The 137553-nt window shown below is 43.8% G+C and overlaps 1 protein-coding gene across 1 annotated transcript; it reads right to left on the minus strand.

Annotated features, from left to right (window-relative positions):
* Positions 1 to 1152: 1152 nt before the first annotated feature.
* On the minus strand, positions 1153 to 113579 carry ANKS1B (ankyrin repeat and sterile alpha motif domain containing 1B). Its single transcript, XM_066589531.1, has 9 exons — positions 113491 to 113579; positions 57329 to 57471; positions 48944 to 49093; positions 30063 to 30143; positions 29011 to 29082; positions 10159 to 10245; positions 6361 to 6498; positions 2840 to 3007; positions 1153 to 1740 (listed from the first exon to the last, which is right to left on the minus strand). The coding sequence occupies exons 2-9, from the start codon at positions 57413 to 57415 to the stop codon at positions 1633 to 1635; spliced, it is 891 nt and encodes a 296-aa protein (XP_066445628.1). The 5' UTR covers positions 57416 to 57471; positions 113491 to 113579; the 3' UTR covers positions 1153 to 1632.
* Between the last annotated feature and the right edge of the window lie 23974 nt (positions 113580 to 137553).

Genomic DNA, 137553 nt, shown 5'->3' on the forward strand with positions numbered 1-137553 from the left:
TTAACTTTACATCCAGGGGTCCTGTCCTTGAAAATGGGATTACAACAGGACCCCTGAAATTAAATTATCTTGACAGATGCTGTCGATATTTTTTTGGTACAGCACACTGGAATCGACCAAAAACCTGCCCAAATTGGTGTCCATTTCATCAGCTGTCTAATGGCTGAGAAAGCTTAAGTCCAGTGGTCCCATCCCGATCCAGTTTCGAGATTTCAGTTGCAACCGGGAAGGGACAACTAGGCAAAAAAGTGAAGCATGATGTGAATATAGATTAATCCGGGACCAGTTGGCTCAACCGAAAGCTAGAGGCTTGTACCAGTGCCGCAACTATAGAGGGTGCAGGGGATGCGGTTGCACCTGGGCCCCGGAGCCTTAGTGGGCCCATAAGCCCTCTCTTCTCCATATAGGGAGCCCAGTACTATGAATAAAGCATTATAGTTGGGGGCCCTGTTACAGGTTTTGCATTGGGGCCCAGAAGCTTTAAGTTATGGCTCTGTGCAGCATAGTTTAGGTATGGGTACGGGTACAGATAGAGGGGGGGGGGGCCCAGCTCATTTTTTGCATCAGAGCCCCTGAGCCTTTACTTACGCCCCTGGCTTGTACTATGTATCCACCTCCAACAACATGTCATTCACATCTCCGCCTGCTTTAGTAATCAGATTTATAAAAAAATTAAGAGGTGAACTTCTTTAAAAATGTAACTTTTGGAAAGAGAAACCTATTCAGAGTATTTATGAGAGCACATTGATATTACAGCGGAATTTCTTGACCATTTCTAATTTCATGCCCATCTAAAAAAAAAAAAACATACATTCACTCGGTATTAGTAGTAAACATGTCTACAAACATCCATAGATCATAGTAAAACAATGTTCTAATGCGTTTAGATAGTAGTAGATCATAGCTATAAAAAATCATGAAATCTGGGATCTTTTTGTGTCATTTTACTGACAGTTTTATATTCTTTATGGATACAGTAATAGAATTTTTTATTTTTACAATTTAGTAACAAGGCTTCAACTTTAATAGCCTATAAAATATTATACAAAGAGCTCTTTACATTGAAGCAAACCCAGTTCCTTCAGAAATCTTGAATACTATTTTGTAATGAAATCACATAGAATAATCAGATATAAAGATGCATTTGTGCATATAAAGTACTCAATTTCTTGGCAGCTCTTAAAGTTCTATATTCTTCTTATTTTTCACTTTTAGCTTCTTTTTGCAATACTGTAGGTCGATATTTTTTTTTTCTCGGTTCAATTACGACTTCGAGATGGTGGTTGATTATATCACTGCCACAAATCAACTGCATAATGAAAGAATTAGAACTAAATTTACATGAAGTTTTCTATTTTCTGATAAAATCCAGAGGCAAAACAAAAAAAAAAAAAAAAAAAAAAAAAAAGAAAAAGAAACACCGTGATAGAGATTACAAGAAAAAATCATCAAAAATAGAAGATTCCTTTTCTTGGCAGTATTGTGTTGTTAGTGAAAAGAATCATCCCTTGCTGCTGTACAGTCCGCGTCGACAACTGTTTCTTCTATAGTAAGGAGGCGACCGAGGCTTGAGTGATGGACTCATGTTGGAGAGTGTACAAAGGCACACCAAGTCGATGGGGCGAGTCAGTATTAGAATATTGTGGTTTCGTACTTGGTGCTAATCCCCCTTTTTGTTTCTTGCCCTGGTTCAACAATCCAAGGCAGATTGGCGAGAGTCTTTTGATCAGGCTGATCTATCTGTAGGAAAGAAGAGTAGAATTTAGGCAGGTGAAGACAGTTTTGATGCATGAGGCTCAAGGAATTCAATCCCATCGGATACCATCAAGGCACCCAAAATCTAGAAAAGTTTCTCTTTATGTTTAGCTGGGGACCAGCTAAGGGTTAAGGCTTTAACCCTTTCCAATCCAATTTGTATCCTGGTTTTCCTAGGGGGCTTACTCTTTTTCTGCCGTTATACAACAGCGCTATATCCTGGCTAAAGCCAGTACTGCATGAGGTGACACGTTGGATAGGCTCCGACAACAGAGAGGCTGGCAATATACAGTAAGAGAACCCCGACGGATGTCTTTCAACTTTGGAGCTGTACAGACGTAAATCATAATGTCTTCAGAGGTCAGACAGTGGATTGGAAAGGGTTAATCAATGCTTCCCAACTAAGGTTACCTGGAACTCTGAGGATTCTTGGAACCTGTGACACTTAACAGTTCGGAAAACAAAATAATCTTTAAGATAGGTCATTAATATTTGATTGGGGGGTCCACTAATTAAGACCGCCCCACAAGCTGCTAACTGAAGAGGCAGCGGCGCTCGGGTGAGTACCATTGCTTCCTCACAGTACACCAGGTACATTGATGTCACATGCCTGAGAAGAGGCCATGATGTTCACCCGAGCAATTAGTTGATCAGTGGGGGTCCCAAGTGGTGGACCCTACCAATCTGGTATTGATGACCTATCCAAAGGATACTCAGATGAGCTCTTCTGCCTCTTTGTTTAGCGATCAGTGGGATCTCAGCACCCAGACCTCCACCAGTCATAGTATCATGTCAGACATTTTCTGAACGTTTAGTTACCCCTTAATGGACAAAATAGGATAAAAGAAGAGGGCATTATCATGGTAAGAAGGTTTATGTTTCTATTTAATATATTCTGAAGGGTTGAAGGTAACCCATAAGGACAGAGAAAGGGCAGGGAGCTTCTGCCACTATCAACCATGAAATAAGTACAAACTATATCCTTGGACTTCATCACAATCATACCCAAATCATGGCACTACTTGCCCACCTGGCTGAGAATCAGTTCTAATTTTTATGGTTTTTCATGCACCCGGATACTTACTGTTGCCTTTCGAATGCTGACTCTAGGTTTTGGAATAGGTTTGGTGGGCTTGCTGTCAAAACTCTCTGGAAGTGTTGAGGAATGTCCTCCTTTCCTCGCCTGTAGTGCAAGCTGATATGCAACTTCAAATGCCTGTCCTAATGTCAAGATGATCTCATATGCTAAATTCTAAGGAGGAAAGAATAGAAAAAAATACAGATTATGGGAAAAACCACATAATAATTTCCCCTTCACAAAAAATTGCTACCTAACTCCTAAAAAAAACCAAACATCCAAACTTGGACAGACCAAGACGGCCACACCACTTCTCTGACTACCTGATGCACACTGTACATTGGTAGTACATCAGTAGCCTAAGACACCACATGCTGTTCTGATTGGCCAGTGCTTATGTGAGCAGCACTAGCCAATCAGAGCAGCATGTAGTATCTTAGACTACCAATACACTACAGTGTGCATCAAGTAGCCAGAGAGATTGGGTGGTTTGCTGGGACCAAAGGGTCGCTTCAACTTAAATGGTCAGATGTGGGTTGAAACTCTTGTACGTAAATAGTCTGGCTAACTTTCTCCTCCTTAAACGGATATCCCCCATCCTGGCTTTACATAGCCGAGATGGGAAACTGCTGCCATGGCTACTGGCTATCCAGCTGAAGACTACAGGAAGAGCTGATCCTTTAGCGCAGCATTGTTTCCATAACTCTCATTGAAATGATGGGGGCTACGGAAAAAGTTAATTCATTGTAGCAATCATAAATGCATCCAATCACTATCCAAAGCCAGTGTTTGATTGGTCGGTCTTACCACTGGGATCCCAACCTATTTTTATTGCTATCCTGACACTGGCCTCATGTAGAAAGAGAAGACCAACATTTCTGCCAGGTACATCTCTGCAGGAGTCTATGGAGAGTGAAAGAAAGAACACTACAGTAAATGGGAACCCTCAACCCTTTTCTCCTAACCAATGGACATCTCAATGATCAGACCCAAACTAACAAAGACATTTTGTTAGATCCTGGATATGGAAAAATGCTTTTTGCTGGTATGCTCTTCAAATCTAATGCAGTAGGCTTACCTAAAGTTCTACACAAATCACCTTAAGACCCTCACACATGGACGTGTCAGATTCGGCATGCAGAATCTGGCTCTGGCCGCGGTCGACGACCCTGCGTATCTGTTGTTTCTTTACTACGGAGGACCGTGGACGCTCACTGTTGGTCGTGTGCAGTAGAGATTAAAAAAAAAATATTTGTATTTCCCGCGCTGTCACTGGGCAATGACTTGGGTACCGGCAGCCTATCCACAATGTCAATTACGGATGGGCCGGGATAGGATGGCTTCCATTGACTGTGCGAAGTCTGCACAAAAATAGGACATGTTGCGATTTCATTACCGCTCGTGCAGATCACAATCGCTATCCTCTCATTTGAGTGGATATGTGAATGTTCTATTTTTTTAATGTGTGCAGAATAGCGCGGATCGTCCACGTGGGTGACGATCGCAGATTCCGCAACTCAAATCCGGTCATGTGAGACCGGCCTCATCCATTGCAGTAGAGAGGAGTTCAAATATATGTTGGGTACCTTGCGTATTGGCGCTTTCAATGCCTAGAAAATTATTTTTTTGTTGTTGTTGGAGGAGTTGGCTTTGCGAACCCCTGGGTAGATAGCAGTACAGAACATGTAGTATTGCACTGTACTATAGAAAGGCGCTACTAAACAGCCAATCAGTGCATGCACTGCTGTAATACAAGTATTTATGAGGGAAATGCGCATGCCGATTGGCTGGATTTTCCAGTAAAGTACTGCAGACCGGACTGTCTGTGAAATTGTATGTTGAGTCTGCTTTCAAGTTACAATAGCTCATTTTACGTTGAAAGTATATCCTGCAGCCACCGTAACTTAAGGGAGCTCTCTCTCTCTCTCTCTCTCTCTCTCTCTCTCTCTCTCTCTCTCTCTATATATATATATATATATATATATATATATATATATATATATATATATATCTCTCTCTATATATATATATATATATATATATTATATTTATATATATATATATATATATATATATATATATGTATAATAGAGATGAGCGAGCATACTCACTGAGGCCTCGGTCACACGGGTGTTTTTTCGCGCGATTTGCGGTTTGCATAACGGATGCGCATCCGCAAATCGCGTGACCGGGGCCGACGATTCGCTGAAAAATCTACACCTAGCAGCGTTTTCAGCTAAACGGCCCAGCGCTGCCCGCTATCCTCTGCCACAGCTGTGGCAGAACGATGTTCGCCCATTGAATTCAATGGAGCCGGCAATACAGCCGGCTCCATTGAAAGCAATGGGCTGCCGGCGAGCGCGGGATGAATTTTCGGAAAGGGCTTAAAAATATAAGCCCTTCCCTGAAAACCATCCTAAAATGTGTAAAAAAAAAAAAAAATTATACTCAACTTTTCCCTGCAGACGGAGTTCAGCCATGTCCAGCCGGGAGTTCTCCTGAGCTGCTCTGTGTAGTATTCAGCAGGCGGGGATTTAAAATCCCCGCCTGCTGAATGGGCTGCCTCTGATTGGTCACAGCCCTCACCAATCAGAGGCAGCTCTCACTCACCTATTCATGAATTCATGAATAGGTGAGTGAGTGCTGCCTCTGATTGGCTGAGCGCCTGCAGAATACTACAGAGAGCAGTTCAGGAGAACTGCCGGCCGGACGCGGCTGAACTCTGGCTGCAGGAGAAAGGTGAGTATACTTTTTTTTTATTTTTACACATTTTCAGGATGGTTTTAAGGGAAGGGCTTATATTTTAAGCCCTTCCCCGAAAATTCATCCAGCGCTTGCCGGCAGCCCATTGCTTTCAATGGAGCCGGCTGTATTGCCGGCTCCATTGACTTCAATGGGAGAATATTGTTCTTCTCTGCCACAGTTGTGGCACAGCTGTGGCAGAGGAGAACAATCTTAGTATATGTTCTCAATGGGGTCGGCGCTGCTGCCGCCAGCCCATTGAGCGCATATACAAGCATTGATTTGCGCAGAACGCAGTTACATGGTGTGTCCTAAAATTATCGCCACATCCACATCAAAAACGGACATGTGACCGATCCCATTGCTTTGCATTGGGTTTATAAATCTGCAGATTGCAAGCGCGTCTGCAAATCGGACCTAAAAACTTCCGTGTGACCGAGGCCTAAGGCAAACTACTCGAGCGAGTAGTGCCTTATGCGAGTACCTGCCCGCTCGTCTCTAAAGATTCGGGTGCCGGCGGGGGGCGGGGAGAGCGGGGAGGAACGGGGGGAGGGGGGAGCTCACTCTCCCCCCCCCCCCCGCTTCCCCCTGCTCACTACCGCAACTCACCGCTCTCCCCCGCCGACACCCGAATCTTTAGAGACGAGCGGGCAGGTACTCGCATAAGGCACTACTCGCTCGAGTAGTTTGCCTTATCAAGTATGCTCACTCATCTCTAATATATATATATATACACATCACATATGAAAAGATCAAATGATCATAAATAATAGCTAAATACTAACCACATCGAAAGCTGTGAAAACATGACAGTAGTGGAGGTTAGATTTCAAGTCTTTTGTGATATATGCAAAGGTAGAGAGGTCTTCAGGATCCTGGGCGGCACATGATATATTGCGGATTTCATGTTCAGCGATGATCGCCTAGGGAAAATAAAACAAAATTCATTTCCTTACATAATCCAGAATCCTTACATATATAATGACACAGGAAAACATATGCCTACAAGATAAAGATTACTCATGCCATCAATATTGGACTCTAGTTGTAGCGTGTGGGTTTAACTATACACCTAGTGATTTCAGGTGGATTCTGTGCTACAAGCTCTAAATGCAGTGGTTGACCATGCATAATAAGGTCGACGGGCTATCTACTGCCAAGAGACCATGACAAGCACAGTGATATCACCAATCCCAGTGTCTGCGCACTGGGGGTCTCAGGCTTGTTTCTGATGATGGCTTACTCAACCACAGACCCTTGCACATGTTCTTCTAAGGACTAGAGAGCTTGGACCTGATTTGTCCCCATTCTTTTCACCCCTTGTAGGAGAGAGTGGCATGACTCTCAGGCTTGTTGGTCACTACCTTCTTGTTCTTTATTCTTCACCTATTACTGGTTTTGTTATGGAGCCACTGTTGCATGCTGGTTCGTACAATGGGGGAAATGTGACTGGCAGAGACGCCCTTACCCACCTTTACTCTCAAGCACCTTTAAATAATGGAGTTGTGGCTGGCCATATACACTAGATTGGCTACTGTATCTTGTCCAACCTACGCATAAACATGTTTATTTCAATAATAAGAAGAGTCTGGTAGCAGCTTATCTATATATTAAAATGCAAGGGCTACTCCTTTAACCCCCCTACTGATTACCCCAAGCTCTGTTCATTCAAAAGGAAAATGATTCTATAGTTTTGGATAAACAGAGCTTGTTCTATTTCATAGGGCTGTAGCTCTGGTTCTATCGTGGGTATAGACACACTTTTGGTCTAATTTTAAAGCCAGGCTTTTTTACTTTAAAACCAGTCTAAAAGCCTGTCTTAGGCTCTGCAGCTACAGCTATCTGGCATGAAAAGAGGAATACTGAATTTACAGCTGTCATGACAGTCTGTGTGCAGAGCAGAGGAGGGTGCAGCAGGGCAGAAGCAGGCAGCAGAGAATGATCTGTGATTCTCCTGTATGTTTGCCTGTCCCAGGGGAGGGTGGCATGGACTTAGCTTCGTCTTAAAGCATAAATATGCTCTGGAGTTGGAATGTGGCATGATGTAAAAAGACTTTTTGTAAAAAAAAAAGTGTTTCTGTTGTGAAAAAGTAATAAGACATATAAAGTTATAGGGTTGGTCCTAGTTATATATTTTTTTAGTGTCCTGTACCGCTAACCAGTTCTCTACTACTCTGCTTATTTGCAGGCTGCAGTCCTGCCAGGTTTATGGGACATCACAGGCAATAACAGCTCAAAGATCGCATCTGTGACGGTTGGGGAAGCCTGTAAATGTAAAATCAGAGGGGAGCTAAAGAAAAATACAACTCGGACCGTCCCTTTAACATAATATTTACACTATATGGTGAATGCTGTAAAAATACGTCCCAAAAATCAATGGTGAAATAGTTTTTTTTTCAATTTGAATGTAACTGTTAGGGCGACTTGATACGGGCATACACGTTTTTGTGCAATGAACAGATCTTTTTTGTGCACATATTGGCTCGTTCTACAGTATTTTTGCTCTCACAGGGTCATTAGTGCAACAGACGAACACATTTAGCCAAATGAATTCCAGATGTGTTCTTTTTTTCACTGAATGGCGCAGCGTGTTGTGCATCCCGTTGTGCATTATCTGTGCATTTGTGCATTCCCCACAGGCGTCTATGGGGACCAGTGGTGCGCAAATGCACACAAAAGTAAAGCATACTGTGTTCGCTTCGTGCGCACACAATGCGTGTGCAAAAAAAGTACATGGTCAGGAACCCATTGTAAGCAATGGGTTCTATTCTCTACATATTGAGTGTGCACATGTAAATTTGCCCGTTAGAACCCCTTAGAGGGTTAAACAGATAATGAGTCGATTCCACCAAAATCCATTTCTCTTCGATCTAATGGCATCAGTACTGCTACAGAACCAATGTACATTTCACCATAGTCTTTGGAGAACTTCGTTGAACATTTATTGACTCGGCTTTCAAATGGGAAAAAGTGGTGATGGGTCAATTTTTAAAGGAGTTGTCCGGAACAACCGAACAAAATTCAATATTACACAAATGTACAATATCAGGAAAATACCTGATAACGATACGTTTCACTTTACCCCTTGTACAATGACTAGAAAATGATGGCCTGCCCTGTTCCATGTTCATCATCTTGGTGCTAAGCTTCCATAATCACAATAAATGCCATTTGTAAGTCTGAATATTCTGCTGATTTGATGCAGCGATTCGACGTCCCAGGAGGGAATATTTCTGTGACTCACAAGCTGCATACACGGCAGGTCTGGAGCTCTGTGTTGTCTACAAGCATTTGTATGCCGCCTGCAGCCAACTCCGTGTGACGCTCCCTCACCTTGAGTGGCTCAGCGAAGCATTTACGCAATGACAAATTATTTCATATTCCCTGTATGCACTAGGCTTGTTTTGATGTTTAACGAAGCGCATTGGAGATCTGTGAACATTATGATAATGCATTTACCTTATTATGAATAATAATATGGTGGCAGCACAGGCTTAATAAAATGGGGTAGATTATATGTGATACAGAATACCCAGGTGGGTGCCAAGATAGCGTTAGAGTAATAAATATGTATCCATTCCATCTTCCATCTTGTATGTTTCAGCCTGTCATATTATATTGTTGGCATTTTCCTTCATAAAAACTTTGCAGATTTTACATCTAGTATAATAGTGCTTGGTCAGAACATCATGTACGTTCCGTACTTTGAGACAGGAGGACCAGACGACACAAACAATGGTGCTATCAGCGCCTATTCTCCATAAGAAGGCCATTTTACAGAATTCTCATGAGAAATAGTTCCATTCGGCCTAAGAAAAGTCCTGCCTGACAACTAAGACGTAAATAAATTATATTTATCACAAGTGAGGCGTGTTCTAGCCTCGTTGCAAAGGTCTTTATATATATACTTCTGCTTGTTAATGGAATAAACAGAAGAACTTATTTGATGAGACTAGGAAAACAAGTGTGGTCATTCTGTTTAGTATTGCATTCTACTGTTATTTTATAAGATATGAAACACCCAAATTATACCTAAAACTGAGATTTTGCTATCAATTGGTGACTGAACTCGGATAATCCGACCAGGCTCTCACTCCAGACCCCAGTGAACAAATCCAATGACTTTCTTTCTTCCGGGAGGGACAGACAGAGCACTCTATAAATAAAAGGTAAGAAACTCCATTTCTTACAAAATTATCTGTCTTCCCCTGAGGCTGTGATTGCCCATCTGCGCTGGAAAAGGAGGGCATAACTGTCATGCTTTGAGACCCGAGTCAAACGAGGCCGCCATTCCCCCTCTGGGACCTGAAAATCAATGAGATCTGCACCTGCAGTTACAAGCGCTGGCCACTACATAGGGGGTCACCGCAGTCACCTGATCAGCTAATCAGCAGCAGGCTCCAGCCGATTAATAGTATTTCCTTGGAAAACCCCTTAAAGTAAATTGATGATAGTGGCCCTGTTTTTCCAATCTCACACCACACTTTTAAATTCTATATGCAGTCCAGAAGATTTGATCATTTGTAATATACCAGATGATGTTAATGCACATTTTGACTCTAGGAAAGAAAAAGAAATCTCACCTTATTAGCAGCATCCATAAACTTCACTCCTTTATAAGAAACTGATAGAATAATTGTTGGAACTTTCTTCATTTGTTCTGTTGATTTCTGAGAATGCAGAAAATTAGGGTTAAATCTTGTAGTAACATGTATTGTGAAATAGATTACATTTCAGATATGGAGATTTACACGCATACTGTATAGCAAGTAGGAGTACGGTAGGTGTACACCAGCCATATTACTCTATCACCAATGCATTGATGACCTGCCTGCTGAAAGAGCTTCAGTACAGTTCCGACGAGCCAAGCTGCTAGACGCGCTGATCTCCGACAGCAGCGGAGAGGTGAGTGTGTGTGTATATATATATATTTTATTTTTTTTTGCACAAGCTAGGGATGATTTTCAGGGAAGGGCTAATATTTAAAGCCCTCCCCGAAAATCACTACAAGAGTTGCTGGCATCCCATTGCTTTCAATGGGGCAGCCGGCAGCAGTGGCGGTCCCATTGAAAGCAATGGGCATGCAGCTTCGTTCACGCGCTGTTTTGCACGCACAAACGTGCATGCAAAACAATGCTTGTGTGAACAAGGCCTTAAAGAGGAACTGCCCTTTTATAATGTACAGAATAAGTGATTCTAAGCATTTTTACAGAGGCTTTTATTAACCTATTTAGTACATTTTTCTTACAAAATTCCTCTTCAGCTATACAGATAGGTGAATATAGTGTTGAGAAATCAATCTTCACCTAACTGTATAGCAGAAGGGGAGTTCCAGCTGTGCCTGCACTGTTCTCTCTAGTGCAGGCACAGTGATTCTATATAACAGGGTTTTAATAAATGTCTTCAATATATTTTATTCATTTTCAATTGCCCTGTGCTCCAAATTTGCCTAATCTGCCAGTGTTTTATTAATGTCCTGCCCCACTTCTGCCGCTCTTCCCCGGTGCTGTCTCAGGAGAAGCCGTTCTGTGCTTCACCCACTCACAGCACCTGTTTCCAGCCAGACCTAATGCACTGTCAGGGACTCGGTGCATCGAGTTGTGACATACAGTACTGTAAATCCGATGCACTGAGTCCCTGACAGTGCCTCGAGTTGGGAGGGGAAAGGACGCTATGAAGGGGAGAAGCTGTCTACAGCACAGAATGGCTTCTCCTTACACAGCGCCAGGTAATAGCAGCAGGAGAGTAATAAAACCAGCCTGAGGGAGAGACAGATCATGGAGGCACAGGAGGATTGAAAATAGATAAAATATAAAGGAGAAATTTCTTAATAAGCTGGTATATGGAAAGAGCTGTGCCTGCACTAGAGAGAACAGTGCTGGAACAGCTGGAGCTCCCTCTTCTGCTATGCAGTTAGGTGAAGATGGATTTCTTAGCACCATCTTCACCTAGCTGCATAGCTGAGGAGGGGCTTTGTAAGAAAAATGTACAGATTAGTCTAATAAAACCTATTGCAAAAATGTTTAGAATTACCTATTTTGTACATTTAAAAAAAAAACCAGCTACTTTTTCAGCTAAAAGAAGAATACATTTTGAATGGTTTAACATAACATTCTGCAACTAGTTATAACCGTCATGTTAACCCTTTCCAATCCAATTTGTATCCTGGTTTTCCTAGGGGGCTTACTCTTTTTCTACCGTTATACAACGGCGCTATCTGCTGGCTAAAGCCAGTACTGCATGAGGTGACACTTTGGATAGGCTCTGACAGCAGAGAGGCTGGCAATATGCAGTAAGAGAACCCTGACGGACGTCTTCCAACATCGGAGCTGTACAGCCTTAAATCATAATGTCTTCAGAGGTCAGACAGTGGATTGGAAAGGGTTAAACTTTGCCGCATCTGTACATCTATAACATGGGAAAATGAGAACAACTTCCTGATTTAGTGAATTAGAAAGAAGGAGAGGTTAGAAGTGTAAATAGCTGAACTCTAAAGAAAAAAGCTCTATTAAGGTACTGAGGATATAAGAGCGCTGGAGGATGCACGAAATATAATTGAAGTCCGTTTCCTGTATCATTATAAAACATATGGTCATGAAGCTATACTCCACCCTGAAGTATAGTGTCTAACATTCTGCAGGGGCTGTGGTTAGAATATATTCATTGCTACCTTTCCCCAGTGGGACACAATCTAATTTTCCAGAGTCAAATATACACGCATGTATTCTATTTTAATGAGAAGCCAATTAACTTACGAGTTCAGTATATTTTTGGAATTTGGGAGGAATAAGGAAATATAAATATGAGCCACACTGTAACACTTTGGGTTGTTTCAGCTTCAGGGGTCGCCATGTTTTCAAAGAGCTGTTGTAATTCTGAGTCCCCAAAAATGTCATAAAACCTGTTTGCACTCTTATTGCTGATGTAGTGCCCACACATAGGATACTACTTGGTCTGTCTCTCTCAACTAAGGACTACTCCTAATTAGAGATGAGCGAGTATACTCGCTAAGGCACATTACTCGAGCGAGTAGTGCCTTAGCCGAGATTCTCCCTGCTCGCCTCTAAAGATTCAGGGGCCGACAGGGGGTGGGGACCGGCGGGGGAGAGCGGGGAGGAACAAAGGAGAGGTCTCTCTCTCCGGCTTTCCCCCCCGCTCCCCGCCACAACTCACCTGTCACCCGCGACAGCCCCCGAATCTTTAGAGACGAGCGGGGAGATACTCGGCTAAGGCACTACTCGCTCGAGTAATGTGCCTTAGCGAGTATACTCGCTCATCTCTAATCCTAATACAATACACCTCCTTGGGTCTTGCTTTACCTCCTAGAAGACTCCAAATGATTCTTGTGACTCCATCTGACTGTTTTAAAAGGGTTGTCTAAGATTAGAAAAACATGGCCAATTACTTCCAATAAGAGATTGTGTTTAGTGAGGGGCAATTATTTGAATAAGCGAGTTAGGAGTGATTGGATGAAGTTTCCAAAAATAATAGGGACTACGTGACAATTAAAGTCAATGGGAATAAAAATTATGTGTTGCCCTGTACACAGGCGTCTAGGTTCACATCTGACTATAGACAACATCTGCCTGCAGTTTGTATGTTCTTTATGTGTTTATTCTTCTTTTTCTTCACCTTCTTCTCGTCCTTTGGAGAGAAAGTTGGAAGAACAAGTGTGGTGGCTTTATGCACTATGGGATAGCTGATTTTTCAGTGATTTGCACCAAAGATTGGATCGGGCTGACCAGATCCGATTCTGGGGAAATCGGCCCGATTTTGCCCACCGGCTGATCATGACGAGCAACCCAAGTTGTATAGCAGCTTAGTTCTATGGAGCTGAGCTGCGCTACCAGTTACAGCCTATTGAAAGGTGTTGTGCTGTTTTTGGAAGAAAGTAGCCATGCTTTTTCAAAACCTGTGCAACCTTTTAAAGTTTCTGCTTTGAATAAGAGACACCCTGTGAGTTCTACTAGGAGATGACTGCAGACACAGACTTTATTAACACTGTCTACAACCCCGTAAGGACAGAGGCCCTTTTTTTTTCATTTTCGTTTTTACCATCCCCTTTTAAAAAATCATAACACTTTTATTTATCCATGGCCATAGCTCTATGAGGCCTTGTTTTTTTCAATGGTAGTATGTAATGTACCATATAATGTACTTAGGAAAAAACTTTTAAAAAAATTCCAGGTGGAGTAAAATGGAACCCCTTGATCCCCACCCATACAAGCCCGGAACTTCTATGACGTAACTGTACGTCATGGAGTGTTAAGGAGATAAGGTTGATCCAAGTCAACAACAGATGAACATTGCATGCTCCCTGCACCAACTACATTTCCTCTGTCTTGGAGAGGACATACAAGCACAGACAGGGTTCATTTTCTTTCTCTCCCAAGCTTCAAAAATTAGAATGACACAAAGTGAGTTAAAATACTACCATAGATAGACTGTAAACATATGGCAAACATATAATAGTGCCATAAAGTGCCCAAATAATACTGTAATGGAGTCTATGACAAAGGTTTGAAATGTCCCATACAGAAAGAAGTTTTACATGTGGGCTATGCCTGTTGAAAAGGTATTGAAAGGCTTGTGGCAATTGCCCTTTACAGTCCATGCTATAATCCAACCTGTATCCACATTAGATAGCTGTCGTACAAACCACTATCTCTTCGGACATAAATATGTGGGTTCATTACATTGAGGACAGTAGAATGAGTTACTGTCAAGTATCCCTGATGATGGCTTATCTACTTGGGCACATCCTTCATGCCTGATCCTATATGGGACTGCTGAGCTGCCCCTATACACATTGGATGATCGGATGATCCCACAGAAATTGGAAGGTCTGGACTACTTTAATCTATAGTGTATGGTCTGCTTTCTATGTATAAACCATTGCCCAAAGCCTCAGTAAGTAGAGTAGCCCAATAGTACCTTGAAAGCAGCGCTTTACTGTCAACCAGGCTGCATGCAAAGGATGGAACTAATGGCAATAGCTCATAATTGAGGGGCTCAATGGAATATTGGCTCATCCCCACTTAAAGCGGTTATCTAGTTGTAAACTATTGATGTTTTACCCAAAGGACAGGTCATCAATAGTAGACCGGAGGGGCTGCATTGCCAGGGACCCCTACCGATATGTGTTCTCTGGGCTAGTGTGCTCAGCGCTGATTTCTACAACAAGCAGACAGTTTTGTTCCCACTGCAGTGACCAGGCTTAGTAATTCAGGCAAAGGTCCCACTGAAATGAATGAGAACTTGGCCTGCAATACCATGTCCTGCCACTGCAGTGAGGATGGAGCTGTCTGCTTCCTGCAGAAATAAGCTCAATTCAGAAGTACACTGACCCACTGAAAATCTGATCGGTAGTTGTCCCGGGTGATGGACCCCATCAATCTACTATTGACGACCTATCCTATGGATAAAACATCAGTAGTTTAAAACTGAACAACCCCATTATCATGATAAATGTGAAAATCTTGCTTTAGAATACATTCAAAGACAGCAGATGATTACTTCTCAATTTCGGGGTTGGAATATGCTGTTCTTGCACTGAGACCCTCAAGCATTGGTCGAGAGAGATACAGATAGTGGCCCATATACTGTCTATAGTGTGTGGATTGTCCCAACCTTCCAAGAAGCAAAGTAGAAGTGGCAAAATCTGAAAATTCGTGACCGACTGTTAATTCGCAACATTAAAAACAGCAAATAAATGCGTTTCGAGGTACAGGACCTCTTCATCAGTACAACAGCTGAAGCAGAGTGCCACTCTTGGCTGTTCAGCAGTGTGTAGAATGCTGCAGTGGAGTCGGAGTAGGTAAGGTGCAGACGTTGGCCACAAATTTGAGGAGTTTACCACTTCTACTTTACCTGTTGGAAGTTTGCACCAATCCACCAGTTGTTTTGGTGTAGCCACTTTGTGTCATTTTAGGCCTGCTTCTAACAACTAGAGATGAGCGAGTATACTCGCTAAGGCACATTACTCGAGCGAGTAGTGCCTTAGCTGAGTATCTCCCCGCTCGTCTCTAAAGATTCGGGGGCCAGCGCGGGTGGCAGGTGAGTTGTGGTGGGGAGTGGGGGGGAGAGAGGGAGAGAGAGATCTCCCTTCCGTTCCTCCCCGCTCTCCCCCGCCGCCGCCCCCCGAATCTTTAGAGACAAGCGGGGATATACTCGGCTAAGGCACTACTCGCTCGAGTAATGTGCCTTAGGGAGTATACTCGCTCATCTCTACTAACACCGCATTTGTCTGGTTGGGCAGCACCTCTGCGCCTTCTTGGCCATAGCAACCTACTCTTTCATCTTCACAGCCTTTATCACATAGGCGCATTAACATCCATTTTGCTCAACCAATTGTTTCCTACAATCACTTTTCCATATACTGTCTATGTCCACCCCTGAGTTGGGCGTACCTCCCAAGTGCCCAATTTGAAGGGACAGACCCTACTTTTGACCCAAGCCCTTCTGTTATTTTCTCCTCCTTAAAGGTCCCTCTTTTTGACCCGAAAAATAAATCTACATTACAAATTCACTAAAAAGCACCATAAAGTATCAATATGAGACCCCAATTTACATATTATTCCATCACATGGTACGATTTGAACTTCTAAAGCCTTAAGTTACACATTGAGAAAGTGGATCTGCCACGTAATGAACCGTAAGCGTCCTTCTGTGACCGTCCAAAAGGTTGGCAGATATGGATTCAGCTACTAGCTGTTGATCAAGCCAGAGGTTTCGGTAGCAGATAATCTGACTTCAGTAATCTCACTGTTAATGCAATGCTCCTCCCCACTATAATTATATCAATTAGTCCTAATTATATTGGTACCCTTTACATCATAACTACAGTAAAAAAAATAAAATCTTCCATTCTCTATGCTGTTTTTTTATTTTTAGCTTTTTAATACCTCTAATTATATGAAATATTCTCCATCCACCACGAATATTACTTAGCGCTAACATAAAAAAAAAATGTAAAAAAAAAAAATGCTAACGAAGAACAAAGACTGAAATCAATGTGTATTCTGAGCGGAGCTCCATCTTTTCTGCACAAGGACTAATCAAGATCATCTTGTCTGAATTAATCTTTTGAAAAGAGAAACAGAGCACTCCGGGGGTCTACATTATGGGATGTCACCTGCCAAAACCTCCAGCGAATCTTGTTTCTATTCAATCTCTGGCTTTAATAAACCCACCGGATGCTTTTTTTCTCAAAGGAGGGAAGAATGAAAGTAATAGTGTACAGCACCATAATGAAAATCAATGTGCTTATAGTGCTTTGATAGAAGAGGGCCCGCGCTTGAACCCCATTTGGGAATTGTCATGAGATACATTGATTTTTTTTTTTCACTCCGGCAGCCAATTGTCTCCATTTCTCAAAGTCATCGGAGTACTGAGATTGCTCTTAACTGTGTATTTATTATGTAATAGAAAGACATCTGTATAATGTAACATTATAATGGGACAGGGCTGTATATAATAGCAGATTCTGCCTTTTTCTTATAGCTATGGATCCCTTTATGCACATACCTGTAAGGAAGAAGAACGGTAGGTGGCCTCAGATTCTACATCTTAGATCCATGGCGTGTGCAACGGGGGTCACACTAAGCTGTACCATTAGGGAATTACATAAATAGTAGCATTTTATCATAATACGGTACTACCACCACCGATACTCTCCTAAGTCTACATAGGCCTTACCGAAGGGTCAGTAAACTAAGGCCAGTGGTGTACAAACCATAAAGGCAGCCCATGCAATGTCACCCCTGAGGAGAGGGAGATCATGCCAGTATGGTCAATGATGGAACACTCTACGGGGATGTGGTTTCCGGAGCTGTTGTACTATTATTTACGCCAAGTGGCCATAGATTTGCAGTCATCGGGTCCATGATCAGGAATTCACGTGATGCAGGTGCAAAAATGTGCCATTATTACGTCTATGTCAAACTTTCCTTAGCGAAGAAGGAAATGGAAAATGTACTCCAGCCATGAAAATTAGATGGGGACATCAGGACTTCCCGTATTTCTAGAGATAAGGAGTGTGCAGAGTCGTAAATTTGCTAAGCCCAGTGGAAAATTTGCAACAGCGCCCTGCAATTATCATGTGCTATTTAGAATACTGGTGTCTTCTTATGTGGCAGAGGGACCTTTGGGCCCCTTCAGGCACTGCAGCCCAAATGCAACTCCTAAACTCTGCATCACCTATAGCCAGTACAGCATTAAAAGGGTTATCCAAGCTTTTAACATTTTTGGCCTACCCTCAGAATAAGCCATCAATATTTGATCGGTGGGAATGCACCGCTCAGTATCCTTGATGATCAGCCAGGGCCGTGGCGCTCATCGGAGCACGCCGCACCTCTTCAGTGATTCCATATGAGCATGTCCGTGCATTACAGGCGTGTGCCTGCAAAGATAGGACATGCGTGCACCATAGTGAATGTACGCATTGTTTTCAATGGAGCAGCGGCTGCTGCCAGCGGCTCCATTGAAAACAATGGTCTGCCGGCTCCCTGCATTGTTTTTAGAGAAGAGCTTTACATATAAGCCCTTCCCTGAAAAACAAAAATTTTAGTGTAAAAAATATAAATAAATAAACGTACCTGTCTGCCGCTGCTATATCCCCCGCGGGGATGAAGAACACACCTGCCGCATGCGGCATTCGGGGAGAGCTGCCTGTGATTGGCTGAGCACCTCAGCCAATCACATTCAGCTCTTTTAGCAACCAGGGATTTTAAATCCCTGCTGCTAATAGATCAGCACCACAGAGCAGGGGACAACAGGAGAAGACACAGCTGTTCCCTGGCAGCTGAAGCAAGGTGAGTATTTATTTTTTTCGTTTTTTACAGCACTTTTACTGGATTTTCAGGGAAGGGCTTATATTTAAAGCTCTTCCCTGAAATCAATTGATGGGGTGCCAGCAGCAGAATCCTCTACCGCAGCTGTTATGTGTGACAGCTGCGGTAGAGAATTGAAGAATTCCTCTACTGCATCTGTCACAGATGTGGGAGATGTAGCAGCAGGGAATTCTTTTTACTAGCGGTGATAAAGGAAACATCTGCCGCATGCGGCAGATGTGTTCTTCATCCCTGCTGAAGACACAGCAGCGGCGGACAGGTAAGTTTATTTATTTTTTTACACAAAAATTTTTGTTTTTCAGGGAAGGGCTTATATGTAAAGCCCTTCCCTGAAAAAGAACCCAGGGGTGCTGGCAGACCATTGAAAACAATGCATGGACCTGCATTCACGCGTGTTTTTGCACGTACATGGGTGCGCAGTTATGTACGCACAAAAACACGCTGCTGTGAAGACACCCTAAAAGAGTGTTAAGGTTTATAATTTTCTTGCTGCAAAAAAAGTTAATGGCCTGAGGGGGCAGGGACATTGGGGAAAGGGGAAGGGTAAATGGGGTGTCCCATTTTAATACCTGTGCCACTTGGGTAATAACACAGCCCTGTCTATAGCCATGTTCTGGGAGCTTGGTGGTGTCAAACAGAACTTAAAAAGGGATGTCATTCTTATCTTTGCTTTGGAGACCCTTGACTTTAATGTATTTTACTGTATATATATATATATATATGATCCAGCACACAATCAGACAGGCCAAGTAAAATGAATGTTATTAGGTTTATAAAAAATAAAAAACAAGAATAAATTTGATTGCCACTGATGAGGGCACTCTGGGCATCAAGGTGGTATAGAATTTAGGGTGCATAAAAAAAACAACTCTGTGTGTGTTTTACTAGAATGGTCTGGCTTTTCTATACCATATATTTTCGGTTTTCTTTTTTATACATGACCTCTGATATTTTATACTCCCTATTTTTTTTTCAGGAAAGAGCTGAAAAAGGTGTGAAGCCAACACAGTTGTCAATCCATGAAAATAGAAATCAGGTCATTCGCTTAACATAAAAAATATTTTCAGCACTTTTTCTACCACAAATCATGAGTTATTGCTAAGCAACCAAAGTGGCTGCAATTCTTAAAAATTTATTTAGATTTGGAGGGAAGTACTTTTATCCAAAATTCTGTCAATCTCAGGTCCAGAGACAATGTGTTACCCTGAAGTTACAACTATTTATATAATATGATAATATGTATGCAGAGGTGGACCGTTCTTCATCTGGGGTTATGCAAATGAATGATGGCAATAGTCCTCTACAGCGCCACCTATTGGAAGGTCAATATTCCATTTTTTAACATGGCTATGGATGTAATCCAAAACTGGGCAAGTATTCAGTTTGCTACCATACATCCCTAACTCTGAACACCCTGGCAAAATGTAGATAGCTTGTTTATACCCCCATGCAACCTTCAAATACATCACTGAATGTAGATTTCTCTACAATTCCTAGCCATTTTAGTAAGGCCTTTGTCAGTATGAGCACCCACCTTATTAGGGTAGTTAGGGTCAATACACATTAAACTTTAATATTTGGTTCTGATATAATGATTTTCGTTCTTTTGACTTTTTGATGAAATTTCAAATTGTTTTCACTAAAGCCCCATTCACATATGTTAGAGGTTCTGTTCGGAGCCTCCAGCACAAGCTCAGTAGAAAAACCTGGATGAAATAGAGCAGCATGCAGTGATATTTTGTCGGGTGGACTGCCGGAACCTGGACAGACCCCATTATAGTCAAGGGGTTCGTTCGGCTCCGGTATATGCCTGATCTGGCAGTTTCGGCATTTTCATTGTTCAACAATGGACCGTCAATCAAGTCTGATGTCACCCATTGAAAGGGAGCGGTTGGGAGCACCCACTTGACACACCGACATGAGCCATACCTAACAATAGCCCATCCAGGCGAAGGCAAGTGAACATGGGGTAAAAAAAAACAGGGATAGAGTCAGAAGGGCTGCGGCTGCAGAGCCATACAGCAATCCCGCTGACTCTACCCCATGGGAGGTTCTTCTTAAGGACATAAGTCTATATGCAAAGTACAGCACAACATATACTGTGTAAGGGACTCACCCTAAAGGGTTAGGTTGATAAGATGGCCTATGCCACAAAAAAATATGCCAAAATCACTACATGCACCAAATATTGCACCACATTTTAGCACATTAGAACTAAGCATGCTCCAAGGACCTTTATTGGTTGGTTTATGCTCTCTCAGAGAGCATCATCAAAGAGAGAGTTGAAGTAGCAAGAGCACAGAGACTGTAAGTGAAGGAAGCTGCTTGGAGAGGATAGTGGGCACTGGACTGAAGGAACGGAGACTGCCTGCTACCAAGAGCCACAAGAGAGCAATGGAGACATCCGACTGTGACAAAGACCAAGGAGAGCCAGAAGCAGCTAAAGACAAGTAGTAGACTCTTGCTCCTGACCCTGGACAAGCATAAGCCAGTAGTAGCTATGATTACCACATGAAAAACTGTAAGTGAGGCTGTTCTTTATTCAAATAGTAGGTGTGCACAATGTTAGGGACGTTGTTAACAGTCAACAGGCCTAAGGCATAGGAAGGCACTACACCAAAGAACTTGGACTACTTAGCAAACTTCCATTGCTCAGTGTTACGGACTTGGATAATGATACATGGGTGAGATACTTCTACTGAGGGTATTCCCCCCTGTATGTCTGATCTACTGTATTGATAATAGTGAAGTGGTAACCATAAAAAAGAAACTGCAACACTCAGTGACCTGAACTTCTGTGACACAAAGGGTTATCGATATTGTTTGGAAGGTATTAAGGTTATTTTGTATTGTGCACAAAGTGATATCCTAGGATTAAAGGCTCATTTACAAAGACAATCTTTCAAATGATTGAAAGAGTGACAGTTCGAGCGATCCTTTTGCATAAAGTACTAATGGACACTAATGCCCATTAGCACTTTATCAGCTTCAGGCTTCATTCATACGAGCGTATGTCAGACGCGCTTTCACAGCTGGCCGATATATGCTGCCCATCTGATGCACTGGCTTACAATGCAACAGTTCAGATGGACGTATTCCAGCAGCATAAAAGCACCCGGACAGCCAAGATAGCGCATACGGTACACATTTCGGTCGAGCGCTTTTACACTGGGCAAGAAGTATAGTTCAGGAAGTATCTTCCCAGCCAGAATATGGCGGCGGCTCCCATAGACTCCTATGAGAGCCTATGGAGCTGCCGGAGAAGGGAAGTGGAAGTGAGTTTAGCAGCGTGACTGTTAAACTGCCACCCCCTTCCCTCCTCCTCTCCGACCCTTGCTGGCTGTTTGCAATGGAAAGGGGCAGAACAGGGCGGGAGCTATTTTCTAAGCTCCTGCTCCTTTCCATTGCTGGCATCTGACAAGGGGCGGAGAGGGGGTGGGAGCTTAGCACACTAGCTCCCGCTCCTCCCCTTGCTGAGAGCCTTCGAGGGGGCGGAAAGGGGGAGGCAGTTTAGCAGAGTCTCCCCCAGCCTGACAGCATTCCGGGCTCGGCGTTTATGCACCGAGCCCGGGTGGTCTGAAATCTGCCGTTTGTGTGCCCGTTCACGCGATTTTTGGTCGCGCTGTGGCCGTGAAGACCAAGAATCACTATGCTTGTGTAAAAAGAGCCCTCATTTGCTTGTAAATGAGCCTACAGCAGCTGTTTGCAAATCCAAGCATGTGGTCTGTACTTTGCATTGTTTGTGCATTGGGCTGCTGCGGGCTGTCAGCTGAATACAATGTAATCAGCTGCGCCCGTGGAGAACACAGCGTGCATTGCCTGCTATCTTTCTCCAGCTAAAGGATTGTTGTTTTTTTTACTCACCTTAAAATCATTGTTAAGCTGAAAATTGAAAGATGAAAGCATTTACATGCAATGATTATCGCTCAAAAGCCATCGTTTGAACGAATTTTGTGAGATAATTGTTGCATAAAATGGGGCATTAGTTAGCAAAACGTTATTTACAGTTTAATTGCTTAATTGTGATTATTCCATCGTAACCTTTCATTCTTTTGTTCTTAAATAAATATTGTACATTTTGGTTACTCCATCTGCTGCATCGTATCCTGAATCCTGCGTCACCATACACCACCCAATCGTACAACACAAAACATAGCATAGTGTTAAATACAAACTTTAGTTGACCCGTAAGAGGAACCTCTACTGCTTACACGCTCCCCTCAGAGGTCAAAGAGCTCGAGGCCAGAACTAAACTAACTATTGTATTAACCCTTTCCAATCCACTGTCTGACGTCTGAAGACATTCTAATTGAAGGCTGTACAGCTCTGATGTCGGAAAACGTCCGGCAGGGTATTCTTACTGTATATTACTGGCTGCTCTGTTGTCGGAGGGGCCTCTCCAGCATGTCCCATACCGCAGTACTGGCTCTAGCCAGCAGACGGCGCCATTGTATAATGGCAGAAAGAGAAATCCCCCTAGAAAACCCTGAATCCAAAATTGGATTGCAAAGGGTTAACTGATCCGAAGCTGATCCATGAATACCGGACTGACCAATGTTATGGCGCATTTCTGAAGGAGAAGGAGCAACATAGGAAGTAGCTTGCTATCGGATACACTTATCTTTCTAGTTCCAGTACAGATTTCCTACACATTTCCTCTAACTTCATCCTCAGTGCAAAGAAAAGCAACTATTTCCCCAGCAACGAAATGCTAGAATAATGAGGAAAATATAAACTGATTTCAACAGTCAAGGAAAATAAGTGCCCCCCTGCAGCTTTATTTTATATTTGCTTTGCACTGATAATTGTGTTAGTTCAGTTCCAAAAAAAGGCAGAAGCGAGAACACAAATCATACTTTTCTGACAAAACCAACAATACTGAAAGAGGTGCAACAAACCTGACTGCGGCTCTATTCAGATGTGTTCATATTATACACAGGAGCGAAATAATTCATGTTGCCGTTGCAAAAACAATTACTTAATAACATTCCAGGAACCTGGATCGTAAAGGAGGTGGGATTATGCAAATGTCCTTTTTTTATGAGGGGTGTTTTATGCATTTTGGAGGCATTGTCTGGCACAATGAGGGAGGAGTTTACAAAACAAACTCTATCCAATAGGTTGTATAATATTCTGGTTGTTCCTAAATTCCTACCGTGTTTCCCCCGAAAATAAGACAGTGTCTTATATTAATTTTTGTTCAAAAAGGTTTAACTTTTTTACATGTATAGCTGCCTGGACACTATTTAAATTGACTTTTTTTAATTAACTGTTAGCAGGGTTTAATTTTGGAGTAGGGCTTATATTTCAAGCATCCTCAAAAAGCCTGAAAAATCATTTTGCATCCTCAAAATTTCTGGAAAATCATGCTATGTCTTATTTTCAGGGTATGTCTTATTTTTAGGGCAACAGGGTACTACATAAAATCATGGCTTTCATATCCCGTTTTGATGAAAGCAAACAAACCTTGAGAAGGTTTATGCAAGGTGGACTAAATAGCTCTGTAGGAAGTATATGTGCTATATAAGTAGTTCTCAATGACACAAGTATCCAAAAATAGTGCTTAAAGGGAAATTCTGGCTTTTTTAACTGATGACTTATCCCATGGATAGGCCATCAGTAGTTGATGGATGGGGGTCTGCCACGCAGGACCCCTGTCCATCAGCTGATCGCCTTCTCCTGACCATGGGAGAAGCAGAAAGTGTAGGAGAAGCGTGGCGCTTCCACGTGACATCAATGGGAAAGAAGCCGGCACTTGCACTTAATGCAGTGACCACTCATAACTACGTCCAGTCTGCTACAATGATAGTGGGCCAGACAATCAGTTGATGGATAGGGGTCCCAAGCGACAGAGCCCTTACATCAACTACTGATGGCCAGAGGACAGGTCATCAGTTAAAAAGGCCCAGAATACCCCTTTAAACTCTCTGGAAAGTTCTTGAAATTTCTTCAAAAACCTATGCATAAAATGATACGTAAAACATGTTTTTTATTTGGCTTATTTACACAACTAAATGAATAAGGTCAAGCAGCAGCAAAAACAATCTTCCTTAGGCCTCATGTCCACGGGGACAGATCCGCAGCGGATCACCTGCACACGTCATCCGCGCCCCATAGGGATGCATTGGACACCCGCAGGTATTTAAATTACTGCGGATGTCATTTTCCCTTGAGGCGCGGATTGTGTGTGCGGGAAAACACCCGCAGCATGTTCCATTTTAGTGCGGGTCTCCTGCAGGGACGGCTCCTGCAGGCTTCTATTGAAGCCTATGGAAGCCGTCCGGATCCGCGGCACACCCACAATTGGATTCCTGCTCTCCTGCTCTCCAGTGCGGGAGTGTGGGAGAGCAGGAGCTCAAAAAAAAGAAAGAGTGCACGGCGCATGCGCACGGCACACTGCTGGCGTGCCGAGGACATCCGCCAGGCCGAAGAAAGAAGATCCGGCCGCGACGGAGGGCAAATCCACAGCGTCCGGACAGGTAAGTAATTCTTCTTTTTAGGCCTCATGTCTGCGGGAAAGGAGGGACCCGCTGCGGGATTCTGCATGAAGAATCCGCGGCGGGCCTGATTTTCCCCATGGACAGGAGGCCTTATGGTTTCCAGGCAGCAACAGAAGATTTTTTTTACACCATATCAAGTAAAAAACAAACTTATGCATTTGTCTATGACAGGTCTTATTTTTAGGACACAAGGTAACTCCTGGACTAGTTTAACCCCTTAAAGGGGTTGTCCCGCGAAACAAAGTGGGTCTATACACTTCTGTATGGCCATATTAATGCACTTTGTAATGTACATTGTGCATTAATTATGAGCCATACAGAAGTTATCAGAAATTTTTCACTTACCTGTTCCGTTGCTAGCGTCCTCGTTTCCATGGAGCCGTCTAATTTTCAGCGTCTAATCGCCAAATTAGACGCGCTTGCGCAGTCCGGGTTTTCTTCTTTTCCCAATGGGGCTCCGTGTAGCTCCGCCCCGTCACGTGCCGATTCCAGCCAATCAGGAGGCTGGAATCGGCAATGGACCGCACAGAAGCCCTGCGGTCCACCGAGGGAGAAGATCCCGGCGGCCATCTTCAGCAGGTAAGTAAGAAGTCACCGGAGCGCTGGGATTCAGGTAAGCGCTGTCCGGTGTTCTTGTTTAACCCCTGCATCGGGTTTGTTGAAAAAAAAAAAACCCCGTTTCGGCACGGGACAACCCCTTTAAGGACATGGCTCTTTCCTCCCCCCACTTTAAAAAAAAATCATAAAATTTTAGTTTTTTCCTCCCCACTTTAAAAAAAATCATAACTCCTTTATTTATCCATCCACGTAGCTGACTGAGGACTTGTTTTTTACAGGACAAGTTCTATTTTTCAATGGTACTACTAAATCTTCCATATAATATACTTAAATACATTTAAGATAATTTTCTACCGCCATAGCTTTTTTATTTTTTCATCGACATATGTGTGTGAGGGCTCGTTTTTTTTTTTTTTGCGGGACATCCCTATAGTTTCTATTGGCACCATTTTGGGTTACATAGAACTTTTTGATTGCTTTTTATTACATTTTTCCTTGGATATAGGGTGACCAAAAAGTCAAAACCTGACATTCACCATACGGGGTAAATAATGCAGTACTTTGATACATCGTACTTTTATGAACACATCGATACCAAATATGATACCATTTTTTTTTTTAATTAGATGTTTTATTTATTATAAATATGGCAATAGGTTTTTTTTAACCTTTATTACCTTTTATTTTATTTTAATAATTAATAAAACATTTTTAAATTAATTTTTAATTATTTTTTTTTAGCCCTCATAAGGGACAAGAATTTGCAATGGTGTGATCGCTCCTGCAGTATGATGTAATGCCATTGCATTACATTATACTGCGATCTGAAACTCAATCTATCAAGCCACGCCACAGATATGGCTTGATAGGCAATCTACTATGGCAGCCCTAGGGGCTTTCAGAAGGTAGATTTTGAAGCATTGTGGGGGGGCCGTTCGGGACCTCTGAGCATCAATCAGGGCATTTAAATGCCACTGTTAGAATTGACATTGATCGGTGGCATTTAAAGGGTTAACAGCTCCGATCAGTGGCGCTGCTGATCAGAGCTGTTGCGGGAGGGGTTTTCATCTCTAAGAAACAGCTGGCACCCGCATTGTATTGCGCAGGATTGACCCCCGATCCTCCTCCATATGTACCCCAAACCGCCAGGACATAAATGTATGCCTTGTAGCGTAAAGGTTTAAAAAGCTCCTAACGTCTACAGGAATTTGTAAATCAGAGGATATTGTCCAAAAGATACATTTAAAGGGGTTGTCCCATGCCGAAACGGGTTGTTTTTTTTTCAATAGCCCCCCCGTTCGGCGCGAGACAAACCCGATGCAGGGGTTTAAAAAAAAAAAACGGATAGTACTTACCCGAATCCCCGCGCTCCGGTGACTTCTTACTTACCTTGCGAAGATGGCCGCCGGGATCTTCACCCACGGTAGACCGCAGGTCTTCTCCCATGGTGCACCGTGGGCTCTGTGCGTTCCATTGCCGATTCCAGCCTCCTGATTGGCTGGAATCGGCACACGTGACGGGGCGGAGCTACGAGGAGCAGCTCTTCGGCACGAGCAGCCCCATTCAGAAGAAAGAAGACCGGACTGCGCAAGCGCGTCTAATCGGGCGATTAGACGCTGAAATTAGACGGCTCCATGGAGACGAGGACGCCAGCAACGGAACAGGTAAGTGAATAACTTCTGTATGGCTCATAATTAATGCACGATGTACATTACAAAGTGCATTAATATGGCCATACAGAAGTGCTTAACCCCACTTGATTTTGCGGGACAACCCCTTTAAGTGAGAAATGTATGATCACTGTAGGCTCCAACATTGGAAATCTCATGGTGACTAGAATGGGGGTATCAAGTTCCCTGTTCCTCTCTATGGCACAACCACATTGAACAGTTTGAATAGAGTAGTGGCTGTACATGCACCACGCCGCTCGTCTCTAATTCTATGGATTGAACAAAAACAATGGACAGTGACTATGGGGGTCCCAGCAGTGAGGGTCCCAGTGATAGTACATTTATCACACAAAAATCTATGAATATGAATTATAAATCCTTGTTCTACAGTACCCATACAAATCTATGGGCATGTACAGTACTTATATTGGCCTCTGCTTTCCTACAGAGCTATATGGTGGAATCTGAGAAAAAAGGTTCCTTCACATGCCATATGGAGGGATTCTCAGCATTGCTTCTAGAAGATAATACAATGCTGTATGGAGGCACCATAAGATGGCATGAAGTATACCTACAGCTCAGTAATATAGAACCTTAAAGGGGTATTCCAATCTTGGCCATTTCATAGCTGAGATGAGAAACTGCTGCCATGGCTATTAGCCAACTGGCCGGCGCGGGTAGAAAGAGACAAGTGCTTAGCGCGGTGCTGTTTCCACAGCACTATAGAAACAGTGTTGCACTAAGTGCTGTCCAACAGGTGATCAGAACAAAGCTTCTGAGTTCTACCTTCTTGGCAATGAAAAGCCAAGATGGGAATACCCCTTTACGAACTTTATGGCCCAGTGTATAAGCTCTTACATATGATATTGCATGAGGCCTTAAGGGGTGTTCCCATATTGACAAAAAAAAGGCAAAGATGAGAACACTGCTGATTGTGAGGTGGCTGGGATGATAGAAACAGCCAAGCTTGGCCGAGCTATGTGGCTTCCGTAACTCGTATAGAAGTCAAAGGGAGTTATGCAAACAGGGTAGTACAAAAAGCTGTGCTGTTTTCACAGTTAGACTGTGTAAAGCAATGTGGAATAAGTTGGTGATATACAAATAAGGATTATCATTATTAGAACTTCCATTGACTTCTATGTGCCTATTTTCGCCTTCCAAACTACCTCTGGCCACTGCAACCAGGGTGATCGAGGACAGAGGGGGTCCTAACTCATACTAGGTGCAGGTCCCAGAGGCAAGACTCACACCTATCAAAGGTTTATGGCCAGAGATGAGCGAGTATACTCGCTAAGGCACATTACTCGAGCGAGTAGTGCGTTAGCCGAATATCTGCCCGCTCGTCTCTAAAGATTCGGGGGCCGGAGCGGTTGACAGGTGAGTTGCGGCGGGGAGAGAGGGAGAGAGAGATCTCCCCTCCGTTCCTCCCCGCTCTCCCCCGCCGCTCCCCACCCCCCGCCGGCCCCCGAATCTTTAGAGACGAGCGGGGAGATACTCGGCTAAGGCACTACTCGCTCGAGTAATGTGCCTTAGCGAGTATACTCGCTCATCTCTATTTATGGCATATCCTGGGGATCGACCATGTGTAGTGAGTACAAGCAGTTTGCAGTGCTTAGTTGCTAGACTTATATAATTGCCATTAGCATGCTCAATGGGGCAATAAACTACAAACATGAGTCCACATGTCCAAAGCACATCATTTAAGAACAGAATGGCTTGGTAAAGTCCAACTAAAATAATTGGCAGGTCAAATTTTAAATACAAAATATATAATCAAAAATTAAAAAATTAGTAATAAAAATGTCTATTAAAAATCTGAATTACACGGCAAAATCATATAATTTGTAATTACCTACCCTCATTTTCGAGCAGGCATCTTGTGTTGACTCTGTTCCTCTCAATTCCTTTATCAGCATTGATCCTAAATACTAAAAAAGAAACAAATTTAGATGGATGATGAAAACACCAACAGAACATATAATGGAATTGTCCGTGGAAGACAGAGTGCTAGCACGTCTATAAATTTCGAAAAATAAATATGGTGAATGGAATGACGCAATCACTGGAGAAAATCCAACTAACGACAAGAACACTTAAAAAAATATTTAAATACAACATCTCACATCACGTTGTAGTTACAAAATATCGATCAACCCCGCCAGTCAGCAAGTCAACTGCAGCACAAAACCAAATCTATTGATAGTTTCCTTGCTCCATCCAAATTATTATGCAGGGGAAAGATATATGAGGGGAGATTTATCAAATTAAAAAGACAAAAAAATCCAAAACTACTACAACCAAAAACAGTGGGGTGATCCATGATGACCAATCAGATACCAGCAGTCATTTTTTTTAATGGTAAGTTGCAAATGAAAGCAGTGACCTTATTGGTAACCATGGAAAACTTTCCATTTTTTTGTTTGCACTAGTTTTTATAAATCTCCCCCATTATGTAGTTTACAGAACTGACATACGGATATGTCATAAGTGAAGAGGAAAGACCAGTCACTAAAGTTATGTTATCAGCTAACACTAGCTAGTGATTGTGGCAAAATGCCCTAATATATACTGTATGAGCTAGATACAATTTGTATTACTGTACAATTCATTGCCACAATTCATTTTCCAAATGTTAACCCCATTTGTGTAACATATAATATTAAAGTAGTTGTCAAATTAAATGGATAATTATGAAATCATATGGTACAGCGATGGGGTCTGCATTCATCCCTTCTGGAGATTATGGAGATTATGTTCATATGAGAACAGATAACATAAAATAATGCCCATCAGCTTTGACAAAACTGCTGTACCTGGGGTCAATCTTAACAAGACATCTTCTGATTTTTTTTTTTTCAGTTTTACCTAACACGTAACAAAGTGAAGTAAATATAAGTGCACTATATACCTTTATCATCTCAGACCAGGAACACTGGGGGTGAGCAACGGGTTTTAATATGGGTCCATACTTTCCCCCAAATGGCATGCTCTAAACAAAGAAAAACATACTAGACATTTTCTGAAACTAGACAAACAAAGGAATCCTTCTTTTGATGGATCAAACAAAATTTGTGTAAAAAAATTACAATTACCCTAGAGAAAAAGCCTTAAAGCATCTTGCCCCTAACCAAGATTAACATGCAGTTTCAATCGTGTACTATTACTGTCCCACGCTGATGGATAAGACCATTTCACAGGCTGACAAATTAGAAATTGCAAAATGGCTGCTGTTCGGTTGGAATTTTTTAATTTTACTCATAATTAATTTTTTAGGTTAAGATATGGAGGGGCAGTGCTTTAAAGAATACAATTTTTCTTACTCAAGTAAAAAATAAACAAAGGAGATTTTCCTTTTATTTCTCTGGATCTTAACTGTAGTTTTTTTTTATTAAATTTATATAACAGTGCTAATGGAATCGACATTTTTTATTGGTCCGGCCTGAACAGCCAATTTTAGCAAGTTTTCAATCTTCCAGAGAAATAAGTTGGTGGTTAGGCTGACCCATCACAGCTGAGAATCCAAGCAGTGAAAGGTGTCAAAGCAAGAACTTCACCCCGTTTTGTTTTTTAAAAAATATTCATGCCTTTTCTAAAACCCACATGGGTTTTTGTGTGTCTAGGTGAAAATGGTGATCTTCAGTGCATAATATAAATGTGACGTGGGTAAAATGGTTTTCACATTGAAGTCACATTCCTTTTTTGTCATTGCCAGATGAAATAAAATTGAGAGGAGGGTTAAATACTAAGTATGGGAATAAGATTTAATAAAAGACAAACTCTTAGAGAATTTGAATTGTCTAGGGGTCCTTGGGTTATCTCATTGTACTAACCTTCCCGGTTCACTAGTTATGGGATTACGGCAATGTCGTAAAGCAATGTGGTCATCAATCATCATGATGTAGCCCATTGGGGAGTTTTTATGAAGACTGGTGAAGGATAAATGAGATGTAACCCATAGCAGTCATTGAAATGATTACTGAAATTCAGCTTGAATTGCGAAGGTCTATGGATTACAACTTCTTTTGCCATTGAGCATCAGTATTCATAAAAGCTCAGGCTGTGTTAATGAATACCCAGCAGCTTGTGCTCCATTCCAAGAGTATAAAGAATGCAAAGGTTCTCAGTTCAAGCAGGGATGCATTGGCACTGTTGGTGCCTTCCCAGAATGAACCCAATGAGAATGACCCTTGAGGGTGAAGATCTGAAGGAGGTAATATGCATAACAGGGGATGGGAACAAGGAATCTGTAGGAGTAAAGGAACTGAAGGATCACATAAGGAAGAGGAAAGTGAGGTTGGGTAACCAGAGTCCTGGACAGGAGAAGTCTAAAGATAAAGTGCCTGAAATCTTAAATATTACTTTTGTACAAAATGAGATAAAGAGAAGAAATAAACAGGATTGATACACAAGGATCCATATCAAAATTAATACTAATATGGATCCATCGAATAAACCACGCTTGACCTCTATATTACTCTTTTTTTTTAAGTCTAAAAAGTCCAAAATTTTGTGCTGCTGATTGATTTTTTAACAGATATGTTGTTGAAGTTCTGTTTTTCTGATGCATAGAGAACGGAAGCTCCAACAGCTATACAAATATGTTATAAAATGTAGCAGCGCAAATGTAAACAAATAGGCGGACTTTCACCCATAAAGTGGGGCTACCATGTTGTAAACCAGACAAATAATCATTAGAGTACAGTCTTTCCACTTACTAGTGAATAGTACTTCCTAAGTGTTTAGTTGAAAACCAGTTATCTAATGAGATTCAACCAATATTGGTTCAATATGGCTGCCTTTACTGTCGGTACTCAACAGATGATCTCCTATCCATCTCGAAGACTTATTAAAGATCATTAGTGAATGTGTTCTTGTCAATGGTCAAAGATATAGATACTATGTAGCATACACAACCATAGATGAGCATCTTTCATAGAACATGTCATTGACCTCGCCCAAACCTATGCTCGTTCTCTGCATGACAACTTCCATTTGTCAATTCTCTAGAAATATCCACCTTTGTTATAAGGAAAAAAAATCATCATGTTAGAAATTTGCCATTTTGATCCAAGACCAAGATAATTGGTGAGACCTTAAATCCCTCTTCATGGTGTCAGCATCTTCTCTAGGTTGTCTTCTCGAAAGAGTGTACTACATTACTGCAATAGAATTATTATTACTTAATACATCTATGGCAAGACCATACACTGTGGTGGGGCATGAAAATCAAAGCTGGATATCTTTGTCACCCCCCTTCAATGCAAAATCTGAGCTACATTTGAGTCTTCTTAAGCTCCAAGGCTTGGGTGTAATGCTACCTGAGTTATTCTGTTCCTTACCATTGCCCAACCTGCTGCCTTAGGCATCATCTTCCAAAATTGTCACGGAGTGCTCATGCCACAGTTCTGGTGCAACTGTAAGGAATGTGGTCACTAGCCAGGCTCCTCTGAGCTACATTTGAGTCTTCTTAAGCTCCAAGGCTTGGGTGCAATGCTACCTGAGCTATTCTGTTCCTTACCATAGCCCAACCTGCTGCCTTAGGCATCATCTTCCAAAATTGTCATGGAGTGCTCATGCCACAGTTCTGGTGCAACTGTAAGGAATGTGGTCACTAGCCAGGCTCCTCTGAGCTACATTTGAGTCTTCTTAAGCTCCAAGGCTTGGGTGTAATGCTACCTGAGCTATTCTGTTCCTTACCATAGCCCAACCTGCTGCCTTAGGCATCATCTTCCAAAATTGTCATGGAGTGCTCATGCCACAGTTCCGGTGCAACTGTAAGGAATGTGGTCACTAGCCAGGCTCCTAGAGGTTTACTTTGAGATAATCATGAGGGCATCTACTCAACCCACCACTAATATTTCCCACCCATCACCATCCCAACCATACTATACATGCACTGGGTCAATTACAAATCAGTTTTGAAGGTGAACATAAGTCATGCTTTAAGATATTGGGTGTTTCTGTCCTCATCGTTCTGCTCGAAGGGGCGGTCAGGAGAATTTTGACTGCAGCTTCTGAATGAATCGAGACAGAATCCCTTACAATACAAGTAAACTGATTATTGAAGCTGCACTCGAACTTCAGGAAAACGAAAGGGTTACTTGAGCTGGAGCTAAAAATATGCTTTAATTCCACATATCCATAATCTGATATATTCATACTGGTGCAGCGTAACCATTAAAGATAAGATTACAGGAAACCAAAACTGCATAGAGTGGCATTATTCCAGCCGGCAGGGTCAGACGGAAACATTAAGTGAAGAAGGGACCTGGACGCCCAATTTCCGCGTGCTACAATCCCCTAATTATCCAAATGGACATTCGTGTCTTCTGTTTCTTTCTTAAGAGAGTGCATCATTGACATTTAAGAATGAGCGCATTCATTGGCTCTGAAAGCCTATTTATTTTCGGGAAATGCATCTGCAGCTGCGGAAAAGAGCAGTCTGTAAAATAATTAGGTCACTTCTTTATGAAAACACACAACGTCGTGTGAAGACATCGCTGACTGAGCTCATGGGATCTTCACCAGGACAGACAATACTTGGGAGATGTACAATAGAGTCGGATCTTCATTAAGAAGACTTTCAGCTGCCCCAGACAGTCTTTAAGATGAGAGAGCACATCTGTTCAACATCTCTTCTCTGACTAGCTCCTGTAAAGCCCTAGACGTGCTGAGAGTTATAGTTCAGGTAGTCCTTAGTCAGTGAAGCGATGCTCCTCCTTTGCAGCAACTTTAGTCACATCAAAAAACAGTATAAAGTCATCTGTAGTTATCTAATGATGACGCTGAGATTGCACGAATGCCACCTCGATTCTGCTGACGACACCTACGGATTAATGACAGGGAGGATGAAATTCCCAGCCACCTTGCAGGGATATTTTTAGATAATTTCTGCTTGTATATGGAAAAGTTCTTATAATAATGCGATTAGAGAACTGTTTATTTTATTCATATAGCTTATACAGGATGTAGTCAGATGATCCAGCGCTATATCTCAGTTCTGGTGTCTTATATTGAACTTACAATAGTTTACTTAAGGCCTCGGTCACACGGGCGTTTTTTCGCGCGATTTGCGGATCGCATGACGATGCGCATCCGCAAATCGCGTGACCGGGGCCGACGATTCGCCAAAAAATCTACAGCTAGCAGCGTTTTCGGCGAAACGGGCCAGCGCTGCCCGCTATCCTCTGCCACAGCTGTGGCAGAGGAGAACGATGTTCGCCCATTGAATTCAATGGAGCCGGCAATACAGCCGCCTCCATTGAAAGCAATGGGCTGCCGGCGAGCGCGGCATGAATTTTCGGGAAGGGCTTAAAAATATAAGCCCTTTCCTTAAAACCATCCGAAAATGTGTAAAAAAAAAAAAAAAAGGATACTCACCTTTTCCCTGCAGACGGAGTTCAGCCGTGTCCAGCCGGCAGTTCTCCTGAACTGCTCTGTGTAGTATTCAGCAGGCGGGGATTTAAAATCCCCGCCTGCTGAATGGGCTGCCTCTGATTGGTCACAGCCCTCACCAATCAGAGGCAGCTCTCACTCACCCATTCATGAATTCATGAATGGGTGAGTGAGTGCTGCCTCTGATTGGCTGAGCACAGGGACCAATCAGAGGCAGCTCTCAGCTGTCATTCAATAGCTGAGAGCCCGCCTGCTGAATACTACACAGAGCAGTTCAGGAAAACTGCCGGCCAGACGCGGCTGAACTCCGGCTGCAAGGAAAAGGTGAATATACTTTTTTTTTTTTTACACATTTTAGGATGGTTTTCAGGGAAGGGTTTATATTTTAAGCCCTTCCCCGAAAATTCATGCCGCGCTCGCCGTCAGCTCATTGCTTTCAGTGGAGCCGGCTATATTGCCGGCTCCATTGAATTCAATGGGCGAACATCGTTCTTCTCTGCCACAGCTATTACAGCTGTGCCAGAGGAGAGCGATCTTTATAGTATATGTTCTCAATGGGGTCGGCGCTGCTGCCGCCAGCCCCATTGAGCGCATATATAGAACACAAGGAATTGCAGAATGCAGATAGGCGCGTTCTGCGAATCGTTGTGTCCTATAATTTATCGCACATCCGCATAAAAAGCGGACATGTGACCGATCCCATTGCGAAGCATTGGGTCTATATATGTGCGGATCGCATGCGCATGCGCAAATCGTGCGAAAAAACGCCCGTCTGACCGAGGCCTGAGTTGGAAGGTCAGGATGGTATGGAGCATGGGCTCCTGGGGGCCCCGGAACATGAATTTTAATTCTGTGTTGTGGCCCCTGTAAGGGAGTGTAAAACCCAATTTCAAAGTTGAAGAGTAGCAAGCGAGAAGCAGAAATCCACTTTCCGCTGCTATGAGAAAAGTAAGGAAATATATGTTCTGGTAGTATGACCTATGTGAAGGAGGCCCAACATGGATCAGTACCTTAAACTCCTGCAGATGACAGTGGATGACTGGTTGGATGATCTGCCCCCATTCTTGCAGAAGAAGGCTATTTCAAGTATGCATTTGCATAGGCCATACTACCAGAACTTACGCTTCCTTACTTCAGTCATAGCAGCGGTCCTACAAGACGTCCTAGCACATCCATGCCTTTCTATTCAAGTTTGCTATTTTTATTTCAATATTGGACACCGGCATTGAGATGTAGCACTGGATCACTCTTTTCGACTGCATCATGTATAGTACCAACATATTCTGCAGTGCTGTTTGAAGATCAGCATCTACAGTTGCACGACGAAGTAATGAATCCTTGGGAACTACTGGGTTTCTGCATTGGTTACTAAAACATGTGGTTCTAGATGCCATGATGCCAGAGGTTCAGAACAGAGATGCTGCAGCCTCTGATTTGCTGCAGAGTTCAGATGACTTCACATGGTGCCATGTTCTATAACAATCACCAGGAGGATGGCGGGGCAATAGCACTGGATCCTCCCAGCTACACATGGGTAAGCACTGCTCTTTTTATTTTAAGACAGTTACAGCTATAGCTGCAATGTCATCTGGTAACCAGACAACCCCTTTAATAACTTTTCCAAGAGCTAATTGACAAAAAAGGTGTTTCAACTAAAGAGCAAAGATTGAAAGTGTGAGTTTCACAGGTGCTTTGCACAATAAATAAAGGCACACAAGGCCTGGTTACTCACAAATCTGAAGAAATACTGCTTAGTGTGAACAATCTCTCGTGCTAACTTCTTTCGGAAGACCTCAGAAGACGTGTTACAGAGGCACATTAAGTTGGAAAAGGCAATAAAAGTTAAAGACCTGGGTGTACATCAATCCACGGTAAGACAAATTATCTACAAATGGAGAAAATTCAGGACTGTTGCTACTCTTCCTAGGAGTGGACACCCTGTTAAGACCACTCAAAGAGTACAAGGGAAAAACCTGAAAGAGGTGAGAAAGAAACCTAGAGGAAGAGCAAATGACATAAAGAAGACTCTATAAACTGCATAAACGTCTACTCATGTGTCCCCTGTTAGAAAAACATTGAACAAAAATGGGGTTCATGGAAGGACTCTACGAAGAAAGCTGCTTCTGTCCAAAAATACATTGTGGCCTGTTTCAAATTTGCCAGGGACAACCTGGAAAAAACACAACTAGAGATGAGCGAGTATACTCGCTAAGGCACATTACTTGAGCGAGTAGGGCCTTAGCCGAGTATCTCCCCGCTCATCTCTAAAGATTCGGGGGGCGGCGAGCGGCCGGGGAGGAATGGAGGGGAGATCTCTCTCTCCCTCTCTCCCCCAGTTCCCCGACACAACTCACCTGTCACCCGCGGCGGCCCCCGAATCATTAGAGACGAGCGGGGAGATACTCGGATAAGGCACTACTCGCTCGAGTAATGTGCCTTTGTGAGTATACTCGCTCATCTCTAAACACAACGCTTCTGAGAACAAAGTTTTATGGGGAAATAAGACAAACATGGAACTTTTAAGCACAAATGCACAACACTGCAGAAAAAAAGAACACTGCCCACCAAAAGCTCATCCCAACTGTTAACACACAGGAGCTGTGTTATAGATAAAGGCCTTGGTGAGACAAGCCCTTTAACCTTTGCTTAACCTAATCTTAGCCCTTACTTAACAACCAGCCATATTTTATTAGTAATCAGTGCAGAGATCCAGGTAATTCTACAACGAATTAAAACTAAAAGTATGTTTTTAACATGAGGGAGGTAATTGAAATATTCAGAGGAAACCTACCCAAACATGGTGAGAACATACAGACTCTATAGTATGTAGATGTTGGCCTTAATTTGATTTGAACCCAGAATCACAATGAAGGTTTTCCTCTGACAATGCCATCCACTGTGTATTACTTGGTTGCTTATTCATTTGAATGGGCACTGGGTAATACGAAATTTCTCCTGCAGTGGACACTGTGGAAGAAATGTGTGGCCAGCTGTAAGGTGCTAACAGTTTTTTTGCTGGTGGTTTTGGAAGCCAGACTCATAGAGAACCAAGGGGCATAGCTAGGAACAGAGCAGGCTGGGCATGTGCCCCGGGTGCAGTCACGGCTGAGATGGTGGGAGCCTAACAATTTAAGCTCCCTACTATTTTCCTGGAACGGAGCTGGTTCTGCAAGAAAATTACAATACAGTTTTGGATAAATTGAGCTTGTTCTAATTCAAACGGCTATAGCTCCAGTTCTATCAGAGCTACTGACAATGCTTTTGATATCATTTTAAAGCCAGGATTCTTGGTGTTAAATTTACATTAAAAGAATGTTTGTAGCACCTATAAAATTGAAGGTATTTGAAGTGAAGTCAGGAATATTGAGTCAAGTCTGTGCAGAGCAAAGGGGTGGGGTGGCAGTAGTGAACCATCAGTGATTTTCCTGTCTGTCCCAGGGAAAGGGTGACATGGACCTTTCCTTCATGATACCACCCCACTCCCAGGTGATGGTGGCGCAAAACAAATTTTTTGTCCGGGGAGGAGGGAAAGCCTAGCTATAACTTTAGTGTACCTGTCACCACCATTTCAGACCCCAAAACGAACTTCAATGGCTGGAAGAGACTAAAAAAGATCACTTCTAATGGCATCTTTTTTTGTAATAAGCCCATGTATCTCCACAATTAGGTTTTAAAGTTATCCCATGCCGATTATTGAACTGCTGAGCAAACTACATCCTCTTTATCTTCATAGACAGGGATTCCTGTGTAATCGGAGATGCCTCAAGTTGTCTATCAAGAGAAAAGGGACATGACTAGCTCAGTGGCTCATGAATTAGCATGACTCCTCTTGGCCAGATGACTCTTCTCTGCTCATTTGCATATGGCAGTACATAACATTGAAACCTGATTGTAGGGCTACATTGGCTCATTACGAAAAGAGACAGCGCAAGAAGTGGTTGATATTTTATGCCCTGCGACCACTGAACTTAGTTTTGGGGGTGATATGGTAGTAACAGGTTCCCTTACCAGTACTTTTATGGCATTCACCATGTGATGTAAATATTATGTTAGAGGTTTTATTACGTATTACAACTTTTGCACAATATAAACATTTTTTTATATGCAAAAATACATTTTGTGGCACAGAATTCCAGAACCAGAGCATTATTTTCAGTTGACAGAGTTTTACGAAGGGTTGTTTTCTGTCGGGCGATATGTAGTTTTTATTGGTACTATTTTGAGGTATACACGATTTTTTATTTCTGTTTTGGAGACTTTATTTACCCAGCACAGTAAATTCTGTAAAAAAAAAAAAAAAGTAATGCAATATTTTATAGTACGGGTTGCAACAGATGTGGCCATAATAATTATGTGTAGTTTTTTTTAATATATATTTTCACTATTTAAAGCATTTAACTTTACTTTTTTCTGTAAAAATATTTAGATGTCACAGTCACCAATGGCTGCAGCATCGGCACAGTGATTAGATGAGCAAGTTCTCGCCATTCCCCTCCTTTCTTGGAGAAAACCCTATATATGACAATCAGAGAGCAATATATGTTATCTGGTTGATGAAGGGCAATAACATGAAGATAAATTCACATCATCCCTTCCCTGGAACAGGTGGATAGACAGGAAGACACAGGTCTTCTCTGCTGCCATTGGTCTTCCCTTCCTTTTCTCTGCACATACACTAAATACAACAGTCTTAGTTTCTTTACCATTTGCTCAAGATATTTCAACAAGAATAGAATAAAGGAGCCAATTACAATTGTCACACTCGCTACAAGAGAATCCGTTACGCCGTATGAATCGTTTGCATGGAAATAACTTTCTATTTCTCTCACAGAGGACAATGATCTGTAGGACTGAACACTGTACACCCAGCTCCACGTTGCTCCATGAAATACCTCCCTGCTGCCCCACTTGTCAAGCACATTTCCTAACACTTTCGTGCTCATAGCCCTCTCCTCTCTCTTCCCAACCCCTCTTAGAGACACAATACTCTGAGCAAGCTTTCAAGGTAACAGACACGGTAAACAAAATGGAACCCACCCCCCTTCCTTTTTCATTCACTGCAAAAAAACAGATATTTTAAAAACTATTAAGTGATGAGCAAAGTATATTAAAATGTTGAAGAATGTTATGCAATGACTGGAGCAGATTTAAAAAACAAAAAAAATTAAAAACACCTTAAAGTGGTTGTTTAATTATAAAAATAGAATGTTACCGGCTAGCTCTATGGGTTAAAACAAAAGAAGAGTGCATATTTACCTGTCTTTAGCCTTCCATGGCACAGCTGAGTGTCTCCTATGGCTCCATACCGAACAACCAATGCAGAGGTACTCCGGTGGTCAGCAGGTGACTGTTGTGGCCAATCGAAAGCCGTAGCATCACTGTTCTGAACTCCTGGGATCGTGGCACCCAGGAAGTGAGCGCCATTGCCAGCAGTTCGGATGGCACCGGGAGCTGTTCAACTGTGTCCCAAGGGCCGAATATAGGTGAGCATGCCCTTGTTTCTTGTTTTAACCCATGGCCAGCTGTTAAACGTTTTTTTTTTGCAATCATACAACCCATTTAAATTTGTGTCGCTGTTTTCACAATTCATTGTATTTATATTATTTTTTAACATGTGTTTAATTATTTTTGCCTTATTCATAATACGTATTAACCCCTTACTTTAATGCCTAATAGTAGCATCTATCTCCAAGGTTTCGTCTGGCTGGAAAATGCAACATGCATTAAATATTTTAAATATACAGGGTTATTACAAATGACCTTCCTGATTTGAAACCCTCATAACTCCCCTTTTAATGACACTCAGATACAGAAAGTTGATATAAATGGAAACAGAAATTCATTTTGTACAAATTCATGTTGTACAACATCAAAAAACTTTTTCACATCAGATGATCAATCTGAGCCGTCTTTGTGACTCCACACATGAAGTTGAAGTCAAGTTCCTGCCATACATGTTGTAGATAGTCTACAACATGTATGGCAGGAACTTGACTACAGCTCCATGTGTGGAGTGACGAAGACGGCTCACATTGATCACCTCTGATGTGGAAAGGTTTTTTGATGTTGTACAACATGAATTTGTACAAACTGACTGATGCAATGGCTTCTGGGATGCCGCAGATCATGGTGGACGGTAAGGGGGGCATGTAGACTCTAATACTCCCCCAGAAAAAAACAGCACAAGGTGTAAGGTGCAGGGAACATGGAGTCCAAGGAAAAAGTTCACTATCATCACCCCCTGCACGGACAATCCATCTGTTTGGTAGTCGCCACTCACTTATGACTTTATTGTGATAATAGGGGTGAAGGGGGAACGTAGGACGCAGAACACTCTCCTGTATTCGTTGACAGCCATTGTGTCTCACATCATAGCAACCAATCACAGAGCAGCTTTCATTTTACCTCAGCAGCTTGAGAAATGAAAGCTGCACTGTGACTGGTTGCTATGAGCATAAAGGACGTCTTACTGGTAGACGGTTTTGCTAAATGAAACTATATGAGTTTCCGTTTCCATGTATCTGGGGGTCATTAAACGGGAGTTATGGGGGGGGGGGGGGGGGGAACATACCGTACAATAAAGTCTGACCTGCAAAACATGTAAAACAAAAATAAAGAAAACTAATTTTAATTAAGGAAAATAAAACCATTTGGCTGCAGACGTCCTTCTTCTTTCCAGCACTGCCTGGAGACTATATCAGTGCCGCTTTAAGGAGATTAGAAATACCTGGTATTTTTGGTATTCTATTTTTAAACTTGCAGACGTCATCCTTGTTATGTGTGTCCAGGAACGGTAACAGGTTTAGATGGGGAAGAAATCTCTGCAGAGTAACCTACATAGCAGAAAGTGCAAAAACAGGCAAATCTGCAACTCTAAAAAAATGTAATATTGTTGGGAACACAGAAATTGTCATTTATGATGGGGTAAGGGGCACTGGGGCCAAATAACGGAACACACTCTGGAACCAACAGACTATCCGGCCGAAGCATTTCACTAAACCTACCATTATAAACATCATATGTCCATCATTGTAAGCTAGGGCGTAACTAAAGGCTCAGAGGCCCTGATGCAGAAGGTGCGCTGGGGCCCCCCCTCTATCTGTATCTGTACCCGTACCCATACCTAAACCATGCTGCACAGAGACATAACGTGAAGCTCATGGGCCCCAATGCAAAACCTGTAACAGGGCCCCCAACTATAATGCTTTACTCATTGTACTGGGCTCCCTATATGGAGGAGAGGCCTTATGGGCCCCCTAAGGCTCCTGGGCCCGGGTGCAATTGCATCCCCTGCACCCCCTATAGTTACGCCCCTGATCGGAAGATCACAGCTCAAGGATTCTTGGATATTGGCCCTTGAGTATTACAGTGACTGAAGCACATTCATACCAAACTCTAGGTACTCACAAGTATTAACTATGGTTAAGAGGAAACCTTTAATCAGAACATTAATGCAGGGTAACTACATCAACCAGCCCAGCTTTCGGGGACCATGCCCTTAAGCAAACCTTAGTAACTTTAAGATTCTTATAGTACCAGGTCATCTTCCCTGCATTCACCATACTGCCATGTCAAAACTCCTAACTGACACTGTAATAACACAACCAGAGGGATGGTCTGGCTTTCCGCTTTAGCTAATTGATGGTGGTTACGAATGACAGACCCCCCCCCACCCTAAAGTGGTTGTCAAATGAAGACAATTCCATTCTATATTCCTATTATGGACATCATACGGGGAATTATCTGGCTCCCGTACTCACTCTGGAGAATCAGCTCCCACTATGGTAGACATGAGTCAACCTTGTATTATATGGACGGCCATTTATCTGGATCATTTGCTCTGCAGTGGACAATGGAAGGTAAATGGCTGGCATGCTGTGCTTTTTCCCCAGCAAAATCAGCTATTTTCCAGAATTTCCAAGAGTGGGACTCATGGCGATAAACCGATCGCTATGGTCACATTTTGAAGGTGGATGTCACTGATGAGGTGACGTCTTTAAAGGGCCGCTCCAATGAAAACACATTTTTCGATGCCTGCACCCCTCACCTGATTGCCTGTCAGTCTCTGGAGGTCTCCTCTGTATATTGCAGCCACTTCCTTACAGTACAGCCCCTTTCTGATACTTATCAGGCACCCTCTTGAGAGTGAGATTTTTTACTTTCGTTTTCACATTAATCCCATAAAGCATTAGCTAAGGCTATACCATTTCTGCCCAATGGAGGACGGTTTAACTATCATTATCTTTGGTATTCACCTATATAAGCTGCAGCACATACTTATATAGTCAGGAGGAGGAGCTGTGATCTCCTCTGTTATGACTGCGTGACAGGAGCTGTACGATCATCACCAGTAATTGTAACAGGAGTGCCTGTGTGAGCCTCTAGGCAGTTTCTGGGGTGGAGCCATGTAACAGCATCACACAAACTAGAATTTGACTAGAAAATGAAGAAATAACTCCAAGTAAATCTGAGCTGGTCAGAACTGACATCACATGACTATCTGAGGAAAAAAGGCTGAAAGTTTCAGACACAAAAAAAACAAATAACCAAGGTAACAAGGCTATACCAAGGCTCACATATATATATACTGGGGGGATAGCTATATAATGAATGAATAAAGAAAATCGCCAGAGTGGCCCTTTAACTCTGAATACCCCAATAGGATATTTGTAAATAGGTTCTCTAAACCAGAGAACTCCTAATATAAAAATATGCCACAACTCAAGAAATCAAGGCCGGTCACCTTGGGCTATATTGTGCTTACCTCTTAATTCACTATAGGATTTTTCAAAAACCGGATCACATAAGTGTCATTCCAGTGCTAAGAATTCTAAACTCAGTCTTCAAATATCACATAAAGCACTTGTTACTTTTGCTAATAACAAGTCTCAAAGAACAACCAATGCTCAAAACACTTGGCGGTCGTCTTCACTAAAAATCAAAGGTTCTTAAAAATCTACTCAAGTGCCCTAGATTTACTAAATGCGCTTCTGCACAGATGAACGTTCCTGCTTTACATATGAATGGGACACTGGCTGATTGCCTTAAAAAAGAAGTTAGTTTGTAGCAATAAAGATAAACTTGAGTGTCATACAGTTAAATAAAATTAGAAATTTATGGTTAACTGCAGAATCACGGTAATCAGTATTTGCCCTATCTATCTATCCCATATCTATCTATGTATCTATCTATCTATCTATCTCTCATATCTATCTATCTATCTCATATCTATCTATCTATCTATCCCATATCTATCTATGTATCTATCTATCTATCTATCTATCTCTCATATCTATCTATCTATCTCTCATCTATCTATCTATCTATCTCTCATATCTATCTATCTATCCATCTCATATCTATCTATCTATCTATCTATCTATCTATCTATCTATCCCATATCTATCTATCTATCTATCTATCTATCTATCCCATATCTATCTATCTCCTATCTATCTATCTATCTATCTCATATCTATCTATCTATCTATCTATCTCTCATATCTATCTATCTATCCATCTCATATCTATCTATCTATCTATCTATCTATCTATCTATCTCATATCTATCTATCTATCTCATATATATCTATCTATCTATCTCATTACTATCTATCTATCTATCTCTCTCTCATATCTATCTATCTATCTATCTATCTATCTCTCTCATATCTATCTATCTATCTATCTATCTATCTCTCTCATATCTATCTATCTATCTTACATCTGTCTATCTATTTATCTATCTTACATCTCTCTCTCATATCTATCTATCTTACATCTATCTATGTACTTCATATCTATTTATCTATCCATCTCATATTTATCTATCTTTCTCTCTCTCACATCTTTCTATCTATCTATCTATCTATCACATATCTATCTATCTATCTATCTCATATCTATCTATCTATCTATTTCATATCTATCTATCTATCTATCCCATATCTATCTATCTGTCTCATATCTATCTCATATCTATCTATCTATCTATCTATCTAATAGCTATCTATCTCTCTCTCATATCTATCTATCTATCTATCTCATATCTATCTATTTATCTATCTATCTACCTCATATCTATCTATTAGGGATGAGCGAGTATACTCGCTAAAGCACTACTCGCTCGAGTAATGTGCTTTAGACGAGTATCTCCCTGCTCGTCCCTGAAGATTCGGGAGCCGCCGCAGCTGACAGGTGAGTTGCGGCGGGGAGCAGGGGAGAGTGGGCGGGAGAGAGGGAGAGAGAGATCTCCCCTCCGTTCCTCCCCGCTCTCCCCCGCCGCTCCCCGCTCCGCGGCGGCCCCCGAATCTTCAGGGACGAGCAGGGAGATACTCGTCTAAAGCACATTACTCGAGCGAGTAGTGCCTTAGCGAGTATACTCACTCATCCCTACTATCTATCTATCCTATCTCATATCTATCTATCTATCTATCTAATATCTCCATATCTATCTATCTATCTTCTATCTATCTATCTATCTATCTATCTATCTCATATCTATCTATCTATCTATCTATCTATCTATCTCATATCTATCTATCTATCTCATATCTATCTATCTATCTATCTATCTATCTATCTATCTATCTCATATCTATCTATCTATCTATCTATCTATCTATCTATCTCATATCTATCTATCTATCTCATATCTATCTATCTATCTATCTCCTATCTCTCTATCTATCTATCTATCTATCTATCTCATATCTATCTATCTATCTATCTATCAATCTTCTATCTATCTATCTATCTACCTCATATCTATCTATCTATCCCATATCTATTTCTCATATCTATATATTTACAGTGGATATAAAAAGTCTACACACGCTGTTACAATGCCATGTTTTTGTCATGTTAAAAAATCTGGCAAAGATGAATCATTTCCGATTTATTTCCACCCTTAGTGTGACCCGTTATCTGTACAATTCCATTGAAAAGCAAACTGAAATCTTTTAGGGTGGAAAAAAATAATAATGTGGTTGTATAAATACAGACACCCTAAAACTAATACTTTGTTGGTGTACACTCTGAGTTTATGACAGAATTTAGTCATTTTGGGTAGGTGTCTATCAGCATGGCACATCTTGACTTGGCAATCTTTGCCCACTCTTCCTTACAAAAGTGCTCTAAATCTGTCAGATTACAAGGGCAACTCGTGTGTAGCACCCTCTTCAGGTCAACCCACAGATTGTTAATGGGGTTTAGGTCTGGGCTCTAGCTGGGTCATCCCAAAACTTTGATGTTCTTCTGGCGAAGCCATTCTTTTGTGTATTTGGTCTGCTTTAGGTCATTGTTGTGCCAAAAAGTGAAATTCCTCTTCAGCTTTTTAGCTGAAGCCTGAAGGTTTTGTGCCAAAATGGACTAATATTTGGAACTGTTCATAAAAATTCCCTCCACCCTGCTTATAGTCCCAGTTCCTGCAACAGAAAAATAGACCCAAAACATAATGCTGCCTCCACCATCTTCACTGTGGATCTGGTGTTCTTTTGGTGATGCACAGTGTTGGCTTTGTACCAAACATACCTTTTAGAATTATGGCCAAAAATTTGGTCTCATCAAACCAGAACACGTTTTCCCGCATACTTTTGGCAGACTTCATGTAGGTTTTGGCAAAACATAGCCGCGCTTCAATGTTTTTCTTGAGACTTCAATTTTGCCCCCCTACTCCACAGCCCCGACATATGAAGAATAAGGGAGATGGTTGCCACATGCACAGCACAGCCAGTACTTCCCAGAAATTCCTACAGCTCCTTTAATGTTGCCGTAGGCCTCTTGGCCGCCTCCCAGACCAATTTTTTTCTGATCTTTACATCAATTTCTGAGGGACATCCAGTTTTTGGTCATCTCAATGTCGTACCAAATGTATTCCACGTCTTGATGACTGTCTTCACTGTGTGACACAGTATATGTAATGCCTTGGAAATGTTTTATTACCTTTCTTCAGACTAATACCTTTCAACAATCAATTTGGTCGCAAGCCCCACTTACACAAAAAGTTGTGACTTTTCTTGTCTTTATGCAGTCATCACTACTTTCCCGAAAAAGAGGTTTGGCTTGGTGTGAAGTAGGTTGCTGTCTTAGCTGGGTGGGAGGCCTATAAACATGGGTCAGGGCACTCTGTACACCACTCATAGGCACCTCTTCCAATACGTATGAGCCTGGACTGAGGACATCCCCAATGACTAAAAGAAGACAATAAGGTTCCCAGACCTAAAAACTTCCCAAAAACTCAAGCAGCTCTAATTCCCAGCCCATAAATTGTTTGCACTACAAAAATAAGTGATACAAGAAGTAAACATATGTACATTCACAATAGCTTCAAAAACAGCTTGTGAAAGTGCTACTTGTCTCTTCAAAAACAGAAGCCAAGAACAATTTCGACTATTCATTCTGACAACCGCATAGTAAATAAACCCTGTTTTTGCTCTGCATTTAATGAGTTGCTTCAGGCCTACATATTGATGTCAGCAAACACTGTATATTTTCTTTTTCCATCCTCCACAATCAAGATGGTTCAAGAAATATGCCGTAGTGCATGTGCTTAATCTCACTTAATAGACTACCATTAGCCTACACTACAGCTTCTAAAATCTAGGATCTCACCAGCCGAGAAGTATGTCTGTATATCATCGTCAGTCATATCCCATGCCAACATTTTAAGAAATTACCCCAGTTTACAGTATCTTAAAATATGTTTCCTGATCTGAATAGAACATTCAAAAAGCATAAAAGGACTCAATTATTAGGCCTCATGTCCACGGGGAAAATCAGGCCCGCTACGGATTCTCCATGGAGAATCTGCAGTGGGTCCCTCCTGCCCCGTGGACATGAGCGCTGAAAATAGGAATTTAAAAGAATTAACTCACCCACAGCGGGCCGGGAAGGTCTTCTCTTCCTCACGGCCGGATCTTCTTTTTCGGCCGGCGGATTAACTCGTCACGCCAGCGGCACGTCGTCGGCGTGCCGCGCGCATGCGCCGGGCACATCCGCCGAGCCGAAGCAAGAAAGATCCGGCCCTGAGGAAGAGAAGACCTTCCCGGTCCGCTGTGGGTGAGTTCATTCTTTTAAATTCCTATTTTAGGTCTCCCGCGGATCCGGACGGCTTCCATAGGCTTCAATAGAAGCCTGCGGGAGCCGTCCCCGCGGGAGACCCGCACGAAAATGGAGCATGGTCCAGATTTTTTCATGCTCCATTTTTTTTAAAATCCCTTTTATTGACCATCCACGGGTATTTATCTACCCGCGGGTGGTCAATGCATCCCTATGGGGTGCGGATCCGCGTGCGGGAGAAGAGTTAAAATCCGCTGCGGATTTTAATTCTTCTTTTGCCCGTGGACATGAGGCCTTAACAAGGGTTTGGTGCATCGAGAGAATGGCATTTGTGCCTCCCCAAACAAATGGGGCTCACCAATGAGGTCCACCTCACAGTTTGAGAAGTACTAGTCTTTAAGAGATACGTCAATATCTGAAAATAATTTTACAGTATCAAAATATGGTTAGTATTTTTTTTTTCAAATTCACCCACAATTCCACTTCCAGTTTAGTAGTTCTTGGGGGGTTTTTGACCCGTTTCTAGCTAAAATAAAACAATGTAAATATGAACATAAAACAGGCTCCATCACCATCCATCCTTCATCTACCCTGAAGAAATGTAGTGGGATCCACTAAAGGACTATTAATTCACACGTGAATTAGAGACTAATGGACAATCTTAAGGACAAAAAATTGCATTAGAAGAAGGGCATCAATGAAAACCCAAAGCTTAAAAATCCCATTGAAATGCATTGACCGTTCCACCTAAATATCCAGTTAAATCAAGTAATTTTGTAGATATGATACCTTTTTATGGCTAGCAAAAGAGAAATAATGTTAGAGTAGGCTTTTAAATCTATCCCCAATTCTTCATCAGGCTTTTAACAAGTCAGCCTGATGAAGAATCGTAGATGGACTCGACAGCTTCCTGTAACATCATTCTTTTTTAGCCATTAAGAGGTATCATATCTCCAAAATTACGTGGTTTAACTTTTTACTCTTTGGGTTAAAATGGTACCAAACTCTTTTTTTTTTTTTTACCTAAATATCTAAAACTATACCTTTGCCTTCCTCATCACAAACTACCGGAACAAAAAGACTCACCATAGGAAATGCAGTAGTTTTTGGTTTTGTGTGTCCTCTCAAATAAACGCCTAAAAGAAATGTTTCCAGCATTAAAGCATAAGATGAAAAGAAACCAAAACTTACCTAGTGGACACGGTGCTGCAAAGTCAATCAAGTATAGTCATTATTAATTCAAAAAATTGTGCAAAAACCCACAAAACATCAATTTGATAGTAAAGTTCCTTCTAAGGAGGAAAGAAAAAGAGCAGAAGATAGAGAAATACTTACATAAGCTTTGTAATCACACGCTTGGAAGATGAGCTTTTCGGGATGATGCTGCCAGTATTGAAAGGGTATAGAGCCTGTGGTTTCATTGGGGGCTCGCAGGCTGATAGAAGGTTGATCTCCCCAATCTCCTGTCTGAAAATCATATTTACTCTAAAAGTAACAAGTGTCAGTTTAGTTGATTGTACAGTCATTAACATTTACACACGGAACACCACAGACTACGAGAGAGGACAGCTGCTGTGGGCCAACACGTGACGATTCCAAGGACCACAGCTCCACAACAAGTCGAGGACCACAGCTCCACAACAAGTCGAGGACCACAGGTTGTCGAAGACACGTACAGAATGCTGCATGCAATACGTAGGGGATTGGGAAGGGTTTTATCCAAGGAGTGTGTGAAGGACAAGGAGGTTTTATGATAAAAGAAGTAAATCTGCAGAAAGACTAACATGGCTGATAGGCACGGAAAAATCAATCAATGAATTTAATAAAGGTCTAGATACTTAGTAGTTTTTCAGATTATCTTTATGGGGGTAATTATCTTTTCCTTTCAGGCAAAACTGGAGACAGAGCATAGGAACTTTTGCATTCCTCTAAAACCTAATGTTGTTGGAGAATCATGAGGCCATCATTCACCTTAGATGATCAGCTAGTCCTGCTGAAACTTGCAAGTTTGACCAATCTAGATCTAATGTACATGGCCTCCCTGACTGCAGAAGGGAATCTTCTCATCGGCTGTAACTCAAAAAAGTTGTGTATGGAAGAATGGCAAATTTATCATCAATAAATGAAAGGATTCTTTACAGTTACCTATGGTTAGGTCATCAATAGTGTATAGACGGGGTTCCACTGCTCGAGATCCCCGCCAATCAATTGATCTCCAGACCGCCAGACGTCCACATTGGGGTTAGAGCCAGAATGTAATATTCTATTGCCCTTTTAGCTCTGGATACAATGAAGAGACAGAAGTGTAATGGAAGGCACCCCTCCCATTGAAATCTATTAAATAAATAATATAACTGCGCTCGGACACAAAGTCAAGGAGGAAAGAGATGAACTCACCCGGCAGATGGGAGGGAGATCAGCGGATGCTAAAAACTCTCTCCCCTCTGGATGTCCAGGGAAACCTTGTATATATATCAATCACGCTAGGTCCACGTCCAGAGTGTAGATTCAAGGTTCCCCTTTATTAGGAAATGAACAGTGTAGGTCTCAACCAGATGACCCATTGAATAAAATCCAGGAGGGATTAACAGTGCTGGGGTGCAGGGTGCAACGCGTTTCGGCTATCTGAAGTACCTTTTTCAAGCACATATAGAAAATAATTAATAAGACAGCCTTATATAAAAAACTTACTTGACCAAGAGGGTACATGTGATAGTAATCGTTCCGTCGGCGCTCGCAGATGACGTGTATGTCCTTCCGGGGGGAAGTGTACGTCAGAGAGAGAACTGGAACACACGATGCGTTCCAAATGACGTGGTGGACGTGCTATTACTGCATGTGGCTCTCCACCGAGGTGGATCGTTTGAGGATTTTGGAGACACTCCCTGGGAAATACTGCGTTCTTCCTCTGGTTCCCAGGCGCTATCCTTCCTTTCGTTGTATTGAAATGTATTAGAGCAATGCCTTTCTATTACACTTCTGACTCCAACCCCAATGTAGACATTCGGCTTGGCTGCACTGACAGCGTGCCGGAGGATCAGCAGGGATCACGAGCGGTAGATCACTGCAAATCAAGTATTGATTTTCTTATCCTGAGAATAGCTCATTCATAGTAAATTCCTGAAAGACCCCTTTAAAGTGAATGAAGTGGAGTTGCAATACCAGGCATGGCTCGTAGATAACAGTGGCGCTGTTTCTAGGAAAAAGAAAAAAATGAACTTTTTGCTAAATTAATCCTCTAAAGTCAATTCCTCACATGTCAAACACAAAGCCCACGAGCTGAATCCGTCCTGCAGCCTCATTTTATGTGGCCCGCTGGCAGAATTCTACCCACCCTGCTTGCATCTCCAGTCCAGCGGCAGTAACCAATGCAAAGTCTATGACCGCTGACCTCTCCCCACTGGTGTCTGCGGAGCTCTAGCCTGGGTAAGTGTAAATCCTGTAGGGATGCTGCCCGGCCAGAGGCCAATAGGGGGGTTGCTTTTGGCCTCTGGCCAGGCAGCATTCCTGGGATGACAAAGGGGGTCAGTGTTACTACTGGGGCCACTATGGGGGTCACTATGACTACTCCAGCTACTATGGGGGTCACTATGAATACTGGGGCCACTATGGGGGTCACAACTGCCCTCACTATACAATGCAACTGGTCTTATGAAGGCAACAATAATGCTGATGTGGCCCTTGGTGAAAATGACTTTGCCGTATGCTAATAGAAGGCCCATGCTCAGATCTGTGTGAAGTAGACTTGCACTACTGTATATTGCTACTGCTTCTCTATGCACGGGTACTATAATGGGCACCCTCTTCTTAGGGGTAATTATACCATGCCTCCAGCCCTTTCCTGGCAGATCTTCTAAGTATCAATATTCAATATGCTTCTACCTATGTAAGCACATGGTTATTACTGGGCTTTCTGATACAATTTCGGTGAAACAGCGAATGGGGGCATGCAGCGTAAGCCTTGTCTATGGGTGCACTCCTGCCATCCCGGGCATTAGCAGGAAATGATCAGACAGGGAGATGTACGTAGCATTCCAGCGAGTGGAGAATAATTACACGGCAGCGTGATCAGGGCACGAGCAGTTTAGCTCATTTACACATAAAGGCAAAACAAAATGACAACTGAAGCCATTAATTATACCGTAGATCTGCAAATATTCTAAGTGCGCCAGGTAATTATGAGAAAAATATCTTAGAAAGCAGAATATAGCAGAGATCCAGGTACGTTGGGCTTCATGGCCCGCAGCAAGCTCTGTAATAGCTGTCAGGCTATTCTGGGGAAAAGACTAAAGAATTCTGCTGACTGTTAGATTCATCGCTAATAAGAATTAAAGGAGAACACTACCTACAAATTGCTCCCCCTTGAGCTGCAGGTGTACAAAGTATCAGCATATCGGGGCCGTTCTATAAACTTAGGACGTAAAATACCGTGTATCATCATTGGTCATGACTCCATCAAGGATCAGTCTGTAGTGGACTAATTAATAGGATTGGCTAGGATTACATAAAAAAGGTCTGATATTCTCCAAAAACAGCGCCACCCTGGTCTATAGCTTTGGCCTGGTATTGCAACTTAGTCCCAATGACTTGAATAGAGATGAGCTATATCTCTTCAGTGGTGGGCATTATGCCAGACTATGTGTCGGTCTGTGATGGGAAAATCTATATAAGTTCAGTATTCGGAGATGAGAGGAGCACCATTATGTTCAGGCAGTGAGCACCCATTTGTTGGCGTGTTAACATCACTGTTTACACTCATGTTAGGTCCTAGCGGTAGATGAAAGGCTGAAATCGGCTGGGGATCAAAATCCGCACCAATAGAAAAACATGGCTGCTTTCTTTCGAAAACAGCACCACACCTGTCCACAGGTGGCGTGTGGTATTGCAGCTCAGACTCAATCACTTTAATTATTGAAAGAAGCCATAATATAAGACAAAAGAAACTCACGGATTGAAATAATAGTGTTTCTGCGAAAAAAACAGTCATGGAAGAAACATGGTAACCAAAAATGACTATTGAAATGCCTGTTTTATAGTTACTATTGGCAGCCTTCTCGTATGTCCTTTTTTTCTATTAAAGCGACTCTTCAGTCAGGAGCCCAAAATTGAAATATAAGTCAGTAGTAACAGGGAATGATTATCTGCTGTTTGATTTTCAGTGACAGCACTGAATGGCTGTGATTAGCTGCCAGCGCTCGATAAGCCAATCACAGCACTCGCTTTGCTGGAGGCGGGGTATACAGAGCTCCGTCACCAGCAGAAGATCAGCTGTGAGATGAGGACGCCGCACCGCTGCAGCGCCACCGGAGACCATCGGGGTGCCGCAGACCATGGGAGTATTGATTTTTTTCGGGGGGGGGGGGGGGGGGCACCTGAGATAGGTCCTATTTTCTGGGGAGGCCTTATATTTCAAGCCTCCCCCGAAAACCTGATAGATCTTACTATCGGGGTAGGACCTATTTTTGGGGAAATACAGTAGTGATGCTGGTGTAAGGTAGATATGTCCTGTACGTAATTATATGTACAGCTGGTATAACGTATACCACCTAAACATACAAGATTACATGAAGTACATGGTGCATACCTCGTACTGCATGTACTGCTCCTTCGCTCTCCTCCTCGGGTCCTGATACTGTCACTGCAGCGCCGGCCGGACATCCATCCTGACCCCCACACATCGCACACACACAACTCCACTACATCCATCCTGATCCCCACACACATCACACACACAGCTCCACTACATCCACTTTGATTCCCACCCACATCGCACACACAGCTCCACTACATCCATCTTGACCCTCACACACATCACACACACAGCTCCATTACATCAATCCTGACCCCCACACACAGCTCCAATACATCCATTCTGACCCTGACACACATCTCCACTCACTCACTCAATCCACCCAGAACCTTACAGCTCCAACACACACACACAGCTCCACTACATTCATCCTGACACACTGACTGACACACAGCTGCAGAGTTCTACATTTACTTAGCCCCCGTGGTCATATGATCCCTGACTCCTCCCACACAGGATATCACCTGACATGACATCATCGGAGACCCTGGAAGCTGTCGGCTCTGCAGATCTGTGTTTTCCCTGCCGGAGTTATCTGGCGCTAGGGAGCTCTGAAAATACCGTCCTGTAATAGGGCGGGTAAAAAAAACATACCGGCACTGGCCTGCCAGAAAAAAAACGTCCAGGCCGGTGGTTTACCGGACAGATGGCAACCCTATCAGTGACTGTAGTTAATCTGGGGGTCCAACTGCTGGGACCCCTAGGGATTTCATCATGAGAATGGAGCATCCCATGTCCACTTAGTGAATGGTGCGCACCACTCAATTCACAGTCTATAGCCAAGCACTGAGTTCGGCAATCTCTGCTGGCCCCACAGAAATGAGTAGAGCGGTGGTGGCATATATGCACCACCACTCTATTTGCTAAGGGGACTGGGGGTTTTCATGATCCCTAGAGGGCCCAGCAGTTAGACCCCAAGTGATCAAACATTTACCACCTACTCTGTGGATAGGTCATAAATGTCCTTGTTGGGTTAACCACTTTAAGTCTGCAAAAAGTTCACACAAATATTCTAGCAGGCCCAATACTGTAGTCTACTGTCTAGTTACTATAAAGTGTCCCGGTCCGTGCTGTTGTGTGTATAGTACTATTTTAATGGAGCTGGAGGCTAAGCTCCAGATATATGATGATTTGCATCAACTTCTCATTTGATTGTCATTTCTCAGAGATCATCAAAAAATATCTCCAGGACAAAAATTATTGTGTGACCCAGTTTACAATATGTAATCAGTTCTGCTAATAGCTGAGCATTATATGATATTTCCCAAGTCCATTATTAATGACATCCAGGAAAACATTTACTTAAAATAAGACATCATCGTTTAGTAATATTAGAATATCAGAAAACTTTTTGCCATAGGCAACCGATGCGCCCTTCGTAATATCAGGCTGTTGAGGAGACCAAACATATTAAATGAAAGTTGGCGAAACCCCCCGATCTATTGACTATCCAATATGTATGAAAGTGTCCAATTCTTCCCCAAATGGCAGATGTTGAATTAACCCTTTCCAATCCACTGTCTGACGTCTAAAGACATTCTACTTGAAGGTTGCGCAGCTCCGATGTCGGAAGACGTCCGGCAGGGTATTCTTACTGTAAATTACTGGCTGCTCTGTTGTCAGGGGGCCACTCCAGCATGTCCTATACCTCAGTACTGGCTCTAGCCAGCAGATGGCGCCATTGTATAATGGCAGAAAGAGAAAGCCCCCTAGGAAACCCTGAATCCAAAATTGGATTGCAAAGGGTTAAAGTAGGATGTAATCCCTGCTCCTTTGTTCCTGCTGTAGATAGAGGCACTACGAGAGGCACATAGACTGCATATGGAATGCGAACCCCATTATACAGCCTGGGTACTAGCATAGAGTATCATACTGGGTATTAATATCTAGTAGCATTGAGCCATCGTATGCTATGGAGACACCATATGGTGGCACAATTTCCTATGGTGTGGTAGTACGGAATTATAGGCAATCTATGTGTTGCCATATAGGCTCTTTGTGCATGTCTTTGCTTTGTGCTTGAGGCCAGAGGCGTAACTTGAAGCTTCTGGGCCCCAATGCAAAACCTGTAACAGGGCCCCCAACTATAATGCTCCCTATAGGGAGAGGAGAGGCCTTATGGGCCCCCTGAGGCTCCTGGGCCCGGGTGCAACTGCATCCCCTGCACCCTCTATAGTTACGCCCCTGCTTGAGGCCCTAAATAGTAACTGCAGTAGAGAAAACTCAAACACCTCCGGCAGCAGCTTATCTCCAGGATGCACAAAAGGATCAGACGTTGACATTCAGCTTGCTCCATCCTTCTTGTCCCTGACATCATTTGATGAGGGAGAGTGAGGAGGCCCCAGAACACGTGATAGTTGGCTGGTAGCACCAACATCGGCAGATTCGGATGATTGTGTCTAATGTTTATGGGGGGCCCTTAGTCCGGGTTTACACAAAAAAAAAATTTTTGCCATCCAATTAGTTCCAAATCAATTTTTGGATGACCTTATTGTCACATAATTAATACCTATGGCTTACACTATTGGGGGGTCCTAGATAGCGCCATCAGAATATTCTGGTACCATCTTAAAATCTATTTTGTGCCACTGCCAGCTGACAATTGCATAGGGACAGAAACCAGAATGAAACTTGGACGGCACCCAGAGGCGTAACTTGAAGCTCCCGGGCCCCAATGCAAAACCTGTAATGGGGCCCCCAACTGTAATGCTTTATTTATAGTACTGGGCTCCCTATATGGAGAAGAGATCCCTTATGGGCCCCCTAAGGTTCCTGGGTCCAGTTGCAACCACATCCCCTGCAACCTCTATAGTTACGCCCCTGACGGCACCATAGGAGAGAATATGGGAGAATATGTGAGACCTCTTTGGTCTCCGTATCACAGAGTTTCCATCCTTGACAGTCTTTTACAATGGATAGAAAAGTGCTGAGGACGGCACTTTTCTATCCAATGTAAAAACCCTGACAGGGATGGAAATAATGTGAGATGAAGACTAAAAGCACCTCGAGCTCACATATTCTCCCTCTACAGGTTGCGTCCCGGTTTTCGTCCCCATGCAGTTTTCTGCATGACAGACTGAGAGCAGCGACTGAACCGGCACTAGATTCACAAATCAGAATGTGAAGCCGGCCTTATATATTTTGGCTTTCAGCGTACGCGTCCTTTTAGCGGAACGATTATCATTCAAAAAATTGTTTCGACGAGGGAAAATGTCTAAAGGCGTGCCGATAACCGAACGCCGAATGACAATGGTTCGCTTTCCGTTTGTCGTTCAACTTCAGAAAAATCATTGTTCGCTCATTCACTTATTGTTCAGTTTAAACAGCGCTCATTCAGTCGTTCTCATTCACTGATACAGCGAATGGGAACGACTGAGCGATTTCTCTTTGAATGACCCAACGATGTATCTGACTGTCCAAACAGGGTGCCCAAACGAACGAGCGAAATCTGATGTCATTCGCACGCTCAAACGATAATCTTTTGGCGAAAACGGACCCTGAGTGCTCCTTCACACGGGAGTATGCATTTTTGTATACGAGCAGCGTTTTTTTCGAATAACTGACTACTCGGGCGAAAAGATTCCGGGGGCGCCGGGGGTGAGCGGGGGGTTGCAGGGGGGAGTGGGGGGGGGAGAGAGAGCTCTCCCCTGTTCCCCACTGCTACCCCCCGCTCCACCACGCCGCCCCCCGCCCCCCCCGGCGCCCCCCGAATCTTTTCGCCCTAAACGTGTATGTTCGCTCATCTCTACTATTTAACCTAATGTATTCTACATATGTTCTTCTTCCAGCAGAATTGCGCATGCCATTGTTTGCGCACCCCGACATAGACTTCTATGGGGACCTCAGGTGTGCAAATGTGCACAAAAGTAGAGCACGCTGCATTTTTTTTCCATGCATGCAAAATGCGCACACGGAAAAAGGAAATTCAAACCAACCTATTAAAATCAATGGGTTCTATTCTCTGCGTAACTATGCGTAAGAATACGCTCGTGTGAATGAGCCCTAACTTTAGAGAATGTAATTCAGAATCTGATGAACCGAAGAAGCATTTTTGAAGAATACATCTAAAAATACAGACGCGGCTTCAGATTGATTTTCTTCCGCCGAACTAGATTTGGAAATGTTATTACCTGAGCCATCTGTCTTTCAAGCTTTGATCTTGGTATATCATCAAAGTAATTTTCATTTCTTCTCCGCCGTCCATCCCCTTGCATCATAATGTGGGAAAAATCCAGAGATCCCCCAGTCGGATACAGCTTTGCGGATTTAGTGACTGAAAACAAGAAAAATCTATATTAACAGACTGAAGACGATCTTTCTTGCCACAGTATGGCCGAATATGAAAAGTTGGAAGGCTATACTATAGTCTTTGGCCACATGACGTGGGTCGTGGTCAAAGTCGCAATGGAGCTCTAAGGTAAATCAGATACTCTAGACATTGGAGCTTCAAAGAAGAATGTCAATATGATGCTCAGAAAGGGTTAAAGGGGTTGTCCGAGACTTTGGGTGTCTTTTCTATTAATGACCTATCCTCAAGAAAGGCCATCAACAATGGGCGGTGGGACTGCCGCTTGGGATTTGCACCAGTCAGTTGATTCCCAGTGCCGCTGTCAATGTGATCAGCGCCGGAAGGAGATAGTAGTGACAACATTGCCGGTTTGGTGCTGCAAGCACCCGTGTCACTGAATTCAATGGCAACTGTACCTGTAAAACCAAGCAGACCGCTGCACTATGGGCAGCGCAATTTGCTTCCTCTGCTGTCCCTGCTGACAGCAGCACCAGAAATCAGCTGGTAGGCGGGAATCCTGAGCAGCAGATCCCCGCCAATAAACTATTGATAACTAGAGATGAGCGAGTATACTCGCTAAGGCACATTACTCGGGCGAGTAGTGCCTTAGCCGAGTATCTCCCCGCTCGTCTCTAAAGATTGGGGGCTGGCGCGGGTGACAGGTGAGTTGGGGCGGGGGAGAGTGAGGGAGAGAGAGATCTCCCCTACGTTCCTCCCCGCCGCTCCCCGCCCCCCACCGGCCCCTGAATCTTTAGAGACGAGCGGGGAGATACTCGGCTAAGGCACTACTCGCTCGAGTAATGTGCCTTAGCGAGTATACTCGCTCATCTCTATTGATAACCTATCCTGAGCATAGGTCATCAACGCAAAAAAAAAGTCCAAAGTCCTGGAAACCTCTTTAAACTTTTGGATGCAGCCTGGAATTGGATAGTGCCTCAGAAAGGGGCAGCTTTATAGAAAATGGGTCATTGGGCACCAAAAGCTAGGCCCTTCTCCCAGCCCCTCATTGTTTTTTGCACAGTACAAAAATGCCATAAAATACTGCCATATAGTGAACACATAATACCATATTTTTCTTACACAATACCGCCATTCAGTGTCCAAATCCATCCACCATACAATGCTTAAATGCCCCCATTGAATGCCCTCATAGTATTGCAGGAGCTGTAATAGCGGCCATATACTTCTGACTTGCTTGCTTTAGGGGTAAAATACCTTCATCTGGCAGCATATAGCATAGGCAGCAGTAGGGACTATGCGGCCCTGTACAGGCGCCATGCACACGGCTCTGCTTTTATAAGGCCAGACACATGTAAAGTCATTTATCATTAGAAGGAGTAAATGTTCCAGTTCCACTCAGTAGATCATGTTGACTTATATGTTTTTCTTCCTAATAGTCTTGGGATAATTAAAGGAGCGAGCACTAATTATATAAGCAGTAAGACACGGAGACCTAATTGCGTAGAGTGACGACGATCTTCTATTATTCTTATTAGATTTACAGAAACCACTTCATAAATCATGCTCATGTTTGGAAATGTTGCCGGATCAGGCGGGGTAAATATATTTCACACACATATATATATATATATATATATATATATATATAGTGCATGATATATTTCCATTTAAGTGGCGGAATAATGATGCCTAATTAAATAAAGGGGTATCTTCATCTTATAAAGTAATGGCATATCGCTAGGATTAGACATCACTTTATCATCGGTGGATGCCTCGCCTCTGGGCCCCCCACCCATAGAGAGTTGGTAGTGCTGGTTTAGGATTGCATCCGCTTCTATGTTCTCCGTGAACTGTGCTGTGGTCCATTCTGTCTAAGAACTGGTGGGGGTCCCAAAGGTCAGACCCCCCTCAACTATAACGTGATGGCATATCCTAGTGATATGTCAGTCAATAGGATAGAAAAAAAGCCATTTAAAGGGACACTGTCAGGTCCTATGAGCACCAACTAAGTTCATAAGCTCATAGGACCAGGGCCGCTGAGTCCGGGGTGTCCCTTTTATACTCCCTTGTTGTCTGCCCAGGAAGCCAACGCTTGGCATGTGCAACATGTTCATCTCATAAGGAAGATGGAACAATACCTCTGCAGCACCACCTATTGAATGGCAGCATTCCTGCAAATCAATGTCCGACCCAGGTCTTAACAATGATTGGGAATTGAAAACCAAGCCAGAATCCATACACAGACAGCTGTTTGGGGGGTTTTGACCCTCATCAGTGTGCAGTAGGATCATGGCTTGGCTAGTGAGAGGCTTATGCAGTGCGTCAGGAAGGGTATCATCGCTTCCGAAGGAAAGCACCTACTGTGTTTCCCTGAAAATAAGACCTACCTTTAAAATAAGCCCTATCCTAATTTTTTGGCTATCTTCGGGGAGACTTGAAATATAAGCCCTACTCTAAAAGTAAGCCTTAAAAAAAAAAAGGAATACGGTCCAGGTCCCGTCAAGGTCCTGACAATAACAATACTATCGTAGTTTTCTGTGATCATAATATTGTTGAGCCTGCAATACTATGCTTGGCCACTGTGCAAAGTACGGAGCTCTCTGCTTCCTGCTCTATACACCATGACAGCAGTCTGGCGAACAGCGGATCTGTAGGGTCCCAAGTGGCGGACTGTTGCTGATCAATTATTGATGATCTATCCTGAGGATAAGTCATCAATAGTTTAGTCCCGGAAAACCTCTAAGGGTGTATTCACACATTGCACAAACTCTGTGGATTTATTGCAGAATTTCAACAGCAGGTCCTCAGGGTAAACACAGGTTAGGTCGGTGTCTCACGGGCGCGTGTGCATTTACGTGCAATGAGCGGTACGTATTTATGTGCGCATGCGTGCATTCACTGTACATTTTGCCCGTGCAAGTGGGCATGACTGTAATTAGTTTAATATGCGGCAAATCCGCATGCGGCCACTAATCCTGGGATTAGCCCGCCATGTGGATGAGATTTCTCAGAAATCTCGTCCACACGGGACAGCAAATCCGCTGCGGCTAAGCCGGCAGAAGCCGCTGCTGCGGCGCGGATTTGCCGGGCGCAGCATAGTCATTTTTTTTCCGCTGCGTCCGCGCTCTCCTCTATGGGAGAGCCGGCCGCAGCGGAAGAACGAGCGGCCGGGCCGCTTCAAAGCTGCAGCGGGATTTGCAGCGGCGGTTCTCCCGGCGGAAATCTTGCGGTTTTTCGCTGCGGCCAGAGGAGAGGAATAGACACAAAGTGTACAATAAAAGGGCGGCTTCACACGGGCGTATGCACAAACGCACATGCGTTAGTGAGGAGTTTCTTATTATACAATGGAAGGGGGCGGACCCAATGAATGCAGATAAATGCCGGACTATCAGAGTTTCTGGATCATCATATTCCGCATTAGAGGAGTTTTCTCTCGATCCATCCATCTATATTAGGAATAATGCGCCCTTTGTTTCTGGATGAGTAGGAAGAAGCAGTAAGAAATAGATCCATTAATTCCCCCCTGGGATTGTGTGACAGCAGCAGCTGCAGACATCCATCGTGGCAGGAGCCGTGCCATGTGTCGGAGATGCCTATAGATAACATCGCTCACCCAGCCTGCCAACCGCTTTCAGCTCTGGCTCACCTTAGAGAACGCTGCACCAGTTTGCTTTTTTGGCACGCCTACTCTGCCCATTTGAATTTTGCATCCAGTTTGCGTAAGAGCTTAGTCCCTGTGTGTGGCACAAGTTAATAGATGGCACGCTGACATATGTGATGTTTGGACGGGGTCCCAGGAAGGGCCTGGCTGCATCTGTCACTCTTTGGAGAGATAAACTGTGGTTTATGCCCTTGAAAACAGCTTCCGCTGCCTGGCATCAGATTAAATTGATGGGAGGATGAATTAGCTGATGCAGGCACCAGGTGGGCATCGCCCCAACCAGAATAGTGTTGGCCGCGGGCTGCAACCGTGCCCATTAAAAGCTTATAAATTACAAACTATTTACTAGAAAGGATGGACACTCAATCCTAATGGTGAATGCAACCTTATGTGGCAAGACTGATACTTATAGCAATTAAAGGAACACTCCAGACACAACGGATACAATGTATCAGGCCTATCACAGGTGGAGGGGGCGGATTATGAGAAAGGGAGTCTCTCAAGGGCATTCCCCGAATCCCTGTATCTCTTTTTATTGTGGAGTCTTACACACAATGCTCCTTGAGAAAACGTATGCAAATTAACTCTTCCTCAGAAGGCCGATCTCACATGACCGGATTTGAATTGCAGATCCCACGATCACTGCCCACGCTGACTATCCACGGTAATATGTGGGCATCAAAAGGCATGCAGTTTCGAAGTTTCCCTTAGACCTGCGGGTATGAATAACGTACTCAGCAAGCGGAAGACAAATCGTAGAATGCTCTATTTTAGCGCAGATTCCGCAAGGACAGGCTCCATTAGGGTTGCCACCTTTGTCACAAAAAAATACTAGCCATGGTTAAAAAAAGGGGGTGTGGCTTGGGGGTGTGGCTTATCAATGCATTTTTTTCCTTCTTTATCTCCTGGATCCCGTCCAGCGGCTGTGCGCATCCGTAGGAACCCATCCAGCGTGTTTTCGCGAGTAGATGACGTTTAGTGTGATTCACACATCATCTACTCGCGAGAACACGCTGCAGACGCTCGCATCGCATACAATCTACAGATATATAATTATATACATGTGATACCCAGGTTACCCCAGCATGGTCCATATCACTATATACAGGAGATATACCTCCCCTGTATATAGTGATGCTGATGTAACCTGGATATGTCCTGTACATAAATAACTGTACAGCTGGTATAAAGTATACCACCTAAACATACAAGATTACATGAAGTACATTGTAAATACCTTGTACCGCATGGACTGCTCCTTCGCTCTCCTCCTCGGGTCCTGATAATGTCACTGCAGCGCCAGCTGGACATCCATCCTGACCCCCACACATCGCACACACAACTCCATCCTGATCCCAAGACATCACACACACAGCTCCGATATATCCATCCTGATCCCCAGACATCACACACACACACAACTCCACTATATCTTTCCTGATCCCCAGACATCACACACACAGCTCCGCTACATCAAACCTGATCCCCAGACATTACACACACAGCTCCGCTACATCCATCCTGATCGCCACACACACAGCTCTGCTACATCCATCCTGATCCCCACACATCACACACACACCCCTTTGCTACATCCATCTTGACCCCCACACATCACACACACAGCTCCGCTACATCCATCCTGACCCCCACACATCACACACACAGCTCCACTACATCCATCCTCACCACCACAGACATCACACACACAGCTCCACTACATCCATCCTCACCCCCACACACTTCACACACACAGCTCCACTACATCCATCCTCACCCCCACACACATCACACACAGAACTCCACTACATCCATTCTGACCCCCACACACAAAACTCCACTTACTCCCGCAATCCATACATCCAGAACCCCACAGCTTCAACATACATAGACACAGCTGCAGAGCCCTACCACCGCTGCAGAGTCCTACATTTACTTAGCCCCCATGGTCATGTGATCCCTGATCCCTCCCACACGGGGTATCATATGACATGACATCATCAGAGGCCCTGGAAGCTGCCGGCTCTGCAGGTCTGTGTTTCCTCTGATGTCAGGACTGCCAGGGGAGGGTTAACTGGCGCTAGGGGGCAGAGCAGGCTCTGAAAATACCAGCTTGTAATAGGGCCAGTAAAAAAAAAATACCACCCAGGCCGGTGGTTTACCGGCCGGGTGGCAACCCTAGGCTCCATTAATGTCTATGGATGCATGTGACCCAAGGCCATTTGCAGTTGATATTGTGTAAGGGTGGAGGAACCGCTTGCAACTTGCTAGGAGACCAGGTAGAAAAGCTAGAATTACGGCTGGAGGAAAGAGATTTTCTGATGTCGTTTACTGTTTGCGAGTTTTCTTTCGCACGCACGATACGCCTTCCATGTATGGAGAAAAACCTTCACGCATTCGCAATTCCTTTCCATGATCACTTGCAGGTCTTTCGTTGTGGATATCCGCAAGCAGAAGCCAACCCGTTTGTGTGAGCCCAACCTAAATTCTCTCTAAAGTCACCTATTGGTACCTACCCTGAAAGTTAATGTCGCTCCCATTAAAGAGTCTTAGAGCCCCTTTACCGGCCGATCATGGTTCGGATTCTCACTGGATTGCAAAATTTGTGCAAGCATTTGTGACATTTTAGGCACAAGTACCTTAATAAAGTCACCTTATAGAGTTAAAAATTAGGTAGGAAACAGTATTTTAGGCATTTGTCGCAATTAACACCAATTAAAACCAATGCCTAATTGCATGTGATGAGGTTCTGGTGGCCGAGGACGTGAGGTCACTTCTGTAGTCTTTCCGCGGCGCTCCTCCTGAACTTGCGCAGTGATACAATTTAATCCCTTTGCCTCGGCCGTCTCTGAAGAAAACATCAACCAGGGATGTAACTATGGGGGGTGTGATTGCACCACGGCCCTGAAGTCTTAAGCGGCCCATAAGGTCTCCTTTTGCCATATGTTGGGGCTAGAACTATAGATGAAACATTATTGTTGGGGAGGCCTGTTACAGATTTTGCATTGGGTCCCAACAGCTTCAAGTAACGTCTCTGATGTCACCCGTAGTCCTTCACCGCAAGGAGTGTCTGTACATAAAGCACATGCCTGACTTCCACTAAAAGAGTCAGCCGAGGCCAATGGTGTAAATACAATAAAGGCAGGTCAAGAAATTGCTATGGGGTCCTTGGAGAGAGGGGCCCCAACTGTGATTGCGCTAGCGCATTTGCTACTGGGTAGCGAGATAGTAAGCTGAACTGCAGGAGATGGAGAATTGGCGCAAGGGTCATTTTAAAGGAAACAAACACTGGGTGCTCCTATCCTGGGTGGCAAAATCCAGACATGATAATGGGGGGCCCATTTAGGTTTTTCCATTGGACCCACTGTGTACACCACTGGCCAAGGCGGAGGGATCCAGTTTTACAGGAGTGACAGCACATATTAAGCCACTAGAATGGCATCACATAAATGCACGGACAAAGCGGGCAGCAACAGTAATGCCAGGAGGTGCCATCCTTAGGATGAAAAGTATATATACTTGCAACCAAACAACAGATTTAACCCCTTGAGTGGCGGGTTTCAAACCACCCTGTCGTGCCCACCAGGGCAGGTTTTTTAAAATGGTCTAATCATTGAATTTCAACTAATTTTGCAGTTGCGTCTCAAGAGCCATAACTTTTTCATTTTTCCATTGACATGGCCATATAAGGGCTTGTTTTTTGCGGGACAAGTTGTGATTTTTTTAAACAGGGGGAGGAAAAGAAATGGGGAAAAAAGAAAAAAAGGGGCCATTTCATTAAGGGGTTAAATAATGTATTAACTTCCTTCTCTGGGTCATTACGATGCATGGATACCACATGTGTGATTGTATTTTTGATTTTTTTTTTACAAAGTAAAGGGAGACAAGTGTTTTTATTATTTTTTTTATAATTTTTTAATTTTTTTTTTGTCCCTTTAGGGGACTTCCACAGGGACCCATCAGGACCCCTGATCACATTCCGGGGGTCCGATGGTGACAGCCCTTAACATGCTGCAGTGACAACCCTTTACATGCTGCAGTCACATAGACTGCAGCATGTAAGGGGTTAACACAGCAGAGATCAGTGGTTTTCTCTGATCTCTGCTGTAAGAGCTGGTACCTAGCTGTCCTCTGACAGCTAACAACCAGCTCTCCCTGCCACAGAGACCATTGACTTGCTTCTGACAAGCCAATGGTCTCTATGGCAACCTGTAAACAAAGCAGGAGATTGCTGTCATATCGGCAATATCTTCTGCTGGTTTTTCAAAGCCCTTGCTTTGTTCTCTGTGGGTCTGTGCAGGCAGAGCACAATGTCACAGCTTGTGGCATTGTGCTCTGCAGCTCCCATAGTGATACATAGCCCGGAAATCTTCCAGGCTATGTCGCTATGAGCAGTGGAGCTCGTCCTGGAAAATTTCCGGGCGTGCCACTCAAGGGGTTAATCGGTGCTACCAGCTGAAATTCTTTGAATGCTATTTCCAACCTAATTAAAGACATTCAGTCATTAGGCAACATGTTGCGGAAACGCTGCAGAATTTCCGCAGCAGATCTGCAGGCTAGCGTTGCAGTAGAAAATCCGCAGCACTTTTTTTTACTCTACATGCAAACGGATTTGCTCTAATCTCATTCGCTTCGATAGTGAACTTTGCTGCTACGGATTTTCCGCAGCGTTTCCGCAATTTGTGAACACAGCCTAATGATACAATTCTGGCTTTCTGTTAACCCCAGCAGAGGGAGCCCAGGTGATTACTCAATACTTGGATTCATCATAACACAGTGTGCGGTAAGCGCCCTCTAGTGATGGCCGCCAACAGAAAGAATATTATTTAACAAGACTGTCACCTATGTTTAGCCCTATAAGCTAAGCTTATGGCCTAAAGGTAAGTGACCTGCTGAGTCCAGGGATGTGTTATACTTACCTTTTCCGTTGTTCCCCAGTTGTGCGTGCTGAAAGTTGCCGCAGCTATGCAGTGAATGGCGCTGCTCAGTAGTCCGCCCATTATAAAGTTAGAACAGGCGGACTACTTAGTGCATCACTCAATACATTCATCAGCGGCTTTCAGCGGTGACACCAGGGATGGTAAGTATAATTCAGCGGGTCACCTTTCAGCTCATAGCAGCTTAACTTATGGGGCTAAAAGGAGGTGATAGAGTCTCTTTAAAGGGAACCTTTAACCAATACACTGCCGGTCAAAATTCTTTGGGCACCTTGAACACGTATGGTTTTGAACTCACCCATGAAGAACAATAGCCCTCTGCAAATACCTTTGTGTGAGCCCAACCTTTTGCGCATAATAGCCCTATTTTTCACTATTGGTGCGCTCAGAGCACAGTGCATATGCAATTACATATGGATTTTTGTACGTAGGTTTTTGGAGACATCCCTGGATGAACGGATCCAACTCATAATTGAACCAAACTGTGTTGCACGAACCCCATTAACTATAGTGGGGTCCATTCCGTTCCTGCAGTTCTGCATGCACGACTTTTTCTTTCGACATTTCAAGCCAGATCTACGCCGGAACGTACGCTACAGAGGTGAATAGAGCCGAAATCGTCAATATTCACCCCAAACTTCAGAATACTTGTAGTGTCTAAAGAATTTTGACTGGCGGTGTATAAAGATATATGAAGAACTTAATTAGTGCAGCCCTGATGCTAAAACCCCATAGTGTAATTATCCCATTGTCTGCCGTCAGTGTCCTTATATTCTCTTCTCCGCCTCGTCTGCATTTTGTTTCTGGAATCGTCTCTATTTGGCTTTTTTTATTTTTTCCCCATTTTTACGGATTTGGAACAGATCTAAAATATCAGTCGACAAGAGTATCATTTTATAAGGAATAGATGTATAACGTTCTATCTGAGCAACCTATTCGTAGGTCTGAAAGCTGTCACTCCGTGACTCATCGCTGCAGGCAGACTCTTCTTCCTATTCCATGCTCCCACACACCTCCTCCTCTCTCTGAACTCTCATTGTCCACCTCGGCTTTCTTACGTTACTCTGCAAATATCTCCTTGATATCCCACAAGCTAACCTTTCCCGTAGCACTCATAGAGGGTGGGGGAAGCATTAAACACATTTTCAGAAAGTTCCTTTTCCGTTTTTTTGATACATATGAGTTCCGTAACGACAAGTCTAAAGTTACGTAAAAGGAAAAACATTGGAACGTTAAAGGAACACTCCGAGTAGAACTGATCCACTGTGTTCTGACGAGCGCAGGGCTGCGTGGGCGACACATGACACAGGGATTCCCTCTTCGACTCAGTAAAGATACCTTCGCATGGGCTAATAGTCACCCAAATAACAAGCAATTTTGGGCAATTGTGAGACGGATACACACGGTCCCCATCAGGGCATTGAGCATCTTACTAGGTTAAGGTACCTTAAGTCATGTATCGCCTTCATATACCGCCCTCAAGTTGGCAAAACTGCTGCTAAGTCTGTGAAATTGATCAAATTGGCACATGGGGTACAATAAATCTGGTGCAATTCACTAGGTATGTTACACACCTTGTGCTTAGGGTAGATATATTACCAATATTTTATGCCATAATGAATAGCATGTGTCTTCAGTCCCTTAGCTGCACCCCATTTCCTATGCACTTAGGGCTATTGCCCACGGCTGGATTTCTGCCGCGTTTTACGCAGCAGAAATCCGTGGCATTCTCCTGCAGCTATAAGGTTCTAATAAACCCAACAGCTCTATGTTAACGCTGCAGAATTCCACCACGGAATTCCACAGCATGAAAGAAACCGCGGCATGCTCTATTTTGCTGCCGGAATACGCGCAGCCGGCTTCCATTGTAGTCAATAGAAGCTGGCTGTCACGCTATACTTCCACTGTAGCACAGTGGAAGTATCGCGTGAATACGCGCCCCTGCCCACCGCCTGTGTCACACGCTGTACTGCACATGCAGTGGGCCGGCGCGTATAGCCGATCCATTGTGGTGAGTATGGTGGTGTTGGGGGGCCCCATGGCGGATTCTGCTGCGATATTCCGCTGGCCGTGGGCATGAGGCCTCAAACGTGTATAAAGCACATGGGAAATGTGTTCCCCGCATTGTGCAGTGTGTGCTGACTAAGGCTTCTTCACACTTGTGAGAAAATCGTATGATTTTTGAGCAATGCGAGAGTGGGTGAAAATGCAGAATTATGAAACCAATGATTTTCGATTGTTTCATTCCCATTTACAATGTTTTCTGTCATGCGATGTTGCGAGATTTGAAAATCGCAGCGTGCCCTATCTTTTTGCGTTTTGCGTTTTTTTCTCACCCATGTTTCCCTATGGAGCCCCTGATTTATCATGAACTTGCGATGTTCATGCAATGTGTTTTTAACATTAGAAACTCCTATTGTCTTTTGTGCGAGAAAATCGTGGGCGACAGCCATGTGATATTATTCTCAGGAAAAAGCGTAAATGGCGTTCAAAAATCATGCGAATGCCATTTTGATGCGATTTTCTCTTGGTGATATCGTGATCGCCAATGTGAAGAACCCCTTAGAATGCTTCCTTAGGTACCATATAGAAATTGCTATTTTCTCCTGTAAGCTGCATATGTCATAACATCTATAGAAGCTCCTTGCCTCGATGGTTCTCTAGTTGAGCACAGGGGCTGTTAAAAAGGTCGGCTGGTTTTAACCAATTATTTTATTCTTCTTTCATTTAAAGGATAGCTAAAGTTTAGCAAACTCCAGACAAGTCACAGCAAATATCAAAACTTTTAATTGGTGGTTGTATAGGTACTAAGACCCCAACCAGTCTCTAAAATGAAAGGACAGATGCACTGTACCTCTTCGGCTGTAATTGCCGAGTGGTGTACAGACGTATAGACGTTCTATTGAAACCCTTCAAGGAGAGCCGAAAAAAGTTGAATGTGCACAGAGCTCTGCTCCTTCATTTGTGCAATAGATGGGGGGGGGGGGGGGGGGTCTCCTCAATTGAATCTCCACATATCAAAACTTTTGACATATTACTAACACAATTCGGAAGTTTGCTGAAAGTTTAGGTACATCTTAAAAGGTAAATAAAGGAAGCAGTAATATGTTCCCATCTCTCCATCTCTTCCCATTCTGCGAATACTCCCAATACCCCTCTCAGTTCTCCCCATAGTAATGGTGCCCTTTCTGCATCTCCACAAAATGATAGTGCCCTCTCTGTGCTCATCAAAATCATAGTGCCTCTATAAACACACACAGTATAAAAGTGAAAATTGGTACACATACCCTCCACGATCCAACGTAAAATAATGGCGATTGGTTTCAAGTGTTTGTTGCTCATAGCAGCCAATCACAGCACAGCTTTCGTTTTACTAGGACAGCTAAGGAATGATGATTGGTTGCACAGGTTTTGTACACAGTTTCACTACAAGAGACCTATTGTATAATCTATGGTAAAATAAGATGCTGTGTGATTCAGTGGGGTAAATAATGTAGACATGGGGTTCATCCAAAATGCCTCTGAAAAAAGAAAACCAACTGGACAATTCCAGCCAAAAGCAAAGAAAGTTTAATTACTGTTAGCAAGTGAGAGAAGAGAACATAGTCACCAATGACTTAAAAATGAGCAAGAAAGAGCCAGAAAATCAAGGGCTGCAGAGACCACAGCCCAGCATGTGGCCCCAATTCAAAAAGAGAGGGGAAGAGCCAAGACATCAAGAGCTATAAAGACTCTGGAACAGCATGAGCTGCAACCAGAGGCATAATTAAAGGCTCAGGGGCCTGGGTGCAAAAGTTCAGCCCGCCTCCCCCCCTCCCCAACCTGTACCCATACCTAAACTGCGCTGCATACAGCTGCAAAACAAATTTACATACATGATCTAGCCCCTTGGCAAAAGCTTTCCAAACATAACTCAGATACCCAGGTTACACCAGCATACTTCAAATCCCTATATACAGGGAGATAAATATAGTGATATGGACCATGCTGGTGTAACCTGGGTATCTCCTGTATATAATTATATATGTATAGCTGGTATAAGTTATGTAGTTATACAGTATCACGCAGCTGGCAGTGCATTGATAGACTGCAGTTATGACAAAGTCACTCAGTGTTAGGGAGAGACCGAATTGCTGCCGGCTGGCCCAGGTAACAGTCCTTTTATCCCTGAATGTCACTCAGAGCCGTCCCACGGCAGTGATACAGTATATGCCAGGGGCCCGTTGGCCCCCATTTACTAAGGGGTTGGTTCGCTATTGCAACCTCTGCACCCCCTAGTGGTATGCCAGTGGGCACAACTACAAAAAGAGAGGGGAAGAGCCAGTGTATCTAGGGCATCAGCAACCTCGGAACAGCATGAGGCCTGAATTCAAAAAGAGAGGGAAAGAGCCAGGACATCAAGGGCTGCAGAGACCCCAGAACAGCATCAGGCCCGAATTCAAAAAGAGAAAGACAGAGCCAGTGCATCAAGGGTGGTAAGGCTACCCAGGCAATGCCAGGTATATAGGCATTGCCTGGGTAGCACATGATTTATCACCTGGTATAGCATGAATTTTCTCTTTGAATGTTTCTTAAGAATCCTTCTTTGTTCCATCCACCGATGCAATTTCCTTTAATTAAGTTCAATTTATCCTCTTGTTTGGAAGCGTGTGAAGTGAAAGGCCTTCTTGTGTTCTATTACCCATTCAATCTGTGTATTAATATATCTTGTACCGAGTACAATCATCAGAGGAGCTCTCGTTGATAGCTCTGCACGGAATCGTCTACAGCTATCTATTTTTAGGCGCCACCATGACCCGTTTCAGCCTCAAGTGATGTCGTTTTTTTCTCTTCTTTCGAACTGGTGACATTTCCTCAACAAAACAGTACATTGATCCAAATTACTCATTGAGGTTCCTATGGACTAATGATCATAGCAAGTAAAAAGAGCAGATCCAGGATAGAACATCTCAGCAGGATCCCATACAACCCAACGATCACCTGTCATAAATGGCCAAAGCCAAGAAGTGCAAGAATGTTCTAATTAGTTTTTAAGCAATGGTATCTTTTCAAGGAGTGACATAATATAGAAAGTGCTGTGACTGCTATGGGACTCACCGGAAGAAGACCCTCCACGTAAGACTGGAACTATCACCATGCCTATTACAGATATGAACCTATACTTGGTTCCTTATCTTCAGAAAGACTGGTTACAGTAAAGGAGGGAAACCAGTCAACAAGGCCACCTCAACCTTCTCTCCAACATGGAAGAGGATGGTAAAGAGCTGGGGAAAATATGGGGCCTCTAGTAATGGGTTAGGTGGTAAATCTCTTAAAGCGGATGTCCAACGAAATACTAGATAGCATATTTGTAAGAAACGGAGAAGTCCACCGGGAGAATGGGGACTTTTGTTCTGATTTATGCTATATTTTCATAGAATCATAGAATGGTAGAGTTGGAAGGGACCTTCAGGGTCATCGGGTCCAACCCCCTGCTCAGTGCAGGATCACTAAATCATCCTAGACAGATTTCTGTCCAGCCTCCGTCCGAAGACTTCCATTGAAGGAGAACTTTCTTTTCGGATGGAGTCTGGGGGTTTAACTTTAAGCTTTTATCATCTGTACTTTGCCCACTGCTGCAATATTTAATGCAAATGAGACTACTGTCATGTTGTAGGGTGCAGTGTTACTTAGGTGTGTTAGTTAGATCTTGCCCTATCCGATAACTGCCCTAGACACTATGACTGATGAAGAACCTCCTGGTAGATACCCTCAACCAGCATGAGAATGCAGGAGTGTGGATGTACCACATTACTCACATGGACCTGTGACAAAGTTACTGCATATTAGGGGGTTAGTTAGTAGCCAGTATGTGAGGATTAGCTGTGATGCAACAGGTTAGCTGGTGCTGCTGTCAGAAATATGCTCTTGCTGCATGCACCTTCCTCTCATAGTGTCTGAATGGTGGTGCCCCTTGTACTAGTGGAAGCGTGGAGGGTGCAATTGAGAAGTAGGGCTGCAACAACCATGGCTCAATCAATCAAGACTGTGAGCAGAGATACGAGTATTGCGTCTGCAATAGCTAGGAACAGAGAGAAGCCACTTATTGAGCACCAATTACAATGGAAATCACTGCATTGGGGAAAACTCAAGCTGAGCTGTTACCCTGAAAACCACTGCTCTCATCAGTTTTTTGTAACTCAAGTGCTGTACTTCTCCTGCTGCTGAAGATTGTTTTCCTGTTGCTGCAAGAATTAATTTCTCTGAGTGGCGGAATTAATTAATTGTCTACATTCCCACTGTTGGCTGATTTGGTTGAGTTCAATAAAGTGTTCTGAAGAAACCTGTTTTGCCACTTGCACCTTATTCATGATCATCCATAAAAGATCCTGCAGCCCACTTGACCACCTCTTTACATATTGCTGGGCTATGCCATCAATGTCCGATCAGTAGAGGGTTGACATTCTATAGTCAAGGGTCAACCATGTGAAAAGCAAAACTGAGCCACCAAGAATCAAACTGGCATGCCATTTTTTTAATACCATTACCATTTTATTCAAGTGATCAGTGTAAAGGCTCATTTACACGCGAAGACAATCTTTCAAACGATTGAAAAATTGAGAGTTCTAACAGTCATTTTGCATAAAGTACTAATGGGCACAAATGCCCATTAGCACTTTATCAGCTTCACTTGCATGTAAATGAGCCTCCAGCAGCTATTTGCACATCCCAGCATATGGTCTGGACTGTGCACTCAGCTGCATTGTCTTCACATGGGCTGCCTTGGGCTGTTAGCTGAATACAATGTAATCAGCTGCTCCCATGCAGAACACAGCGTGCGATCCCGGCTATCTCTCTCCAGCTAAACAATGGATTTTATGCTCACCTAAAAATTATCATTCAGCCGAAGAGTGAAAGATGGAAGCATTTGCACGCAACGATTTTTGCTCAAAAGCTATAGTTTGAACGAATTTTGAGCGATAATCATTGTGTGTAAATGGGGCTTTACTCCCAGAAGGCAAATCAAGTTCAGACTAGTACATAAGGACTTTGATGCAATAATGGGCCCGAAGGTCCAGCAGAAGACAGCCTCATTTGGAACTGACTTTGGAGCCAATCACTTGCATCTATTTCTTATGTGATGATCACAAATACCATATTAGATCTGATTGATGATAAAGTGTGTACAATGATAACAAAGAAGTTTATGATGCAATTAAAAATACTTTTGACTATACATGTTCTGTATGGATACAGAAGGCTACTAGAGATGAGCGAATGTACTCGGATAAGCACTACTCGTCCAAGTAATGTGCCTTATCCGAGTACCGCTGTACTCGTGCTGAAAGATTCGGGGCGCTCCGCTGCAGACAGGTGAGTCGCAGCGGGGAGCGGGGCAGAGCGGGCGGGAGAGAAGGAGAGAAAGATCTCCCCTCCGTTCCTCCCCGCTCTCCCCTGCAGCTCCCCGCTCCGCGGCGCGTCCCGAATCTTTCAGCACGAGTACAGCGGTACTCGGATAAAGCACATTACTCGGACGAGTAGTGCTTATCCGAGTACGTTCGCTCATCTCTAAAGGCTACTCCTCAGTCAAAGCCCACTGATCGGACAGAGTTGGTAAATCCTAGCGCTAAGCTGTTAGATAACTCCTCTAAGTGTTCTTTAGAGTTTCCAAGAAGTTACAAAATGAAGAGAAAATCCCACTGGCCTCAAAGAACCTTTATGATACTATTATTTCATGACCTAGCACAGCTGGCTATAACATGCACACGCAGCTGTAATCCAGGCCCGCAGCTGTTATATCTAGTAGGAGAGCCGCTGCACCAGGCACGCTATGTCTATAAAGCTAAAGTAGTCATATGTAGGATATTTATGAGAAAACCTGATCTGGACGTCTTTCATGAGCGATACAATATTATATGTTATAATCATTAATAACTTCAAAGGTTTCAGTGATCCGGGGATTATTCCAATTGCCAGATTGGAGTCAGGAAGGGTTTTCTTTTTTTGCCTTCCTCTGGATCAACATTGGGGGTAATAGGCTGAACAAGATGGGCATATGTCTTTTTTCAGCCTAATATGTTACTATGTTAAGCTCTTAGTCTCCTAATCACATTTCATTAACCTAATTAGCGCTTACATCAATTATATTCACTTCTAGTTATTTCGTAATAATTACTTAAAGGGATTGTGGTAACTGCACAACAACTCACATAATGTGGGCCCAGGGTGAAGAATTGATCTCCCTGGGTCCTGTTCTTCACACTCCTGGCAATCGCTGGGCAAAGCCGTACATTTCCCCTGGCTTCTGCAGGGTTAACGTAGCATTATAGACAGGACATTGTAATACCAGGACAGCAGCAGATCCATCCTAATCCATCAAAGAGAGGTCCCGATCAAGGGACCCCACTCTATGACGTTATTATGCCCGAATAGGGCATATGAACAGGGGTTGTGCTTTTGGCACAACCCCTTTAACACTTTCGCATCCCATAAGTATATATACGTCATGGGGATAGGAAGGAGGTTGAGGCGAAATTATATATTTTTAGGCTATATGGATGTTGCGGGCTCAGGAGCTAAGCCCACACCATTCGCAGTAGGAGCCAGCAACAGCGAGGATGGGTGAGAACACCAATTCCCACTGGTAAACCCTTACATTGATCATGTCATGTATGAGGAGCTCCCTCTGTGATGTCATCGGCCCTCTGTTATGTAATCATGAAGGGCCGATGGGTTGCAATGGTGTCTGGGTTTGCCATGGCCTGTGATCGCTAAGATAAGTGATAACACACTGCAATACATAAGTAATTATAACATCACTGGTCCAGGTCCCTGGCAGGGACATTAGAAAACCTGTAAAAAAGAAATAGTAAAAAATAAAAATAAAAAAAATAGTAAAAAAAAAACTTTTTCTTTTGCTTGGTTAAAAAAAAGGGGATAAAAAAAAACATATTTGGCATTCCTGCATTCGTAACGACCCGTGAAATAAATTGAACCCACTTTTTATCCCTCACAGCAAACGCTATTTAAAAAAAGCAAAATCTCAGCCAATTTGAGTTATTTGTTCATTTTGTCTCACAAAAACCACAATAAAAGTGATCAAAAAAGTTGTACATACCCCAAAATGGTGCCAATAAAAACTACAGCTCACCACTAGAGATGAGCGAACACGTTCGGCTCCGCCCCTTTTTCGCCCGAACACCGAACTTTGCGAACACTTCAGTGTTCGGGCGAAAAAGTTCGGGGGCCGCCGTGGCAGCGCGGGGGGGTGCGGCGGGGAGTGGGGGGGAGAGGGAGAGAGAGAGGACTCCCCCCTGTTCCCCGCTACTGCCGCCCGCGCCGCCGCGCATCTCCCCGCCCCCCGGCGGCACCCGGACACTTACGCGCGAACACTGCAGTGTTCGGCAAAGCCGGTGTCCGGGTGCGGATGTGTCCGTAACGGACACGTTCGCTCATCCCTACTCACCACACAAAAAACTAGACCTCATACAGCCATGTCGACAGAAAAGAAATAAAGTTATGGCTTTTAAAGAGTCGAGATGAAAGTCCCCCAAAATAATCACTTCCTTAGGTCCAAAATACGCCACATCCTTAAGGGGTTAAGCTACATGACAACTTTAGTTGATCTATTCTAGAGTGACACATGTATAACTCAACTGGCTTCTATGCACAGCTGCCATTGTGAACAAGCTGAACTGCAGTGTAAAGTATGGAGAGATAGCAAGGCCTCCGGATTCCACAGCTATGAAATAGTGTTTTTTCCTGCCCACGAGTGGAAATCAATTGCGATTTTTCGCTCATGGAGGAAGAATCGCAGCTTCTCTATTTCAGTGTGAATTCCACAGCCTCAATGAAAGACATTTGACCTGTGGCCCTTCCGCAATGACATTCCGGAAAGGTTGTCGCGGGCACCCGCGTCATCACATAGCGTAGGCGCGGGAAAAGGTTATAAAAAAACAAAACTGTACTGCGCATGTCAGACAGCTAGCCGTGTGGACCATCCGCAGTACAGAAAAAAAGAAAAAACAGGTACGCGCAGATGCTGGCCGGGCACAGGTTTGGATTACGCTGTGCGCTCCCGCATGCGGACTCCGGCTCGGTTGTGTGCAGCCTGTCTAAGGCCGTGTTCATGCTTTTTGATCACACAAAAAAACTGCATGCGGTATTAAAGGGGTTTTCCATTGAAAAACTATTGATGGCCTATCATCAGGATAGGTCATCAATAGTTGATCGGCGGGGGTCCGTCGCTTAGGACCCCGACTGATCAGCTGTGTGGACACATGCTGTCAGCGCTGCAAATACACAGAGGTCGGAGTGGAAGCCTCCGCACCAACTCCATGTAGTGGCCAGAATCTATGCCATGAGGAATTACTGCGGTTCGGAAGGCCAAAGGAGGTCCAGTGCGATGGGGTCTCTAAGTGGCCATTCGGTGTATATTAGAGATGAGCGAGTATACTCGCTAAGGCACATTACCTGAGCGAGTAGTGCCTTAGCCGAGTATCTACCCGCTCGTCTCTAAAGATTCGGGGGCTGGCGCGGGTGACAGGTGAGTTGCGGCGGGGAGCGGGGGGGAGAGAGGGAGAGAGAGATCTCCCGTCTGTTCCTCCCCGCTCTCCCCCGCCGCTCCCTGCCCCCCGAATCTTTAGAGACGAGCGGGGAGATACTCAGCTAAGGCACTACTCGCTCGAGTAATGTGCCTTAGCGAGTATACTCGCTCATCTCTAGTGTATATATATATATATATATAATTTCTTTCTCTTACAGTCAAATTCAATTTCCATTCAAATGAGAGAGAATAATCTACAGAAGAAGAATCTTCAAACTCAAATTCTTCTGGGATCCCAGATAAGAAAAGCTCTGATGGATAAGGGTTACTTCTTTGTTTTTCCTTGCAACTTTTTCCAACAACTACAAGGCGAAAATAGCCCATCTTCTCACCCTATATTTATATCTTCTACAGCCTCACACCTACATTGTGTGTGACAGCCCACTCAAAGTCAAATTATATAATGCACCATCATTTCTGTTCCTTGAAAGCCGACATGCTACGGCATATAGAACGTTCATTAGCGATACAAACATACCATCAAAGATGTGTGACTACACGCGCATATCATGTGCATTCGTTATGCTGTCTGCTTCACAAAATAAATGCTAGATAATCAGCAGGTATTGGTGAAGAATAGACCTTTATGACTTGATCCTGCCAAGAAACAACATAAGTGTTCTTATAAAAGGCCATTATCACAAAATAAAAGCTACATCGTGCTTCAGAATAATGGCGCAGAAGGCTTCACTCACAGGATATACAATATATATATAGTGTTCGTGGCAAAGATTTTTAATATAGGTCAGAGACCTTTGGGGTAGGAAATCCAAAGGCACAAGTATAAGGTACTGCATGTCAGAATAGCATAGGATATCATTTGATCACATGACCCTCAGACCAATCCCTAGGAGTTTTTCACTTGCAGACACAAAAAAGGCGAAGAACACTATATGGACCCCGTGCTCTCCAGTAGCTCAGCCTAAGGACCTTAAAGGGGTTAGCCGATCAAAAATGTTTATTATTTATCCACAGGATAGTTAACAAATATATCATCGCTGGAGGTCCGAGCACTTGAACCCCCAGGAAGCACGAAAGTGAATGGCACGACAGTGCGTAATCATGACCACAGCTCTTCTCGCCCAAGGAGACAGCCAAATGCGTTACTCGGTTATCTCCATAGACAGTGGATGGAGGTGCTTTAGAATAGAACATGAACCACTTGCACTACCAAAAAAATGACGCATCAGATTGGGGCACTAGTACAGCATAGATGGGGGCATTACCACAGCGTTTCAAATGAGATCCAGCAGCTTTACTTTATCTCTCATAGTTCCCACAGGTGGCTGAAGACACCCCCAAGTGCAGTGGTCGGGGGTCGGCAGACATAACCTGAGTGGGAGCTCTAGCTGTAGTTTGTGTCACGGTGGTGGCTACTCTATCTTGCACATTGGCTCACGCAGCAGATGGATTACACAAATGGTTGATAATGGTGGCAATAGTGCAATCGTCGCGTGACGCCAGTGCCTCTAAGGATAGTGTAGCGAGAGAATAAAGAGTCCAAGTCAAATAGTCTTTGCAAAACCGGAGGCAGATAGTTTTACTATCTCTTGCAGGTCGATCAATATAACATTCACGGAACAGCTTTATCAGACAGTAGAAAATTCAACAGTACTTTGCACAATCATATAAAAACAGTCTTTGATTCCTTAACTCTCTCCCTCTCTCTTCCCTTATGGTAGATGAAGCAGCCAGTCTAAGTTGGTGGTCGCACTGGGTAGTTATTTGTGGAGAAATTAATGGGGGCTTGCCGGAAGGCACACTGACTTCTGACTTAGGTTTCAGTCACACAGGCGCATCCGGGCGCCGATGCGCCCGTGTTGCTGCAGGATAAGATGGCCGCATTGCATGCGCGGACGACTCTCTGCACCGCCGGAAAAAAGAACACATGACCGGCTCCATTGCCAGTGATGTTTTCTTTCTTCTGGCGGTGTGGAGAGTCGTCCGCACCTGCAGTCGGGTCGTCTTCTTCGTGCAGTAACACGGGCGCATAGGCGCCCGGATGCGCCCGTGTGACTGAGCCCTCAACAGGATTGCGGATAACTGATGGTTACAAGGCCCGTTTTCCTTCCAGTTGTGCGGGGTCTGCCCTGACTCAGATACCTTCTGGTAGGGTGGAAAAAGACTCTCCTGCGGCCGGCTCCACAACTTCCTTTCCCCAAGCGCTGCTCGATAAGATCCAGCCTCTGTCAAGCTGGACCTGTCATGAGCTTCAACTGGATTTGAGCTCAGGCTTCACTGGATACCTCCAGGGCCTGAATTCCCGGCTCTCCCCTTCTCTCTTTTCCTTTCTTTCCTCACTTTTCTCTCCATCTCGCTAACTCCTTTACCCAATGTTGGACACTTTTATCACATTTCCCCTCAACCAATCCTGAACTAACGGAAATCCCAGCACTCAATCCCAGGGCTAGCTAAGGAGTGATTGACAGGACTCTTGGAAGTGGAACACTTCAAAGGACAATAGGGATAGGGTCAGACAAGTACCTCATTCAGACTTCAGGATGCTTGAGTGTGAACAATGACGATAGAGTACCTCCACTAGGCAAACCCAGACTTCAGGATGCGCGGGTGTGTGAAACAGACAATAGAGTAACTCTGCACGAGTGTTACCGTGCGGCAGCTGCGGTCCTCCCGGGGCGGCGGGGCGCCGGATCCCGCGGTCGGGGCGCCCCGCCCTAGCTTGCTGTCCAGCTGCGGGAGCGTGGGTTGCTGGTCGGCGTGGTGCTGTTGGTGTGCGGTGCGCACGCTTGCGGGTCCGGGCGGTGCCATGCGCATGTGCACCTGTAGTCAGCCCCGTGCATTAGCACCTTTTAAATTGGTGCTGTGGGATTAAGTTTCTCCCTCTCTCCGCCCCTGGCTGGAGGCTTGTGTTTTTAAGGCTGGCCGTGACCTGCATTCACTGACAATTATTTGGTTTCCTTCAGCGTGCTAGCACCCTGCCTCTGTTGATCTCCAGTGCTGTCAGCTTGTTCTGTCATATCTGCCAGGTTCTGCCATCTGCCTTGGTCTGCTTGTATTGTTCTGTTAGTTGTATCATCTGCCCATCCTGTCTGTATTCTACCTTGTTACATCTTGGTACGCCAGTGTCCCCTCTCGGTCCCTAGTGAGAGTAGGGACAGCCGCCCAGTTGCTCGCCTGGGATTAGCCAGGAGTGGAAGCAAGTAGGCAGGGACAGGGTATGGTGGGTAAGTTCTAGGGCAACCCAGGCTGGCATACAGGTGGGTAGGATACCATAACATAATAACTGGCCCTTAAAATTACCCTGTGGGTTTTGTTTGGCTCTCCAATGGAGACTATGAATGTTCTTGCTAGACAGTTAAAGGATCTAGTGGGCATGATCCAAGACCTGTCCGGCCGTATGGTGGCCCAGGAGCAGCGAGCATTGGCGCAGGTTTCTGCCGCCCCGTCTATTCCTGAGCCCAAGTGTCCTCTCCCTGAGGTATTTTCAGGGGAGAGAAGCAAGTTTTTTGTTTTTCAGCAGGCATGTAGACAGTATTTTCGGATGCAGCCCTGTTCCTGCAGCTCAGAGTCCCAGAGAGTGGGATTGATTATGTCCCTACTGCGGGGTCCCCCCCAGATGTGGGCCTACTCCTTGCCCGGGAGTTTGGCTTGCCTGCAGTCAGTGGATTCGTTTTTTCGGGAGCTGGGAGGTATTTTTGATAAGGTGGATCGGGCGGGGTTGGCGGTATCACAGCTCATGTCTCTACGTCAGAGGCAGCAGTGGGTAGAGGACTATTTCTCTAGGTTTAGAAAGTATGCTGGTGAAACCTCCTGGAACGATAGTGCCCTCCCGCTCCTGTAACACTCAATGAGGCAATGGAATTGGCAGTAAAAGCTGACAGGAGGCTGAGATCTACAACAGAGGCACGTCAGGCCTGTAAAGCTAGGGAATATTCCAGACCCGCTTCCACTTCTTCCAAGCCAACTCCTGGTGCCGAGCGTATGGAAGTGGACCAGCTCTGGCCCGAGGAACAGCGACTGATGAGTCACCGTCTTTGCTTCTACTGTGGGAAAGCCGGACATCGTGTAGAGACCTGTCTTCAGAGACATCTGCGACAGCAGTCTGGACTGGCGGAAAACTACAGATCCTAGGCGATTGTCGGGAGGATGGCCTAGGATCACAGGTACTCCCTAAGTTGTTGGTGCCTTGTCAAGTTGGCTTCTGGAATTTTAGTCGATCCAGACAAGCCTTTATTGATTTGGGCGCTGCCGCAAATTTGATTAATTTAAATTTTGTCAGACCTCTGATGACTGAATTCTCAGCGCTAAAGTCCCCCATATACTTCACTAGCATTGACTCTACCCAGTGGCGTAACTTGAAGCTTCTGGGCCCCAAGCAAAACCTGTAACAGGGCCCTCAACTATAATGCTTTATTCATAGTACTCCCTATACGGAGAAGAGAGGCCTTAAGGGCCCCCTAAGGCTCTTGGGCCCAAGTGCAACCGTATCCCCTGCATCCTCTATAGTTACGCCCTTGACTCTACCCCTCTGTCTGCAGGTGTTGTCCAATGGAGGACTCCCATTCTGCAGTTCACTGTGGGTGTTCTCCACTCTGAGAGCCTGTCCTTCCTGGTTATGGAAAGGATGTCTGTAGATGTGGTGCTTGGTATGCACTGGTTGGCATTGAATAACCCCCAAATTGATTGGTCCACCCGCGAATTGACACGTTGGGGGTTGTCCTGTCGTAATCATGTAACTACTGTATCCATGTGCTCAGCAGATACTGTGCTTATCCCAGAATATTTGTCTGATTTTTAGGATGTATTCTCCAAGAGACTTTGCCTCCTCATAGGTAGTGGGACTGTGGTATTGATTTGATCCCTGATAGTCCCATCCCTAAGGGAGCCATTTTCAATTTGCCTGGGCGTGAGCACGAAGTCCTATATCTCTGGCCAAACGACATATCAGGCCATCCAGGTCCCCTGCCAGGGGCAGGTCTCTTCTTTGTGGAGAAGGATGGGTCATTGAGGCCTTGTGTGGATTATCAGGCTTTGAACAAAATTACAGTAAAGAACCAGTGCTCCTTGCCCCTGATTCCTGACTTATTGAATCAGGTAGTAGGGGCCCACTGGTTTTCCAAATTGGACTTAAGAGGCGCTTACAATCTAATTTGCATTCGAGAGGGGGATGAGTGGAATAGCGTGTTCAACACCCCGTTAGGACATTTTGAATGTCTGGTCATGCCCTTTGGACTTTGTAACGCCCCCGTTGTGTTCCAGGGATTTATGAACGTGGTCTTCCACGACTTTCTGTGGGTATTTATGATCATGTATCTGGATGACATTCTGGTGTACTCCTTGGACTGTGATTTCCATGTGCAGCACCTGAGGTTGATTCTGACCCTTTTGCGTGAATACCAACTTTTTGTCAAGTTGGAAAAATGCGTATTTGGTACTAAACAAGTGTCTTTCCTGGGTTATGTGATTTCACCCACAGAGATTCAAATGGAATCTGATAAAGTGGCTGCAATCTCCCAATAGGTCAGACCAGACAACCTATAAGCTCTCCAGCGATTTTTGGGTTTCGCAAATTTTTACCGCAAATTCATTAAAAATTTCTCAGTTATTGCCCAACCCCTGACCGATCTTACCAAAAAGGGGGGCGACTTGGTAAGATGGTCACCAGAGGCCCTAGAGGCTTTTAGTCGTCTAAAAAGGGCATTTTCCACTGCCCTGGTGTTAGTACAGCTGTCCGAGGTGGGGGCAGGGGCGGTTTTGTCTCAGGAGGTCAGCGGGAGATCCGGGTATAGTCCATGTGCGTTCTTCTCACGGAAGTTTAATTCGACGGAACGTAATTATGACGTGGGGAACCGTGAGTTATTGGCAATCAAGTGGGCTCTAGAAGAGTGGCGACACCATCTTGAGGGGGCTAGACACCCCATTACCGTGTACACTGATCACAAGAACTTGGTATATCTTGCCAATGCTAAAAGATTCACTGCTCAGCAGGCCAGGTGGGCGTTATTCTTTGCCAGATTTAATTTCGTCATAACATATATCCCGGGAGAGAAGAATGTGAAGGCGGACGCCCTGTCACAGAGTTTTGGGGCACCGGAAAGTGAGACTATGACTCCCGAGAATATCTTGGCTCCTGGGGTGGTGGTAGCAGCTGTAGAATCCGACCTCGTCCCTCAACTACAGAATGGTCAGCAGGACGCTCCCTCGGGGGTTCTGGAGGACACATGGTTTGTGCCAGAGACCTTGCATCTCAGAGTCATTGAAGAATCTCACTCATTGGTTCTCGTAGGCCATCCGGGGGTTCAGGGTACTCTGGATCTTTGTTCTAGACACTTCTGGTGGCCAGGCATGTCTCAGGAGATCCGCGACTTTATTAAGGGATGCTCCGACTGTGCACGCAGTAAAAGGCGGCGGCGGCGGCCAGAGGGGCCTCTGAGACCGTTACCGGTACCTTCTCATCCGTGTTTGCAGTTATCAGTAGATTTTATGACCGATCTACTGGAATCTCAGAAGTACACTACTATTTTAGTGGTTGCAGACCGGTTCTCAAAAATGGCACATTTTGTGGCGTTAAAAAAGCTACCTTCGGTAATAGAATTTTCCAAGATTTTTGTGAAAGAAATCATTCGTCTACATGGGGTTCCCGAGAACGTTGTATCTAATCGCGGGGTTTAGTTTGATGCGCCGTTTTGGCGAGCCTTCTGCAAAAACCTGGGAATGTCACTGTGCTTCTCGTCAGCCTTCCACCCACAAACTAATGGTCAGACTGAGCGGAAGAACCAGGATTTAGTGCAATATTCACGGTTGTTTGCTAGTGAAAAAGCTCATCAGTGGGCAGAATTCTTGCTGTTCGCAGAGTTTGCACTGAACAATTGCACTTGTTCTTCTACTGGGGTGTCTCCATTCTTTTGTGTAGATGGTCAGCATCCTCGCTTCCTTACGGCTATTCCTACTCCATCTGCCTGTCCTGCAGCTGATTTTGCCACAGATAACTAAAGGGAGTATGGAAAGAAGTACAGGAAAACTTGGAAGCGACGGGAACTCGTATGCAGTTGCGTAGTCGGAAGAGTCTGTCTGTGTCTGAACCTTACAGGATGGGACAGAAGGTATACCTGTCTTCTAAAAATCTCAAATTGAAGCTTCCGTCTTTAACTGGCGTCACGTTATGTGGGGACCTTTGTCATCACGCGGGTAGTGAATCCTCTGGCTTACGAACTTGATTTGTCAACTACATGGAGGGTTCACGGAGTGTTTCATAAGTCTTTATTGAAGCTTTTTGTTCCTTCGGTGATGCCCACCTCTCGGTCCCTAGTGAGAGTAGGGACCGCTGCCCAGTTGCCCGCCTGGGGTTAGCCAGGAGTGGAGGCAAGTACGCAGGGACAGGGGGTTGCGGGTAAATTCTAGGGCAATCCGCGCTGGCGTACCGGTGGGTAGGATACCGTAACAACTAGGCCTTGACAGACTGAACTTGCTCTCTGCTCACTCTCTCTCTGGGGCTCACTTACAATTCAAGCTGAAGACAAGCATTCCGGGAAACCTCTCCTCTTCTTCCATCTTCAACACATGAGGGCTGAAGGTGCCCCCATGTATCTCTGGGTTTTCTAGCAGCTCTAGAAGGTGGACCTCAAGATGGAAGACCTTTTCCAGCTCTCAAATTTATACTCTCTCTCACACCCCGTGACAGGATAGAAATTGTTACATTTACAGACAGACAGCTCATATTTTGCAGACGGTAACCCATCACATGCTGCAGCTGTGCAATACACAACAGAATAATGAGACATTTTGCACAGTGCATCAATACAAGACACTACATGTATGACACGGAGAGGGTCAGGAAAGCATGTACTGGGCCACTACAAACACACTTAACATCACACTCAAACAGACATCTACTCACCACATGAGATAGTTAGGTAAGTGTTGTGGGTGCCCCTATTAAGGGCCACTACACAAGAGATGGTGCTTCATTTTGATGTGACCATTGTGGGTGTAATAGGGCCCTATTATTTATGACTAAGGCCAGTCTTTGCATGACTTGTGGTCTACACAGCCATCTATACATGGTTTACATGTAGTGCATTAGCTGCCAGGCTGGCCAGAGAAACGACCAAGAAATGGTAAGAAGAAGGCATTATTTGTACACAATATGGAACTGCATAGTGACATTTTTTTCTGCATATTATATCTACTACGGTAATACAATGTCTATGGTGCCATTTGGCACTGCACAAACATTTCATGTTTCTATTTATCTGGGTACTGTGTTGTTCTACCCTTGCACAGTATGCACCATTTTTAGGGTGTAGGATACATGAGGTTCCCAAATCTGTTTCCATAAATTCAAGATTATCTCGCCGTTAAGTTTGTAAGACATGGCACTCCCAGCACCTACAGTATGCCTGACTGTACCTGCATCCATCAGGCATCTTGGACAGACCGCCTGTGGCATGCAAACGCACGGGGGTGTAATAGATTCTATGAAGAAAACAACCTGTATGATTCTGTCACTAGCACTAATGAGGGGAGGTCCGGATGTGGCCAAAAGGCCACTCTATTCATCCAACTCCAGGTCTGGTATATCTGAGCTCCATTTCTCAAGAGACTTATCTTTCAGTGGAGTAAAGCTACATGTCAACTGCCTGTAAAAACTGGAGAGAGGCTTCAGGAGGTTGGCCATGTGAGCCAGGTCTTCCAACCAGGTCTTCCAACCAAAGGGGACACTCAAGCCCCCAAATTGGGCTCTAAGGGCATGCTGCAGTTGGGATTATCTAAAAAGGGAACTATTGGCAAGGCCAAAATGTAGCTGCAGTTGTAGAAAGGTACCCAAAGTCAAGCTTTCCTACAAGGTCGGTGTTGTTTATCTGATATTTCAGACCCACATGGGAATAATGGGCCTAAATCTGACCAGCGACAACATCTGCATAGACTTTGCTCTTCCTCTGTTCATATAGATGTCCTTCATGTTCTCCAGCTTCTTCCCGCAAACCCAAAAGGCTTATGTCGGTAAATCAACTTCCTATGAAATTGGCCATAGAATGTGATAACACAGGACAGGACTCTGTAGTGGGGGGACCGATGTAAGTGGGTTCCCTGTATAGCGCTGTGAAAAATTTTACTGTAATATTAATAATATGCAATAACTATAATAATAAACATACTATGCATTCTTGAAAATCGCAGTTCTATAGCCAAACATCCAATTTCGCCTCTCACTTCTTCCGTGATATAAAATTGAAGTCTTTTTTTAGTGTCAAAGGGAAGATTAATTTAGACTTCCATGAGTCAGGATATAAAAAGCTATTTATAGGCCCACAAACAAACACCTTCCGAGTCAGTAGCCGGCCGGGGAAGCCTGTCTGCACTGCTGTCATATTCCTACAGCTTAAGGCTCTGTTCACATGTAAGGGGCACTCCCCTTTAAAGAATGAGCACAGGACATAGAAGTTCAACAGACTTTACTTCTTTCACAACAGTGGTACACACGCTTAGTGGTTGCGAATCCTTTTAAAGGCACATGATGCTTTAAGGTTGCAGGAACATACTTGGTGGTGCAACGCGAATGGTGGTTGTCAATCACTAGTAGTGGTTAAAATGCATTTAAAACATGACTACTGTACTGCTGGCATCACCACTTAGATGTGCATGTGGCACATGACTGATTCAACCAGTGATTGGCTGCAGAGGTCAGATGGTAAGTGCTTGCAAACAAACACGGATATAACAGCAGGCCTGTCTTAATAGACAGAAAGTCATTCATTGATGAATGGCTAAGTGCTGTGACCAATCACAGGCAGCGCTCAGCTGTCATTCAGTGACGGCTGGGCGTTGCCTCTGATTGGTCAGAGCGCTCAGCCAATCAAAGGCAATGCTTTCTGGAGTGGACATTTTCCAATCCCTGGCCTCAAGAGGACAGAAGATGACTGCCGGGGTCGGAGAGAAGAGCTGGATGTCTCTTTTAGGTGAGTAATTTATTTTTTTACTTCTTTTTACAGCTAGGGCTGATTTTCAGGGAAGGGCTTATATTTCAAGCTCTTCCCCGTCCACACTGGATAAATAAACACCAGAATAACTAGGTATAACACAGAAACCCCCGCCAAACACAACCAAGGTGGAAAAAAAGGAAATCTATCCCTAAGAGCCAGAAGGAAAAAAACATGCCTAAAATGGGGTGATCGCCCTGACAAGGATGGCTCCATGTCCCGTTCCTGGACCACCTACACTGACCCTAGGTGGAGACAGGGAAAGTCTATAAACAGGTGGTAACAAGTATTGGAGCAGGAGCAATGGCAGGAACAACCCTAAGATATAAACCAAAACATCAACTACTTTGCTTGATCCAGATGGCAGCACCTAGACTAGAAGGGCTAGACCAACATCATCCACAAGAGATGACTAATCAGCAACTTCTGAGAGCAGGGGTAGAAATAAATAAGCCCCCTCTCAACTTGGCCAGTCAAGGAAAAAGCAGAGCACCTAGGGGAATTTCAATGACCCTTTTTCAATGCCGATGTAATCCAAGGACATAACAAACCTGCAATGAAAAAGGTGTCATAATGTGTCTCGGACTGACCTTGTATCGCCAGGACATTTCCGCATCGCGGCCAGTATACTACGGACCTGTCGTGGTTGTCGAGCTGTGACACAGAGTAGCACTGAGCTCCGCTATGTGCTTGCTTGCCCACAACTTGGGTAGGGAAAACCGTCCATGCACAGTTTTCCCATTCTGACAAGTCTACTGGGAATGGCAGCGAATAGCAAATGATCTGCACATTGACCGTCGGGTATGGAACTACAGGAGGACATATCCATAGCAAGCAATCGGTAAATGGAGGACTTGAATGTCATTTTTATGTCAGAAGCAACTTTGGTAAATGAATGTATTTGATAATATTTGTGTTTTCACATCTAGGAAACACTGAGCAACTAATGTTATATTGGGAATACCCCTTTAACTTGAGACACAGTTTCAAAAATTATAATTCTAGCGCTAGACTTGGCGACTCTATCATGGCCTGTTAGCCCTTGCAGGATCAAGTTATATTCTCCATATATACTCAGCAGGTCTGGTGTGGACCCGAGCACACAGTCTATAGTATCCAATGGTATATAATCAAAGTTTCTATGGTCGACTATGTCTCTCTGTCAACGTAATACAGTCGGTCACAGGGAGAACTTCCTCATCTCAATGGTCCAAACTGACTGGGTGTCCATGAAAGGCAATGACAAGCCACTGTGCCTTGGATAGGCTATCGAGATACAGGATTTGGGTGGTGAATAGAGATGAGCGAGCATGCTTGTCCGAGCCTGATGCTCGATCGAGCATTAGTATACTCGAAAGCACTCGTTAATCGAGCGAGCACCACACGGTGCTAGGGTACATTTCAGGAGAGAGAGGGAGAGAGAGAACACAACCTCCCCTATGCAGAGCATGGGTCATCTTGAAAAATGCTCGGGTCTCCCATTGACTTCAATGGGGTTCGTTACTCGAACCGAGCTCTCGAGCATTACAAAAAGCTCATCTTAAGTAATAAATAATACCCTTTATTAATCCATTCTCTAACATGGTGGACATGCAAGACCTTGGTTATGACTGCAGGCTTAATCCATCCTGCGATATGGCCTTTAGCCATACTCCATCCCCCAAAAGAAATGGTCAACGGCCTATAGATATCAACATGCTTCAGTATGAAAACAAGCCTGCAGAGGGGGGCCCTGGAAGAGTAAGGCAGAATATTGCAGCGGAATCCGACACAGCGCCCCCCAGAGACCCCATACTTACCTCTCCGGATACGCTGTGAGTGTCCCGTGTGGCAAGCCGGTGCGCATGCACAGTGCAGCGCATGATGCACCGAGGCTGGGCAGTGACATATATTCCTGCGATACTTCCGCAGTGCTCACTGTAGAAGTATCGCGGGACGGAAGTCTTCGATTGACTGCAATGGTTGCCATCCGTGCGTTTTTCCGCACAAAATAGAACATGCTGTAATTCTCCCCTGTGAAAATCGCAGTTGATTTCCAGTCAAGGGCAGGGGAGAATCATTTACTGCATGTCTATGGATGGCTATTGCTGCGGAATCCACGGCGAGAGTCTGGCTGCGGATTCCGCAGCGTTAATCTGTCCATTGGCATTGGCCCTAAGTGACCAATACTTTACAATGTAAACCAGAGGTGTAACTTGAAGCTCCCAAGCCCCGATGCAAAACTTGTAACAGGGCCCCCAACTATAATGCTTTACTCATAGTACTGGGCTCCCTATATGGAGAAGAGAGGCCTTATGGGCCCCCTAAGGCTCCTGGGCCCCGGTGCAACCGCATCCCCTGCATCCCCTATAGTTACGCCCCTGATGTAAACTACTTCTCTATAACAAATCATTCCATGGTCTAATCTATTGTGATTCTCTTCCAGGTCTTCTTGGCATCACGTCCGTCCACTGAAGAACTGATGGCAGTTAAAATCATGACCAAGCCATATAACGAGGACCAACTCTCAAATGAGCTAGAAATCCTGGAAATGGCTGCAGAGAACCGATTTGTGATATCTTTGTGGGCGTTTATGGAAAAATCACTAAATATCCACTTTCTACTCTACAGATTCTTTGCCGCAGAGATCATCTGCGGAGTTCAGTACTTGCACGAACAAGGCGTTGTACATTGTAGTTATATCTTCCGATAGAAACATCTCAGCTTTGAGTCTCTAAGTTGTCTTCTATATCTATTGTATATACATGCAGTACTTCTCATGAATCATCGTAATAAGTGTCTTCTCTTTCTTTCTGCAGTGACCTGAAGCCTGATAATATTTTTGTAGATAACATCGGACACATCAAAATCGCTGACTTTGGTTTAGCAGCCATCAATGTGTTTGGAGAAGACACCATGGACGACTTTGTAGGCACTATTGGTTACATTGTCCCAGAGGTAAGGAACATTCCTGTCTGATAGTCACACATAGTAGGACTGAGGAATAATCGGATACTTATGGCCTCCAGTCTAACTTTCTACATGACCCAAAGGGATCAGTTTCTACTCTGCTTGTATATATCTGTATATCCCCTCACCTGTACATTCAGCTCTTCTTCTTATTGATGTTTTAACAGATAATGAACGGTGATCCCTACAACCACCTGGTGGACTCATTTTCCGTTGGCGTCATCTTATATACAATGACTATGGGTAAAGAGCCATTCTACGCCCAAGGCTCAAAGGTGGATTATCATCTGTCACTGCAAGCTTCCACCACTTAACATCTACATAGATTAGAGCTCCAATGATCCAGGGAAGGAATTTGAGGACAAACCAAGAATTAATCCTCAGGGGTTTTTCACCTTCCTCTGGATCCGGATAGCATGTAAATTATAGGTTGAATTTGAAGGACTTCTTTCAACCTTACTTGCTATGTAACCATCTAGACAGCTCATCCACAATGTGGTGGCAACAACAGAAGGAAGCTGTGGTATGGAAAACGGCTCCTTCACCCATCGGCTATGACGGAAGGAGGCTGCTGAGAAAGAAAGCAGCTCCTTCACCCACCAGACATGGATACACAGAAGGCTGAATGGTTGTACGCAGGGTTGTAGGAAAAACATCCATCAAGACCGGTCCCACTTCAAACAATCTCAAAATTGCTGCTCAATTCCCGGCTCTGTCATGTGTGACCCAGATCTGGATTTCCCAAAACAACACACAAGTGTAAGCCAAGGCCTGAAGAGCGGAATCATCATCATCATCATCATAATCATCTGCTCTTTTCTATTGAAAGTGTTTTTTTCTCTTTGTTTGTATAACTGCAACATCTTGTACAAATAAATATATAAACATTTATGCAAGTTTTGGCTAAATTCTTACTAGATACAGAACTCGGTAATTATTAAGACGATCTGATATAATTGGAGGAGGAGTGAGACAACGACTTTTGTGCCATGCGATTTTAACATCAGAAAGTCCCATTGACATTTGCAGTAAGAAAAACACAGCGATATCGCAGAGTTAAAAAAACGCCAGTGGGTAAAAGCCCTAAAAGTGATCAAAAAGTAATATTTGCCACAAAATGGCAGGATTATAAACTACAGTTTTTATACAAAAAAACAGGCCCTTGCACAGCTTTGGCCATGGAAAATTTGTAAAATTTTTGTAAAATTATTGTGGAAAGATCTGAAAATATATATAATTTTGGTATTGTCATGATTGTGAATCCTTTTGAAAAATGGCAGAATTGATGTGTTCTTTTACCCTTTTAACCCAAAACAATTAATAAAAGTTATCCAATACATTATATCTACCCCAAAATGGTTCCAACAAAAGCAACAGCTCGCCACATAACAAACAAGCCTCAGACGGCTATGTTCACAGAAAAATAAAAAATGTATGGTTTTTGAAAAGTAGAGATAAAATCCCCAAAACATCATTGTGTCCTAAACTACCAAATAAGGCAGCATCCTTAAAGGTTTTGTGTCAGGTGCCAGTATAAACTAGTAAGCAGCTTCATGCTTCCTGCGCGATAAGACGGCCGCACTACAGGTGCGGATGACTCTCTGCACCGCCGGAAGAAAGAACACATGACCGGCTCCATTGCCAGTCATGTGTTCTTTCTTCCGGCGGTGCGGAGAGTCGTCCGCACCTGCAGTGCGGCCGTCTTCTTTGTGCAGTACCACGGGTGCATCGGCGCCCGTGTGACTGAACCCTCAAATAGGAATTATTAGGTAGATTAACCCTTTCCAATCCACTGTCTGACATCTAAAGACATTCTAATTGAAGGCTGTACAGCTCCGATGTCGAAAGGCATCCGGCAGGGTATTCTTACTGTAGATTACTGTCCGTTCTGTTTTCGGGGGGGCCTCTCCAGCATGTCACATACCGCAGTACTGGCTCTAGCCAGAAGATGGCGCCATGGTATAGTGGCAGAAAGAGAAAGCCCCTTAGGAAACCCTGAATCTAAAATTGGATTGCAAAGGGTTAACACTGAGCAGCAGTTGTTCCCCCATATGCTATGCATATTGCACATCTTGTTTGAGAAGACCACCCCCTAGAAGACCACTTTTCACCGCATTGTTGGGTGGTCATGTCAAAGAGGTTTCACGGTATATCTTGGAGCCACTATTTCCTTCTGTTATTTGCCCCCTATTTACAGTATGTCTCTTAGATTTGGCTTTCTGTGTTATCTTCTGTATATTTGTACATGGTGGACAGTGAAGTGTTCCCCAGCAGGTACACAGATACAGACGTCACCATCAACCACCAGAGACTGGTACCTTGGTTCTGTGTCTGTACCTCTCCTATTCTGCAACCCTCTTGGCCAATGCTTGCAAGGTTTCATAATCTTTTTTTTTAACTCCTGCTTTTGCGGCCCATTCGCAATGTCAATTACGGACAGGCCGCGGGTCAGATGGCTTCTATTGACTTCAATAGAAGCCGTCCGTGCGGACACCGCAGGAAAATGGAGCATGCTGCGATTTTTCATCCACGAGCAGAAACCTCAATTGTTTTCCACTCGTGTGCATGAAGAATCACTTTTGCATAGCATGCTATGGGCGGTATTTGCAACGGAATCCGAAGGCGGTCACACCCTCCAGATTCTGCAATTCAAATCCGCCCGTGTGCATTTGGCCTTAAAGGAGTATTTCAATCTTCGATCCTAGCCGAGATGAGAATAATCCTCTGTATGCTGCAGCCAGAAACTGGCCCAAACGGCTGTGACCCGCTGCTTTCCATAAAAGTGAATGGAAGTTACGTAAGTAGCGTAGCACAATGTTCCCAGAAGTCAAGAACTGTGGAAACGGCATATCTCATTTGCTGCTCTGATTCTATATCACTTCTATAGGAGTTATATAAGCCGCGCCCTTGGCTGTTTCTGTGCTCCCAACCTAGTCAATAACCTATCTAACTTTTACGGCTTATTCTGTGGATATCCCATGAAAGTCTCAGATTGGAGAACCTCTAATTCTTTAATGATATCCTACAATATCTTGTCTATTGTCAGAGGTGCAGCTAGGGGGAGACGTGGAACCCCACAAGGCAGGTAGATTAAAGTGGTTTTCCAGACCCAAATACTATTGATGACGTATCCATTGGGTATCAATAGTTGATCGTGGGGACACACTGTTGTAATTACATTGGACACATTAGTGGTTCTTCCCGACACACAATCAGCTGTACTGTAGCTGAGACAGCTGAGCTGACATTGTGCCGCCGGTCCATTTTCACATCATGGTCATTATACCACGGCCCTGTCACTGCTGTCATGCCGTGACACCTATGGCCTGTCCTAATAGTGTGCCAGCAGAAGTAACAAATACTGCAACACTGAAGTATTGCATTATATGGTATAACAAAACAAACGTTAGTTCAAGTCCCCTATGGAGACTATAAACAAAGAAGAAATAATTGTAAAGAATAAAGGATACTAGGCTGGGTTCACACAGGGCGGATTTGCCGCAGATCGCCGTTGCATATCCGCACTGCGGCAAAACCGCTGCGTTTGCAGTGCAATGTAGCACAAATGAGATTTGCCAAAAAGCTGTTCTCACAGTGCGGATTTTTTCTGCACAGCCGCAGTTTGGAAATGCAACTGCGGCGAGGTTTTAAAAGAAGCAGCATGTTCATTCTATGGTCTTTTCCGCAGTGCTTTTTTGTCCATAGACCTCTATGGACGCAGCCAAATCCGCACCAAAAACGCGGCAAAAAGTAAAAAGCGCTGCGGAAACAACCGCTTGCGGATTTTTCCGCATGGAAATCCGCAGAAAAATCTGCAAGCCCAAATTAACCTTTGAAGCAGTTTTGCCGCAGAAGCAGTTCTTCTGCGGCAAAACCGCAATGGAAAAACCGTGGCAAATCCGCCCTCTGTGAACCCAGCCTAGAAGTTCAATCCTCCACTTTCTCTGTATTTATAACAAAAAAAAAAATATATATATATTTGGAATTGCCACATTCAAAAACAGTCTGATTTTTCAAAATAACGCATAGTGATCGTTGTCAGAAAAAATACACAACACCAGAATTGCACTTTTTTGGTCACCCCATCTCCAAGAAAAAATGTAATAAAAAGCAATTAAAGAGTATGTACCCCAAAATCGTACTGATAGAAACCACAGATTGTCCCATAAAAAACAAGCTGTCGCACAAACCCGTCAGTACAAAGTTATGATGGTCAAAAGATGGCGGCAGAAAATAACTTTATTTTCTCTATTTTGGCCCCAGTAGTAGTCGCTATGTTACCTTGGTACTTGCAGCTATAGGCTTTTTATATTGACAATTTAATACACAGTAGACTAGAGTAATCATAGCTACATTATATAACAGAAATTGTCGGGGTCACATAGCAGTCGATGTGTAATTTCAATTGCAAAATCACAGCTGGAGTATGAATATGATGATACGGCTGCTGTCACTGCAGAATAACGCTACAATGGACGTACATTTGATAAGCTAATTTCATCAGAAGCATAAAAATGTGCCAAGTGCATATTTTCCTTGATGAAGGCAATATTACATTACACTGATCAACCCGCTATAAGCATTGAGCAATATATGACCTTGCAATGACCTTCAAAAAAAATATCTCGCACTCCCAGTGTGAGCTCACATTTCTTATTACAATGGATATGTTACCTTGTGCTCTTCGAAGGACAAAATATTTAAATTTGCTTACTTCTTTTCCAAGAATCCAATTTTTGACCATTTATGGGCAGTTCGGCGCGTACATCTGGATATTTTACGGGCATATACATTGAAAGTACACCAAGTTTGTGGTGTGAATTATTGGCCTAATTGCATGCCGCCTCCTGAAAGTGAAGACAACACTATAGTAATTTTCGTATAGCATTCGACTTGGTGGCAGACAATGTCTCCTAGGACAACAATGTCAAGCAGGAGCAAAGGACCTAAAGAGTTGTCACTGGAACCACAAAGGAAGATGCAATGACTGGAGCTCCATGAGCTCATCTTTCAGGATAGAAGGATGCATTTTATGGGTATGTCTCCTTAACTGTGGTTTATTGCCAATCTGAAATGGTTGGGTCTGGCGGTGCTGGAACAGGAAGTGGCGCAGCAGCATTATATGTGGCGTACTTGAGCTAAGCGTCAGACATGGAGAGACGTGTTGTAAAGGGGCTTCCTGCACAAATAGGAGAGGCAAGAGAAGCTGTTGAGGGAAAAGGGAAGGCTTGCCGAAAGAGACAGAGGATGAAAAGAAGTCTGGTCTTGTATCCGGATTGAAATATAGAATGTGAGATTAATGGCGCTCCAATGGGGGGTGGAGAGAATGGCAATGTACTAAAAAAAGAGGAGAAATAGGATGGAACTCACCCCAGACATAACCGAACCCTGCGAGGAAGGTCACGGTTCGTCCAATGGTCCTAGATGGCAGGTAATATCAAATGCTGATCCAAATTACTGGTCAGGAGGACATCCCAGGAAGGGACAGCATCACAGGGTGGCTCTAGGCAGGAATTACCAGAGAAAGCAATGGGATACTTTTCTTGTATCCCATTGCTTTCTTGTATCCAGATTGAAATTTTGGGCTCACCACTATCACGATCTGGCAGACTCCCCATTGATTGCCACCCCTTTTTAATTAATGGACTGTGCTGTTTGGTTGTTAATAAACGTTTTGCTACAAAGTATGTGGAGCTTACTCAATGCAACCCTTGCAACTGAGAATTCTTCCATAGTCATGCGAGTCAAGAGGGTACAGCGACCCGGCAGTACTGTAACCCAGTCCCAGCGTCACAGAAGGCTGGACTTCCATCAAGGGTGGAGACGGAAGCAGGTAAACCATGCAGCCTACAGGGGGAACCTCAGATTCAACACAACTTGATGTGGCCTAATGCTGCTACGATAGGGGCAGAACATCCAGCAAGTCATTCACCATGGTCTTCAGGAGATTCGGGTACCGATCTACATTGAGAGTCCCTGGAATGGACACAGGTCCAATAACGCTGCATGTATGTTTTGTAGCAGAAGAAGAACACTTTGAGTACACTTTGCTTACTTAAGTCATAGCAGCAGTTCCACGGGATTTAGAGAGACACGGAAAGCGGATCTCTGCTTCTCACATTCTACTCTTCAACTTTGCAATTGGGTTTTACTTTCTATGTCTTACAAGGGCCACAACACAAAATTGAAATCCAATTTCCAAGCCTCCCAGGAGCCCATATCTTCCTATTCAAGTACGTTATTGTACTTTCAATATAGGACACGTGTATTGAGATATAGCGCTGGATCAGTCTTTTTGACTGCACCTTGTATAACTTTTCATTATAGAATAACTATGTTCAACCACATACATTCCAGTAAGGCTTTTTCGTACAAACCATTTGCAGAATATGGACCCTCAATAGATAATTCTGTGGGTGAGATTACACTGCTGGTAGCCCCCCAAGATCAACCATTGTATCTTAGAGTGCACACTCACGGGGTTGCTAAAACCTGCAGAGAAAACATAGTATTAAGTGGCACCAAGATAGACATTCAATAGACATATAGAGTCCTCCAAATCTTAGCTCTTGGCTTTAGACGTACGTTCCAACTCTTCTATTTTTTAATGAGATTGTCCTGTAAAATCAACTTAACCCATTAAGGACCAAGCACAGTAAATTTACAGCACTTGGTCCTGGGCTTTAATTCCAACCGATAATAAAACTATGGTGCAGGATTAAAGCCCCTGCTTCTGCAATCAATCAGAAGCAGGACGGGTTGTCAGCTGTTAGACACACCTGATAACCCTGAGGAGGAAGAAGAAATGGTTTGTAACCTCTTCTGTGTTCTCCTTTCACTAGTACATAGCACCCAATGAGCGCTATGTATTAAGGAGCGAAAGCGGAAGTGTTTCTTCCACTACGTGAGTCGGCTGTCATGTGACCGCCAGGATCCCCTGGCATAGCAAAGCTACAGGGTTCCAGCAGACTCTGATCAGCTCTGCCAGTGACTATTGTCACTACAGGGGGATGTTTTCCCTGTAACTGGGGCTCCTATGGATGCTCCAGCTACAGCGGAAAAATGCCAAATAAAAAGAAAAAAAAAAGACCATATGAATGTCCCCTATGTCCCACAGAGGTCTTATATGACATCATGGGGGACATAGATAGTAAAAAAAAATTACAAGAAATTACATAAATAAGTAAAACAAAATTACAGAATAAAATGAAAAAATATATACATAACAAAGAAAATAACCCAAAGCCGACGCCAACCAAAACAGTCGCCGTATGCATCCTGTAATCCAAAACCATATTATTATATAAAAACGTCCTAAATAAAATAAGGAACCCATTCCCATACTTTATTTTAGTGTAAATATACTTATTAAAAAAATTTTTGCTTTTTTACTCCAAGTAAAACTAAAAAAACAGAATAAAAAAGTCAGTGAAAAAGATATAAAAAAATAGCCCTATAGGTCACGAAAAAAAATGCAAGAAAAATGATTGTGGTCGCTGAAGGTAAAAAAAAAAATAGGGCAGTTAAACCACTACATGGGTAAAAATCACAAAAAGTATGTGGTCCTTAAAGTACAAAACAGCGTGGTCCTTAAGGGGTTAAAAGTAGATGGCGCTTATGCAAATATTCCCTTTAGGATGTTTTTTGGAAGCTACTGTAATATTTGGGGCTAAATGTCCCACAAGCAGGGACTAAAATGCTAGTAAGTATGACTTTAGGCAATAGGAGGGATGTTAGATATGGGTCCCCGAATGTATCAGTTCTGCACATCCTAAAGGGGTTCTTGATTTTACACAATCCTGATTTAGCCGACTTACAAGAACCATGATATTCCAGAGTGAATTATCAGGTACAGAAGAAAAAAGAAGAATCCTTTCACATCGTCCTTACCTTGTCGAGAGGAAAGTTTTTAAGTCTCAGAAAACCCAGAGTTAGGACAATAGTTCACCTGCTGTCACATTCAATGATTGCTCGACTGCCTTCCTGCACATGAATTTGTACTTTAGCAACCAGCTGCCTATAAAAGATTTAGTATTCATGAAAATGTAATTTTGAATCCTCTGCTGCACATTTTTTCCACTTAGGTAACAGTCCTGAGTCATCACCATAGTCAATACCAGTCAAGGAATGTGTTCTTACGTAAAAGGAACAATGAATCCTGGAGGATTAGCTGTAATTGGCCTAATACATTAGAATGAAAACTTTTTAAGTGAACAGGGTTTAGTAAAGGTAATGGAAACCAAAAGGAAACACTACAGGGCACTTCATACTAAATTCTGGTAAGTTATCGATCAAGGGCAAGGTTATGGATATCATAGGTGCATAACTAAAGGGTCAGGGGCCCTGATGCAAAACGTGAGCTGGGGCCCCCCCTCTATTTGTATCTGTACCCGTACCTAAACCATGCTGCACAGAGACATAACTTGAAGCTTCTGGGCCCCAATGCAAAACCAGTAACAGGGCCCCCAACTATAATGCTTTATTCATAGTACTGGGCTCCCTATATGAAGAAGAGAGGCCTTAAGGGCCCCCTAAGGCTCCTGGGCCCGGGTGCAACCACATCCCCTGCACCCTCTATAGTTACGCCCCTGGATGCAATTCTTGTTCTGCTATGGGGCCTGTGGAGAGTTTAACCCTTTCCAATCCACTGACTGACTTCTTCCTACATTCTGATTGAAGCTTGTACAGCTTTAGGCTGGATTCACACGAACGTATATCGGCTCGGTTTTCACGCCGAGCCGATATACGTTGTCCTCGGGTGCAGGGGGGGGAGGATAGAAGAGCCAGGGCCAGGAACTGAGGCTCCCGCCCCCTCTCTGCCTCCTCTCCGCCCCTCTGCACTATTTGCAATGGGGAGAGGCGGGTCGGGGGCGGGGCTAATTCCTGGACTTTAGCCCCGCCCCCGTTCCGCCTCCTCTCATTGCAAATAGTGCAGAGGGGCGGAGAGGAGGCAGAGAGGGGGGCGGGAGCTCAGTTCCTGCACTTGGCTCTTCCATCCTCTCCCCCATGCACACGAGAACAACGTATATCGGCTCGGCGTGAAAACCGAGCCGATATACGTTCGTGTGAACGCACCCTTAGGCCTCATGTCCACGGGGAAAATAAGAATTAAAATCCGCAGCGGATTTTAACTCTTCTCCCGCGCGCGGATCCGCACCCCATAGGGATGCATTGACCACCCGCGGGTAGATAAATACCCGCGGATCGTCAATAAAAGTGATTTTAAAAAAAATGGAGCATGAAAAAATCTGGACCATGCTCCATTTTCATGCGGGTCTCCCGCGGGGACGGCTCCCGCGGGCTTCTATTGAAGCCTATGGAAGCCGTCCGGATCCGCGGGACACAAAAATCATATTTTACTTACACGCTCCGGTTCTTCTCTTCGGCGCCGCGCCATCTTCTCTCAGTCGCGGCCGGATCATTTTGCTTCGGCCCGGCGCATGCGCGGGGCACGTCACCGACGTCATCATGCACATCCGCCGAGCCGAAGAATGAAGATCCGGCCGCGACGAGAGAAGATGACGCCACAGCGAAGAGAAGAAACGGAGCGGATGGGAGGTGAGTTTATTCTCATTTATTCTTATTTTCAGCCCTCATGTCCGCGGGGCAGGAGGGACCCGCTGCAGATTCTACATGTAGAATCCGTAGCGGGCCCGATTTTCCCCGTGGACATGAGGCCTTAATGTCAGAAGACGTCCGACAGAGTATTCTTACTGTCTATTGCCAGCCACTCTGCTGTCGGAGCCTCTCTGGCGCACACACACTGGCTTTAGCCAGCAGATGGAACAGTAAAAAGAGAAAGCCTTTTAGGAAACCCTGAATTCAAAATTGGATTGGAAAGGATTAAGGGCTATAAAGGGTGCAAAGGTAGCAGTTACATCTGGGCCCTTGTGCCTTGGGAGACCCAAAGCCCCTCCATAAGTGAAAAGGCACTAATATTATAAATGGCGCATGGTACTATAGATTTTACAGCTTTATGTTTTGTCTCTGGCCCCAAATTCGGTTGGTCATGTGAGCCTCTGGAGGGCTCCACTGGTGCAGCAACATAAGCAATCCCTGGAGACCAGACTTGCCCCAAGATAGAGGGTGAAAATGACATGAACTAGCTCCAGAAGAAGCCATTGTTTTAATTCCTATAAGTCCCACCATTAGACTACGATAATGTCTGTTGGCCAATTTTCTATAGACAAAATGGTAATATCACAGGGACAGACAGCAGGCAACACCGAGTCAAGATCAAGTGCACCTGCTTCTATACAAGAAGGCACCATGAAGATAGGAAGGAATGTCAACCAGCATAGAAGTGTTGTGATGTCAGGGCATCTGGTCAAGTGGTAAGGAGTCTTGAAGGCGAGAGAGCTGAAATCTGCAATGAGTTGTGGAGAGACTTGGCCAACAGATAAATAGAGGCAAGACTCACCATGTGCAGTTATGTAACGCAGAAGCCAGGATAGTGTCTGAGTAGCCAAGTGAGCAAGGCCATGCAAAAAGCAGAGTCCTGAGTAGGTTTAAGATACTCCAGTACTACTATATCTGCACACAGAGAGAATGAATAGGGTGGAGGAAGCTAAGAACTTTGAGACTGGCATAGTTGAGTTTGGCGGGCCACCAGCAAGTGTTCCCTTGTAATCAGTTGGTAAGCGTTTCTGCCTCCCGAGTGGAACAAGTAAAGGGTTTCCTGCATCAAAACCTGATCTCCATGTCTTCCTAAAGCAAGCTAGTTCATATGACACACCCAGAGAAGCACCTGCATGTCTCTAGTAAGATACCCACCTACCATTACATAATGGTACAGTAAATCAAGGGCACCTGCTGTAAGAAGCAACTAACTAAAGAAAGCACAGAGACTGCTTGAGAGTGAGCCAGATCTTGCTAGAGAGTTTACCTTGTCCTAAGATGGCAAAGTTAAGCTTCAACAGTATTCATATGTGTATGCTGCATTGCAGTGCCAGTTGAACTACTGTATTTAATTGCTACGTAATTCTCAGTAAAGACACTGTTTACTGCAACCTTGCATTGGTGACATTGTCACTCATTCTCCTGCACTCAGTGCCACCAGAGATATACACTGGGTCATAAGAAACCGGCCTAGACGTTGCGCAACGCTAGATATATATGTAAATGATCAATAATACTCTTTACCCTGTGGCATCATACAGAGTAAAAAAAAATGTGTGTCGTACTAGCTGCCTCACAGGGGCGTAACTAAAGGCTCAGGGGCCCTGATGCAAAACGTGAGCTGGGGCCCCCCTCTATCTGTATCTGTACCCGTACCCATACCTAAACCATGCTGCACAGAGACATAACTTGAAGCTTCTGGGCCCCAATGCAAAACCTGTAACAGGGGCCCCAACTATAATGCTTTATTCATAGTACTGGGCTCCCTATATGCAGAAGAGAGGCCTTATGGGCCCCCTAAGGCTCCTGGGCCTGGGTGCAACCGCATCCCCTGCACCCTCTATAGTTACGCTCCTGCTGCCCCATGGTAGTACTAATATAGGTTGCCAGAAGTGCCCTGGAGTAAGTAGCCATGCCAAAATAATTCACTTAAAGGACCCTTATTGTGAATCACTGGTCTCAATGGTCATGGGCATTTCCTATAGACATAAGGGAGAGATTTACGCCAGAAACTAGCATAAATTGTGTCGCAAATCTATCGAAGCTCCTAGCTGGCGTAGATTTCTTTTTTCTGATGCAGAGATGCCAAAAAATCTGCCGAGTTTATTAAGACACGTGCGTCTCCCAATAAATTTGGCGCATCTTAATCCGGCGCACTTTATAACACAATTAAAACCTACTATAAACAACCTTCGTCTTATGTAGCGCACAGACTAAAATACAGCCAGGGATAAATGAAATGAAAATTGACGGCCCCGTTGAAGTACAATTGAAATGCGAAGCGTGGAAATGGCGTTATGGTGCTTAAACAAAAGAGGTCATTTAGAGGTGATCGAGACGATTAATTCCATTCTCATGTCACATCTAAAAATGCTGCGCATCTGAGGTGGCAGACGAATAGACAGAGCGGCGCTGACATCGGACGGACACAGCTTGTTTACTACGTATGGATCAATCTACACAGACACCACAGAAACGTTAAATGAAGGAATGCTGCGTAAAAGTAAATGAACCTCGCGGAAGCGTAAAACTGGGACCGAAAGAGAGCAATGGTGATTAGTGTTGCTCATTTAGAGTTGCAATGAAACAAACTAATTACTCCACGCTCATTAGTCGGTGACAATGAGTGATCGGCTACTATGTATTGAGGGAGATGATTAATGTCGATTGTGACATAATCCCCCCCCCCCCGAAATAAGAGAAAAACCGCCGGCGTCAGCAGCTTGCACGCTACTATCTGCTGTTCTATTGTTGGATGTGACAATGGGGTAAACGCTCGTTTCAAGGTCATTTTCAAAGCATGTCGTGATAGGATCAGTGGATCAGGAATAAACTTCTTATTTTCGGCTGCGGGTATCATGCTTTGTTGGTGCATCTATGCCCAGTTGCACTTGTGACCCATCCTCTAAACAGCAGTCGGGGGTATTGCCAAGTTGTAACTCATGCCAATGTCTATGAGAATGCAGTCTGCATAAAATAGGATTCATCCTACATCTCATGCCTCATTAAAGAGTAAGAACAACTTCTTAAAGGGACAGTCCACAAATTACATATAGGATAAGGTAGATTGAGTCAAGTCAGTGTGCCAGTATTCTGGAGGTAGTGCACCTAAAAGGTGTAAGTACCTTGAGTCATCTGTGTTAGACACTTTTTTACCTTTTGCCAGACATTTTTTTGAAAAGTGTCTAGACAACAGGTATGAGGTTTTCTTGAGTTATTCATGGCATATGCCTGTTTCTTGGCACCAAATGATGGCGTAAAGTAAGCCAACCTTGTAAAGAAGAGTAGCGTCACACAAGGGGGCACGGTTATTGCTAGCAGAATTTTGGTATAAATTGCACTTTTTTTGGAGTATATCAATTTAGACAGATGTACTATTGATTTGTGCCAAAAAGAGCAGACGTCACACCTCTCACTCCACTTTTTCGAAAGTGTATAGAAGAGGGGACGTCATTTACTGCTTGGCCAGAAGTTTGAGACATTTATGACTTGTGACTTTTTAAGAACTCCAGTAGCTGAGTGGCGTACGAAGAGACTCCACATCTCTATGAGACCTATTTAACCCTTTGCAATCCAATTTTGGATTCAGAGTTTCCTAGTGGGCTTTCTCTTTTTGCCATTATACAATGGCGCCATCAGTTGGCTTGAGCCAGTACTGCAGTATGTGACATGCCGGAGAAGCCCCCCAACAACAAAGCGGCCAGTAATCTACAGTAAGAATACCCTGCCGGACGTCTTCCGACATCAGAGCTGTACAGCCTTCAATCAGAATGTCTTTAGACATCAGACAGTGGATTGGAAAGGGTTAAAATTGCAAATTTATCAACATCACATGCCATTGGATAAATTAGACTTTAAACTGAAAATCTGATTGAAAAAACTGTCGTGGAAAAATCCCCTGACGATAAATACTCCCAGTGCGCCAGAAAAGTGGCATCAAAAATTGCCCTGAAAAGCTGCGCTAACTCTATCACACAGGTTGTCACACTGGGATAAATTTGGCGCATTTTATGACTGTCACATCTAAGCTTATAGGGGCGTATTGTATAGTGTGTGCAGGCAAAAGTGCAACATACGTTTATTACATCTGGCGGGCCCTCCATGCGCCAGACTGAAAACGTATGCTACTTATGAGCTGGTGTAGGCTGCAGCTATAATTTATGCGAGAATTTATGGGGTAAATTAGAATAAATCTGACGGGCCGCATGTGCACTTTAAAGCCATTTTCACGCAGATGTATTTGCACGGGTATTTGTGCACACAATACGCAGAGAATAGAACCCATTTATGTCAATCGGTTTGTTCACACCTCTATAGTTAGGCGCGCGCATTTCAGTTGCGGCAAAAAAAAAATAACATGTTCTATTTTTCTGCGTATTTCTGCACCAAAGGTCCCCTTAGAAGTCAATGAGGGTGCGCAAATACGCAAGAAGATGCATGAAACACTGCGTAATTCCACTGGAAAAAGAACACATCTGGAACTCATTCGATGAATTAGCAATTTCAATCGGTGTGTGTTTGTGTCCCATGCGTAAAAAAGCATGCGAGCAGAAAAAGTGCAGGAAAATACGCCGACACACGTGCAAAAAAAGCCTCTTTCATAGCGCTAAAATGTTCGCACTTGTGTATACATCCATGTGAGGCCGGCCTTAGAAAAGTGTTGTAGGCCTGTGTTAAAAGGCTAAAAATCGCTAAATATAGTGTACACCAGGGGCGTAACTATAGAGGATGCGGTTGCACCCGGGCCCAGGAGCCTTAGGGGGCCCATAAGGTCTCTCCTCTCCATATAGGGAACCCAGTACTATGAGTAAAGCCTTATAGTTGGGGGCCCCGTTACAGGTTTTGCATTGGGACCCAGGAACTTCAAGTTACGCCTCTGGTGTACACCATTATTTGTGACTTTTGCACCAGAAATCTAGCATACGAATCTTAATACATGTGCGCCATTCTGTCTACACAGCATCAGCCCCAATGTTTAGAATAGGGTCTAAGCGGCAAAATATGACGCAGAGATCCGGAATACTGAGGGTATATACAATGAAATTGCAGCAAACTTTCCATGGCGAAAGCCACCTCCAAAACCGCAATAAAATCCTCAGCTCTCCGCTGCTGCTTTTGTCGCAGTTTTGTCACGGATTTAGACCTGTCGATAGACAAAATTAATGTGACGAATTCCGTTCCGCGATCAAGAAGTGATGTTGCCCACTGACAGTACAAAATCCGCATGCAGATCCGCACCAAAGACTGCGGCAGAGAGCCACAAATTTTGACACGTTTTTTACAGGCGGAATTCACTCATACAATTCCGCTGTGAATTCCGCCGTCTGAACGCAACCCAAGGCCGGGCGGGACTCCCATGAGGCCGGGCACGGCCCTTGCTCGTTCACATGTGGAGTATGTTACAGATTTGTATGCAGAAAATATCCTGCGTTTCTTAAGAAATCTCATTGAGACGCAATTCACAACATAAATTAACCCGTGGCGCCAATTTCAAATCCGCAGTTTGTCAATTTCAGCTATAGATTTTCACTGTGGATTTCACCCCTTCAAATGAGTGGGTGGAATCCGATGTAAATCCACACAAAAATCCACAAATTAGTTTAGTTTTTCTGCTACGTAAATTATGTCCAGCGTGGGCGTATCCTGAAGAAGCCGTCACAATTAGCGGAATTGGTGCTGAGTGGAAATTCCACACCAATTTCACATCAATTTCTGTGGCAAAGCTGTGTCAGAATCTGCGCAACCCACAGCAGACTTCACTCCTTCTGCCCACACATCCTTCTCAGAGCTGAAGGTTGCCCACCCACATGGCAGAGCTGCGGTGCCCGCTGTCACCAAGCAGAGTCGCCTCGACTCATCCTTCCTGTCCACAGCTGGCGCACACATCCGTACACAAGCCTATTGTATTGACACGGTTCGCTGGCTTCTTCTGCTCCTCTGGTGTCCATCCCTTCCTCCCGCCCTGTACAAGGCGGGACGAGCCGCCATCTTCCTACCATGTGCTGGGATCGCCTCTCTGTATATGGGGTTTCACCTCAGTGCTTTCCTTTATTGTTGCACCTCACTTTCTAATACACTCAGGGTGAAATCTGCTACCGATCTGCGACAAAAAATTAATGTCAAAGCTTGTTGCAGATTTTGGTGCAGAACTGCACGAAAATCAGATGCGCAAAATATGATGCACATTTTAGAGTGGATATATGTGAATGTAGCCTCAGGATTGAAAACATGCAGCGCCCCCCTCAGATCCTGCAGTAAGTCAAGCAAAAACATGAGCTTGTGTATCAAAACTTATTGCCCATAGTAACCAATCAGAGCTCAGCTTTCCTTTCTCCAGAACAGTTTCAGAAATGAAAGTTGCACTCTGATTGGTTGCTGTGGGCAACAGTGATTGTTTTACTATTATACGGTTTTAATAACAGTTTTTCTTGGAGTATTCCTTTAAGACAGTGGATCCCAATCTTTCTGCAGACATGACCCACATTTGGGTAAGCCCTTTGTTTGTTACCCCCTCCCTATAACTACTGCACCTCTCGGCACCTAAAAGTCCCTGTAAAAATTGAAACAACGATAATTTTACTGAAAACCAGTGGATACCATCCAAAGAACAAGCATAAAAAGTACGTACAGTAAAGGGTGCAACAATGGCAAGAAATATTATGCACGATTTCTAACCCTTTCCAATCCAATTTGTATCCTGGTTTTCCTAGGGGGCTTACTCTTTTTCTGCCGTTATACAATGGCGCTATCTGCTGGCTAAAGCCAGTACTGCATGAGGTGACACGTTGGATAGGCTCCGACAGCAGAGAGGCTGGCAATATACAGTAAGAGAACCCCGATGGATGTTTTCCAACATCGGAGCTGTACAGCCTTAAATCATAATGTCTTCAGAGGTCAGACAGTGGATTGGAAAGGGTTAAAAAATATATCCATCTTTAACAAAATGCGTATAGGTTGTACTAGGCGTTTAATACTTGACACGGCACTTGTCGCTCAACAGTCGGGCGCACAGACTGGAAATGATGTGTCATCATACTTCATTGCTTATATATATGTACTTGAATTGTTTCCAGAAGACTCCAGTGCCATCCGGCTACAAATAGCGCGCTCTCTCGAACATGCTGGAAGGTCCAGAAAGAAAAGACAAACAAAGTGGGCTACTGGATAACAGATGGTGCTCAATTTTTCTGGTTTGTCTTGAGCTATTACCACAGTACCACGGCAGTAGTAGTTTAAAGTACTGTACTAGAAATGATTTTTACATGCACCAGATGTCATACAGTTACCCAGTAGCCCAATTTGTTTATCTTTGTTTTCTGGACTTTCTAGCATGTTCAAGAGCATGTGCTATTCATACATTACATGGCACTGGAGTCTTATGGAAATAATGTGACTATGGATAAGAAGTGAAGCACAATGACACATCACTTCCAGCCATAGTGTTGAACCACCATACAGTTGAACCACCATTCTGTTGAGCCACCATACAGTTGAACCATCATACTGTTGAGACACCATACTGTCGAACAACCATAATGCGGAACCATCATACTGTTGAACCATTGTACTGTTGAGCCGTCATACTATTAAGCAACCATACTATTAAACAATCATACTGTTGAACCATCATACTGTTGAACCATCATTCTGTTGAACCATCATTCTGTTGAACCATCATTCTGTTGAACCATCATTCTGTTGAGCCGTCATACTATTAAGCAACCATACTGTTGAACCATCATACTTTTGAACCACCATACTGTTGAAACATCATTCTGTTAAGCCGTCATACTCTTGATCAACCATACTGTTGAACCATCATACTGTTGAACCACCATACTGCTGAGCCACCATACTGTTGAACCGTCATACTGTTGAGCAACCATACTGTTGAACCACCATACTGCTGAGCCACCATGCTGTTGAACCGTCATACTGTTGAGCCACCATACTGTTGAACCATCATACTATTGAGCAACCATACTGTTGAACCACCATACTGCTGAGCCACCATACTGTTGAACCATCATACTGTTGAGCAGCCAAACTGTTGAGTCGACATACTGTTGAGCTACAAGTCCAAGATCGACTATTAAAAGACTGTTACGGGCTATACACATTTTGTTAAAGATGGATAATTTTTTTTTAATTTGTTGTTTTATTTCATAATCTTCTTGTGACACCACAGGGGGATGCAGTTCTCACTTTGGGAAGCACTACTTTAACAGATGAGAGAACTGCTTAAAGGGGTTGCCTCATAAAGACACCCCTTGCCTTTGAGTTTTCATAGGTCATATGGATGACATAGAAGCAGGTACGCTGCTCACGACCCCATCTCTCGATGCATTTAATGGATGCATGTAATGCTATATTTCCCCTCAGAGGTTGGTTGCCCCGTGATAACAGCAGATTGCCTCTTTATTCAAATCATTTTAAAACTAAATTCCTTAAAGGGGTTGTCCAGGACTTTTACTATTGAAGATACCCATCTGTCAGTTGTTTGTCCAGTGCAAACATTGCTGGAAGCAGATAGTGATGTCAACATTTCAGCAGCCTGGTTTGCTACTGTAGGCACAGCTCCCATTGAATTCAATGTGAGCTGCACCTACAGTACCAACCAGGTCGCTACAATGCACACTGTGACAGAGGGCCTGGTGTAGAGCTGATCGATTGATATCGGCGAGCCATTCACTTCAATGGGAACTTTGCGTGTAATACCATGCCTGGCCACTGCAGTGGGAACAGAGCTGTCTACTTCCTACAGAAATCAGCTCGGTGCACAAGCGCGCTGCTACAGAGATTAGCTGATCTCAAGTGGCAGACCCTTACTGATCTGCTATTGATGGCCTATCCTTAAAGTAAATTTTCTAGAACAGACATTTAAAGCATATTATAAATGATATAGCAAAAACAAAATCTGATCAATGGGGATTTCACTTGTGGAATCCCAACGGATCCCGAAAACATGCCATTGCAGGTCCCTAACTGAGACAGATGGGTACAGTAATGCATGTACATTCACTGTCCATTACAACAGCACAGCAGACTCATTAGACCACCCAGCTAATCAAATTATTGTAGCATATCCATTGGACATACCAATAAAGTCAGTCATGGAAATCCTTTCAAGGTGAGTGAAATATGAGCGACATTTTTTTACATCTCAAGTATCAGACATTTGCGCTATCTCGCGGTATTCCTGTTTCGTTTACAATTGTGATAGCACAACCAAATCTACTTTAATTACTAAAGGTTTTATTCTAAAAAGGATTAATTCATATTAAAGGGGTTGTCCCACCAAATGAAGTTATCACCTATCCACTCGGACCCCCACCAATCCAGAGAACAGGGTCCCCGATTGAATAGAACACTGGTTGAGCATGCACAAGCACTCATTTGGTCAAACAACACCTTTAACCCTTTCCAACCCACTGTCTGACGTCTGAAGACACTCTGATTGACGCCTGTGCAGCTCCGATGTCGGAAGACGTCCAGCAGGGTATTCTTACTATATATTTCTGGCCACTCTGTTGTCGGTGGCCTCTCCGGCATGTCAAATACCGCAGTACTGGCTCTAGCCAGCAGGTTGTGCCATTGTATAATGGCAGAAAGAGAAAACGCCCTAGGAAACCCTGATTCCAAAATTGGATTGCAAAGGGTTAAAGGGATATTCTGGCAATTTGTTTAATTTTTCCATTTCTGTGCATTGCGCTGCCGCTTCATTTATTTCAGTGGAGCAGTAGAGATAACACAGTGCTATGTTCGCTAATTCCATAAGTCTCATTGGAATGAATGGTGCAGCACAGCTTATGCACAACCAGCTTTCCATTCACTGCGATGCAGCCGAGCATCAGCTATTTTCATCAACCCCAAATGACATGAATGGAGCAGCAGTGCACAGTGTAACCAGCTCTCCATTCACTCCAGTCAGTGCTGCGATGCAACGCAGACCGGAAATAAGGCAAACGAGAACCCTTGTTATCATAATCGGTGGAGGTCCCATTGGTCAGGTGAAAATTGAAAAATTTGACAAATTGCCCTTTAAGTGATTTTTACACAATAAATAAGGACCATAAATAGATGGTTTGCTTTGGACAATCCCTTTTTGTTAGAAGTGCCCATGTGTTCAATTCTACTGCAGCACCTCCGCAGGAAAGATGAAGAATTACACAACTTTCATTGAAATCAATGGATTGTTAGTGTAATGGATAGATATGCCGGATCCCTAAGAGCGATAGATACTCTTTGTAGCTATTTTACCCTCTGACTAATAGATGAGTGTTAATTAGGTAATTCACGGCTATTATCTCAGAATGTATATTGTTTTGTACAGGTCAAGTACCTTATCAAAAAATAATGTTATGTAATGGAGTCATGAGTAGTCAAGTAAATAATAGTCTGTATGTCACAAAGCTAATAGGGTTGCCTCATGAAGATAAGTTATCCCCTATCCCCAGGATAGAACATAACTATCTGATCGGTGAGGGTTCCACCACTGGGACCCCCAATGATCATAAGAACGGGAGTCCCATAGGTCCATGAATGAATTTGATACTTGGGTCCCCAATTCTTGTGATTGGTAAGGGTCCGGAGATTGAACCCTCACAATCAGATACTTAGCTTGTAGATAACTTCTTTTTCCAGGACCCTTTTAACCAGTCCTGAATTAAGGACCAAGCTACATAAATATACAGCGCTTGATCCTGGGCTTTATTCCCGGGTAGTAGTAAAAATACGGCACAGGATTAAAGGTCCTGCTCCTGCAATCTAGCAGGCGCGAGCCAGATGCTTGACTGTCAGAAGAAGACAGAAGCAGTTTCTAGTCGCTTCCGCTGTCTCTTTGCAGGCTATATATTAAACAAACTTAGAGACTAAAATACAAGAAGAAAGCAAACCATCGTCTACACCAACCTAAACCATCGCCATATCCGCCGTGTAATCTCAGACTATACAAATTATACATCATAGCGTCCGAAACAATATGATACAATTATCATATAAAGAACAATACAATAATAAAGAACTGTAAATGTAAAAAAATTTTTTTACTTTTTTTGTACACCTAATAAAACAACAAAAATAGGAAAAAAAGATCAGTGAAAAAAAGGTTTAGAAAAATAGCCCTAGATGTAATGAAAAAATAAAATACACCAAAAATAATTCTGGTAACCCAAGGAAGAAAATATGGTTATAAAACCACCACGTGTATAAAATCGCTTATAAATAGAGATGAGCGAGCATACTCGGTAAGGCGATATAATCGAAAGAGCATCGCCTTTTTCAAGTACCTGCTGAAGATTCGGGGGGGCTACGTGGGTCGGGGGCGGCGAAGGGCAGCGGGGGTTGGATGAGCCGGGAGGAGAGTGAGAGAGATCCCTCTCTCTCTCTCCCTCCCGATCTCCTCTGCAACCCCCCGCTCACCCCCGTGCCCCCCCCCCCCCGAATCTTCAGGGACGAGCCAGCAGGTACTCGAAAAAGGCGATGCTCTCTTGAGTATATCGCCTTATCGAGTTTGCTCGCTCATCTCTACTTATAAAGTGTCTGGTCCTTTAAGAATGAAAGAGTTAAGAATTGAAATATTAATTTGACAGACCCCTAAGAGCACTGCGCTCCTGGATTTTACTACAACCAGAGACATAATTTCCATCTATGCCCCCCCCCCCCACATTTGTGTGGGATTCTTCCATGTTCCACACTTTCTTCCCACACCATTAAAACATACTGATGAAGCTAAGTTCTACCTATTCCTCTTAAATTGTCCCTAATGAGTGCTTATGAGAAACTAGATGGTGGGGCCAGGCCCTCATGTGAAGGATTATGATCTATAAGGCTGGGGAATACGGTGGATCAGGAAAATCTTCAGATTCTTTCACTCTTTTATACATTTTGTTATGCTGTGGCCTTGTGCAAATAAAAAAAAAATCCCCTCCCCCCCTCATCATTGTGCACTCAATACCCCAAAATGACAATGTGAGAACAGAATGTTCGAAATTTTTGTAAATTATTTAGAAATGAGAAACTACCATTTTGCATTATCAAAAGTATTAACACCCCATACTAAGTACTTAGTTGAAGCAACCTTGGCAGCAATTCCAGCCTCCAGTCGTCTACGGTATGGTGCCACACCAGGATTTGGGGATTTTCTGCCGTTCTCTGCAGATCCTCTCAAGCTCTGACAGGTTGGATGGGGGCCGTCTGTGAATGCCATTTTCAAGTGTCTCCAGAGATGTTCAATTGGGTTCAAGTCGGGACTCTGGGTGGGCCACTCAAGGACATTCACAGATTTGTCCCTAAGCCCCTCCTGTATTGTCTTGGCTGTGTGCTCAGGGTCCTTGTCTTGTTGGAAGGTCACCCTTCTGCCCAGTCTGAGATTCCTTGCGCTCTGGATCAGGTTTTCATTAAATATCTGCGGGATATGTAGGTGCTATATAAATAAAGATTATCATTCTACACTTTGCTCCATTCAGCTTTCCATCAACCCTGACCTGGATGCTGAAATACACCCCCATAACATGATGCTGCCGCCACCCTGTTTCACTGCAGGGATGGTATTGGGCAGGTGATGATTAGTGCCTGGTGTCCTCCAGACATGGCGCTTAGATTTGAGGGCAAAAAGTTCAATCTTGGTTTCATCAGACCAGAGAATCTTGGTTCTCACAGTCTGATAGTCCTTTAGGTGTTTTTTCCGTAGACTCTAGATGAGCTTTCATCTGCCTTTTACTGAGGAGATGCTTCCTTCTGGCCACTCTGCCATAAAGCCCAGAGGGCTGCAGCGATGGTTGACCTTCTGAATGTTTCTCCCATCTGCACACATGATCTTTGGAGCTCATCCAGAGTGATCATTGGGTTCTTGGTCACTTCTCTTACCATGCCCTTCTCTCCTTAGTTTGGTGGGTTAGTCAGCTCTAGGAAGAGTACTGGTTGTTCCAAACTTTAAGAATTATGGAGGCTGATGTTCTCTTGGGAACTTTCAGTATAGCAGAAGTTTTTAGTAGCTTCCTCAAGGTCTGCGCCTCCACACAATCCTGCCTCTGAGTTCTACAAGCAGTTCTTTTTTCTTAATGGCTTGATTTTGTCTCTGATATGCATTGTGAGCGGTGAAACCTTATATAGACAAGGGTGTGTCTTTTAAAATGATGTCAAATCAACTGAATTTACTACAGGTGACTCAAATCAACGTGTGGAAACATTACAAAGCCCCCAGAGCTAAATGCCAAGTGCCATCCCAAAAAGTCTGAATACTTATGTCAATGCAAAATGTTACTGAGTACAGAATGATGGGAAAACTTTTCTTTTTTTGCACAAGGCCACAACATAACAAAATGTAAAAAAAAGTAAAAGCATCTGAAGACTTTCCGGACCCACTGTATGGTGGAAATGGATATTATGCTTGTAGTGCTATTGTCTATCAACAAGGTTTCCAAGAGTTTGGCAACTTGGATGAAAGTTGCGAGGAAACGTCTTTAATACCCCGCTTCCTTCAAGTCTATAACCCTCACAATATGAACTCTCCCAAATCCTAAATGAGAGGAATATTAAATCATCTCTAATATCCAGATGGTGCCGACAGCACTGAACACCCATTACTAATTCCACTTTATAATGAAGACATGTCAGCCCTGGCGCTATATTTTTTTCCCCTAATGCTGCATCCTCTAATATGTGGAAAGCTAACTTAATGGGATATGATGTCCGCTTCCCAAATAAATTGAATATTCTTCATGTGCCTTTTTGATTCTATCTGCACATTAGCTGCTTGCTCTATCAGGCCTATTGAGTCCTAATGTATTTTGTGATATTCACATCATCAACCCTCTGAAAAAATGAGGCACTGTCCAAATGTCATTGGATGGCGTTATTGTAAATGAAGTATCTGTCAGGCTAATCGTATTATACAGCATATTAATAGATCAGACGAGCCAATACATCCCCCGTGTATAAGAGAATATTAAATATAGAGATAAGGCCTTCATATCCTTCTTCACAGTGAGCAGATCCCTATTGGCATTCCCCCCCCCCCCCTTCCCCCATCACCACTTATAATAATGTTATAATATATATAGAGAGACAGATACTATGTAATATATACGTGCATATATGCTTTTGATAAGCCGAACCTTCCCTACAGGCATAAGAATCCATATGCATCACATTACATTCTGCATGCAACACCTGCCTACAGATGTATCATCTCAATGTATCTCAGCTCATCATGCATCCTCAATAACACCCACAGAACAGAACCCCAGGAGTCCTCCATACCATCCTCCACCCCCAAAGTTGCACAAGTCATGTACAGATATGCAGCCCACAGACCCATTGTAGATTGCAAATTGTTACAGTGTTACTTACCACCCCCAAGAGAATGAAGAAATCCAACAGATCACAGAGGATCTTCAACAAGCGACACGCAGGATCCAAAGATTTACAATGTAGAAATCATGTATCTAAATAGATATGTATAAAAAAAATACAAATAGGAAATATAAAAAGGCTACAAAATGCCTGATCAGTCAGTGCTGGGCTGGGATCCTGCTCTTGCAGGATGCATAGAAGAGGATAAATGCTCAGAGCACACTGCAACACGTGAGCTGGGGTGCTAGGCTCTCCCTCCAGATCCTCATCACCCTTCTGATAGAATAAGGTTACTGAATGATCTCACATGCAGCAAAAAAAAAGCATCTATTGCATTATTCCCAGCGCCGTATATGGCAGAGGCTCGTCACACAGCCAGGCTTCTTGTATGAGTGTCTCTGCCTGCTCTGTTTCTATGGATATAGGCTGTCAATCAAGCTCTGCGCTTATGCTCCACACAATACGGTAATGGCTGACTGCTATAGGGGATGCAGGCTGCGCAGGGATGGATGCAGACAGTAGGGTTCTGGGGGATGTAGTGAGGGGTCCTGTGGGAGGGGTGGCTGGAGGTGAGGGGACTGGAGATGGGGTGCACTGTGGCTTTGGGGATTTGCAGGTGAGGGGATTTGTGCAATGGGCAGATGATAGGGTGCAGGGTATTATGTGCCATATGCAGGTGAGATGATGTATAGACTATACTGGGGATCTGAGGGGGGTGAGATGTGTGTGATACTGGGTAGATGTAGGTGAGATGATGTATAGACTATAGTGGGGATATGAGGAGGGTGAGATGTGTGTGTTAAGGGGTATGTGCAGGTGAGATGATGTATAGATTATACTGGGGATATGAGGAGGGTGAGATGTGTGTGATACGGGGTATATGCAGGTGAGATGATGTATAGACTATACTGGGGATATGAGGAGGGTGAGATGTGTGTGATACTGGGTATATGCAGGTGAGATGATGTATAGACTATACTGGGGATATGAGGAGGGTGAGATGTGTGTGTTAAGGGGTATGTGCAGGTGAGATGATGTATAGATTATAATGGGGATATGAGGGATATGAGGGGGGTGAGATGTGTGTGATACTGGGTATATGCAGGTGAGATGATGTATATGCTATAGTAGGGAAATGTGGGTGAGATGTGTGTGATACGGGGTAGATGCAGGTGAGATGATGTATAGACTATACTGGGGATATGAGGGGGGTGAGATGTGTGTGATACTGGGTATATGCAGGTGAGATGATGTATAGACTATACTGGGGATATGAGGGGGGTGAGATGCGTGTGATACTGGGTATATACAGGTGAGATGATGTATATGCTATACTTGGAAAATGTGGGTGAGATGTGTGTGATACAGGGTATATGCAGGTGAGATGATGTATATGCTATACTAGGGATATGTGGGTGAGATGTGTGTGATACGGGGTATATGCAGGTGAGATGATGTATATGCTATACTAGGGATATGTGGGTGAGATGTGTGTGATACGGGGTATATGCAGGTGAGATGATGTATATGCTATACTAGGGATATGTGGGTGAGATGTGTGTGATACAGGGTATATGCAGGTGAGATGATGTATATGCTATACTAGGGATATGTGGGTGAGATGTGTGTGATACTGGGTATGTGCAGGTGAGATGATGTATATGCTATACTAGGGATATGTGGGTGCAATGTGTGTGATATAGGGTATATGCAGATGAAATTATGTATATACTGTTGATATGAGGATAGATGTGTGGGATACTGGGTATATATGCAGGTTAGATGGTGTATATGCTATACTGGGGATATGTGAGTGAGATGTGTGTGATACTGAGTATATGCAGGTGAGATGATGTATAGACTATACTGGGGATATGAGAGGGATGAGATGGGATGTGGTGTGTGATACAAGGTAAATGCAGGTGAGATCATGTGTAGACTGTAGTGGGGCTATGAGACGGGTGAGATGTGTGTGAAACTGGGTATATGCAGGTGAGATGATGTATAGACTATACTGAGTATATGATGAGGGTTAAATTTGTGTGATAATGGGTAAATGCAGGTAAGATGATGTATATACTCTACTGTTGATATGAGGAGGGATAGATGTGGGTGATAGGTACGGGTATATGCAGATGAGATGATGTATATACTCTACTGTTGATATGAGGAGGGATAGTTGTGGGATACTGGGTATATATGCAGGTGAGACGATGTATATTGTATACTAAGTACATGAGGTTGCGATGTGTGTGATGCAGGTGAATGTAATACTATGCTGAGTATTTGCTGGTGAAATGAGGTATATGATACTGTACTGGGTATATGAGCAGTGAGATGAAGTGTGAGACTATACTGGGTATATGCAGGTGTGATTGGGTATAAGATACTGTGCTAGGTGTATGATGCATGAGATTATGCACTGGGTATATATAGGTAAATTGATCTACATAGTGCTGTACTGGGCATATGCAGGTCATATGATGTAAAAGATGTTGTGCTAGGTGTATGCAAGTGAGATGAGGTATGTGATACTATACAGTGTATGCAAGTGAGATTATGTATACTATGTTGTACTGCGTATATGCAGGTGATATAATGTGTAGGATGTTCTGTTAGGTAATATGATATATATGGTACTATACTGGGTATATGCAGGTGAGCTGATGTGTATGACGCTATACTAGGTATATGCAGTTGAAATGATTGATACAATGCTGTACTGGGTATATGCAGATGAGATGGCATAAGATGTGCTGGGTTTATGCAAATGATGATGTATATGATGCTGTACTAGGTATATGAGAGTGATATGATGTATATGATATGGTACTGGGTATATGTAGGTGAGATGATATATATTATGCTGTACAGGGTATATAAGGGCGAGATGATGTATGTGACGCTGAACTATGGGCATGATGTACAAGATGTTGTAGTAGGTATTTGCAGTTGAGATGATGTATACCACATTGTCCTGGGTATATGCAGGTGATATTGCACTGCATATCTGAAGGTGATATGATACTGTACTTTGTATATGCAGGTGTGATGATGTATAAGATGAACTGGGTACTTGCAGGTGAGATCATATATGCTGGTGTACTGGGTATATGCAGATGATTATGATGTATAGGATTCCCTACTAGGTATATGAAAACAACATGATGTATAAGATGCTGTACTTAATGTATGAAGGTGGTATGATATGTATGATAATGTATTGGGTATATAAGAGTGAGATCATGTATATAATACAGTACTGGATATATGCAGGTGAGAAGATATATAATGCTGTACTTTATACATACAGGTGAGGTGACGTATATGATGCTCTATTGGGTATATATGCAGGTGATATGATGTGTAAAGTGCCGTGCTAGGTGTATGAGGGTGAAATAATGTACTGTATAGTATATGATGCTGCTTTGGAAATATGTAGGAACTATGGGAATATACAGTATGATTCCATATAGAGTATATAATGTATAGAAATCATGCTATACTGGGTATATAAAGGTGATATGGGTGTATATAATTTATACTGGGTATGTGCTGGTAATATGGGTGTATATAATGCTATAGTGGGTATATACAGGTAATATTGGTATATAGGATCTATACTAGATATATACATGTAATATGGGTGTATGTGATCTATACTGGGTATATACATGTAATATGGGTGTATAGGATCTATACTGGGTATATACATGTAATATGGGTGTATAAGATCTATACTGGGTATATACAGGTAATATGGGTGTATAGGATCTATACTGGGTATATACAGGTAATATGGGTGTATATGATCTATACTGGGTATATACAGGCAATATGGGTGTATAGGATCTATACTGGGTATATACAGGCAATATGGGTGTATATGCTGCTGGACCTTGCATACTGTCAGAGTGATTGTATATATGAATGCATACTTGGGTATATGTAGATAATTGGGAGGTGTGCACTGATACTTGCAGGGATTTTTCATCTATAGTGGTCGGAACGTGCATATGTAATGTTATGTAATGGATACATCAGTCCAGCAGTCAGTCACACATTGGCAGTGTGGGTAGTAGGATAGCAGAGAAAGCACATGGAATCTTTTGTGCATCCCACAGTGATTCACATGATGGCACCAAGCTGCTCCCCCACACTCCTTGATTGGCATCTTTAGAGACAGAGATTTTGCTGAACAGATTTGTTTCCCACTTCAGTCTTCTGCATATTTCTTGTGCCCGGTTGTCCTTTACCCCTGTGGACAAGTATATTCTCTTTATGATGTATCTCACTGCTGATCTGTCTGATGCCTAACTTATATCTGTGTGGGGAAATGTCAATTACTAAGAGCCAACTTTTTGGGCAGTGGTTGTCACTTTTTTACCCAGTTAGACTATTAGGTCATGTTTCACTGTTCATTGTCTATTTGGGCGAAACTTCTTTTTAGATTGTATCAGCTGATCAATTTACAGATGTAGCAGAGCTGTTCCTGTCCATAAACTGTTTTCAGTAGCTTTACTTGCAGTCCTGTTTACATTCCAAGGTAGATGTGAAGAAGCAGAGATCTTAAAAAGTGTGGGGTCTTAAAAAGGTTTCCAAGACCTTTGCTACTGATGACTTTTCCTTAGGGTAGGTCATCAGTAGTTGATCAGCGTGGTCCACTGCTTGGGATCCAATCGGCTAATTACCAGTGCTGCTGTTATTGTGGACAGTGCTGCAAACAGATGGTGCTGTCCATATGGCAGCGGCCTGGTTTGGAACCACAGGCACAGCTCTCATTGAATTCAGTGGGGGCTGTGCCTGCAATACCAACCTGGGCCACTACACTGCAGACAGCAATATCTGTTTCCAGTGCTGTCTACATTGACAGCATCATCACGATCAGCTGATCGTCAGGATCCTGAGCGGTGAACCCCGACGATCAGCTATTGATGACCTATCCTGACGGTTCTGTTCAGCTACTGGGTGCCATAATAGAGCCAGAAGATAGAACCCAGAAGTGCGAATGTAAATTAGGTTGGGATTTTCATTTTAACACGCCCCCAACTGGACTATTTCAGCATGTTTTTGTCATTCTCGAGACAATCTGCCAAAGTCCAAGATTGAACCAAAGACCTTTAGATCTTCATCTAACATTCTCGCAAATGAGCTATCTACTTTCTGTAATCAAGTGATTATGACATGCACCTAACACACAAAAGGTTTGAAACCAGGGAGACACACAGGACTACAATACCTCTTAAATACGGATGAGTGAACTTTTCAAAAGTTATGGTCATCCGTTTCACCGAATTTGGGTCAAAAGTTGTAGTTCGGCCCAAATTAGTTGTAACTGAGCCACAACTTCTCGAATACCCCTAAAACTTGTGTATTACGCTGTCTAAGAGCAATAAAAGCCATGAAAACCCTGTATAACACTCTTAGGTGACGTAGGAGTGGATCTAAGTACTATTGAGATGTTTTTAGGCAAAGTTTATGAAGAAAAAAAAGAAGGAAAAAGATTACTTTATAAGTAGGAAAAAGTAGTAGAGGCTTTATGATGAGCCATCACCTTCTCCATCATGAGGAACCTAGATACAGAACAGTCAAGGAGAGGCGTGATAAACATAACCTACCCAAATCACACTTTTTACCCTATGCACAAATACAGGGCTTTCTATGTTCTAGACTTGCTGAGGTCTCTAAAGAGGATGGTTATCAATCCAATTGACACACTGATGTCAATACCTCCATAGAGACATTCTATCTCTGATCTGTATGGTCGTTTAGGGAGGGGTGAGGCGTTCCAGTTAATGCTTGATTGTTTAACCCCTTCCCGCTCCATGACGTACCGGTACGGGTACCTTCATACAGTGCGGGCGTCAGCTGTTTATAACAGCTGACACCCGCGGGCAATATTAACCATTTAAATGCCACTGTAAATGCTGACAGCGGCATTTGAATCCCCAGAACGATGTTCGCGGTGAGATCGGGGGAGCCATGCAGGTGTCATGGCAGCCGGGGGCCTAATGAAAGGCCCCAGGGCTGCCTTACCAGACTGCCTATCAAGTCATGTCCGTGGGGTGGCTTGATAGACTGCCTGTCCCCCAGGGGGACTTCCAAGTAAAGTAAAAAAAAAAAAATCAATAAAGTTTTTTTAATTTAAAAAAAAAAAAAAGTTATAAATCACCCCCCTTTTGTCATATCTATTATTAAAAAATCTAAATTATAAAATAAAAATATGTATTTGGTATCGCCGCGTCCGTAAAAGTCGAATCTATCAAAGTAGTGCATTATTTTTCCCACACGGTGAACGTCGTCCGAAAAAAAAAAATAAAGAACGCCAGAAATGTACTTTTTTCGTTACCCTGTCTCCCAGAAAAAACGCAATAAAAAGCGACCAAAAAGTCGTATGTATTCCAAATTGGTACTATCAGAAACTACAGGACATCCCGCAAAAAATGAGCCCTCGCTCAACGACGTCGACGAACAAATAAAAAAGTTATTGCGCACACAAGATGACCGCAGAAAATAATTGAAAAAAATTAAATGTCTTTGAAAAAAAAAAGGGTAGTATAGTAAAAAAAACCAATACAAGTTTGGTATCGTAGTAATCGTACCGACCCATAGAATAAAGTTATCATGTCGTTTTTGTTGCAGTTTGTGCGCCGTAGAAACAAGACTCCACTTAGAATTTATTTAAAGTTTTCCAGTACATTATATGGTACTTTAAATAGCACCATTGAAAAATACAACTCATTCCGCAAAAAATAAACCCTCATACAGCGACGGCGATGGATAAATGAAGGAGTTAGGACTTTTTTGAAGGGGGGAGGGAAAAACGAAAATGGAAAAAGAAAAAGGGGCCACGTCATTAAGGGGTTAAAAGATGGGTACGGGAACTCCGTGACCTGGAGATACCTCAAAAAGCTTGTTTAAGGCTGGACCTCTGTAAGAAAGGCCATAACAAATGAAAGATGGCGGGAAACCTATTTCAAAATCATTCACAGTGGTTTAGATATTCCCCGCACCCCAGAGGCCCTGCCACATTACAGACCTGTCCAAGATGCTCCCAACCAAAATCTGACTTTTTACACGGTATCTGGCCTTGCCCTAAAATCAAAACATTTTGGATGGAGGATAAATTACTTGTGAGTGAAATTGGAGGATTGTCTATACCGGTAACACCACAAGCTTGTGTATTTCACTCTCTCCCTAAAAGTCCCAAAACACCAATATCATACACACTATTTTTATAATAAGCGAAGTATGTTTGTTGATAAGCTGGTTGGAAGCCAAGTCCCCGGCACAATCAGATAGACCGCAGCAGTTAAAATGGCTTTTAAAAATGGAAAGATTAGAGATGGAAAGATGGCAGAATGTCAAGCATCAAAGTTCTTTAAGAAATGTCGGGTCTTCATAGAAAGGTTCCTAGACTCAAACAAGATTATTGAGTGTATGCGACCATTTAGCAATACATCCCGGTACTATACCCCAGCATGTGCGCATCGCTTGGGGAGATTAAAAAGAGCATAAACCAATATTTCTTGGCCACACAAGTAATGATAATAAGAATTTAGGATTCTGATTCATTGTAGTCCTTAATTATTTAATAAAGAACCAGGGAAGACATGTGATGACTAGAGATGAGCGAGCGTACTCGCTAAGGCAAACTTCTCGAGCGTCTCAAAAGATTCGGGTGCCGGCGGGGGAGAGCAGGGAGGAACGGGGGAGAGATCTCTCTCTCACTCTCTCCCCCCTGCTCACTCCCGCAACTCACCCCTCTCCCCCGCCGGCACCCGGATCTTTAGAGACGAGCGGGCAGGTACTCGCATAAGGCACTACTCGCTCAAGTAGGTTTCCTTAGCGAGCACGCTCGCTCATCTCTAGTGATGACCCATTCTTAGTATCCACCTTTCTTTAGTTTATTTAGCTGATTTATCGGTTTAGATGTTGACAAGTTAAAGACTTTAGTATACAGATACACAGTCATTGTTTTCTATGGCACAAAAAAAGGGCAAAACATTTTTTTTTCCAGAAAATATAGCGACAATACGACGTATCACCTTTATTGTTGTATTTACATGTGTGGATAATTTGTACAATGGCCCTACTACACGTATGAATACTTCTATCTTGGCGAATTCAACCTACATCCGTTGAGTTATATGAGTAGAACAATACGTGGATACGTGGAGATTCTTCAGAGATTCCAAATATTTCATTAATGTTTTGCTTATATATTTGAGACACAAAAGATATTTGTGAATGTATGCCGAATGTATTATCCTGTATTAGAGATGAGTGAGCACCCAAATGCTCGGGTCCGCGTTATTCGAGTTGAGTTTTTCGTAAAATTCGAGAGCTCTACTTGAGTAACGAACCCCATTGACTACAATGGGAGACTCGAGCATTTTTGTATGTGTGACGCCGGGTCCCAAGCTTTTTTTTTTTTTTTTGTCTTGGTTCTCTCTCTCTCTCTCTCCCCCTGCCTGCCTGCCAGCCCAAAAATTTGCCATTGACGCGCGTGCTGCGTCACTGCGGGTAGGAGCCAAAACAGGCACGTCACAGCGGGGAGGAGCCAAAAACTGGGGCGGGGTTGAACACGGCGTGATGCTCGTTCAAGTAACGAGCACCATCAAGTACGCTAATACTCGAACGAGCATCAAGCTCGGCAGAGTATGTTCACTCAACTCTATTCTGTATATTTTTGTGATATTCTTTTGTTTTGATATTCTGAAAAAATGTAATAAAAAGAGTGAATAAAAGTAGAAAAAAGAAGGAAGGAAAGAAGGAAGGAAAGAAGGAAGGAAAGAAGGAAGGAAAGAAGGAAGGAAAGAAGGAAAGAAAGAAAGAAAGAAAGAAAGAAGGAAAGAAGGAAGGAAAGAAAGAAAGAAAGAAAGAAAGAAGGAAAGAAAGAAAGAAAGAAAGAAAGAAAGAAAGAAAGAAGGAAAGAAAGAAAGAAAGAAGGAAGGAAAGAAAGAAGGAAAGAAAGAAAGAAGGAAAGAAAGAAAGAAAGAAAGAAAGAAGGAAGGAAAGAAAGAAAGAAAGAAAGAAGGAAAGAAAGAAAGAAGGAAAGAAAGAAAGAAAGAAAGAAAGAAGGAAAGAAAGAAAGAAGGAAAGAAAGAAAGAAGGAAAGAAAGAAAGAAGGAAAGAAAGAAAGAAGGAAGGAAGGAAGGAAAGAAAGAAAGAAAGAAAGAAAGAAAGAAGGAAAGAAAGAAAGAAAGAAAGAAAGAAAGAAAGAAGGAAAGAAAGAAAGAAGGAAAGAAAGAAAGAAGGAAAGAAAGAAAGAAGGAAAGAAAGAAAGAAGGAAAGAAAGAAGGAAAGAAAGAAAGAAGGAAGGAAGGAAGGAAAGAAAGAAAGAAAGAAAGAAAGAAGGAAAGAAAGAAAGAAGGAAGGAAAGAAAGAAAGAAAGAAAGAAAGAAGGAAAGAAAGAAAGAAAGAAAGAAGGAAGGAAAGAAAGAAAGAAAGAAAGAAGGAAAGAAAGAAAGAAAGAAGGAAAGAAAGAAAGAAAGAAAGAAAGAAGGAAAGAAAGAAAGAAAGAAGGAAAGAAAGAAAGAAGGAAAGAAAGAAAGAAAGAAAGAAAGAAAGAAAGAAGGAAGGAAGGAAGGAAGGAAGGAAGGAAGGAAGGAAGGAAGGAAAGAAAGAAAGAAAGAAAGAAAGAAAGAAAGAAAGAAGGAAGGAAGGAAGGAAAGAAAGAAAGAAAAAAAGAAAGAAGGAAAGAAAGAAAGAAAGAAAGAAGGAAGGAAAGAAAAAAAGAAAAAAAGAAAGAAGGAAAGAAAGAAAGAAAGAAGGAAGGAAGGAAGGAAGGAAAGAAAGAAAGAAAGAAAGAAAGAAAGAAGGAAGGAAGGAAGGAAGGAAGGAAGGAAGGAAGGAAAGAAAGAAAGAAAGAAAGAAAGAAGGAAGGAAGGAAGGAAGGAAGGAAGGAAGGAAGGAAGGAAGGAAGGAAAGAAAGAAAGAAGGAAGGAAGGAAGGAAAGAAAGAAAGAAGGAAGGAAGGAAGGAAGGAAGGAAGGAAAGAAGGAAGGAAGGAAGGAAAGAAAGAAAGAAGGAAGGAAGGAAAGAAAGAAGGAAGGAAGGAAAGAAAGAAAGAAAGAAAGAAAGAAGGAAGGAAGGAAAGAAAGAAGGAAGGAAGGAAAGAAAGAAGGAAGGAAGGAAAGAAAGAAAGAAGGAAGGAAGGAAAGAAAGAAGGAAGGAAAGAAAGAAAGAAAGAAGGAAGGAAGGAAAGAAAGAAGGAAGGAAAGAAAGAAAGAAAGAAAGAAGGAAGGAAAGAAAGAAGGAAGGAAAGAAAGAAAGAAAGAAAGAAAGAAGGAAGGAAAGAAAGAAAGAAGGAAAGAAAGAAAGAAGGAAAGAAAGAAAGAAGGAAAGAAAGAAAGAAGGAAAGAAAGAAAGAAAGAAAGAAAGAAAGAAGGAAAGAAAGAAAGAAAGAAGGAAGGAAAGAAAGAAAGAAAGAAGGAAGGAAAGAAAGAAAGAAGGAAGGAAAGAAAGAAGGAAGGAAAGAAAGAAAGAAAGAAGGAAGGAAAGAAAGAAAGAAAGAAGGAAGGAAAGAAAGAAAGAAGGAAGGAAAGAAAGAAGGAAGGAAAGAAAGAAAGAAGGAAGGAAAGAAAGAAAGAAGGAAAGAAAGAAAGAAGGAAAGAAAGAAAGAAAGAAAGAAAGAAAGAAGGAAAGAAAGAAAGAAAGAAGGAAGGAAAGAAAGAAGGAAGGAAAGAAAGAAAGAAAGAAGGAAGGAAAGAAAGAAAGAAGGAAGGAAAGAAAGAAGGAAGGAAAGAAAGAAAGAAAGAAGGAAGGAAAGAAAGAAAGAAGGAAGGAAAGAAAGAAAGAAGGAAGGAAAGAAAGAAAGAAGGAAGGAAAGAAAGAAGGAAGGAAAGAAAGAAAGAAGGAAGGAAAGAAAGAAAGAAGGAAGGAAAGAAAGAAAGAAGGAAGGAAAGAAAGAAAGAAAGAAGGAAGGAAGGAAGGAAAGAAAGAAAGAAAGAAAGAAAGAAGGAAGGAAAGAAAGAAAGAAAGAAGGAAGGAAAGAAAGAAAGAAGGAAGGAAAGAAAGAAAGAAGGAAGGAAAGAAAGAAGGAAGGAAGGAAAGAAAGAAAGAAGGAAGGAAAGAAAGAAAAGAAGGAAGGAAAAAGAAAGAAGAATTGTAGTGTGTTCGGCTGAGACGAACGACCCGAGGTTTGGATTGACGTCGAACTGAACTTTTAGCAAAATTCAATCCAAAAGATGTTTCTACTGGCCACTGCCATCATTACACTACTTAATCACACATAGTGCATTGGTAGTGTTAGGACTACTAATGCACTATACCTGCTCTGTGATTGGCTAGCGATTGGATCAGCATCGCCCAATCACAGAACTGTGCACTGTGTGGTTAGAAAAAGGCAGTGACCATCTTAGCCACCCGGGACTGGCATAACAGAGAAACTGCCGAGAAGATCATCTACAGGTAATATACCCCCTCCAGTCCCTGGAGAAAATTTTGTTCCAAAACTGGTTTCTTTAAACATGCCGAAATAGCTCAGTTCAGAGAGAGTTAGACTAATCTACAGGTCCATAGGCAGTTTAATCCTGGGCTTCGGCAGAGTGCCTTGAGCATAGTATATTAAAAGGCGCAAGCCTTATATTAGGCATATTTTGGGCTGCCCATGTGCCTTATAAAAATCTATGTCATCCAGTAGCAGGTATAATTCACACCAGTTTCTTGAGATATAATACAGTAAATGTGATGGACTGCCGAGGCCACAGTTTTTGACATCTGGCGTAAGTCAATAAATTCCCCGGGTAAGGACAGTATTTAGAATCACCAACCTACTGGAGTGAGACGGAGACGCATTTTGCAACTTTTTAGGTAGTCGCATTTCATAAGTGTTCATATTTATCTGACACTGCAGGACACCGCACCCACTTTTACTACTATTTTAACCCCTTAGTGACGGCCCTATAGTGTTTTTACATCCTGCTGTTGCAGGACGTGTAGGGAGGGAGATAGCATCGCTATCTCCTTCCATACAGCGCAGTCGTCAGCTGTTTATTACAGCTGACACCGGCGGGCAATAGCCGCAATCAGCCGATTGTGGCTATTAACCTTTTAAATGCCGCTGACAGCGGCATTTAAATCCATACGCCCCCCCCCCCCCCCGACATCGGTGAGATCGGGGGAGACGTGCAGGTGTCATGGCAGCCGGGGCCTTCTGAAAGGCCCCAAGGCTGCCCTAGCAGACTGCCTGTCAAAAACCAGTATGATGTAATGCTATAGCATCACGTCATACTGCAGGAGCGATTAAAGGGGTTGTCTCGCGAAATCAAGTGGGGTTATACACTTCTGTATGGCCATATTAATGCATTTTGTAATATACATCGTGCATTAATTATGAGCCATACAGAAGTTATTCCACTTACCTGCTCCGTTGCTAGCGTCCTCGTCTCCATGGTTCCGTCTAAATTCGCTGGCAGCTTGCTTTTTTAGACGCGTTTGCGCAGTCCGGTCTTCTCCTTTCAGCACGAGCCGCTTCAGTGTGCTCGCCGCTACAGCTCTTCTGCGCATGCGCAGATGAGCTGTCACTGCTCGGGAGCGCGCTGGAGCGGCCATTCTGTACCATCCTCTGTTAGAGGAAGGTGCAGAGCCGCCCAGCTGTCCGGAGAAGCCGCCCAGCTGTCCTGCCGCCCAGCTGTCCTGCCGTCCTGGTAAGTGATGGGCCGGGGGGGCTGCCGCTGCGCCGGGGGGGGCTGTCGTCGCTGTGCCGGGGGGGCTGTCGCTGCGATGGGGGGGCTGTCGCTGCGCCGGGGGGGGGCTGCCGCTGCGATGGGGGGGCTGCCGCTGCGATGGGGGGGCTGTCGCTAGGCCGGGGGAACTGTCGCTAGGCCAGGGGGTGCTGTCGCTAGGCCGGGGGGGCTGTCGCTGGGCCGGGGGAACTAGCGCTGGGCCGGGGGAACTGTCGCTGGGCCGGGGGGGGCTGTCGCTAGGCCGGGGGAGCTGTCGCTAGGCCGGGGGAACTAGCGCTGGGCCGGGGGGGGCTGTCGCTAGGCTGGGGGAACTAGCGCTGGGCCGGGGGGGGCTGTCACTAGGCCGGGGGAACTGTCGCTGGGCCGGGGGGGGGGGCTGTCGCTAGGCCGGTGGAACTAGCGCTGGGCCGGGGGGGGCTGTCGCTAGGCCGGGGAACTGTCGCTGGGCCGGGGGGGGGTTGTCGCTAGGCCGGGGGAACTAGCGCTGGGCCGGGGGGGGCTGTCGCTGGGCCGGGGGGGCTGCCGCTGTGATGGGGGGGGGCGCTGCGCCGGTTACCTTCTGCCTGGCGGTGGGTGACTGGTCGGCCGTGTTCACTCCAGGGGTCCGGTCGGCGGCTGCGGGGCGTCTGGTTGCCATGGAGACACAGCTGGTAGCGTCTCGGGAGCGCGCACGTCGGGCTGCAGCGAGCGAAGGGAAAAGAGCCGGCGGCCATCTTGGCAAAATTTTTATAAGTTGCTGAAACGCTGGAACTGTAAGTAGAAACCAGCTAGAAAAGTCATTTACAGGGGTAATTAGTAATGTTTGCTTAATTAGGGGGACTGGGCAAAAAAAAAATTCACTGCTTCCTCGAGACATCTCCTTTAAAGCATCGCTCTTTGTGGTCCTCTAGGAGGACTAAAAGAAAGTGTAAAAATAAGATCAATAAAGTTTTAGTAATTATTTTTGCCATATTTGCAATAAAAAATCAAAATAATAAACCAAAAATACGTGTTTGGTATCGCTGCGTCCGTAAATGTCCGATCTATCAAAGTAATGTATTATTTACCACGCACAGTGAACGTGGTCTGAAAAAAAAATAAAGAATACCCGAAATGCACTTTTTTGGTCACCCTATCTCCGAGAAAAAATGTAATAAAAAGCGCTCAAAAAGTCAATTGTATGCGGAAATGGTACCAACGCAAACGACAGGATGTACCGCACAAAATGAGCCCTCACATAACTATGTCGACAGAAAAATAAAAAAAGTTATTGTGGGCAGAAAATAATTTTAAAAAATTAAATATAAAAAAAAAATACAAGTAGTACAGCAAAAAAAAACAAAAAAAAACTCTATGGCTGTGTTCACACATGAATTAACTTAGTGTATTTAGATGTGGTTTTTATGCAGATTGATGTTGCCCATCTCCTACTTTGGTCCATATGCATGAAAAAAAAATCTCCCATTAAAGTCTATGGGTGTGTAAAAAAAAACCACAGTGAAAGCACAGTAGCATCCGTGTTCACTGCAGGTTTTTTGCGCACCCCGCTTTCTGTGGATTGTGAAAAAACTGACATTCCTTCGGCCTTCTTGTGGGTTTTTTTACGTGTGAAAAACAGATGAGACACGGATGCACATGGCTGTAAAAAACTGCACATACGCGGCAATCCTAATATACGTAACGCTCGAACACACAGCGAAAATGGTGCTTTTTACGGACTGAAATTGCATATGCTCATGTGATTGAGTCATTAAAGTTGCCATGGGCTGCTACTCCATGTTTTGTTCTTTGCACAAACATTGCACACAATCAACTGCACTGACCACTGCAGAATGTGTCTACAGCAATTAAAAATATTGTTTTTATTATAAATATGTCTTTTTTTACACCTTGTGTGTGTGGGTTTTTTTCAATTTTGTATGTGACTATCCATATATTGAACTATTAAAGTTGTCACTCTGGTCACTAAAGCGGATACAGTAAGCTGACATTTCTTGTACTGTACAGCTCACTTTCAAACTTTGCTGTATAGACTGAGACAGCTCAACAGAGTCATCTCATTGTCAGTAGAGGACACAAGACCAAGAGAAGCCATGAAGTGCATGCACCCTGTTGACAATAAACATTATCCTATTAAAAGTATTTGGACACGCTTATCAGTAGGATGGATCGTGTCTTATTAGCATGTCATGAGTCCTAAACCATGCCATGTAAGATGCAGAACTTTGGAAGTGTCAGCCATAATTTGTGACTAGATCTTCATGCTATTGGATATATGTGTTATGCCGCTGCACACATGCCGTCCATCATGAGGCGCAATGCATCAGCCTGCTTACAATTGTGAAAGAAGTGTCATCATTGGACAGTTGAGCGATGGAAGAATGAATCACACTACTCCATCTTCACATCAGATAGACATACCTGGGTGTGGATGATGTCTAGGGAACACCTTCTGCCTGAGTGTGATGTGCTAATAGTTAAGTATAGCAGAGGTTCTGTTAAGGTCTGGGGATGTTGTACATGGCATGGTCTCGGTCTGTTGGTTGTAGTGACAAGAACCATGAACATGGAGGTTACCCTGACATTCTAGACAATAATGTGCTGCTGACAATACTCTGGGAATGGTCGGCCATACTTCCAACATGACAACGCATCTTGTCACTAATCCAACACTGTCTTACATTGGTTTGAGGATATGGATGTTCCACAATTGGACTGGCTGCACAGAGTCCCGACCTGAACGTATTGAACATCTTTGGGTTGAACTAGAATGTCGGGTCAGGAAATATGAACACTGGCTATCTTCCTTGAGAGACCTTTTGTAGGATGAATGGAGGGAAATACCAGCTGAAGTGTAACAGACATTAATAGAAAGTATGCCACGGAGAGTATCTGATGTCATTATGGCCAAAGGAAGCCCCACTAGGTATTAACATTGAACTAAATACTACTTTTGGGAAATTAAGACCTCTGTCATCGGTTCATGTCAATAGTCTTCATCACGGATTTCGCTACATTACCAGGAGAGTAGTGCAGCATGCAGCACTTTATTTTTTCCAGTAAAATGCCACAACATGACAAAAATCCTAGAGACCCGATTATAGCCAATGGAGTATGTCGGATACTTTTCGTGTCCAGCTCCACCATGTTTTTTTTTATTTTCCTGGTCTTATAATGGAGTGGAATGACACAATTTAAAAAATCGCAATGAGAACGAGGCCAAAATAATGTGTCCTCCAATATGGCCGCCTGCCGTGAATTTTTTTTAGAAAAATGTAAAAAAAAAGGTAAAAATTAAAAAAAAAGTTATAAATGCATCATTTCTCTTCCACAACCCTGCATCTAATGAATTAAATTAAAATTGAATACATAAGACTATTTCTTTAACTATACATGCTTAAAGGGGTTGTCTCGTGAAATCAAGTGGGTCTATACACTTCTGTATGGCCATATTAATGCACTTTGTAATATACATCGTGCATTAAATATGAGCCATACAGAAGTTATTCACTTACCTGCTCCGTTGCTAGCGTCCCCGTCGCCATGGTTCTGTCTAATTTCGGTGTCTTCTTGCTTTTTTAGACGCGCTTGCGCAGATGGATCTTCTCCCTTTGACTGGTCTCGGAAGCAGTGGCATTTTGGCTCCGCCCCCTTGTACGCGTCATCGCGTAGCTCCGCCCCCATCACGTGCCGATTCCAGCCAATCAGGAGGCTGGAACCGGCACACATCATGGGGCGGAGCTACGCGATGATGCATACAAGGGGGCGGAGCCAAAACGACGCTGCTTCCGAGACCAGTCAAAGGGAGAAGATCCATCTGCGCAAGCGCGTCTAAAAAAGCAAGAAGACACCGAAATTAGACGGAACCATGGCGACGGGGACGCTAGCAACGGAGCAGGTAAGTGAATAACTTCTGTATGGCTCATAATTAATGCACGATGTATATTACAAAGTGCATTAATGTGGCCATACAGAAGTGCTTAACCCCACTTGATTTCGCGAGACAACCCCTTTAAGTGAAATGCCCCTATATTTAGACAAAAAATAAAGAAATGCAGATGCAAGTCAAAGAGCTAAAGTCGTCTGAAGGTGTAAAACACAAATTAAAGATTAGATGGGAAAGAAAAGCTTTGGTTAATTAAAATGACAAGCACAGTTAATGAGGATCGTAACAAGCTTTGAGCAAAAAACAGGGAACGCAATTCTAGAACAGACCTAATGACACTCTAATGGTGTCTATTATTAAGAGAAGGGATGGAGAAGTCGTATCGTATAAGCTGGAGGCAGGTAGTTAAGTTGGAGCGAGAACAGTCAGCACTTTGCAGCGATCTACAGGGAGAGCAGCAAGACAATGAAGTGAAGACAATTTATAGAACATGGTCAGCTGCACCAAATCCGTCTATTACTGAAGTGCCTATAGGAGGTGCTGGAATAGCAGTTGTGATTACAGCCCCCGCTTCAGGGGGCCATAGATTTCCTATGTACTAAAGGAGAGTCAGTGTTGAGGAAAAAACAGCATAACAGGCTGAAGTCAACATGTTTTATAGAACTGTATATCTCACTAGATGAATCTATACAGGATTATTATACTGAATATATGTGCCATGTCATTGTAAATGTGCAGCAGTGCATACAATGACCATATAACTATAGATACCAGCCCCACACATGTGCTTTGCAGGTTATATAAGTGATTACAGTACCGTTATATCCTGTGATCATAGTTAATGTCCTCTCAGAGTGGAGATGTTTTTTTTTTCCTTTTCTTCTTCATGCGTTCCAGACCTCCATGGTGACTTTCCCAGCCACAACTTTTCTCTGCGGAATTTCACACACAGGCATCTTTGGCTACTTGCTTTTCCTTCACCCTCCCTATGTTAATTACACCTTTACACAATTTCCCCTGTAGGCCCCACACAGTAAGGGCTCCTATCCACGGATGGATTCCGCCTCCAGACTCCGCAAGCAAATCCAGTCAATAGCATGCAATGTAAAAACTCGATTTCCTGCCCACAAGTGGAAATCGGTTGCGATTTTCCACTCGCATTAAGAAGTCAATGGAAGCCATCTGTCCCGCGGCCATTCTGCAATTATCATTGCAGAATCGCCACAGGAGCCGCGTCATAGCGACAGTGCTGCGTCCTCTGTACTGCTCATGTGTGCCACAGTACAGAGAAGAAGCCACCAGACAGGTATGTGGGGGTCACCAGCTGGGCACCGGGACGAACTCCGCTGCGAGGTCCATCCCACCCGTGGACAGGCGGCCTAAGTGTTGCTTACAGTGACTCCCACGTAGCAATAATGTCTTCTTTATGACCCCACTCAGTAACAATGCCCTCTTTTGTCCTCAGTCACTAATAATACCCCCCCCCCTAGAAATAATGTTGCCATTTGCCCCCTAGTAGAAGTAATGCCCGCTTTGGCCCCACTAAGACGTAATGCCCACTTTCAGAAACACTGCTTCCAACAAACTTTTGTATGTAATGAAAAAAAAGTCCATGCTCACCTCCTCAGTTGCTCCCCGGCAGCTGTAAAGAACATGCTGTCCCCCGTTGTGCGATCATGTGACAAATACAGAATCGCTGTCGACATCTCCCAGGGTCCCTAACACTGAAGCTGGGAACTGACTACAGCAAAAATGTATTTGTCACATGATCGCACAACGCGGAAGTCAGCAGGAGACAGTGCGCCCATTACAGTTGCCGAGGTACGAAAGGGGAGATGAGTATATATATATATATATATTGTTTTTTATTAAAATTGAACACACTTTAAGTTAAAATTAGGGGAGGCCCGAATGCTGCGCCTGACCCAGCAGCCCAGGTTCTCCTTTGAACTACCGGTATTTCTGGTCAGTAAATGGAGTGGGCCGCCCTGGCATCTGCCCAAGTTTGTTGGGTGCTTTTTTTTTTTACTGCTTAGTTATTTGGTTTTTGCGCTATTTTGCATACTGGAGTCTTGCCTTTTCGTTTTATCTTAGATAGTAATGGCGCTGAAACTGGTAAGAAATGTTGACTTGTGTGTTTGGACACATTAATTGGAGCTCCTGCGTTGCAATTTACTTAACTGTACATTGCTTGTCCCTAATGACGATTCTTGACATCCTCCTCTGACCCCTTTTGGAGAAGAGTTGTTTAAGTCCATAGGATTCCCTTTCACTAGATGTTTTCCTCAATCACATCAGTCTCTGTATACACTCGACACTACTGTATGAGAAAACCCCACAAGGTTGGTAATGTATGAAATCCCGGCCCCGGCTAGTCTAGCACCGATGACCCAGCCTCGTTGGAAGTCGCTCAGATCGCTGGATTTCCCCATCTAATGTAGATTCACATTGAAAGTGATCCACAGAAAACTTGTCATGTGACTTTAGGCAGCACTCGGGAGTAACGGGTCTAATTTATATACCAGGGCTGGGATATAATAAAGTAGCCAGTGTATGTATAACTTCATAAATGCATTACTTATCTTGTCCTGATCTAGAATGCATATCGCTACAGAAAATGCTGTGTAGCCACTGAGCCAGTAGGGAATGCTGGAAGAATCCAGGTCTGAAGCTTGCAGAATTGTGAGTTAAGCTCCAGAGTATAATACGGGCAGTAACGCTTTACGAGACACATATAGTAATGTATTTGTCTGGAAGTCTGGAAGCATTGTGCCCCTTACAAACACCCTGCATGTAGTGGAGGTTTATGGGCACCAAGCTCTCTGTGCCCATCACTGTTGGCCTAAATCAGCAGAATTTGCGACTTACTACAGTAAGGACTACTGTCCTAGTATGGGAGACTCCTCGAATAAGACAAATCCTGGAACAGTTGACTCTTCTCCCACATAATTGGTGACTACACTGATGGAACAGTGATGGCAGATGGATCAATGTTTCTTCTTGCTATATTTGTATTTGGACGTAAGTATGTACTCACAAATGCCAGTTAGTACTATCATCACTAAACCACCCTGACAGTCGCAAACTCTTAATACAGCCGGTGTAAGGAAGGGGCACTGTGGCCGTTTCTCTTACAGGGGTCCTGTGGATGACACTGCTGTTTATTTTCTGGAGAGCTACACAAAATATAACAAAACCAAGAAGTGGGGTAAAGAGAAATCTGACCCTAATCTACTAATGCAGCAAGACACTATCTAAAAGCGGAGCACTCGCCGTGATGAGGGCGACCCCACGTCAGGAACCTGGGGAGCAACTTTCTCTACGTGGACACAGAGATAATGTTTGCTGCAAGAAATAATACATGTGGTAGAGATGTTCAATACACTGAGGGCAGACAGAAGCCCTACAGTTTGCTTCCTTCTGTCATTCACTTTTATGTAAAAAATGGAAAGATGCTTTCCGTTGGCTTTCCATTTTTTTGCACGGGAACAATAACACTGCAAGCGGCGCTTTTTTTCCATTTGGAAAAACTAAAAGTGAACGGAACGGAGTCAAACTGAGAGCAAGAAACGGTGCAACATGCAATATAAATATATACAAGTAAATATCCTGTTTAGAGATGAGCGAGCATACTCGCTAAGGGCAATTACTCGATCGAGCATTGCCCTTAGCGAGTACCTGCCCGCTCGGGAGCAAAGATTCGGCCGGCGGCGGCGGGCGGGGAGCGGCGGGAGGAGAGCGGGGAGGAACGGAGGGGAGATCTCTCTCTCCCTCTCTCCCCCCGCTCCCCCCTGCTCATGGCCGCAACTCACCTGTCACCCGCGCCGGCAGCCAAACCTTTTCTTCCGAGCGGGGAGATACTCGCTAAGGACAATGCTCGCTCGAGCAATTGTCCTTAGTGAGTATGCTCGCTCATCTCTAATCCTGTTGAGGACACCAAATTCTGCAACGGGCAGGTTATAGATATGGATATATATATATCCTATTACGTGGCTGCCAGAAATTGTACACAGGGCCGAGGAATAAACCATATGCACACTTCTTGTTACCTGTACTGGCAGGCAATGATGGGGGTTGGAGTTGTCAGTTCGTGACGCCACCGTTCCATACACCGACATTTACGCTCGGTGCATTAATGACACTGGAAAAGTGCATAGTACCTCGGGTCCTCCGGAACGGGGGAGGCCTGGTAAAACTTTACTAGTGAGTTTTCTTGGAAATGCAGTAGACTTCAGTATGCAGAGTTTACAGTGCAGGAAAAATTTAGTACCGTATATACCGGCGTATAAGGCGACGGGGCGTATAAGACGACCCCCCAACTTTCACCTTATACGCCGGTATACAGAGGAGAAAAAAAAAATCCTTACTCACCTGCCCCGGCGTTCTGTCGCGCTCCGGCAGGATGTCGCTCGCTCCTCGTCCCCGGCGCAGCGTTGCTTTCTGAATGCGGGGCTTGAAATCCCCGCTTCCAGAAAGCTAATACACACGCCGGCAGCCATGACAGCATTGAATGGCTGTGATTGGCTGAAGGCGCACGTGGCTTCAGCCAATCACACTATTCAATGACATCATTGAATGGCTGTGATTGGCTAAAACACACGTGGCTTCAGCCAATCACACTATTCAATGACATCATTGAATGGGTGTGATTGCTAACACACGTGCGCATTCAGAAAGCAACGCTGCGCCGGGGACGAGGAGCGAGCGACATCCTGCCGGAGCGCGACAGAACGCCGGGGGAGGTGAGTAATGATTTTTTTTTTTACACTTTTTTTTTTTTTTGAATTACCGGCGCATAAGGCAACCCCCGACTGCAGAGCAGATTTTTCGGGGTTCAAAAGTCGTCTTATACGCCGGTATATACGGTACATATTCAGCAATTACTTGACCTGAAAGTCAGTGGCCACAGAATGGCTATAATGATCACCCCGCTGTCATAGTCTTCAGCACGCATGGGTGTCAGTTAAAGGTGTACCTCTATATGGTGATCTATACTCCAGACGCCCTCATAGGAATCATCAATGAATCTCACTATTGTCTTCAGAGGTTCAGTAGACTTCTGCACGGTTATATAACTGTATCACTTCTTGTCACTTGCGAGGGTAATTACTCAGTATGGCTCTCTCTTGTAGTGGGACTTTCTGGGGAAAACATTTAGGCTCACTCCCTCCCATGCGCTTCACATACGGTCCTGCGGTCTCTCCGTCTCCTCCATCTTCAGCTGCACAAGGGCTGATGGTGCCCTCATGCGCCTCTGTGGCAACAAACTCTCCGATGGTAGATGGGTGCTCCTCCGCAGCCTGAAGTCGGATTCCACTCTCCTCTGGAACCCAATCACTTATACATATAGATGCATGCACTCCTCCTCACATGACATAGCAAGATAGACACACGCAACATGCAACCAAACTCACAGCAATGATTTTAATGTAGTTAACCCTTCAGACGCTGCAGCTGTGCAACACACATACAGAAAAGTAGGCATAACAACTTTGCACAGTGCATCTACATAAGACAAACCTGTATGACAATTTGGAGGGGTCCAGAATGATGTTCTGGGACACTACAACTGTAATAGCACAATTGAAATGAAAGTTGTGTATCAGTGTTTCTGGATCTTTAAGGTCCGGTCCTTATTAATAAAAACATCTCAGTCCACATTCGAGTACTCAAGACCAGAATTTGTAAGAACCATTTTGTTGCTGTCCCTATCTACAGCAGGCCTGCTGATTAACTTTTTAGCCTCTAGTGGTGGGCACATGTAGTGGTTTTTACTGAGGCCGATCTCACTTACAACTTGGTGACAACAAAGTCCTCGGTGTCCTTTTTAGTCTGGATTCATTTCTCTGCAATGCAGTCCTGCGCTCTTTTGATCCTCAAGACAGCTGTTCTCCCTGGATCCTGGCATTCACTCAGACAGTACAGTGGCACCAACTCGAGCAGCCCCTCTCTCATCCAAGGGCTCAAGCTCTCGCTGCCTTTTCCTCTCTGGTGGCAGCAGCTCCCCTGCAGGCTGTTGCACCTGTCCAACTGCAGCTCTGCACACTTCACAGTTGCTTGCTGCTCTGCCCTGGCAGATCACAGTAGCTCCTCCACTTAGGGTGCATTTAGACTGAAGGATGATTACTCAAAAATCGCTTAAACGACAGTGTGAGGGACAGTTTTGAGCGAACATCTTTGAATAACTCTTAAGTAGCTAATTAGCTACTCAAAAGAGTTATGCAGGCGGAGTGGGACCTGCTGATAACTTCGAGAACAAAGCAGCTATTTTCTATATGCAAACAGCTGCTTTGTTCTCGAGGTGTCACCTTGAGCTGATAGCTCTGAGAAACAGCAGGAGCACCGACAGCTTCTTTGTTCTCAGAGCTTTCAGCTGGTATCCTGCTGGGAAGTCCCAGCGGGATACCAGCTGAAAGAATGCTATCAGCAGGAACGCTGATTTTCTCTGATAACAGTCATCACTCATTTCTAGCTTGCTAGAAATGAGCGATAAACGAATAGTGCATGAGTTGTGCACGATGGCAGCGCATTTAGACAGAGCGATAATCGCTGTGTCTAAATGCGCCTTTACTGTCATAGTCCCTGCATTCTCCTGTGGTGCAGCAGGAAATTGTCCTTTTATAGTATTGATATCATCTCACCAAAAAGTTCCCAGGGAGCATACTCAGTTTACTTTGAAGTTGCCATCTTCATGCTTCATTGTGAAGCCCAGTACACACTTTAGGGTAACCCCCTATGGAGTAGCCTGAATAAATGTGTACAGACAGGTGCTGATTGACCAGTTAGGACATATGCCTCCCAGCCAACCAATCCATCCACATACCCGCAGAGATGTGTTCATGTCAGGGACTAAATGGCACTGAGTATGTGATGGCATGTGGATCACGTGGGCCGGGGCTAACCCTATGATATGACCCGGATCCAGATCCGACATGATCATGACAATTACCGACCATTAAATTGGGAACACAACCAACCTTGCATGGGCCTCTTCTCTCCAAGGGCCTATAGCAACCACATGGGGTACCTCTATGTTATATTGAGGAGTCCTATTCAGCTTGTTTTATGAAATTTCTAAAAAACATGCATTACTATTTTGGATGATCAGACTTTCCAGATGACCCAATGCTGTATGAAAGGAATATCATTGTAAATCTTATTTTTTCTGTAGAGTTTCAAGAAACTTGTGTCACTTTACTTCATCACCAGGGGTGTCCAAGCTTTCGTCATCTCTGGGCTACATTGGAAGAAGAAGAGTTGTCTTGGGCCCCACATTAAATACACAAACACTAACGCTGCAGCGCATTGTCCTCCACATAACTCCCATGGTCCTCCATGCAATCTAACATTGTCCTCCATAGTCATGCAAACAACTGTGATCATTCTCCACAGTCCTCCAAATAACCTTCATCCTCCTCCAAAGAACCCCCGCCACCAGGCCATATGAACTGGAGTCAGTGCTTGCTTCTGCATGACCCAGATACAGTAACCTGTCCAAGCTCGC

The sequence above is a fragment of the Eleutherodactylus coqui genome, chromosome 2 (genome assembly GCF_035609145.1).
Source record: "Eleutherodactylus coqui strain aEleCoq1 chromosome 2, aEleCoq1.hap1, whole genome shotgun sequence".
In the NCBI taxonomy this organism is placed as follows: domain Eukaryota; kingdom Metazoa; phylum Chordata; class Amphibia; order Anura; family Eleutherodactylidae; genus Eleutherodactylus; species Eleutherodactylus coqui.

Bases quoted from the DNA above. Each gene is read 5' to 3' on its own strand.
- ANKS1B (XM_066589531.1), bottom strand. From the start codon at position 57,415: ATGATGCAAGGGGATGGACGGCGGAGAAGAAATGAAAATTACTTTGAT. The intron at 30,144-48,943 runs GTAAGTATTTCT...TTCTTTGTTTAG, and splicing joins CGTGTGATTACAAAGCTTAT to AGCATGCCATTTGGGGGAAA. The intron at 29,083-30,062 runs GTATATAGTGCA...TTTCTTTTTTAG, and splicing joins CCTGGTCTGAGATGATAAAG to TATTTAGGATCAATGCTGAT.